The 133,160-nt window shown below is 47.5% G+C and overlaps 3 protein-coding genes and 1 long non-coding RNA gene across 19 annotated transcripts; 1 reads left to right on the top strand and 3 right to left on the bottom strand.

The window, feature by feature from the left end:
- Positions 1-190: 190 nt before the first annotated feature.
- On the bottom strand, positions 191-20,406 carry KLHDC8A (kelch domain containing 8A). Its single transcript, XM_074034266.1, has 7 exons — positions 20,033-20,406; positions 15,714-15,805; positions 7,095-7,659; positions 3,734-3,898; positions 3,290-3,505; positions 2,590-2,691; positions 191-1,678 (listed from the first exon to the last, which is right to left on the bottom strand). Exons 3-7 carry the CDS (start codon positions 7,468-7,470, stop codon positions 1,485-1,487), a joined length of 1,053 nt encoding a protein of 350 aa, XP_073890367.1. The 5' UTR covers positions 7,471-7,659; positions 15,714-15,805; positions 20,033-20,406; the 3' UTR covers positions 191-1,484.
- Positions 20,407-38,743: 18,337 nt separating this feature from the next.
- Positions 38,744-121,617, bottom strand: LEMD1 (LEM domain containing 1). Of its 14 annotated transcripts, none has more exons than XM_065540624.2 (9): positions 121,358-121,617; positions 79,471-79,590; positions 78,238-78,360; positions 74,938-75,002; positions 62,693-62,776; positions 55,919-55,957; positions 54,139-54,204; positions 49,188-49,264; positions 38,744-46,081 (listed from the first exon to the last, which is right to left on the bottom strand). In XM_065540624.2, the coding sequence occupies exons 2-9, from the start codon at positions 79,550-79,552 to the stop codon at positions 45,883-45,885; spliced, it is 735 nt and encodes a 244-aa protein (XP_065396696.1). In that variant the 5' UTR covers positions 79,553-79,590; positions 121,358-121,617; the 3' UTR covers positions 38,744-45,882. The 14 variants fall into 14 exon arrangements, 13 of the variants coding, with proteins under 13 accessions (XP_065396696.1, XP_005540639.3, XP_045251687.2 ...); XM_005540582.4 differs by lacking the exon at positions 121,358-121,617 and adding an exon at positions 114,905-115,027; XR_012432188.1 differs by lacking the exons at positions 38,744-46,081; positions 121,358-121,617 and adding exons at positions 60,154-60,271; positions 114,905-115,027 and having other exon boundaries at positions 49,221-49,264.
- Positions 93,962-115,027, bottom strand: BLACAT1 (BLACAT1 overlapping LEMD1 locus). 3 transcript variants are annotated; one of them, XM_065540660.1, is made up of 2 exons: positions 114,905-115,027; positions 93,962-100,133 (listed from the first exon to the last, which is right to left on the bottom strand). In XM_065540660.1, the coding sequence occupies exon 2, from the start codon at positions 100,095-100,097 to the stop codon at positions 99,996-99,998; it is 102 nt and encodes a 33-aa protein (XP_065396732.1). In that variant the 5' UTR covers positions 100,098-100,133; positions 114,905-115,027; the 3' UTR covers positions 93,962-99,995. The 3 variants fall into 3 exon arrangements, with proteins under 3 accessions (XP_065396732.1, XP_065396738.1, XP_065396727.1); XM_065540666.1 differs by lacking the exon at positions 114,905-115,027 and adding an exon at positions 108,894-108,992; XM_065540655.1 differs by lacking the exon at positions 114,905-115,027 and adding an exon at positions 104,089-104,198.
- On the top strand, positions 100,323-104,092 carry LOC135969732 (uncharacterized). Its single transcript, XR_010585141.2, has 2 exons — positions 100,323-101,279; positions 103,220-104,092. It is a non-coding gene; the product is annotated as an uncharacterized lncRNA (long non-coding RNA).
- Positions 121,618-133,160: the final 11,543 nt, after the last annotated feature.

The following is a 133,160-nucleotide window of genomic DNA, read 5'->3' on the forward strand; positions in this document are numbered from 1 at the left end:
GTAAAGACCCAGGTTCCACTTGTCCTTGAAGATTGAACTGAAGGTGTCACACTCCCTCCCTCCAGGAGGCTCCCTAGACCCCTCAGATCCAGAGAGGTGATCCTCCTCTGTTCCTGCCTCCTGGAGGAATGAATTACACTATCACCTGATGAGTGATACCTGACTCCTCCAGAACCCTTCAGGGCAGGCATTTTATTCATCATTTATTTTAAAAATAACTGAGAGTCAGAAACAGATGCTAAGAGGAGGCACATTCTTCGAGTTTTTTAAAAGAACCCTTTCTACTTTGGATAGGACAAAAATGAGCTTTGGCTGAATGAACTGAGACTAGACATAAGAAGGACTGAGCTGCTGATGAGTTCTGAATGGAAGATTAACATGCAGTCTCAAGGCAGGAGAAGAAGAATATGTGCTATTTTCCTGGGAGTGGGGTAACTGGTGGTGGCTGTGAGAAGGCAGAGCTCTTCAGAGGGGACAGCCAAGAACAGGTGGTCACTGGGGGCCCTCCTTAGCCTGAGAATGCCGGAGGGATTGTTTTATGGGGTCCTTCCTGCCCCTCAAGACACCCTTCTGCCCCACCCCCACACCAGGGTGCTAGAGAAGTTAGGAATATAGATTTTAATCATTGTGCTGCTGCTATTAACCAGAGTGCAATTAATCCATCTTTTGTGGATTTTGATGCCACAGTGTAAATGAGAAGGTTTCACACAGAAACCCTCTGGGGGCCTTCGGTGACAAAAGGGCTAGGCCTCTGGTGGGGAGGGGGTGGAAGAAGGTGAAGTGGAATTAGGAGAGATGTGGGGAGCAGACCCATGGCTGGGAGACTGCTCCTTCTCCACCATCACATGCCCAGCAAGGACCCCAAGAGGAAGGGATTCTTCCTGCCATGGCCTGGGCTGTCCAAGTGAGCCTGACTTCCCTTCCAAGGCAGCTGCCTCTAGCTTCATGTCCAATTCTCGCTGAGTAGATGAGGTCCAGGGTAGGCCCACAGTTGACCACCAAATGGTGAAGAGATATAAACCAAGGGAGGAGAAAGGGGTTTGGAACCCCCAATCATTCTCCATTTTTCATCCTAAGCAACCTTAAAACTAGTTTAGAGCTGGGGAAAGACAGCAACAGCAGTTTATCCTCTCTGTCAGAACTGCTCTACCTGCCTCCTGGAGATGGGGGTGGGGGGAGGTGGGACTCACAGGAGGGAGAGGTAGGAAATATTCCTGTGCCCTTCTGTGCCTGTGCAGTAAGTGGAGACTCTCTTCAGAGTCAGCTCTGCAGCTGGTTGAGTCATCTGTGCCTCTTACAGTTTTCTGAGATTGGTAGGATTTGGAGCTATAGAGAGGTCACTTAGAGCCCCAAGGCCAGACTCCACTGGCTGCTAACAGGAGCTGACATTCTGGGAAGCAGCCCTGACTGCTTGGACAAGATCATTCCTCATGTCAAGAGTGAAGTGATATGGTCCAGCACAAAGGTACTGGACCCAGAGACAGCTAGGAGTCAGAGACACACAGGGCCTCCACTGCGTCACTCAGACCCTGGTTGACACCTCCCACGGCGAGGAGGCAGTTCTTGACGACTATGCTGGAGCAGGCACAGCGGGGTGTGGGCATGGCAGGGAGGATCTCCCATTTGTTCTTCCCTGGGTGGAATGCTTCCGCCGTCTCCAAGACAGTGGGTTGATTCCCTGAAAGTGTCAAGGGAATCAGACCTTACAAAGGAGTCCAACCGCCAATCCACGCCCCACAGACACCCCATCTTCCTCCCTTGGGCACCCACAAGCAGAAGCCAAGCAAGGTCAACTTCCTTGGCTACAGGATTACTCCCTTTACTAAGCCAGTGGCTTTTGTCAAGCAGCCACTTTGTCCCTCCTACCTTCTTCCTTTCTGTCTCTTTAAGAGTAAGCTTTCTTTCCCTACCCATTGCTTTTCACCAGAGCTTTCTAGCACACTACTGACTCACTGCTGCCCTTTCTTAAAAAAGCTACCGACATGGCCTAGCTCATACAGTTCCTTCATGCATGAGTAAAGTGGGAGTTTGTCCACACTAAGTAGATTTCGGGTACCTGGAAGCCCTGCTGCCTGGACCTCTCTTCCTTGATGATGAGGGACTTCTCACTTTAGAGTCCCTCCTTCAAAATACCAGTAATCTCTGGCAGAGTTAATATATCAAATCCAAGATTCATCTGTTGAACTTATTTAATCAGATTGCTTTCCTGTTCCATGATTGGGCTGGGTATCCAAGGAGAAGAGATTGGTCAGAGGAAGACCAAGGCTAATCCCCTCCACATTTTGTCTCCAGTCATGCCCATTTAGGGATCTGTGCTCAGCAAGCCTGTGCTGCACGGCTATGGGTGTCCCTCATTCTCTCTGCGTCACAGTTTCCCCCGTGTAGGAGGACAGAAAGGCCACACCTGGGGCCCATAGTGGATAGGTAATATCCAGGCTGGAAGAAAGGGAGTGCTTTGAATTTTTTGGAGTAAAGTGGTAGGCAGGTGATCTGCAAGGAGCCAGTACCCTTTCCTGCATATGCAAAGTGCCAAGGATCCACCGAGCACCAGAACCACAATAAATTCCAGCCTGAAAGTGCCATCCTTACCAAGTCCCCCAGCCACTATGACCCGTCCACTCAGAGAGCCAGCCACAAAGTCTGCCCGCCGCTTCTTGAGGAAGAACGATCGTTCCATCTTCAGCCATCCCCCTATAGGCCATGGATAATGGTGGGTTATATAGAGAGAATGAGATACAGACCACTCCCACCAAATACAGATTGTGGCCCAAATAGCTTTCACCCTGGGCAGTGTCTTCACTCTATTTATCCTTTATGCTTGGGGAGTACACAGTTCCTCCTGCTGTTTGAAATTCTCTGCGGCTTCCCCCTCTCCCATGCTTGCTGCTCTGTAAGGCATCATCATCCCCTACAATGAATCACCTTGACTTTTGCTTAGGAGGCTAATAGAGGCAGTGAGGGTAGGAGTCAGGATCCTTCTGTTTCTCCATCAGTAAAAAGTAAGAAAAATCCCTCTCTGACCTGGTCCTGTGTGAATATTGTAAGAAAAGACAATATAGGTAGAAAAGGGGCTTTGAAAAAAATCAACCAAGCAAAAAGGGGAACTATAGCAATGAAGGAATTTGATTCCAAGAGTAGCCCTGAGTGGAGAGGGGTGCTGAGACTTCCGAGAAGCTTGCTCAGCTGGGTAAACGGCCCTGGAAGATGGCTGGAATGGGTGTAAGGGATGGGGAGCCAGCCAGAAGGGCAGTGGGCAGCCAGAGCTTCCTGGGGAAGGTGACCAGCTCACCCTGTTCCATGTCAAACACGTCCATCGTCCGCAGGAACTTGGGCTGCCGGTAGAGGCGACCTTGCCGCAGGCCTCCCAGGCTGTACAAGTGGCTGTCCAGGGTCACAAAGCTGGAGAAGGCCCGCTTACAGGGAATGTTGGGAAACTTGGTCCAGGAGCGAGTCTCGATGTCAAAGACCTCGAAAGCGTTGACTGCGTACTTGGACTGTCGTCCCCCTGGGGGCCAGAGCAGGATAGAGGTTGGGCAGAAGGTTGTCCCTGAGGACAGGGACAGCGAAAAGGTTTCCCCTTTTGACAGTTATTCATACAGGAAGCTCCCGGTGGGCTGGGCAGTGTGATTATCCCCAGTACCAATGAGATGCTCAGCACACAGGCACTGCTTCCCATGGGAACTGAGCCAAGGGAAGGAAGGAGGGCAGGTATAGAACAGTAACCCATCCTTACCCAGCACGTAGATCTTGGAGCCTCGGAGGAAGGAGGTGGCAGCATATCTCGGGGTGGGCATGGGTGCTAGCGACACCCACATGTCCTTGAGCATGTCATAGTGTTGGAGGTGGCTGTGTGGACGTAGGTCCAGGCCCATCCCGCCTGCTGCATATACTCGGTAATCTAAGAAGAAAGGCCATACATGCCCCTGGCTTAGCTCACAGGTACATCAAGACGGGCCCACCAGCATCCATTGCCTCCCATGGCCAGGCCAAGCTTTCAACCACTGCTCAGCCAGAGTGAGTCATATTTGTATCAGTGTGGTTGATAGCACCATTCAAAGAAGTCCCTGCTACAGCTGAGCCTGAGAGCCTGTTTTTGTTTGTTTGTTTTTTAATTTAGATATGATCTCATTCTGTCATCCAAGCTGGAGTGTGGCATAATCCATAATTACGGTTCACTGCAACCTTGACCTCCTGGGCTCAAGAGATCTTCCCACCTCAGCCTCCCAAGTAGCTATGGTGGCATGTACTACAGGTCCATGCCACCATACCCGGCTAATTTTTGTATTTTTTGTAGAGACAGGGTTTTGCCATGTTGCCTAGGCTGGCCTCGAACTCTGGGGCTCAAGCAATCCTCTTGCCTCAACCTTGCAAAGTGCTGGGATTGCAGGTGTGAACCACTGCGCCCAGCTGCCTGGGTGTTTTGAAGCGATGGAATGACTACATGCCTTAGTCTTCCTTAGTGTCCAGCCCTTTGGCTAAGCCTGAAACACTGTATGAAGTCTAGGCCTGGAAAACCCTTTGCAGGTCTTGTCCCCTTCACTGTCCTCCTCCCTGGGCAGCCAGAGGGGAAGCCAAAGAGGACAGGTATTCTTTTTTTTTGAGAGAGAGTCTTGTCTTGTCACCCAGGCTGGAGTGCAATGGCATGATCTCAGCTCACTGCAACCTCTGCCTCTCAAGTTCAAGCGATTCTCCTGCCTCAGCCTCCAGAGTAGCTGGGATTACAGATGCCTGCCACCACACCTGGTTACTTTTTTTTGTATTTTTAGTAGAGATGGGGTTTCACCGTGTTGGCCAGGCTGGTCTCGAACTCCTTACCTCAGGTGATCCGCCCACCTTGGCCTCCCAAAGTGTGGAGATTACAGGCATGAGCCACCACGCCTGGCCTCAACGAGTAGAGATATTCTTCTGATGCCCTTTCCCCAGGCATTCACAAACTGGAATTTTTTAGATATGGCAGGGGCCTTTAGAAATAAGATGAGTCATGCTGTCACTGGCCTATGGGACACTGGACTGCTGCTGGTCTCTCTGTGTCTGCCAGCCCCATGAGGGAATACCATCTTCCTTCACACATTGGGAGACTTGTGGGATCCAGGAGTCACTTCGACTAAATGAGATAGGGCTAGGGGCGAATGAGGGTGAAGCTTTGGAGAGAGTGCTGGCCCCTTTAAGAAACCGTGCCTAGGAAGTGAGCTGGGGTACTTTGAGAAGTGAGTCTCCTCTCATTCTCTACTACTCATGACTGTGGGTGGTCTTTCAAAGGACTTCACTACACCAGAGAGGATGGGCAAGGCATCTGTGTTTCCCTGGTTCTCACCCCAGGACCTCCTGAGCCTCTCTTTCTCAGGGAGCCACCCCTGCCTGGGATTCTGTCTGCCAGCAGCCAGTCCTCACTGCTTCTGGCTCCAGGAGGCCTTTATTCTTAAGGTGATTGTAGGGATGAGTACTATTTCCTCCTACTTTCCAATCTTACTGGAAAAAAAAATGCCAACCCTAGCCTGAGGCTGGAAGATGGTGCCTGCTAATGAGGAATTCACCTTGCACAAGCTCCACCCATCCCATCCTGTGTTACTTGAAACACCTCCTCCTGGAAATCCTCCCATCCACTCCTCACTACTATTTTTGTGCCCAATTCTTACTCTTCGTTTCAGAACCATCTGGGTGTCCCTGAACTACAAGGCTGGGTCGACAGCACCGGCTCAGTGCCTCCTGAATGATGGCACTTCTGTCACCCTATTCCATCACCCTAATTGCCACGTTACTGAATAATCTTTGTTTCTTTCAATAGATTGTAGGCCCTTGAGAATCTGTTAAATCTATAGCCCCAGCATCTGGCACAATGCCTGGCACACAGGCATGTAAATGCTTATTAAACTAACTCTCGAACTCATTCAGTGCCATAGTAAGAGCACAGATTCAATCATCACTATCTGTGTCACCTCAGACCAGTGGTTTAACTAACTCTTTGGGCCTTACACTGCTTCTCTCTAAAATCAGAGTAATACCAGCACTTACCTCATTGGATAGGTTGTGAGAATCAAAGGGGTTAATGTATGCAAAGCACCAATGGTAAGGATTCAATGAACGTTAGTTCTTAATCTTTCAAGACCACTTATCGAGGCCTGGGATGTAGATGTACTTTTTCCCTCCCTTGCTCTCTGTAGGCCTCCAGGCCTTCCATCCTTCTTACTGGGAGGTCACAGAAGCCCCACTGGCTGTGCTGCCATGCGGGATTCTGCACAGGAGTTTCTCTCTGGTCACCTTCATTGGTCAGATCCAGGCTCCTGAAGGCAGGGAACAGATCTTCTGCCTCTTTCCTTCCTTCCTTGAGCCTGGCACTGTGCCAGGGACAGAGCAGGTGCTCAAGAAATACTGGTTCCCAATCTACAGTAGATTCCCAATCTACATGCAGCTAGTATGGTTTAGCAGAAGAGGGAGGGAGGAAAAGGAGAGGGAGGGAGGAAAAGGAGAGGGAGGGAAGGTTGCACCCCACTGCAAGCCTCTGCTGCTCAGGTGTGTCTGACCTTGGTGTCTCCTCATTCCCATTGAACCATCTCCCACAAAACCCTTTGTGTTTTAGCAAAAGAGCTTTCAGAGTTCTAGGTTCTGGGCTGTACTAGGCGTGAAAAGAATGAAATGAGGTGCTTTGAGAAAGGAAAATGGGAATCACAAAACCATGTAGTGAGGACATGCATGCGCTGAGGACTTAGTGAAATGGGCAAGACGTTTCAGGAGCACAACCCCCAAGAACATTCTGGTCTCCATTAAGCATCTCTGAGACTGGGAGGCAGAGGGGGAGGTTGAAGGTGGAAGAGGCCCCTGGAATCAGATCCCAAAGCCCTCTCAGTGGGGCCTGGTGACGCTACAAGGATGGAGTGAGCATTGTCAGGACCCCAAATAGGTGTCTGGGGGTGGTGGCACCTGCAAGGCAGGTTTCAGGGGCTGGGGTGTGGCGGCGGGAGGTGCAGGCATTCTGCTGAACGCATGCGGTCTGCAGAAACATGGCACTAAACTCCACAGCCCACAGCAAAGGCGTGTTTCCCTCGTGGCCCCCCACTTCCTTCTCTCTGGCCGCCCTCAGCCCTGGCCCCACTTGCCTTTGGCTGTGACAGAAATGCCCATGGCGGCCTCACGCAGCATGCTCCTCTTCTTCCACTTGCCCTCATCGATGTTGTACATCTCCACGACCTTCAGGGGCAACTGATTGGTGCCCACGCCCCCAATCACCATGATCCGCTTCCCCAGGGCGGTGACGGCCACCCCCGCCCGGGCTGTGGGCAGCGGGGGCAAGGCGGTCCACTGGTCGGCCTCGGGGGAGTAGACCTCGAAGCAGTCCATGGGGACGCCGTTGTCGTCACATCCCCCGATGGCATAGACCTGGCCCCCGGTCTCCAGCAGGGAGCAGTAGACCCGGCGGCTGGGCAGTGGCGCCAGGCGCTTCCACTGGAAGTCCTTGACGTTAGGCACCTCCATGGCAGCCTCGGGGAGCGCCCGGGCGCCGGGAGAGGTGCGAGCGCGGGGGTCCACCGGCTACTCGGCGCCGGCTCCCACGGCCCCTCTGGCCACCTCCATCGGGCTCTCGAGCGCCAGCCCCAGCCAGACGCCGGCCAGTACTTCACTGTGCTCCGAGTCTCAGCGGTCCGGCGGCGTCCACGCCTGGCCCTGCGGGAGGAACGCGGCGAATCAAGGGCAGCCGGGGCCACGCGCCCTCCAGCAGGCACCAGGCGGGCTCGGCAGCCCCTGGTCAACTTCACCGGGAAGACGCGGCGGCGGAGGGCGCCCCCCGGCGGCGGCACCACGCCCTGCACCGATTGGTCCCCGCCCCCTCCCCACCCGCTGCTCGGACACTGCCGGAGCGCGCCACGGGCCGGGGCTTTCAGGGGTTCCGGGCGCCGGGCAGTCCCCGGGCGGAGGAAGGAGTTAGCGTCTCTCGGCGTCTACGCCTCTCTTCCCCCGCGCCCCCTCCCGGCAGTCTCGGCGCCCCCGCCCCCGCATCACTTACGCTGCCAGGCCCCGGGAGCGCGGCGGCGAGGCGCAGACGACGCATCACCGGGGAGCCCGGAGCCCCCGCCCGGCTGCACGGGAGCCGGGGAGAGGGCGCTCTGTCCTTCCCCAGTCCGCGCGCCGCTGTCACACATGCAGATGAGGAGATGAAGTGAACAGCAGGAAGGAGAAGCGGAGCCGCCGCCGGGGAGGAAGCCGGCGAGCCCGCTCCGCTCGGTCCCCATCCACAGCCACCACACCTGTGCAGGAATCCGCGTGCGTCCCGGGACACAGCGTGCTGTGACCTCTTTACAGAAGCCCCGCCGCCCGGGCCCCCGGGGAAGCGCTCACCTTGTCTACAGGGTCAAGGAAAGCAGGGCACTAGAACCAAGCACCCAGATGACGGGCACAGACTCCCTCCGGTGTGGGGGCGGGCTTTTGTGTTTGTTTTGGATGAAGAGGCAGAGAGTCCAATTACCCAGTTTATCTACAGTACACAGACGCAGTTCGTGACAGGCTGACTCAATAGCCAGCTTTGCTTGGGGGGAGGTATTATCATATAGTTTAACCTCATGGAAACAACTTATGTGGGTGCGATGCACGCAGACCTGGCACAGGTACTTTCAAATATAACATATACACCCACTTGCACATAGATGCGTAACTTACACATCACCCTCCCCCCCGAAATAGACACATCAACAGAGACACTGACCAACGATGCACAGACAGACATGTGGACACAGCCAGAGACACCAACATAGACAAACACACACAGGCAGTTTTTCCATCTGCCACACACATGCACAACCCACCACCGCCACCATCACCGTTCACAAGCTTTAGGAAGGGGAAACCTGATGATCAAATCTCCGTCCCCGGCACCAACCCACAGAGCTTGACAAACAATCCTTGCAAGCCACCCTGTAATACCCTTTACAGGACAGTAGCCCCCAGTAACAAAGGTGCCCATGAGGCCAGAGAACCACCTGGTCTGGTGGACTGCAAGGCCGATGGGATCTTCCTCCTACCTGGTTCTCTCAAATGTAGCCAAGTCTTGAAAGACCCAGGCTTGGGAGGCTGGAGACCTGGGTTTGAATCTTGCCTCTGAAACTTGTTTAACTACTCTAAGTCTCAGTTTCTTATACAGATAGATAGATAGATAGATCTATATCTATATATTTTTTGATAGATCCATATCTATATATTTTTTAAACTGCAGTTTTAATTTTGAGAAAATTTTAGATTCACATGCAGCTGTAAGAAAAAATACCCTTTACCCAGTTTCTCCCAATGGCAACATCTTACAAAACTATAGTACAGTATATATCAACTATATAGTACAGTATATATCAACCAGGGTTTTGAAATTGATCAGTCAAGATACAATAGTTCCGGCCGGGTGAGGTAGCTCATACCTGTAATCCAGGCACTTTGGGAGGCCCAGGCAAGCAGATCACTTGAGGTCAGGAGTTACAGACCAGCCTGGCCAACATGGTGAAACCCCATCTCTACTAAGAATACAAAAAAATTAGCCAGGCATGGTGGCATGCGCCTGTAGTCCCAACTACTTGGGAGACTGAGGTAGGAGGTTCACCTGAACCTGGGAAGCAGAGATTGCAGTGAGCCAATACTGCGCCACTGCACTCCAGCCTGGGTGACAGAGCAAGACTCTGTCTAAAAAAAAAAAAAAAAAAACAACAACAACAAACCTTCCACCCTCAAAATTATACAATCGAGGTGGGGTTTGGTGGCTCACGCCTGTAATCCTAGCACTTTGGGTTGCTGAGGCAGGTGGATCACCTGAGGTCAGGAATTCGAGACCAGCCTGGCCAACATGGTGAAATCTCGTCTCTACTAAAAATACAAAATTAACTGGGTGCAGTGACGCATACCTGTGATCCCAACTACTCAGGAGGCAGAGGCAGGAGAATCACTTGAACCTGGGAGGCAGAGGTTTCAGCAAGCTGAGACTGTACCATTGCACTCCATCCAATGGGCCCATTTTACTACTTTGAGTTCTTGGCTTAAAAATTCCACGTTTTTTAGTTTGAATTCTCTGTGCTTACAAAGTAAACACCTCTAGAACCTTCACAGAGGACGGCTGTGTCTGTTTTCCCTATTCAATCAGAACTCATAAATTCCAAAAGCATGGGGTGTGAATTAATGAAATTTCACGGAAACACTGAACATTTCCCTTTCGTCCTAGGAGTCTCTAACTGCCTGGAGAAATAGGGAACGGACATTTACCTCAGCTTGAACTGTCTTCACAAAATCAGAACGGGTGATCGGAAAGATTTAAAGCCATAGACCTTCCTCAAAAGGGCTTGTTGGAGTCCATCCTCAGCCTCTTTTGCCCACTGAGCCTTCTACCAAAGCAGTGAGGCCAGGCTTCTTAAATGAGCCCTCACCACCCCAGCTGGGGCAGCTTAATAAGCAGACAGAGTTCCACACTGTATGTTATATTTGTGTCACCTGTTGAGATCATCTAAGCCCTTGCATGTCCATTTTCTCGTAATCTTAAAACAGCCCTGGGAGGGGTTGCCAGGTAGGTATCGGTATCCACTTTTGACAGATGAGGAATTTGAGCCTTAATGAGATGAAGTGACTTACTTAGGACCATGCAGGCCATTCAGGGTGGGTCCAAGGTATGAATTCCAAATCCAGTACTCCTTCACTTTATCACAATTAAATCGCAAATGAAAGAATTGTGCCTTATGAATGAAACCAAGCAGGTCTACTCTCCACTTGGCTTCTGGTCTTTATTCCACTGCGGTGAAGAAAGGAGCCTAGGCTCCCAAGGATATTTCAGCGGCTGCCCATACTGTTTGTGCCAGGCAGTGCAGGTAAGGAAGTGCTGGAATCCAGCCTTAGAATAGGCCCCCATTCTAAACTAAGGCTCATATCCTACAGGCACCATCTTCTGTGCAGACTGTGGGATCTAGGGACTCAGACCCTTGGAAAAGTACTAAGAACAGGATGTCTTCCAGACCATGACCTAATTGCTTGTTCTGGAAGTCCTGGCTTCTCTCCATCTCCCCCATCTCTCTTCCTCTCCGCCAGGTAACATCCTTTAGTCCTTACACTGAGTGCACATCGAGGAAGCTTGTAACCTAGCAACTGCCACTTAAGATTCCCTGAGTCACCTGTGGTTTCCACTGCCTGGGCTGAGTGCACCAAGATGGGGCCTTAAGGAGTGCCAAGCAGAGGGAGAGTGTCCAGTGACTCCTTTGATCCCTCCCCACCCTATTCTAGTGTGTAACCATTTTGCTGGTCAGGAAGTTCTTCCTCATGTCAAATCTAAATCCTTCTTGCTCTAAAATCTTGCATAACATTGAGCCAGGGTTTCTCTTTTGCCTTAAAAGGGGTTTGAGTTTTTAGGCTGGATGAGGTGGCTCATGCCTGTAATCCCAGCACTTGGGGAGGCTGAGGCATGTGACTATATGACCCCAGGAGTTCGAGACCAGCCTCAAAAACATAGCGAGACCCTGTCTCTATAAAAAATAAAAGTTATCCAAGCTTTGTGGCACGTAATCCTAGCTACTAGGGAGGCTGAGGTGGGAGGATCACTTGAGCCCAGGAACTAGAGGCTTCAGTGAACCAAGATTGTCCCACTGCACTCCAGCTTGGGTGACACAGCAAGACTCTGTCTCTCTTAAAAAAAAAAAAAAAAAGTGTTAGATTTTTTGCCTTGGTCACAAGGTAGGGTGGGAGGTTGGGGAATTAGCGGGGGGGGGGGGGGGGGAAGTCATAAAAGCCTCTAAAGATTAGGCCTTTGGTGCTGTGGAGTCTTTATTATAGATATTGATGCATCAATCAAACTTGGGGATGCTCGGCCCCAGAAAAAGTCACTCAGTACATTTTGGGTTTTGGTTTTTTGTTTTTTTTTTTTTTAAAAAGATGGGGTCTTGCGATATTGCCCAAGCTGGATTTGAACTCCTGAGGTCAAGTCATCTTCTTGCCTCAGCCTCCTGAGTAGCAGGGATTACAGGCATGCACCACCTTGGCAGGCTCAGTAAGTCTTGGATTTGTTAAGGTCTAATTTACATACAATGAAATGCACAGTTTTACTCAGTCTCTGTTGTCTGGTAGGCATTCAGCAGGATCCTGTCTTCACCAAACTGCGGTACCTTAAGGGGAAATTGGGGGTGTTGTGGGGGACAGTTCCTTCCCAATAAACCAGGCAGATTCATGGATGCAGTAACTGTGGGAAGGGTTTCAAGGTCTGGTGGAATTCCAAGTGTAGGGAACATTTTGGGGGGATAGGAGGAAAGAGGAGTTGTTTAGTGATTAGCTGCTCCTTAGCCCTCCCTAGAAATACTCTGTACCGGAGTGCCCTCTGCAGGGAACCACGCTGGCTGGAGGCGCACACCAGGAACTCCCCGAGGCCAGGATCACCTTCTTTATGCAGTTTTCTTTCTGCAGCACCCCACAGACCATGTGGTCAGCATCAGGCAGGCTGGATCTGAATCCTGGTGCAGCCACCTCCTAGCTGTGTGACTATGCACAAGTCACTTACGTCCTTGAATCTGAGTGTCCTCATCTGTGAAAAAGGGAATAAGAAAATCTACTTTCTAGAAGGAGGTGCCAGGCATAGTTCCTGGGCATGTGGTAGGTACCTCGTAAAGACTAGTGTCTTTCTTCCCTTTGCGATGGCAAGTTTCTGTACCTCTGACTTTCAGGGTAGTGTGTCCCCCAAAGCAGGTGCCAGTTTCACAAGATAGGCAGCCTTACCAGGGCCCACACCCTCCTGTAGCCAATCACTTCTGGGCCTGTGTCTTAGACCGGATATCTTTTCTCCTAGCTAGCTGAAATCTCATCTGCTGCAACCTAAATTGCATTCTAATCTGGAGAACAGCTGTGCCCTTCCTTTAGCTAATCACCTTCTCATTCCTTACCAGAAGCGTGGTCCTTATTCAGGGAGTGGGGAGTGAGGCTGACTCATCCAATTAGGACTGAGGCTGCCAGCAGACCAAGGAAAGGGTAGTTCCTCCCCCAGCATAGAGAAGCCTCATTAGGGCCTCCTCCCCACCAGTCCCAACATCAGCCCAGAGGAAGGATTTAGAGCTCACGTGGACTTGATGGGAGATGGCATGACACAGTTGCCAGCAGTCAGAACCAGGATCTGTATGTGATCACGTGGCACTGCTGCCCTGCAGGTGGAGGGCTGGAGTCCTGCAGAATGGCCTTAGCTATTCAAGTTCCCTTCCTGACCACGCAGCCTTGATTGGAGAGTTGAATCAGCCACATTCCTTCAGCTATCCGCCCTGCTCCCTCCCGCTCCAGTGCTTAGCTGGTGCCTGGAACCTAGAGAGGCTTAGTGGGTATCCGTTAAAGAATGCATCTGTTCATCTGTAAGCACCTTCCTGCCTACTTAGGTAAAATTGGGACATTGGAAAGTGGACCCCAGATATGGGATGATGGGTGAAGGGAGGGGGTCATCTTCGTTTTCAGACTCAGGAGTTGCACAAGGTAGAGAAGAAAGGGTTGGGAAACCGCACACTCCTCTGCTGTTTACTGCGTGCGGGAAGGGATGCTTCTCAAAGACCTCAGCTACTTCCCTGTGCTTATTGAGGAAGTCGTGAGAGGAAATGGGGCTTACAATAAAGCCTGAGGATTTGAGTTATAAACAAGGAAGAATTTCCTGACCAGCGTGTCAGAAACTTGAAACACCAGCATGAGGTGAGGTGAGAGGCCACGGAGCCACCTCCTCCTCTATTGCCACCCGGTGCATACTAGAAAGACATAGGACAGTCAGAAGACCTCTGCTACATCGTGTTACAATGTAGGCTATGACCTCCAGCCTACGTTTTGTTGTAACCAGCCTGTGCAACTATGGGCAAGTCATATCCATTCTGGTACCTGTCAAATTAGAAGGAAGGAAGGTGAGGAAGAAAGCAGCTGGGGTCCCTCCCAGCTGTAGTGTTCTGTACTCCTGGGGTGCTATACAGGCTGGGAAGCCCTAGAGAAAGAAGCATTTAGCCATAGTGACAAAGCAGCAGATTCTAGAACGAACATCCTCACATTCTGCCAGGTGATACAATCGCGGAGGTCTGGCCCCACCAGCTCTCACAAGCGCTGCCAGCTACCCCAGGTCCGGTCACCAGTGAGGACTTTATCAGGGCTTCCCCTGGACACTCTCTCTTGCTACCACCACCCTCCTTTCTCTCCAATCAGCCCAGGACAAGGGAGTGCCTTGTGACAGCTGCAGCTGTGGCAAATGAGCTGGCTCCCTGTAGACGCTGGGCACCCACCTGGATGCCTTATCATGCTTCCTGTTGGGTTCTGACCTTTCTGGGGTGCCTGCTTCCAGGAGAGTATGCAAGGGTTGCAGAGGACGCAAGGGCTCAGGTCATCCTGACCTGGCTCTTTCTCTAAAAGTGAAAATGCGCCCATTTGTCCCAGGTCATCAGGCTGGGGCCCTTAGGGGGCCTAATCTTCACCCCTTCTCATGAGGAGGACAGCAGAGCCTTTATGGAGGCAGCTCTGCAGAGGAGAAGAGGCTATAGGCTGGGGAAGGCTGCAGCAGACCACTCAGACGCGGCTCTTTAAATGCCCATTAGTAAGTTAATATTACCATTTCCAAAGTCAGCAGCATCCTCCATTCTTCTTAATTAAAAAGAGCTCCATGTCCTGGCAGAGCTGAGAGAGGGCTCTGAATGATTTACACACCAGCGCTACTGCTTCCAGTTGGGAAATCAGCAAGGAAGATTGATTGGCAGCTGGGCCAGCCTGCCTGTCACGATGGTGTGCATGCCTACGTGTGCATGTGTGTGTATGCATGCATGTGTATGTGTGTGGGCGTGCATGTGTGTGTGTGTGCTGAGGCACTGGGAGCTGGCTCTCTTGCTGGCAGGCTCTGAATGAGCAGGGCCGCAGACCCACAGTCCAGCCCATGGAGCTCTGTAAGCCTAGAGGTAGGGCCTGCTAGAAACAAAAGGCTACACAAAAGGCTGGCCTGCTCGCTCATCCTCTTCCTAGCAAAACTGCCTTATCTGGAGGACAAAAGCTCATTTGTTGTCTTGTCCCCACCCAGGACAGAAGGGGTCACTCCCGGAAGATTCCTCTTGTTTCCACGTAGAGCTTCCTCACTTGGTACATAGGATATATTGGACTTTTATTTGATCATCACTGCTCACTTTAAGACGAGACTTTCTCGGCTGGGCGCGGTGGCTCATGCCTGTAATCCCAACACTTTGGGAGGCCGAGGTGGGCGGATCACCTGAGGTCGGGGGTTTGAGACCAGCCTGATCAACATGGAGAAACCCTGTCTCTACTAAAAATACAAAAATTAGCCAGGTATGGTGGCGCATGCCTGTAATCCCAGCTACTCAGAAGGCTGAGGCAGGAGAATTGCTTGAACCCGGGAGTTGGAGGTTGCAGTGAGCCGAGATGGTGCCATTGCACTCCAGCCTGGGCAATAAGAGCGAAACTCCGTCTCAAAAAGGCTTTCTCATGGCCCACCTCCCGCCTCTCTTTCCTTGCCTCCCTCCTAACTCCAAATTTTGTCTGACCCTGACATCCAGCGGGATCCAAGACTCTGGGCCCTTTATGGGGCTGAGAAGGGGATGACGAGGTTCACAGTTTAGGCTGTTTAGGCTGGCATGACACTCTGCCTGGGCCCTCCAAAGAGCTGGGAAGTGAGATCAGTCACCCTGAAAGGTCCCAGGCCTCTTTGCCTCTCTCACCAGGCCTTGGGGCAGCCTTGTTGTCCGTCCCATGCCTCTACTCACCTCTAAGAGCCCACCAGCCTCCCTGGGCGCCAGAGAGGGAGGTCCTGCTCACTCTCCAGATGGAAGGAAGTGCCTGGTCACTGGGGCAGGACCTGTACAGAGGTAGGGAGTGGCTTTTGCTCTCTCCTCACCTCTCCCCTTCTCCTCTGGCACTTCACACACACACACACACATACACACACACACACACACACACCCCTTGTCCCCAGAGAAAGGACCAGGCAGAGGCACACTGGAGAAGAGGGGGTGGGGACTGGAGCACAGGAATCATCCAGTGCTTTGCTTTCACCCCCGCTCCCTAGGGAGACGGCAATCTGCCGCAGCAGCAAGGTTGCCATCTGGCATGCTGACCTGTGCTCTCTGTGCTGGAGACAGGAGAGGCGGGGGACCCGTGATGGGCTGGCTGCGAGTGCCTTGTGTGTATGTGTGTCTAAGAAGCCATGAGAGTCCGGAAAGGTGAGAACCAGGCCAAGGGGGTGAATCAAAGGATCTGCCTGTCCTTATCACTCGGCACTCCCGGGGCTGGTGGGTGTGTACCTGAGGATCTCTAAGGAGCCCCAGGGAGGCTGCATTTCTCTCCCAGTGAAGGAGGGAGTGGCAGGGCCTTGGCCCTTGAGCATCCTCCTATAGTCTGTCACCAGGAGAATGTGGCTGCCTGCTTAGCACCCAGGAACCGCCAGTCCATCCCCGCACATCGCTAGGCAAGAAACAGAGTGACACTTCTATTCACACCCAGACCTAACAACTGCCTCCACGAGGAACCACTAGGGATACCGTGTGTCCTTTGTTCCTCCCTAGTCCTGGCCCAGAAAGGACTATTTTCTTCCTTGGATGACATCTCCCTGCTTTGGTCTCAGTCTTGGAAGTTATGTTCTGAGAGATTCCTTGATACAAGTCCCCGCTAAATCACAGGTTCTACCTCAGTGCAGGAGACAGCAAACTATGACGAGGGCCAACCCTGGCCTGCTGCCTGTTTCTGTGTGGCCTGAAATCTAAGAACGATTTTTACATTTTTAAATGATTGGGGAAAAAATCAAAAGAAAAATATTTTGGGATACATGAAAGTGATATGAAATTCACATTTCAGCATCTATAAATAAAGTTATATTGGAACACAGCCACACTCATTCATTTACGTGTTGTCTATGGCGGCTTTCCCACTACGACAGCAGAGTGGAGTAGTTGCAACAGAGAGCGCATGGCCCGCAAAGTGTAAAATATTTACTATCTGACCCTTTACAGAAAATGTTTGTGCCCTCCCCCGGACCTCAGGCTGTTTTAAGGGAACAAGGGGAATGCCACCTTATTCTTTTCATTTTTTGTTTTCTTGTTTGCATGATACAGGGTCTCTGTCGCCCAGGCTGGAGTGCAGTGGCACCATCATGGCTCACTGCAGGCTCCTGGGCCCAGTCGATCCTCCTGCCTCAGCCTCCTGAGTAGCTGGGACTATAGACACGCACCACTCCCAGCTTGCCACCTTATTCTTGAACATACTTCGCACCACCGTGGCATGTTAAGTTGACAAGGCAATATCTAGTGGCAATAAAGGAAATGAACATTTTGAGGGCCCTTCCTGTATACCAAGGACATTTTCTCTGTTTATCACATAATCTCTACAACGACCTTGAGAGAAACAAGCACTAAGAGGTCTGTTTACATAATGAAGGAATGGGGAAGATTAGGAAACTCGCCAAAGCTATTAGAGTTAGGCAGAACAGGATCCTGGATTCAAACTCAGATCTGCGTAACCCCACAGCCCATATCCTCTCCAGGCCACCAGATTCTAAGATGACCACCAGCAGTCCAGCGAGGACCCACCCAAATGGCTGCTGGTTTGGGCTGCCCCCATGAACAGGCAGGGCAGTTGGAACTTAGGCTTTAGGGACCCAGGCCCCACCTCAGCTCCCTCCACCTCAGAGCCTGGTCCTGAGCTTGGGCCACAGGCAAGTCAACAACAGTGACGGCTCCACGTCAGCACCATCTCCCTTTTCTTGCCTTCTTCCTCAACCTTTGCTATCTATTTTCATCACCTTTTAGCTTTCCTTTGGGAAGATTAAATTTGCATTTAAATAGAAAACCTCTTGAATGACTCTGGTGTAACGTTAAAGTACTAATTACAAATTCATTCCTCTTTAAAAATTAAAGCACTTCAGTTCATCTCAGGGGTGATGGACAGCAGCAGAAACGCTTGGTATTGATGTGTCATGAATATTGAGCTGTTTATTGCAAAGTGCTTACAATCCCCCACCAGCAGAGGGCAGACAGGAGATGTTCTCAAGACCTATGCGGGAGATGTCTTGGGAGCCTAAAATCTGCTAAAAATAAATATCCGAAAGCAGTAATCTTTGAGAGAAAATAGAAGATGGCCAGTGGGATGGAAGCTGCTGGGGGTAGGGTGGGAGCACCCAGAAGTCCTCAGGTTGCCAGTTTGCTCAGTTGCTTATAAGTGTCTCAAGGCAGGTGCATATCTGTTGTATTCACCACTCTTTCCCATCAGCAAAACTAATGCCTGGCATTCAGTGGGGACCCAAGAAATATTTGCTGAATGAATGAGTGAATGAATGAATGAATGGATGAATAAGGCAATTAATCATGATGGGCGAGATCATTCATTCAACTACTATAGTGAGTCAGGCATTGCACTTGATAATTTACATAAGTCTCTTTGTTAAATGATTGATTCCTTTGGATTTTTCCCAGGACCATGCAGATGACACACAAATTCTCCTTTCTCCTGAAGAATTGCACTTGGTATTTTACCTCCCGATTTCACAGGTGACAAACAAACTCAGAGAGGTGAAGCGATTAGCCTCAGAGCACCCAGTTCAATCTGAAGCTCAGCCAGGACCTGAATGCTGGTCTCAGGCTCTGAGCCTGGCTCTCTATGAAGTGTATCACTCCCCCTCATCCTGGTGCTGGGCTGGTTATTCCAGTGTTCACAGTGTCACACCCTAATCTTGGCCCTTGTCCTCAAGATGCTGGGAGCCCAAAGTCCAGTCCAGCCTCTCAGCCAGGCTTAATGTCTGGGCTCCAGCCAAACCACTCTATTGCCTGATGCCCAATAGGCCTTTCATTTCCTGCCTCCATGCCTGGCTTTGTGCTTTCTGCTTCATATGCTCCGTCCTGCTTGTTGACATCCTATTCATCCTCAGGGCTTGGCCCGAATGCCGCCTCCTCCATGCCTTGCATGATCCCTGCAGGCAAGAGTCATTTTTCCCTTTTCTATAGAACTTCCTCTGTAACTGTGTTAGCATGATAATAACCACCACCCATTATTCTCAACACCACACTACATTCTTTACATATTTTGTATAATTTGAACCACATAAAAAGCCAATAATAATAACAATAATAATCATTAACAAGTATATGGTGCTCAGTATGTGTCATGAACTGATCAGAGTTTTATGTGCGTGTGAGTTGTGTGTATGTATAATTTAGCCTATAAAGTAGGTACTATTATTATTGTCATTTTACAAAGGTGAAAACTGAAATTTAGAGAAGTTAAATGACTTGTCCAAGGTCACACAACCAGAACAGGGATGTGAATTCCAGCTTGTCTGGCCCCAGAATCCCCATACCTATCTATGTAGATATTCTTTCTTACCAGGTGGTAAGCAATGGAAGGCAGGAACCATGTTATGTGCCATGGTCGTCAAAGCACAATCCCTTCAGAGCCAAGTGTATCAATATGTGTGTACATAGTAGATATTCCATAAGTTTTAAAAATCTTAATTTTAGACGCAGGGGACATGTGTGCAGGTTTGTCACAAGGGTGTATTTTGTGATGCTGCGGTTTGGGTTTCTATTGATCCCATCACCTGGATAGTGAACATAGTAACCTAATAGGAAGTTTTTCAGCCCTTGTCCCCCTCCCTCCCTCCTTTTTGAGTCCCCAGCGTCTATTGTTCCCATCTTGATGTCCATCTGCGTACAGGGTTTACCTCCCACATTTGTAAGTGAGAATATGCAATATTTGGTTTTCTGTTTGATATTCCATAAAGTTGAGCCGAATTCGGATCAGAAGCCAGAAGTTCTGGAGGTTGGCTGTATGTTGGTCAGTCTGTGCCCTGGACAGCAATCTTTGGTGTTAATTAGCTGGGTTAAGACCAGGTGGGAAGAAACCTTTAACTTCAAAGCCAGAGAGGCCCAGCTGAGGAGAAAAAGCCCTTGAAGACCCTTGCCCCTCCTGACCCCCATGCCAGCCTGTCTGACCTGGGCAGCCCTCCTCTCACGGACACCACTGCCTATCTCCCCACCACCAGGCACTCAGAATGCCAAGACATCACTCTGCATAGATGGATTGAAATAAAACTTACCTGACTAGGGGGAAAAGGAGGACACCCGGCGATCATCTGCAAAAGACAAAGAAGGGGAGGGGCCTGGAGAGGGTCGAGCAGGTGTTGGCTTTGAGGCTTGTCCTAGGAGCAGACTGGGAATAGAGTCGGCAAGGTCCCCAGGGTCCCCAGGGCTTCCTCCACAATTGATGAGTCCACTGCTGCTGCCTCTGGCTGATCGACTGGGATGCAGCCAGGCCTCTATGCACAGGGCATGAGGCCAGCCCTGCCCTGAATGCACAGAAACTTGGGGTCCCTGAGTTCCAGGAGGCGTGACCCCCCTACTGAGAGGGCCTTAGCCAGCTCATCAGAGCCCCAGTGTCTCCGTGCCTCTCCCTCCACCCAGTCTCAGCTACAAAGAGAGCGGGTGAGGGGGCGGACACGCTCACACACACAGACAATAACTACCATGGAAACTAACCAACAAAAAGAAGATTTAGGGAGCCGGACTCCTCTGCCAGATGGGAGAGAATGGAGGGAAGAGAGAAAGGGGCTGTCCTTTGCAACGCTGCCAGTTATGCAAAGGGCAAATATGCACCTCAGCCCTAATCCAACAATTGCAGATTTTTCCCTCCTCTGGGGTGGGGCTGTGGGTAAAAAGCAGAGAAGTGGGTTGACCTTTTTATATGAAGGTCCCAAAAAGCCACGCCATACCTTTGCCTTTCCATGCACAGAGGAGGCATCAGTGGTCCAGCGTGGGTGCGAAATTCCCGAGGAAATGCTCAGCACCGCTGGCAAAGCGAAACTCGAAACTCGTTCCACAAAGCAACATGTTTTACCAGGTCAAGCTGAACCTCAGCGCAATTTGATCACTTTGCTTGGGCAGATGGCTTGAAGGACTTTCTTAGATGAAAATCCCTGTGTTTAGTGGGTAGCAAAACAAGGCTTTTCTTCAAGCCTAACCTTTTCTATCTATGATGTTAAAGCTGACTGCCCATAGTTTAAAGAAAGCCAGGGATGGAGGGGATGCTAGCATAGATATGGGACATGTGGCTTTCCTTCCGATGGCCTTTAGTTCTGTTTGGGGGGATTTTTCTCTCTGGGATAAAAGAAAATCTAATGAGGGAACTTAAAAAAAATTCTCTGGAAGTACTGTAAGGGAAATAAAGTAATCTGAACATCGGAAATCCTGCTCTAACTCTTTAGCTGTGTGACCTTGGGGTTTCTTCATTTGTAAAATGGGACCAATGGGGTTGTAGAGAGGAATAAATGAGGTAATATGTGTAACGTGCTTAGAACGGTGCCTGGCTCATAGTATTTGCTGTTATTATTGCTATTGTTGTTAATCTTTCTGATCCTCCCTTTCCTCAGCTATAAAATTGAGCCAGTGACACCAATCTCTCATAGAGATTGAATGTGAGGATGAATCATGCCGTTATAACTGATAGAGTGGTGGTTATATGGGTGTATACATTTGTCAAAACCCATCAAACTGTGGGTTTTATTGTGTGTAATTTATACCTCAATTTTTAAAAATATAGGTTTATATCACCAGGTAAAGCAGCCATGAGAATCTAGAACATAGGAAATATTTATTCCCTTCTTCTTCCCTAGCCATCTTTTCAGGAAGAGAGGAAAGAGAAAGTGAATGTTAGAAGTAAGAAGTAAAATAGAGAATTGCTGGGCGCAGTAGCTCATGCCCATAATCCCAGCACTTTGGGAGGCCAAGGTGGGAGGATCACTTGAGACTAGTCTGGGCAACATGGCAAAACCCCACCTCTACAGGAAATACAAAAATTAGCCAGGTATGGTGGTGTGTACCTTGGTCCCAGCTACTTGGGAGGCTGAAGTGGGAGGATCATTTGAGCCTGAGGAAGTTGAGGCTGCAGTGAACTGAGAACATGCCACTGCATGCCAGCTGGGTGACAGAGTAAGACCCTGTCTCAAAAAAAAAGTAAAAAGGAGGATTGCATAGGCAAGAGGCCATATTGATTTTGTAGGTAACAGGCCACCTATTGAGACTCAGATATTCTGGCTATTTCCTGAGGCTTGAATATCAGTCTCTCAGCTGCAGAGGCAACACCTGGGTAACTGAGTTGCCTTTATTAACACTCTCCTAATTTCATAACCTGGTATAAGAAAGTGAACTGCACTGCAGGGTGCTTCCTACATCTGTTCCGGAAGCCTTTTCATCACTATTACTTCTCCACCACAATTATCCCTTTGTCTCCCAGACTCCCTGCTGGGCTGCACTTTGGTTCCTGAACAAGGTGACCTGGGGACCACTGGCTGCAGGGTATCACTCCTAATGAAGTGTTGGCCAGGGCAGACAGCTATCCATCAGAACAGCCCACAATGAACTGAGTTAGATATACATGGAAAAGACTGCTACAACCTAATTAAAGAGGAATTGTGTGTGTGTGTGCGTGTGTGTGTGTGTGTGTGTGTGTGTGTGTGTGTGAAGGGACTGGGAGGATGGAGAATAGTATGTAATTAAGAATCAAGTAAAGGTAATCCTTAGAGATAGACTATAGACCTCAAGCTAACAGCTTGCCTGAACCATAGCTGCTTGGGTGATAGTGGAGATTGGAGTCATGCTGCCAAGTGGTCCTAAACCAAAGGGAAACTTGCCGTTTGTCTCTGTTTGTTCTATGGGGTGAAGTCTATAAATAAATAAATAAGATAATTCACGTCTGAGAACAATTTAAACTCAATTTGTAAATATCCGTTCTAAGCAAATATGGATGGACGATGGCTCTTCTGTTCTGTTTGAGGTTACAAGATTGAAAAACAGGCAAATGCAAAGATGATGATAAAGAGCCTTCAAAGACGAAATCCTTTCAGGATCATGACTTTCATCTCTCCAGAAATGTTTATATCTAGGGACAGGGGAGAAAGGAGGATGAGTTCAGATTGTGATAACTAAGATAATCACTAAGATGATTGTAGCCCTACATTACAATTCTTGAATGTCAGACCCTGGAGATGAAGAGATCTAACATTTAGCCCAGAACCTTTCCAATGATGAAAACAAGCAACAACTCTTTTGGCATTGATCTGATATTCAGTGACACAATAAAGTTTGTTCCAGCCGAAATTAGCAGGCTGGGGTCCAGGTTAAAAAGCAAACAAAGAAAGCAGCCAGAGGCAGCTGGGATTCTGGGACAGAGATAAGTCACAAAGCTGGGTTTATCTGCAGGGGTCAGGATTGATCAGCTCAGTGTGTATTTCCAAGGCTCTTCTCTACTCAGCCACCCCTCCCCACTCAAAAAACAAGAGGCCCACACCGAAATACAAAAAGGTGCTGGATCTAAAATCCTGCCTAATTTAAGCTCTGCTCACAAAGGAGGCCAGAGAGCAGAGGGAGGGGTGGAAATCAAATAAGTAAATGTCAGCCCTGCAGTTGGGTAGAAGCCATTAGCCAGGCAGAGCATCCAATTAGAAGCCATTGAATTAGAGCAGTGAAAGAAGGGCCTCACGTCAGAGGACACTGCGGGGAGGGCCGGCACAAGTGGGCAGGAAGGAACGCGGGGTGGCGATCAATGGAGGATTACCGGAAGATGTGCAAATGGCAGGAACAGATGTCTTCCAAATGACAGGGCACCCGGTCCAGATACTCTACATAAAATGCCCACATGGTTCCTTTGTCCTCCCCCAAATTCTGTCTGAGGGAGTCCAGCCATCTCATGGGCTATTTTGGAAAACACTTCTCCCTTTTGCCTCAACCCAGAGATAAAATGGGCAGCTCTCAGCCACTCTCAGATTAATCCGAACAGACAAAGGAGGGGAGCAAATCCCTTGGCAAATGGTGCCTGGGAGATTTCATTTTTCCGCTTTGCAGTACAAACCTACTCAAACAGATGCTAAAATACAAAGCAAAGTTTGTTCACATGGAGATGTTTTCATTTAAAACTATAATATTACTTTATTTTGTAATCAGTAATTGTCAATGCTCAATCTTTTTTTTTTTTTTAAACAAATTCTCATTTCCTTGTTCAGAGAAGAAAAAGATTCACATTTCCTTCCTTTCTCCTAAATTGGAAGATTTCAGATTCAGTCTCTTAGAAGCCATATAATTTGCCTGGGATGCCCATGTGCCACTGATCCTAGAATTTAGGGAGAAAAGTCCACTCTGAAAATAAAAATAGAAAGTAGTTCTGATTCAGGACAATCGAGTCTTACGTATTCATTGAACAACCAGCTAATGGCACCTTCTGAGTACGCAGCATGAGCTGGCAGAGCACCTTGGTCTGGTGCTCAGGAAGCTTCCAGGCTCAGGCGGGGTTAAGACACAGGGCTCGCCTCTGCAGAGTGGAAGGAAGCATGTGCTATGGGACACATGATGGGTCTGTTCGTTGTGCTTTGGGAGTGGCGAGGAAGAAGTAATCATAACTATCAGAGGATGCCAGAGAAGACCTTGTGAGAGAAGTGGTCTTTGAGTGGGACCTTTGAAGAGGTGTCAGATTTGGGCCAAATTGAGAGGGAGGCGGACATTCCAAGCAGATACAGTGGATCCATGTTGCAGACTGGAGTGTGGCTGAGACTAACTGTAGGGCTGCCAGATACAACATGAGATTGCCCAGTTAAATTTGAATATTTAGGATATACCAAAAAATGATTTGTTGTTTGAAAATCAGATTTAAGTGAGTATCTTATTTTTTACCCACTGTCTACTATTCCTAGAAATTTCTTTTTGTTTTTGGTAGGATTGGGATCTCACTTTGTTGCCCAGGCTGGTCTGGAACTCCTGGACTCGACTGAACCTCCCACCTCAGCCTTCCAAAGTGCTGGAATTCCAGGCATGAGCCACCACACCTGGCCCAACATTTTTATTTCCTGAATCTGGCAACCTCACGACAACAGCAAATGACCACTCTCATACCTGGAGTCTCCTGCAGCCTCCCCAACTCCAAAGTTGCCTTGTGAGTTCTGAAAGGAACTGGGAATGGCAGCCCTTGCATGGATGTCATGTTAGACGACCAGGCACGGTGACTGACACCTGTAATCCCAGCTACTTGGGAGACTGAGGCAGGAAAATGGTTGAAGCCAGGAGTTCGAGACAAGCCTGGGCAACATAGAGAGACGCCTGCAACACCCCCTGCCCCCAATCTCTACCAAAAAAAAATTAGCCAGGCACAGTTACATGTGCTCGTAGTCCTAGCTGCTCAGGAGCCTGAGGCAGGAGGATCACTTGAGCCCAGGAGTTCAAGGCTGCAGTGAGCTATGATCACACATCATTGCATTCTAACCTGGGTGATAGAATAAGACCATGTCTCTTAAAAAAAAAAAAAAAAAAAAAAAGGCAAGGCTTCTCAGAAGGCAGTAGAGAGTCCTTGAAAGTTTTTGAGCCAAGAAGTGAAATGATCAGAGCAGTGTTTGGAATATTAATCTGACAGCAGCGTAAACAGTGTTTAGTCCAGAAGTTTTGTGATAAGGAGACCACACAGTCTTCCTTTGTGATTATTTGTGGGGCACCTACTATGTGCCAGACACAAGGGCACGATGGTGAAAAAGAAATGAATAGTTCCTGTCCTAGTGAAGCTTATGACTGAATAAATTAACAAGCAATTGATTTCAATAAAGGGCGGTGCATTTCATCAGAGAAGAACTTGGCCTACTTAGAAGATTATCAAAATAGCCTACTGGTGAGAAGATGAGGACCTAAATTAGGGTCATGGAAATGGGAATGTATGATGTTTTTGCAAAGCAAGATTTTAGAATATATTCAGGACATGATCAAGTGATTCGACTCTTAATTACAAGCATAGTCGGAGCAGGAGAAAAACAGATCATTAAAATCCAGAGATAACCCCAAATTCCAATTACTCAGGCGTTTCGTGCTTCTCTCTCATCCATGGGTTATCGCTGTATGTGTGTTTTTATGAACACACAAAACAGTAAAGCATAGGGGTTTCGAGAAAGAGCTTCAAAGACCTGAATATAAGAGCTAAAACTATACAACTCTCAGGCAAAAACATAAGCATAAATCTTAATGACCTTGGATTAGGCAGTGGTTTCTCAGATATGATACCAAAGCACAAGCAACTAAAGGAAAAAATAGATACGTTGTAGCATGTATCAGTACTTTCTTTCTTTTTCACCTAACAATATTTCATTGTATGACTATTCCGTATTTTATTTATCTGTTCATCAGTTGATAGGATTTCTTTCAGGGCTGATAAAATGTTCTAAAATTGATTGTGGTGAGGGTTGCACAAATCCATGTGGCAAAAGCCATTGAATTGTACACTTGAAATGGTTGAGTTATATGGCGTGTGAATTACATCTCAATAAAGCTGTTTTTCTTTTTAAATAGCAAAGTCTTGAGCATTAGATAGATATGGGTTCATATCCTGGTTCTCTGCTTAACCCTGAATAAATCAACTTTCTGAGTCTCAGTTTCTTCATCTGTAAAATCGGATTTTTTTTTTGTTTGTTTTTTGTTTTTTTTTTTTGAGACGGAGTCTCACGCTGTTGCCCAGGCTGGAGTGCAGTGGGGCGATCTCGGCTCACTGCAAGCTCCGCCTCCCGGATTTACGCCATTCTCCTGCCTCAGCCTCCTGAGTAGCTGGGACTACAGGCGCCCACCACCGCGCCCGGCTAATTTTTTGTATTTTTAGTAGAGACGGGGTTTCACTGTGGTCTCGATCTCCTGACCTTGTGATCCGCCCGCCTCGGCCTCCCAAAGTGCTGGGATTACAGGCTTGAGCCACCGCGCCCGGCCAAAATCGGATTTTTATAGTACCTATTTCACAGGATTGTTGAGAGGATTAAATGAAATAATGTGTGTAAAATACTTAGCACAGTTCCAGGCATATAAGCTTTATTTTTTTTTTGTATATTACCTAGGCTGGTCTCAATCTCCTGGGCTCCAGTGATCCTCCCACCTTAGCCTCCTAAAGTGCTGAGATGACAGGCGTGGGCCAGAGCACCTAGCCTATAATAAGCTTTTAATTAATGTGACTCATACTAGGAAGGTTGGATGACTAGCAACTTTAGTGTGTGACCACAGACCATCCTTAATTCTAGCACCTTAAGTTACACGAGGGTATTCCCTGAAAACTTCATGGGGCTACAGATACATTTAGGGAAGTGACAGCTGTGCAATCCCACATATCATTTCAAAGCCAAAAAATAGACCTCTCAGTTGTCAAAACACAATCCTCAGAATTAAAAACCAAAACTAGAAGACACCCAGAGTTAAACCAATTCTGGCTTTGATAGCCAAACTCAGTAGGGAGTATTTATATTAACTTCACATCCTTTGAATGGAATTCTAAGAAGATATCTTAGGTAGATATGTGATTGACTAAAAGATAGTATAATCAGGACCAGAGCAGTAGGAAAAAGTTCTGTCACAATTTTCATAGCTTCCACATATGTTTATTTTCCATCATCTAAATGTGAACCGTAAAAATTAAATATTTGTATTTACACATACAAGTTATGCTGTGAAAGCACAGCTGCCTGTAAACATATGAAAAGATCTGTTAACTAGTTCGATTGGAAAATAATGTAAAAAAAGCTTAAGTAGCAACTTTCACGGTTTAAATTTCTTTTATTAATCCTCTTGTCCAACTTAAATGAGGAAAGGCTTACAAGTAAAGAGAAGACAAACAACCAAAGGAGCCTGAATCTAGATAAGAAAGTATCACCTGCATTAGTAATAACTACTGAGGTAATAACTGCATATTATTATTATTTTTTGAGACAGAGTTTTGTTCTCGTTGCCCAGGCTGAAGTACAATGGCGCGATCTCAGCTTATTTCAACTTCTGCCTCCTGGGTTCAAGCGATTCTCCTGCCTCAGCCTCCCAAGTAGCTGGGATTACAGGTGTAGGCCACCACACCAGGCTCATTTTTTTTTTTTTTTTTTTTGAGACGGAGTCTCACTATGTTGCCCAGGCTGGAGTGCAGTGGCATGATCTCGGCTCACTGCAAACTCCACCTCCCGGGTTCACACCATTCTCCTGCCTCAGCCTCCCGAGTAGCTGGGACTACAGGCACCCCCCACCAAGCCTGGTGAATTTTTTGTATTTTTAGTAGAGACGGGGTTTCACCATGTTAGCCAGAATGGTCTCAATCTCCTGACCTCATGATCCGCCCGCCTCGGCCTCCCAAAGTGCTGGGATTACAAACGTGAGCCACCATACCCTGCTTAATTTTGTATTTTTAATAGAGATGCAGTTTCACCATGTTGGCCAGGCTGGTCTTCAACTCCTGACCTCAAGTGATCCACCCACCTCGGCCTCCCAAAGTACTGGGATTACAGACATGAGCCACTGCGCTTGGCCCATATTATTATTATTATTTGACTTTTTTTTTTTTGAGGCGGAGTCTCACTCTGTTGCCAAGGCCAGGCTGGAGTGCAGTGGTGTGATCTCGGCTCACTGCAACCTCTGCTTCCCAGATTCAAGGGATTCTCCTGCCTCAGCCTCCTGAGTAGCTGGGATTACAGGCATGTGCCACCATACCTGGCTAATTTTTGTATTTTTAGTAGAGATGGGGTTTCACCATGTTGGTCAGGCTGGTCTTGAACTCCTGACCTCAAATGATCCACCCGCCTCGGCCTCCCAAAGTGCTGGGATTAAAGGTGTGAGCCACATATGTATAATATATATATATATATATATATATATATATTTTTTTTTTTTTTTTTTTTTTGAGATGGAGTCTCTGTCGCCCAGGCTGAATTGCAGTGGCACGATCTCGGCTCACTGTAACCTCTGCCTCAGCCTCCCGAGTAGCTGGGATTACAGGCGTGAGCCACCACGCCCGGCTGCAAGGGATATATTTTAATCCACATTTTATTTATTTAGTTTTTGAGAAGGGATCTCACTCTGTTGTCCAGGCTGAAGTGTAGTAGCATGATCTCAGTTCATTCAGGCTTGACCACCTGGGCGCCAGTGATCCTCCTGCCTCAGCCTCCCCAGTAGCTGGGACTGCAGGCATGCACCACCATGCCCAGCTATTTAAAAATAAAACAACTTTTTTTGGGATAGAGTCTTACTATGTTGCCCAGGCTGACCTCGAACTCCTGGCTCAAGTGATCCTCCTGCCTTGGCCTCCCAAAATGTTGGGATTACAGGTGTGAGCCATGCCTGGTCCCCTCATTTTATATAGATAAGAAAGTGGAAGCCTAGAGGTAGTTTTCCAAAATCATAGAGGTATTAAGTGGCAGCACCAGACCCTCAGGCCCCTGAGTCTGATTCCATATAGAAGCTTCTCCTTTTACTACACTACCAGGCCCCAGTAATTCTTGGCCTGATTTACCAATGAGGAAGAATCTTAAAGTCACACTCTCACCTCTTGTCTGAGCAAAACTCATTTGAAAATGTTTAACCTTCTCTAAAGTCATCTTCGTCGAGGCACACTGATGTCTGTGTCCCTCTCCCAGAGATGCTGATCTAATTGGTCAGAGCTGCAGCCTAGGTATCAGAGAGCATTAAAAGGTCCCCAGAAGATTCTGATGGGCAGCCAGGTTGAGAACCATTGACTTAGGAGAACCTGTGCAGTAATGATTCCAAGCCTTTAGTCCAAACCTGCACCGTGAAGGACTCCGAGGAGGTGCCCCGATTCCACTTAGCTTTGGCCAGATCATATTCACCCGTGAGATGCTGGGCCTTTAAGATAAAGAAGGAAAATGTTCCCTTACCAGGCCTAAGGCATCCTAGCCTACTCTCCTGTGTAAGCTCCTGTTAGATAAGAAACCCAAACCCTGGGCTCCAAGCCAGCAATCCCGGGGTCAGGCGATTGTTTAACCAGTTTAATTGTTGTGTGAACAAAATGTACCACTGCAGCAGTTTCTGGAATTTGATCTCAGAGGGACCAGCTCTACTCTCACCTCTGCCTGGTGGCCTGAACAGTAAAAACAGCTGATTAAGCATCCTAGTGCTCTTTCCTCTGGCTCCTGTCTGGTCCTCCAGGAGCAAAGGATGGCTAAGCTCCAAAACAGGCTGGGAGAATCAGTGTCATTTCAGGAAATAGACAAGAAAGACATCAAAGGAGAATGACGGGAGTATGATTAGGAGCTACAGGAGACAAACACCCACGTGGCTTTTCCTCTGGGGTCCTCTATTGTTTGCAAAAACCACAATATTAAGACACTCTGCCCATTGTGGGGATCATGGAAAAGAAAAGAATTTTAATATTCTGAGTTTTAGTCTTCATGTTAACACAAATCAAAATATAAAATCCATCCTCCCTTTTTCCTTTCAGTATCCACCTATTTGTTTTGTTTTGTTTTGTTTTGTTTGAGACGGAGTCTCATTCTGTCACCCAGGCTAGAGTACAGTGGTAGATCTCAGCTCACTGCAACCTCTGCCTCCCGGATTCAAGCTCTTCTCACATCTCAGCCTCCCAAGTATCTGGGACTATAGGCACAAGCCACCATGCCCAGCTAATTTTTTGTATTTTTGGTAGAGACGGGGTTTTACCATGTTGGCCAGGCTGGTCTTGAACTCCTGACCTCAGGTGATCCACCCGCCTCAGCCTCCCAAAGTGCTGGGATTACAGGCATGAGCCACCAGACCTGACCCCACATACGTATTCATATCTATTTTTAATCTCAGAATAAGTTACCCAGAAGCCTCAACCATCCAGAACTAAAATTTATGAACTTGGACTCATGCAGCAAACATTTAGGCCCTCATTTTGAGTCTCTCACATTTCTTTCTGGTTTTTTTTTTTGAAGGGGTGGGGCAGGGTCTCTGTCACCTTAGCTGGAGTTCAGTGGCACGTGAATAGCTAGGTCTACCGGATAAGCCACCATGCCTGGATAATTCTTTTATTTGATTTGTTGGTAGAGATAGGGTCTCATCATGTTGCCCAGGCTGGTCTCAAACTCCTGGGCTCATGCGATCCTCTGGCATCTGCCTCCCAAAGTGCTGGGATTACAGGTGTGAGCCACTGCACCTGGCCCATTTCATTTTTAATTCTTATTAAAATTATATTTTTAAACGTATCCCAAATATCCTGTATTGATCTGTGTTATCTGCTGGCCCTGGGCTGGGCATTAAAGAGATTGATAGATAATTAAGACATCGTCCTCATGCCCTAAGAGCTCACAATCCAGTTGAAAGCTACACGTCTGCAATTTACCACGTGACAAGTCAGACTAGGCCAAGAGACAATAATGACAATAAAAACCCAATTGATTCTCCTAAGTCTGGTTAGAGGATTTCTCCAACCAATAACAGATTAGAGTCAGAAAATTCACATGCAGGGAAAAACTGAGATGGCTGACAGCCTGGAGGGGGGGGAAGAAACACAAAACCAACAACTCAGAAACACAACAGCCTGGGACCGGCTAGTGTAGAGGCAAGTGTTTTACAGGCCTCTGTAGTCCCCTGAAGACATCCCTATTTTAATATGGTTGTAAAATAATATTTGTAATAATTACAGTAAGAGTTATTGCTAGGTGCTGTACTGAGTGCTTCAGGATGGACTATGTCCTTTAGTCCTCACAACCACCCTATGAGATTGATGTCACTCCTCCACTCCAGTTGAAAGACCTGTAGCTCAGCAAGGGCCCTCAGCTGCTAGGTGTGGGGTCAGAATTCGAACCCAGGTCTGTCTCCCTTTCCATTCTATCCCTGAAATGATGCTCATGGTTATAACTTCAAAAACACCTGAGAGGTGGCAAGGACTGGGCAAGGTGATTCATGCCTGTAATTCCAATACTTGGAGTCCAAAGAGGGAGGATCACTTGAAGCCAGGGGTTTACGACCAGGCTGGGCACATAAGGAGAACCCAGCTTTACACAAAATTTAAAAATTACCTGGGTGTGTTGGTACATGTCTGTAGTCCTAGCTACTCCAGGAAGCTGAGGTGGGTGGATTGCTTGGGTCTGGGAGGTTGAGGCTGCAGTGAGCCATGATCGTGCATGGCACTCCAGCCTGGGTGACAGAGCCAGAACTTGTCTCAAAAAAAAAAAAAAAAAAAAGAGTTAGTAGGAATATCATCTAATTCAATATCCTCAAAGAAAGGTATAAATTTCAGGAAGATTTCCACCAAATATTGTCCCCATAAGACTGTCACGTGTAGGGTTTTGTAGAAGCAGAGCCTCAGACAGGGATCCAGGCATATGATTTATTGCAGTAGTCTCTCCAGAAAGATCTATAAGGGTCTGAAAGTGCATAAGGGGAAGGAGCCAAACAGATCTATGGTCCCAGGTAAAGTCTAGCCCTGTCCGGATTCACAGTGGATGGGTGGGGTCTTCTGGAGCATAAATAATATTGCAGAATTATCCTCTCCCCACCTTAATGCTCCCTTATTTATTTATTTAGTTATTATTTATTTATTTATTGGAGACAGAGTCTCGCTCTGTTGTCCAGTCTGGAGTGCAATGGCGCCATCGTGGCTCACTGCAACGTCCGCCTCCCGGACTCAAGCGATTTTCTTGCCTCAGCCGCCAAAGTAGCTGGGATTACAGGCATCTGCCACCATGCCCAGCTAATTTTTGTATTTGTGGTAGAGACAGGGTTTCACCATGTTGGCCAAGCTGGTCTTAAACTCCTGACCTTAGATAATCCACCCGCCTCGGCCTCCCAAAGTGATGGGATTACAGACATAAGCCACCGCGCTTGACCAGTGCTCCTCCTTGTAAAAATCAGGGGCTCACTCTGTCACCCAGGCTGGAGTACAGTGGCACAATCTTGACTTACTGCAGCCTCAACTTCCTGGGCTCAAGCAATCCTCCCACCTCAGCCTCTTGAGGAGCTGGGACTACAGGTGTGCACCACCACGCCTGGCTGATTTTGTTTATTTTTTGTAGAGATGAGGTCTCCCTAGGTTGCCCAGGCTAGTCTCGAACTCCTGGCCTCAAGTGATCCTCCTGCCTTGGCCTCTGAAAGTGCTGAGATTATAGGCATGAGCCACTGTGCCCAGGGCTGACCTTTTGTTTTTCCACATCAGTCCATCCTTTGGCTGTGGGCTGCCAAAGGATATAAGGGAGTGGGTGAGTATAAGGGAGTAGGAGAGGCAGCACCCATCATCTGAGGGCAACTCTCAGGAGGAGAGGGGCACCCATGAGCTGTCAGCAGCCAACCCCCATGCCACAGAAGTGGGTGTGCTGAGCCAGGGAAGGGGATCTGGGCAGAGCACCAAAACTGCATCCATCCAAACAGTCAGGCCAGGTTATAATCATCTGTTTATGGCTCTGCTTCCCCCACTATTTGGTGAGCTTCTTGAGGGAGGGGAGAGTGTCTTATTGTTATATCCCAGCTCCTAGCACAGTGCCCAGCACATAGTAGGCTCTCCATACTTGTCAGCAGAATGATAAACAGGAGAAAAATTGTCATGGCTCTCAAACAGGTAAACTGTAGTAGTCTAGGGAAAAGTGCTGATCGAAAGAGGCGTCGCTGGGCATAGGGCCACACTGAACCACATGGGTGGTTGGGCAGAAAGACTCACTGAAAACAGCCTACAGCCTTCCCGTAGCCAGCAGAGCAGAATTTCCTGAGAATGCAGATCTGTTTATCTAAGCAGTACTTCTGCTTCCCCACTTAGGGAGAGCATAGCACATCCAAAAGAACCTTTTGATGGCTTCTTACAAGCAAGAGACATCTGCGCTGTCACCCAGAATTACTTGTAGAAAGCCTAGCCTAAGGAAATGCTCAAGTTTCTCCTTTTTGCTACCAGATTTGGTATAAGCAGGCATCGAACTGGCAGATGATTGGTGATATGTTCCCCACACCTCTCCAAATGGCCTACTTTCGCAAGCAACGTCCCACCTTTAAATGAAGCTGCTAGCAAATGTGGAATGCTGCCTATGTTCTTTTGCCAAGTTGCAGTATCAGGCTTATAAGTGAAATACAGTACAGGCGACCTCTAGAATCTGCATGGCTGCTACTACTCCCATGAAGTATAAAACCTTTGTACTCTAGAAGCTTACACATTGGGATGTATCTTCCACACTTGTCAAAAATCAAGAAAGATGCATGATATCATCTGACTTCTTCTTTCTTTTTCTTTCTTTTTTTTTTTTTTTTTTTTTTTGAGATAAGGCCTTGCTCTGTCGCCCAGGCTGGAGTGCAGTGGCACAATCTCGGCTCACTGCAACCTCTACCTCCTGGGTTCAAGTAATTCTTCTGTCTCAGCCTCCCAAGTAGCTGGGATTACAAGCATGTGCCGCCACACCTGGCTAACTTTTGTGGGTTTTTTTTGGTAGAAATGGGGTTTCACCACGTTGCCTAGGCTGGTCTCAAACTCCTGATCTCAAGTGATCCGCCCACCTCGGCCTTCCAAAGTGCTGAGATTACAGGCCTGCACCCAGCCTCATCTGACTTCTGAATATGGTAGTGAGTGTGGACATCAGATGTAGTAAGGAAGCTGGTTTTACACCAGAAATTAAGAGATCAATGACATGGAGGGTGATGTAATGGGAGAGGAGGTGAGAACTATTTCACTAGGTCTCCATTGAGAAAACTAAGAAAATAATGATAAGAATTAGTGGAATTCTTGAGGCAAAAGTGAGTTTGGGGCTAGAAAATGCACATGTGTACCCCAGATCTCTGATAGGCTCTGCTAGAACGATGGCAGTGTTGATGCCATTGCACCTGCCTGGTTGCAGGTGGGTGTGTCCTGCCTATGCTGCCATATTCTGGCTGGGCTCCCGTAGGAACACAATGTAGAACATCAATGGACTTATCCAGATAGTTTGTCTTGGCCAGGACCTGTTATTAAGGGAGATGTGTGGGGTGGGAATGCTGGCAAAAGAAGAAGAAACGAAAAGTAGATTATACAGACTGGTTACCTACAGAGAGAGAGAAAACAGAATCTCACCTGCGGATTTATTTTGTTTGCCCACAGTTTGTTGCTTTTTAAAATTTTGAATTAGTTGCCAATTTAAATAATTAAGACATTTCACATAACTATACAGACTTTTCCCTTCCTCTTGAAAAGTCTAATCACATTCCTGCATGGCATGGCTTGGCTGGGCTGGGAGCTACTATCTCCTCTATACACTAAGCAAGACCATGGGCTCACTCATACAAATGGCCTGACCCCCATGGGTGCTTGAATTTGAGACTCCTGATACTTTGAGTGAATGTTGTGGATAGTTGCTTAGTTTATTTTATAATATATATTGTGAAAGGCCCAGGCACGGTGGCTCATGCCTGTACTCCCAGCACTTTGGGAGGCTGAGGCAGGAGGATCATCTGAGGTCGGGAGTTTGAGACCAGCCTGACCAACATGGAGAAACCCTATCTCTACTAAAAATACAAAATTAGCTGGGCGTGGTGGTGCATGTCTGTAATCCCAGCCACTCGGGAGGCTGAGGCAGGAGAATGGCTTGAACCCAGGAGGCGGAGGTTGCGGTGAGCTGAGATCACGCCATTGCACTCCAGCCTGGGCAACATGAACGAAACTCCGTCTCAAAAAAATAGTGGTAAAATATACATAACGAAATTTATCCTTGTAACCATTTTAAGGGTACAGTTCAGTGGCACTAAGCACATCCATGCTGCTGTGCGACCATCACCACCGTCCATCTCAGAACCTTTTTCATTCTCCAAAATGGATATTCTGTACCCATTAAATAGTAACTCCCCATTCCCCACAGTCTCCAGCCCCTGGTAACACCATTCTGCTTTCTATCTTTGTGAATCCGACTACTCTAGGTAACTCATGTAAATGGAATCATATAATATCTGTCCTTTTCTGACTGGCTTATGTCACTTAGCATAATGGCTTTAAGTTTCCCCGTTGCATAGTTTCTGGCTCAGATCATTCTGGTGCTCATTTTACAGATGAAGAAGCTGAGGCCCCAAGGGAGCCTGCCAGGGCAGAGGTAGGATTGGATCCTGGATCTCCTGCTCAGGACACTCTCCCCAACGTTGCCCTGTTGAGGTAAACTGAGGAACGGAGAGATTGATATGGCAGAACAGGAGGATATTTATTTTAAGGTATGCACCGGCTCAGTGGATTCACATCCAAAAAGCTGAGCATTGAACAAAGACAGAGCAGGGTTTTTATAAGCGGGCTTACAAAAGCAAAATAAAGGCAGTTAATCATATAGGGCATAACTTGTGGCCTTGCATAGCTGGTGGCCTTGTAGCTGAGTCCAAATTAAAACAAGAACTGGCTAAGTACAGACATTTGTAAAACAGTTATGCTTAAGAAGCCAGGGAAAGGAGTAACAGGAAAGGAATTTGTCTTTCTCTCTCTCTCTTTTTTTTCCTTTCAACCTTGCTCTGGAGGGAGGAGTGGGTGTCTGGAGCCCATTCCTTTGGCCTTGGCTTTTCGGACAGCACAGCGTTATCTTATAACTGTCCTTGAAGTGAGCTGCTAAGCAGAGGAAAATTTGCTTCTTTTCTTTTTAACCCTTGCCTTGCCTGTTACTTTTCTTGGAGTGAATGAATATTTATTTTTAAAATTCTGCCTCAGCCCTTCTTAGGCCAGATCTCACCTTTCTTTTCTAGTAATGCAAGTGAGGGCAATGTGTTCTTCACAGCAGCAAAGCCATCCTTGTTCATACACGTTGTAGAGTTGCCCTTCTCTGTTTGCCAATTTGAAGGGTTACCCGACATTAATCTGGGAAGGAAAAAAGAGCTTCCTCCTAATCAGAACAGTAATGAACACTAATAACCCATTCTCCTTCTAAGAGCCAAATTTTAAAAAGTCCAGTAACAATAAATTAACAAAAAAGATAAACTCATCATTTCCCCTCCACATATCTTTAGCTAACCCTTGAACCCAAAGAGGATTTTGCCAATGGCTCTCTAGGAATTGGAGTTGTCACACCACTCTCCTGTTGCCAGGAAATGAGGAGAGCCGTCCTCATCCACATCTGCAGTACCTAGAATAGCCCCCTCTGGCTCTCCAGAGATTGATTCATTAGGCAGGGTTGTGTTTAGGTGACGCCCACACACGAGAGCATTCATAGGAGCCATCATTTCTCAGTGAATGCAGTCCTGTAAATGCTGGCGATCCTGTAGCAGTGCTGATTAGCAAGTTGCTGCAACACCTCCGCATATTTTTTTTTTCTTGCTTCTCACTCCCCTGCTTTGTCAAAATGAACAAGAAGGAAGCATGATTGGGCTGTGCACCGAGGCGGCAAGGAAGCCCTGGATGACCCTCTTAACAGGTTCATTTCTTCTTGAGCAAGCTTGTTAAAAGTTAGCATTGCTTAACACAGGCTAATTGGCTTCCCTTTCATTTTCTTCCATCCAAGTTTCTATCGGGAATTTTCCTCAGAATAAAATGCCAAGTTAGTTAGGCACTTTCTTATTTTAGTCTTGAGATTACGTTCTTGCTTCAGGAAAGAGTCAAGTTTAATTTTACTTCCAAATCAGTCCCTTCTCGTTACTCTAATCAACAAGACTTTTCTTGGCTGGGAGGTAGGGGTAGGGGAGGAAAGGAAGGGAGGAAAAAAAGCAAGAAAAGCAACCTCCTAAACATCAACAATCATTTTTCTTGCATGTAAGATTATCAACTACTATAGATATAAACATTGTGGTCTAGCACTTCTTTATTTATGACTGTGGGAATGAAAATAACTTGGTACTTAACCAATTATTTTTAAGAGGTGGTAGCACAGTATTTCTTTGAATGTCGAAGAACAGAAGTAGAGCCTTTAAGAATTTCTTCCATCTGCCAGCCTGAATACTGACTGGGTAGAGATTTAAACAGCATGCATGCGATAGAATTGGCCTCATTGCCCCATCTGTAGAACACAAGCTGGTGAAATCCAGTGTGTCTGTGTGACATGCAATTAGCTCAATCCTGTTTCTCCAGCCAGGGCACCACTTCACTGTTTGGCCATGGGATGGAGAACACTTTTGCTGGGTGGCAGGACTGACCTTGCTGTAAATAGCAACATTTATAGGAATGGGCACTTCGATGCCCTGAGAATGATAGTGTGTTAGAAGGCTAAACACTACATAATGAGGTTGATTGGGAATGCCTTTCAACAGCAGTTTGCTCATTTTAGGGACTTCTTGTCACAGGGATAAACAGGAGGCAAAATCTGGGGTATTGGTTTTGTGGTTTCAAATGTCTCTTTGAGTTGGAAACTGCTCAAAATGGAAATGGGCTCTTTTTGGAGGTAGCACAGACATCACTTTGAGAGGAGATCCAGAGATGATTAAGATACAGTCCTCGACCCAGGGAGCTCCAAGACTTGTAGGGGAGGCAGATGAGTCATTGAAACTGAAAAAATAAAACACCTCGCTGGCTAGGAGTTTGCTCTTGACAAGAAGAAATCAATCTCTAGACTGATTCTCTTCCTATTGCTGAGACTAGTGGGGGAGAGAGCCCTGCCTTAGAATTTGATTTGGCCCAGGGTCAAGAAAATCTCAAGGTCATGGGTCCTTGTATAGCTGAAGGTGGGATGGGGGTGAGTCAATGACTCTGCTGTTGGAGAAGGCACTGAGGTAAGGCCAGTTTTTTATGTATCAGGTCCCCAGGTGTGCTCTAGAAATTGCAGAAACAGAACGAAGCATAAGATTTGAAAACAAACAAATACACTCCACACGTTGGAAGCAGGAGAAATCTTGGCATATTATGCTGTTTTGGAGTGAGGGAGATTTTTCTCTTTCTTTATATAGATTCAGGCAGGATTGAGTCTGAGACCAGAACTACATCTGAATCATTGTAAGCCGCTGGGAGGGAGATATGACTGTGCCTTGTACAGGGGTCTCAGGGTGGATAATCACTCTGAAGGGTTAAAGGTGAGGCCCTTGGAAAAGGATGAATCCTGAAGCAGGAAGCAAAGCTAGCCGCTTCAATGCACTTTTGACGGGGTTAGCACTTTTTATTTTCCTAGGATTCTGGGAATGATTCATTTAGCATTCGGTGTTAAGGTTCTTCCCTCCCCACATTTCAATTTCATATACATTTTCACTTCCATCTAAAATGTCAGAAAAGCCTGTTACATGTAACACAGCCTATGTCACTGTATTGTGGAGAATGTAGGGACAGGGCAGCAATGGGAGAATTGGCCTGGCCTGCATCAGCTCTCTGCGGAGGTCAGCTTGATGGCAGTGATCCTGGGACGTCAGTCAGCCCCATTCCCTGGACCTGTTTTCCCCAGATTACCAGGGAAAGGTGAGCCTTAAAAAGAAGATCATGGGCTGAGTGCAGTGGCTCACACCTGTAATCCCAGCACTTTGGGAGGCCGTGGCAGGTGGATCACCTGAGGTCAGGAGTTCAAGACCAGCTAGAGCAACATGGTGAAACCACATATCTACTAAAAATACAAAAATCAGCTGGGTGTGGTGGTACGTGCCTGTAATCCCAGCTACTTGGGAGGCTGAGGCAGGAGAATCACTTGAACCCGGGAAGCGGAGGTTGCAGTGAGCTGAGATCATGCCACCGCACTCCAACCTGAGTGACAGTGAGACTCTGTCTCAAAAAAAAAAAAAAAAAGAGGATGGGGAAACACTTGGGTCACATCACAAATACTCACAAAACAGGGCAAGTGCATTCTTAGAGTTTTCTAAGCAGAGAGGTTTCAACTGTTCCTCTTCACCCCCAATTCCCCTGCCCTATTTGCACTGGGCAATTGCAGCCACAATTCTGTTATCCCTGGGAGTCCCACAAAGCTATCTCAGCCACTGGCCAGCAGCTCCTCATTCCTTCTCTGCTGCTTTTGCTCCAGTAGCATTGCCCCATTCACTGGCCGTGTCAAAGGCACCCACGTTGGGCTGCCCACATCTATTGCTGCAAATACACTGCAAACTGACCTGCCTCTCCTCTGTCCCAAGTCCCTCAAGGAATTCAGCACACAGCTCCTTGGTTTGGCCCCTCCTTAGAAGCCTGCCTCTCCAGCTCTCAGGCAGGAGGCTGTGGCAACTGACATGGAAGACAATCAGGGAGGCAGACACTGTTAGTCCTTAGAAGAGATCCTTTTCTTGTGCATTGACTTCCATTAAAGTTCAAACTTTAACAAAGACCATATTTTCCTTCCTATGGTCCCAAGAACCTCCATGATCTGAATCCCATCTTCTTTTCCAGCCGCATCTCTCCCCACCCTCTTCACTCTCTTGTGTCTCCCTAAACCTGCCACGCTGTCTCTCACATGCTAGTCTTTGTAAATACTGCTCCCTCGCCTGGCAGACTTTTCCTTTAGCCTTGCCCACTTTTCCCTTATTTGGACTGAGTCCTACCCATCCTTCTGGCTTCAGCTGTGATACCATTTTTTCTAGGAAGCTACCCCTGTCTACTCCCAATATCAGAGAAGGTTGCTCTTTTGTGCTTCCAGGGTACCCTATGCCACCATCAAAAGGATATCACTTAACACCATAATGTCTGTTGACTTTTCAGCTCTCCTGTCAGACTGTGTGTTCCTTGAGAGCAGGAACTATATCTTATACTGATTTAAAAAAAAAGTTTTTTAGAGACAGGGTCTTGCTCTGTCACCCAGGGGGAGTGCAGTGGCACAATAATAGCTCACTCCTGGGCCCAAGTGATCCTCTGGGCTCAGCCTCCTGAGTAGCTAATCTATCTTTCTTTCTTTCTTTCTTTCCTTCTTTTTCTTTCTTTCTTTCTTTCTTTCTTTTCTTTCTTTCTTTTTCTTTCTTTCTTTCTCTTTCTTTCTTTCTTTCCTTCCTTCCTTCCTTCTTTCTTTCTTTTCTTTTCTTTCTTTCTTTCTCTCTCTCTCTTTCTTTCTTTTTCTCCTTCCTTCCTCTCTCTCTCTCTTTCCTTCCTTCCCTCCCTCCTTCCTTCCTTCCTTCCTTCCTTCCTTCCTTCCTTCCTTCCTTCCTTCCTTCCTTCCTTCCTTCCTTCCTTCCTTCTTTCTTTTCATAGAGACAGAGTCTTGCTATGTTGCTTAGGTTGGTCTTCAACTCCCAGCCTCAAGTGATCCTCCCACCTCTGCCTACCAAAGCGCTGGGATTACAGATGTGAGTCACCACGCCTGACTGGTTTTGTCATTTTATTGCAAGGGAACAAGAGGTGCTAATCGATTGTTGAACGGATGGTGACACATTGCCTGGGACCAAACTTGTATGCGTTGAGTCTCTTCTTCTAAGACAAGTTTTTCTCCAAGAGGGAACGTGTCCCCCATTGCACTTAGGTTCCTGATAGACTTAACTCACTGGTCCTCTGACCTGAGTTTTAGAGACTCCTCCTATATATGGATCTATTAGAGATAGGAAAAAAACAAAGGTTTTTTTTTTTTTGTTGTTGTTGTTTATTTGTTTGTTTTGGGTTTTTGTTGTTGTTGTTGTTGTTTTTTGAGACAGGGTCTCACTTTGTCACCCAGGCTGGAGTGTAGTATTGAAACCATGGCTCACTATATCCTCAACCTCCAGGGTTCAACGATCCTCCCACCTCAGTCAGCCAAGTAGCTGAGGCTACAGGCATGCACCACCACACATGGCTAATTTTTGTATTTTTTATAGAGACAGGGTTTTGCCATGTTGCTTAGGCTGGTCTCAAACGCCTGAGCTCAAGCAATCTGCCCACCTCAGCCTCCCAAAGTGTTGGGATTATAGGTGTGAGCTACCATGCCCGGCCAACCAAAGTGTTTTTTCCTACTCCCAGCCACCACAACACTTCTGACACCAGATGTATGGGTTTTTTCCCCACATACCAAGCAATTCTGACACCAAATTATCCATCAGACACCAACTGGATGCCTTATAATTTAATTCAATTCAATTCCAACACTGTCTGCCTGGGCACAGCATCAGATCCCACAGGTTCAGGGCTCAGTCTCAGAAGACTGCCCTCTACTTCCAATGCCAGTTATGAACCCTACATTGTGACCTGTGCTTCTGACCAACCGGCTATAAATCAAGGTTCCTAGGACTCTCTCCTTGGGTTAGATTAATTTGCTAGGGTGGTTCACAAAAGTAAGGGAAACACTTTCCTTACATGTATTGGTTTAATAATAAAGGGTACAGATGAGCAGTCAGATGGAAGAGACACACAGGGTGAAGCATATGGGAAGGGGCGCGGAGCTCTGTGCTCTCTCCAGCACTCCACCCCCCAGGCATCTCCATAGGTTCAGCTACCCAGAACCCGCTTCTGAACCCAGTCCTTTTAGGTTTTTATGGAGGCTTCATTACGGAGGCATGAGTGATCAAATCATTGGCCATTCATGACCAACTTAACCTTCAGTTCATCTCCCTTTCCTGGAGGCTGGGGGGATGGGACTGAAAGTTCTAACTCTAGAATCCTGCCTTGGTCTTTCTGGTGACCTGTCCCCATTCTGAAGCTATCTAGTGGCCCCCAGTCACCAGTCATCTCAAATAGCATACAAAAGACACTCTTACCACGCAGGAGATTCCAAGGTTTTAGGAACTGTGTGCCAGGAACCAGGGCAGAGACAAAATATAAATTTTTTATTATATCACTGTATCACAGCATCTGATAGGGATGCGCCACCACAATGCTTCCCAAACTTTAATTTGGGTAGGAATCACCTGGGATCCTGTTGAAATGCAGATTCTGGCTCAGTAGTTGGGACGGAGCCTGAGATGCTGATACTGCTGGTTGGGGACTCACACCTTGAATGGTCAGACACAAAAGTAATTGTCTTGTGCAGTGTCTTTAAACTGATTCCAGAATCCTAACATAAAAGAACTAGGAAAAGTTGAAAATAATGGAGGAAACTTTCTTTTTTTTTTTTTTTTTTTGTGGCAGAGTCTCGCTCTGTCGCCCAGGCTGGAGTGCAGTGGCCGGATCTCAGCTCACTGCAAGCTCCGCCTCCCGGGTTTACGCCATTCTCCTGCCTCAGCCTCCCGAGTAGCTGGGACTACAGGCGCCCGCCACCTCGCCCGGCTAGTGTTTTTGTATTTTTTAGTAGAGATGGGGTTTCACCGGGTTAGCCAGGATGGTCTCAATCTCCTGACCTTGTGATCCCCCCCGACTCGGCCTCCCAAAGTGCTGGGATTACAGGCTTGAGCCACCGCGCCCCGCCAACTTTCTAGGAGTTTTATTTTTTATAACGTTTGGTTTTATTAAGAACAGAAGTTTCGGTGGAGCGTGGTGGCTCACACCTGTAAACCCAGCACTTTGGGAGGATCACATGAGCCCAGCAGTTCTGAACCAGCCTGGGCAACATGGTGAAACCCCATCTCTATAAAAAATACAAAAAAAAATTAGCCAGGTGTGGTGGCACCGGCCTGTAGTCCCGGCTACTCTGGAGGCTGAGGTGGGAGGTTCATAAGCCGGGGAGGTGGAGGTTGCGGTGATCCACCACACTCCAGTCTGGGTAATAGAGTGAGACCCTGTTTCAAAACAAACAAACAAAACAACACAACATAAGTTTTCCTTTTTAAGTGCATGTGACCACCACTGTAGGTTGGCTCTGCTTACTCCTATGACCAATCCTCTTCTCCCTTGTCTGTCTGACACAGAGGCTGCTAAGGCTCCAATGCCCACTTTCTCAGCCTGCCTTGCTGCTCAGGATGAAATATGTAGAGCTGGGGAAGAGACATGGTTAGTCCTTGTGTCCTGCCTTAAATGATAATGTGATGGCCATTATCTGGATTCTTCATGGAATTTCAGCAGTTCCAAGGTGCCAGGCCAGTGTCTGGGATTCTCTTAGCCTTTCGCTTTTTCCCCTGGGAGTCAGACAGCTGCTGCAGCTCGGTCAAAACAAACCTCTCTGAATACCACCAAAAATCGGGTCAGTTTCACATCTCCTTGATCATAATTTTTTCTGCACTTGGTTTGTTTGAATCAGCATTATATTACATTTTTGGTCATTTTAAACAATACTGAACATCTTAAACTCTAGACTTTTTTGTTTTTTCTGAGACCAAGTTTCACTCTTGTTGCCCAGGTTGGAGCGCGATGGCCTGATCTCGGCTCACTGCAAACTCCACCTCTCAGGTTCAAGCGATTCTCCTGCCTCAGCCTCCTGAGTAGCTGGGATTACAGGCATGCGCCACTATACCTGGCTAATTTTGTATTTTTAGTAGAGATGCAGTTTCTCCATGTTGGTCAGGCTGGTCTCGAACTTCTGACCTCAGGTGATCCGCCCACCTAGGCCTCCCCAAGTGCTGGAATTACAGGTGTGAGCCACAGCACCCGGCCCTAGACTTCTTTTTATGAGATAAAAATAGATCCCTGTTTAAGCCAGCCTTACTAGAGTTTTATGATCTTTGCATTCAAACTGTAATACAGTATGCAGTTTTTCAAAAATTTCTTCTTCTTTTTTTGTTTTACAGGCAGGGTCTTGCTATGTTGTCCAGGCTGGTCTCAAACCCCTGGCCTCAAGCGATCCTCCCACCTCAGCCTCCCAAAGTGCTGGGATTACAAGCATGTGCCACCACATCCAGATAGAATGCAATTTTAAAAAATTAATGTTTATATTCTCTCATTAGCAAACTGATATACACTGCTTACAGAAATCTTTAAAAATATTTAAAAAGTAGAAATGGGGGAAAAATTAGAGCCCCAGTCACCAACGTACTCTTAACATTTTGACATATTTTCTTCCACTGTTGTGCAGTTGTGATAATATGGTACAACAAATTTGTGTCCTTTTTTGTTTACCATTAAAATAAGCACCTTAAGGATTTCTTTTTGGAATTATGAAAATATTCTAAAATTTATTGTGGGAATGATTGCATAACTCTATGAATATACTAAAAATAATTGAATTGTAACTCTCAGTAGGTGAATTGTATGGCATATAAATTATTTATCTCTCTATATATACATATGTTTTAAGAGACAGGGCCCAGGCTGGAGTTAAGTAGTGTGATCACAGCTCACTGCATCCTTGAACTCCTGGACTCAAGCAATTCCACAATAAAGCTATTAAAAAAATTTTTTTTTAAATAAGCATTTTCAGGCTAGGCATGGTGGCTCATGCTGTAATCCCAGAACTTTGGGAGGCTGAGGCGGGTGGATCACGAGCCTAGGCTGTTGCCCAGGCTGGAGTGCAGTGGCACGATCTCTGCTCACTGCAACCTCTGCCTCCTGGGTTCAAGTGATTCTCCTGCCTCAGCCTCCGAGTAGCTGGGACTACAGGCGTGTGCCACTATGCCCAGCTAATTTTTTGTATTTTTAGTAGAGGCAGGGTTTTACCATGTTGGCCAGGCTGGTCTCGAACTCTCAACCTCAAGTGATCCACCCACCTCGGCCTCCCAAAGTGCTGGGATTACAGGCTTGAGCCACCATGCCCAGCCTCTGGTGCTTTTTTGTACCTAGAATTAGCTCCTCCAATATTGTGCCAAAGTATAACATTGCTTAAGCATTTATTGAGTACTTGCTACAAGTCAGGTGTGGACCACACTAAGTACATTACGCACATTATTTCCTCAAATTCTTAATCACCCTAAGAGGCCTATTCTACCCTTGAAAGTTGAAACTGAAAATCAGGGAGGACAACTAACTCACCCAAGGTCACAGGGCCGATAAAGAGAGGAGCCGGGTGCCTACACAGCTCTGCCTGGTCCCTGAGGCCATAGTTATTACATTTCTTTGTCAGATGGTAATTTTTTAGAACCTTGCTAAGTTTCAAAGGCAAAAATGCTATCCTCTTCTAAATTGTTTCCATGGTGTTGGACATTTCTTTGTGTTTGCTAAACTAGACACATTTCTCTGCTGTAAATTAGCCGTTTCCCAGAGTTGGCTATACAATTGGAAGACTGAATAAAATGCGACCTATGGCTTGTCACCAGAGTTAGAAAAAAAATGTCAGACAGTTTCCTTGTTTGACACCTGCTCAAATATGAAAGCACCTTTAATGAGAGCTGACATGACTTGGGGGATTTCCTAACCATCATGCTCTTAATACAGGTGCCTCGTTCTCCCATTGGTTCTTTCCACCTGGCTGAGCCCAGATACCAATCTGTGAGAGCAGCACAGTGCAAGGGAAGGCTCCCTGCCAGGGAGGGCTGTGGGCTAGGCTTGCCCTTCAGGGTACTTTTTTGGTTCTTTCCTGAAGCAGGAGGCCTCGCTTGGAGTATTGCTTTGCTCCTAAATTACTTAACCAAACAGCGACTTATTTTCCACAGTTATGTAGACAAACACCACGATGATGAAAATACCAAGCACAGCAAGCTTCAAGCCCGTTGGGAAACCTTCTTCTTTCCAGCTCTCAATAGTCTGGTCTTCTGCGCAGTAGCCTCTCTTTTTGGTGATAGTCCCATATGTGATTCTGGTGCTTGGTGCTTTTGCAGCCCACCTGTGAAAACATCAGCGGCTCTTAGGATTGGACAGCTCCGGTGTACCTGAGCACCCCCTTAAAGTATGTCTTGAGGCCGGGCGCGGTGGCTCAAGCCTGTAATCCCAGCACTTTGGGAGGCCGAGACGGGTGGATCACAAGGTCAGGAGATCGAGACCATCCTGGCTAACACGGTGAAACCCCGTCTCTACTAAAAAATACAAAAATCTAGCCGGGCGAGGTGGCGGGCGCCTGTAGTCCCAGCTACTCGGGAGGCTGAGGCAGGAGAATGGCGTGAACCCGGGAGGCGGAGCTTGCAGTGAGCTGAGATCCGGCCACTGCACTCCAGCCTGGGCGACAGAGCGAGACTCCGCCTCAAAAAAAAAAAAAAAAAAAAAAAAAAAAAAAAAAAAAAAAAAAAGTATGTCTTGAAGCCCAAGGGTGCAGTCATGGTGGGGATTTAGAGATAGCCTCTCCTCACTAAAAACCTATGCTAGTTTCTTCTTCTTCTTTTTTTTTTTTTTCTTTTTTTATTGAGACAGGGTCTTATTCTGTTGTCAGACTAGAGTGCAGTGGTACAATCACAGCTCACTGCAGCCTCAACCTCCTGGGCTCAAGACATCCTCCCACCTCAGCCTCTTGAGTAGCTTGGACCACAGGTACATGCCACCACACCCAGCTAATTAAAAAAAAAAAATTGTAGGCCAGGTGCAGTGGTTCACGCCTGTAATTCCAGCACTTTGGGAGGCCAAGGCAGGCAGATTGCTTGAGCCCCGGAGTTTGAAATCCTGTCTCTACAAAAAATATAAAAGTTAGCTGAGAACGAGCTGGGCGCGGTGCCTCACGCCTGTAATCCCAGAATTTTGGGAGGCCAAGGCGGGTGAATCACGAGGTCAGGAGTTCGAGACCAGCTTGGCCAACATGGTGAAACCCCGACTCTACTAAAAACACAAAAATTAGCCAGGTGTGGTGGCGCACGGCTATAATCCCAGCTACTCAGGAGGCTGAGGCAGGAGAATCACTGGAACCCAGGAGGCGGATGTTGCGGTGAGCTGAGACTGTGCCACTGCACTCCAGCCTGGACAACAAGAGTGAAACTCCATCTGAAAAAAAAAAAAAAAAAATTAGCTGGGCATGGAGGCTGAGATGGGAGAATCAGTCGAGCCCAGGAGTTCGAGGCTGCAATGAGCTATGACTGTGCCACTGCACTCCAGCCTGGGTAACAGAATGAGACCTTGCTTCCAAAAAAATTAAAAAATAATTTTTTTTTGTACAGATGCGGTCTCACCATGTTGCCCAGGCTGGTCTCGAACTCCTGGGCTCAAGGGATCCTCCCACCTCAGCCTCCCAAAGTGCTGGGATTATGGCTTGAGCCACTGTGCCCAGTCTCTAATTTCAACAAGTGATATTAACAGCGTATTGGGGGATGTGAGGTCTCTCTAATCCCACAAAGCATTTCTTCATTGTTTCTGCCCACTTGTGTAGCACTTCTCAATGCCAGCATAAAGCCTGACTTGGCACAGGCCTTTCAGATCCCCAGGTCCCCACTGGGAAATTGTATAAGTGGATGGGAAGCCTCAGTACTCAGGCCCTCTCGTTCCTCCCTTCTTAGGTACAAACACCACCTTTCAGGGTGGAGATGAAAAGCGCCTTTGCAATCTGCTTATTTTGCACTTAAAAGGGCAAGAGCACTTTCTGAAATTTTTTAGCATGAGCCTTATGTTTCCACTAGTCTAATTCTGCAAAACCTTCTGAAGTTTATTCAGAAGTTAGGAAACTCTCCAGAAAGCTTTACTTTCTGACTAATACAATTGCCTGTCTTGAGCTTTTAGTTGAACTACCTACTCTTTTTATTCCTTTTTAAAAATTGATACATAATAGATTTATATATTTTGGGGTATATGTAACTTTATATTACATATATATTTTTTGAGACAGGGTCTAACTCTGTCGCCCAGGCTGGAATGCTCACTGCATTGCAGCCTTGAACTCCTGGGCTCAACTAATCCTTCTGCATCAGCCTCCCAGGTAACTGGGACTGTAGCCACATACCACCATGCCTGGCTAATTTTTAAATTTTTCTGTAGAGACAGGGTCTCACTATTTTGCTTAGGCTGATCTCAAACTCCTGGCCTCAAGTGATCCTTCTACCTCAGCCTCCCAAAGTGCTGGAATTACAGGCATGAGCCACCGTGCCTAGCCAACATGTGCTATTCTGATACCTTCATATAATGTGTAAAGATCAAATCAGGGCAACTGGGATATCCACCACCTTAAATATTTATCTTCTTTTTATGCTAGGAATGTTTAAATTATTCTCTTCTAGCTATTTTGAAGTGTTCAATGGATTATTGTTAACTAAAGCCACTCTACTGACCTATTGAACCCTAGGTCTTATTTCTCCTATTTAACCGTATATTTATATCCTTTCTATTTTTTTATTTATTTTTTTGAGGTGGAGTCTCGCTCTGTTACCCAGGCTGGAGTGCAGTGGCACCATCTCGGCTCACAGCAACCTCCGCCCCCCTGGTTCAAGCAATTCCCTTGCCTCAGCCTCCCAAGTAGCTGGGATTACAGGTGCATGCCACCACGTCTGGCTAATTTTTTTGTATTTTTGGTACAGATGGGGTTTCACCATGTTGGCCAGACTGGTCTCGATCTCCTGACCTCAGGCAGTCCACCTGCCTCAGCCCCCTAACGTACTGGGATTACAGGCAAGAGCCACCGCGCCCGCCCTTATATCCTTTTAAATATATATATATATATATATATATATATATATATATATATATATATTTTTTTTTTTTTTTGCCTCTTGTCCATCTTCCAGGACGCAAATAGAAAGAAATGTTTCCAAATGGCTACATGTCAGGAGACTTGGGTTGTGATCTTAGTCCACTGTGACTTTTGCCCTGTCCTCCCAGTTCTCCTGGGCCTACTTTCTTATCTCTAAATATGAGCAATGAACTAGAAACTTTGGCTTTGAAATTGTTGGATATTACAAATCTTTCTCCTTTCTCAACAGATTATTTTCAGGCTAAACCCTTCACATAAATCTGAACAATGAGTTTTTCCAGAGTTACAGGATGCAATATCAATTTCCACATATGCTAAAAAACATCATTACCTTCTTCCCTTGGAAGGCTTATAATCCAAGCAATAGGTATCTACAGCTTTGGGTTTAGTGGTGGAAGCCTCAGGCCACTGATAAACAGAAAGAAAATGTCAAGAGGAATTTGTTTCCAATGTCTTGTACAAATAACCTCAGTTTTTATTCTAGAAAAAGTCAGTTCAGTTTTCTTACTTAGAAAAAGTCTAGATAAAGTAGTTTGATACTTTATAATACAAACTTGTTTGTCTTTATTCAAGAATTAGCAAAAACATCCAGGTTCCATGGAGTAATATTTTGCTTCAGTGACTCGCATGAGAACAATACACATACAAGGGACTAGGGCCACGTGATGAGAACAGCACTCTGTTCTTAAATATCAACTCTATTTTGCTTCTTTATTTGTACTTTATTGCTTGGAGCTCTTTTTTATGAGCATGCGTCATTTTCTACAAAGAATAAAGTAATTTTAACAAAACAAGTTGACTATGAACAAGGACTAGAAAATAATTTAGGAAAATGAAATGTTACTTTGTAAAAGAATTAGGAGCAATTGTAGAGGACTCCCAGGAATGTGAAGATGGGATATCAGATGATGTTGCTAATTCTATTGATCAAGCACTAAGCTCCATTTACCCATTAACTCACTGAGGCCTTCCAGTGAGCGCCACCTGCGAGGGAACACTCCACCCCTATCTAGTAAGCACTATTCTGTTTTGGAAATGAGTCTGAGACAGAAAGGTTAAGTAACTTGCTAGAGGCTACACAGTATTATTATCAGTGCTTGGACCACTGCACTAGACTTCTCTCTACCCTTCAGTTTCTAAAAATAATTTCCCCCGTAGGAAATCTTTATTACTCTCATCCACTTAGATCACTCTTCTATGCTATATTTCTTCAGCCCTAATATATACATTTTATACTGTAGTGTTTTGTTTGTTTGTTTGTTTTGGAGTCACCCAGGCTGGAGTGCAGTGGCACGATCTTGGCTCACTGTAACCTCTGCCTCCTGGGTTCAAGCAATTCTCCTGCCTCAGCCTTCTGAGTAGCAGAGATTACAGGCATGCTCCACCACACCTGGCTAATTTTTGTGTAATATTTTTAGTAGAGACAGGGTTTTGTCCTGTTGGGTAGGCTGGTCTCGAACTCTTGGACTCAAGCAATCTACCCGCCTCAGCCTCCCAAAGTGCTGGGATTACAGGTGTGAGCCATTGTGCCCAGCCCTTATGTTTTATTTATTCATCTAACAAACATTTGTTGCATGCTGCTCAGTGCCAGGCCTGACGCCGGCTGTGAAGATTTCAGAAGGGCTTGCCAAACCGTCCCTGTCCAAAACAGCTCACTACCAAGCATGGCTATTTTGTAAGTGTTCTGCACTGGCTTCCTTCTTCCCTAATCAGACCATCTGTTGGATCTCGTGGAGCTGTCTCCTATTTCTCTTTAATCAAGCCACAGCATCTAACATTTGGGGCTACTGGTAACTTGCCATCTACTCCCCTGCTGGAAGCCCAGGACCCTTGAACATAAGAGGCGCCTTCTGACACCTGCCGTGCTGTCAGAGCCTGTAGGCTGCAGTGAGTCAGGAACTGGAGAATTCCCAGGAGTGGGAGAAGGAGCTGGGACTAGCGTCAGACAGGGAAAGGACTGACCGAGACCAGGACAGAACCACAAGCACAAGGAAAGTCAAGAGGAGAGTAATGACCTCAATCCCAAGGTAGCCTGGACTGGAGTGTTTGGAGGGTCCGACAGAAGAGGGGCATTTGTGTTCATCACGGAGCTACCAGGAGAAAGGAGAGCCTGGGTCTTAGCAAGGATGTGGTCAGGACACAACCATAAAGTGGACCCCTCCAGTGAATGTGGACTATGACCTACGGCAGGCCCAAGGGTCCCAGCCCAGGGTGGGTTGGGGAGGGCATGGCTTACTGTAGCATCACACACTGCTAGTCACCCTCTACCCAGTACAGGTCACCAATGATGGAACAGCTACAGCCTCCTCCGCTTCCCCTCCCTGTGCCCCCTTCTTAAACACGTTCTCAACAGTGGTTTAGTGATACCCAAGCAAAACTCTTGCATATGTGGGAAGTTGTGCACCGTGCAAGAGAGCCACATGCAAGGAGCTTTTCCCATGTAGACGCTGTAGATTGACATACCCTTACCACATACCCTTCCAGGTACAGGGAAGCAAAAGCTCTTGAGGAAGAGATACTTTGAAATTTCCCACAAAGGTGCCATGTGGGCTAGTGTTGGCATGTTCATCAAGAGATATTTCTAGCTATTTCCAAGGGTATTGGAAAAATCATTTATAAGCAGATTCTTTTTTAAGCTTTTTACTTATGGAAAATTTTAAACATATACAAAAATAGACAATAGTATAATGAACCTCCACATACCCATCACATGCAACTTCTTTTTAATTCTCTTAAATTTAAAAATACATACATGAAATAAAGCATTTGGGGTAGAAATGCATTGCAAAATCAAATGATAGAATTTTACAGCTCCTAAGCAATCAAATACTCCCCTTGTGCCATAAGGAGATTTAGGCCTTTGATTTCCTTTTCTTTTACAATTTGTTTTCTTTGCTATCAATCATATGTAAAGTTCTCCTGCAGTATGTAGAAGGTGGACATTGTCATTTTCAAAAATGGAGTAATTATGGCCTATCTACCTGATTGTGCAGCTATCAATAATTACTATTATAAAGACCATATAACAGGGAAAACTGTTATCGATTAGTATTAATAAACAGGGTATAATTGTACATAAACAGTGATGTCTACTGTGTAAACATATACTAGATATGCATGTAAACAAAAACTAGAGGTAAATTGAAAAAATAAAATCAGTTTTTGCATCAAGTGGTGCGTTTATAGTTGATTTATATTTCATCTTCTAAAAAATTCCATTAACGCTGTTATAATATGATTTTCACTATAAACAACATTTACAGTGGAGCTAAAAAATATTGGTGTTTATTAAAGCAGTGGCTCAGTGAGGGTAAATGGCACCCAGGAGACACATAATATCTTTGCTCTCTTCTCCTTAGGCCCAGAGCTAGAATCTGCAAAGATGGCTGTTTTAGCAAAGCATTCGGAGCCCAGAGCTGGGGAATACGTGGCCCCCTCTGCTTTTCCACCCTCTTCGCTATACCCTTGGCATTCAAGTCCGAAAATTCCACCACACTCCCAAGGCCTGAAGCATATTGCTGGCCACAGCTGTAGTTAGTTATAGAAGTAGTAAGTCAGAGATATGCCAATACAACAAACTGTGACTGTCTCAGTACAACACTAGCTACCACGTACATGGCATTCCCTGCGCACCAGGCACCATTCTAAGCATTTTATATCAATAAACTAAATTCATTCTCAAAACCACCCTATGAGAAAGGTGCTTTTATTATGCCCATTTTACAGATGAGAGCCCTGAGGCATAGAGCGTTTAAGTAGCTTTCCCACACTCACACAGCTTGTGAGGCAGTGGAGCCCCACAGTCCCTGCCCATAATCACCACATGGTACTGCAGCATGATAGTGGAGGGAATTAGAAATACCATGTTCTGACATCTATTATCTTGGGCATTTCACATACTTCAATTTACTTAATCTTAATCTTTCTTTCTTTTTTTTTTTTTTTTTGTGACAGAGTCTTGCTCTGTTGCCAGGATGGAGTGCAGTAGCGTGATCTCGGCTCACTGAAATCTCCGCCTGCCCAGTTCAAGTGATTCTCCTGCCTCAGCCTCCTGAGTAGCTGGGATTACAGGCGTGAGCCACAACACTCAGATAATTTTTTTTGTATTTTTAGTAGAGATGGGGTTTCACCAGGATGGCCTTGATCTCCTGACCTTGTGATCTACCTGCCTCGGCCTCCCAAAGTGTTGGGATTACAAGTGTAAGCCACTGCGCTCGGCCAATTCACTTAATCTTTCTAACAACTCTAGGACGTAATTATTACAGTCACCATTTTACAGAAGAGGAAGTAGAGGCTTAGGGAGCTAAATTGTTTGCCCTAGATAACACAATTCATAAAAGGCATAGCTATAATTTAAACCCAGATATTCTGGCTCCAATGCTTTAAAAAATATATTTATATTATTATAGAAGAACTCATCATTGAAAATATGTCAAAACATGTTTTTAAAAACTGTTCATTAATTAATACATTATCAAAATCATTAATTTCCTATGGAAGTAACATTTTTAGCCAGTAGTTCCATTCTTAATTATTTCAGATGAACTGGCGTTTTCATAAAGGTTTTTTTTCCAGGTGGACTATTTTGTGCTAATTCTGGCCTACTTAGGTATATCATAGTCAATCTGAAATAATATTGCATATGATATTTTATGTCATATTGTATCACATTATAGTTAACAACAAAACACTGGGCTAACATCCAGAGCCAGAAAGAACAATAATCATTTTGTATTCTCATTAAAATCATCAAAAAGTATTTTTTTTTTTTTTTTGAGATGGAGTCTTGCTCTATCACCTAGGCTGGAGTGCAGTGGCACAATCTCGGCTCACTGCAACCTCCACCCAGGTTCAAGCAATTCTCCTGCCTCAGCCTCCTAAGTAGCTGAGATTACAGGCGCACGCCACCATGCCTGGCTAATTTTTGTATTTTTAGTAGAGATGGGGATTCACTATGTTGGCCAGGCTGGTCTTGAACTCCTGACCTTAAGTGATCCACCCGCCTCAGCCTCCCAAAGTGCTGGGATTAAGGGCATGAGCCACCGTGCCCAGCCTACATTTGTTTTTTTTTAAAATAATCTATCTTGACTAAAGCCATCACTAACCGTCCACAAAGAAATACAAGTTTGTTTGCATTTCCACAAGACATATATTTACCATGTAGGCTTGAAGCTGGCCAAAATTTCATGGGCTGACACCTACAATTAAGGGAAGTCAAGAAAAGGGTGCTGAGAGCCCAGTTTCCTACCCTTTATTTCTCTTATTCTCCCAATACTCCTTACCGCTGGACTTGGAGAAATCAGAAGGCAGGGATGTCCCTGAAGCTTGGGGATGGCATTCTGTCCAAACTGAAACATAATACATTCTCCAATTGCTCTAATTCAATAATGCAATTATTTCTTAAAGGCCTATATGTAGAATTGGACACTTTTACAAATGACATAGCAAAGCGGAAATTATGACCTGCTTACAGGCAGAAAAAAAGAAAAACCTCCTTTTGACTTACAGATCTTTAAAATTGAGTTAACTCCAAATCCTCTTACTGACTAAAAATTATTAAGTTAGTAAAAGATCTATAATCATAGCAGACTTTTACTTCATTGTTTTTACCTGAATCCTGATTTGATAAAGCCTTTATTTAAAGCGTTGTGTTCTCTTAACCCAAGTAATGATTTTGAATTAGTTAAAAGGCTTTAAAAATTATCTGTACCACATTACCAAAAGAAAGGTTAAAAACCTTATGATCATCTCCATTCCCAAATTTTAAAAAATCTTCTGGCAACCAGGGGAGGTGGCTCACGCCTGTAATCCCAAAACTTTGGGAGGCTGAGGTGGGTGGATCACTTGAGATTGGGAGTTCGAGACCAGCCTGGCCAACATGGTGAAACTCCACCTCTACTAAAAATACAAAAATTAGCCGGGTATGGTGGTGTACACCTGTAATCCCAGCTACTTGGGAGGCTGGGGTGGGAGAATCGCTTGAACCCGGGAGGTGGAGGTTGCAGTGAGCCGAGACCACACCACTGTACTCCAGCCTGGGTGACAGAGCTATAATCTGTCTCAAAAAAAAAAAAACTTTTAGTAAACCAGGAATAGGAACTTCCTTAACTTGACAAAAGACATCTTCAAAAACCTACACCATAAGTCATACTCAAAGGTAAAATATTAGATGTATTTCCTTTAAAATCGGGACAAAGGAAAGAATGTCCACTGTCGTCATTCTCCTACACTAGTATAATGAAAAGTCTTAGCCAGCACAGTAAAACAAAAAGAAATTAAAGATATTCAAACCAGGCTACAAAATAATCTGCAGAAAAAGTATTATAATTGCAAAAAGTTTATTGTTGTAAAATCAATATGCAGAAATCAACTTCATTTCTATACACCAGCAACAATTTAAAATATGCTTTAAAAGAGGTCCTATTCCCAATGAAGCAAAAATTGAAAGCCTATCTACTAATAAAGCTAACAAAAGATTAGCATGTCCTTTACTAAGAAAATTATACAATCTTACTGAAGGACATTAAAGGAAATTTCAATAAATGTAAAGACATTAAAATATCCATTTAAATACACAGAAACACAAAGATGGAAACAAGCAGGGGATTCCGAAAGGGGGAGCAAGGAAGGCAAGGGTTGAAAACATAGTATTGGGTACTATGTTTACTACCTGGGCGATGGGATCATCAGAAGCCCAACTCTCAGCGCAATATACCTGTGTAACAAACCTGCGCATGTACCCCCTGAATCTAAAATTTTAAAGTAAATAAATAAATAATCCACTAAAAAATACCGATGTCTATATGGAAACTTGATATATGACAAGAGCTGACATTGCAGCTCAGAAGAAAAAAAATGGACCATTGGAAAACGGTATTGGGAACAAATTGGGGTAGATGTACTTCTTCCAATTTATTCCGCTAAGTCCAGCCAATCCCCCTGGACATTATACCTAAAACAAGCCTATGAAGACTCTGGAAGATATAGAGAGAAGGTCGATGGGCCAGGGAGCTTGAGACTCAGGGAAGACAAGGTGGTGAGTTCCCGTGGTTTTCTTTTTACCTTATATATCCTGGACTGGAAGCTGGAGGGGCTGACAACCTGGAAACACCAAGGGATGCAGGTGAAAAAAAAGCTCCCGGAAAAGCCAAAAGACAAGGAAAAAGGCAGCCTAGTAAGACAAAAAACTTTTTGACATGAACTTCCTTGTGGCAGCCAAACAGCCCACCTCCACCCCCGCCAGCCAAGGTGCATAAGAAGCCTGGACTTTCACCCCCATGTGGCAAACCCTCCTGCTCCCCACCTGGGTGGTGTCAATGGAGGCCACATGGGAGGCCCTCCCAGCAACCCAGTAGTAAGGAGGCATCCCCCGCCTCCACACACACCCAAAGGTGTCCCCAGTGGGGGCCTGGACTTTTACCTCCACCTGGCAGTAAAGAGGCAGTGCCCCTCTTTTCCCACCAACGTACAGTCAGAGAAGGTCTGCTAAAACAAGATTTAAAAGCCACCCAGAAGGCCAGGCGTGGTGGCTCATGCCTGTAATTCCAGCACTTTGGGAGGCCAAGGCAGGTGGAGTTTGAGACCAGCCTGGTCAACATTGTGAAACCTCGTCTCTACTGAAAAAAAAAAAAAAAAAAAAAAAATTAGCCAGACATGGTGGTGGGCACCTGTAATCCCAGCTACTCAGGAGGCTGAGGCAGGAGGATTGCTTGAACCTGGGAGGTGGAGGTTGAAGTGAGCCAAGATCACACCACTGCACTCCAGCCTGGGTGACAGCGAGACTCCGTCTCAAAAAACACAAAAAACAAAAACAAAAACCACCCAGAGTCTTGTGAGGGGAGACAATGATAGACACTGACACCAAGGTGACATAAACGTTGGAATTATCTCACCAAGATTTTTTTTTTTTTTTTTTTTTTTGAGATGGAGTCTGGCTCTGTCGCCCAGGCTGGGGTGCAGTGGCTGGATCTCAGCTCACTGCAAGCTCCGCCTCCCGGGTTTACGGCCATTCTCCTGCCTTAGCCTCTGGAGTAGCTGGGACTACAGGCACCACCACCTCGCCCGGCTAGTTTTTTGTATTTTTTAGTAGAGACGGGGTTTCACCGTGTTAGCCAGGATGGTCTTGATCTCCTAACCTAGTGATCCGCCCGTCTCGGCCTCCCAAAGTGCTGGGATTACAGGCTTAAGCCACCGCGCCCGGCCATCTCACCAAGATTTTAAAGCAGCCATCATAAAATGTTTCAATGAACAATATGAACATGTTTGAAATAAATGAAAAAATATAAACTCTTTGCAGAGAAGTAGAATATATAAAGAAGAACCAAGTGCAAATTTTAGAACTGACAGCCTGCACAGCAAAGCAAGATCCCATCTCTAAAAATAAAAGATAAAAAAAAATTGCCAGGCATGATGGTATGTGTCTGTAGTCCCAGCTACTTGGGAGGCTGAAGCAGGAGGATCGTTTGAGCCCAGGAGTTTGAGGTTACAGTGAACTATGATCGTGCCACTGTACTCCAGCCTGGGTGCCAGAGTGAAATTCTGCCTTAAAAATATATATATAACTGAAAAAAATACAACCAAAATATGGGCTCAACAGCAGAATAGAGAAGACAGAGAAAAGAATCAATGAATTTGAAGATAGAACAATATAAATCACCCAAACTGAATGACAGACAGAAAACAGAAAACAATAAACAGTGTCTCAGGGTCTTATGAGACTGTAATGAAAGACCTAACATTTGTGTCATCAGAGTCCCTAAAAGAGAGAAGAATGAGGTGGGGCTAAAATTTTTTTTGAAGAAATAATGACTGAAAATGTCCCAAATTTGGCAAAAGACATAAATCCACAGATCAAGAAGCTGCATGAACCCAAATCAGATAAACCTAAAGAAATCCATGCCAGGACACGTCATAATCAAACTTCAGAAAACTTTTGTGTAATAAAGGACATTATCAAGAAAGTAGCCAGGCGTGGTGGTGCATGCCAACAGTCCCAGCTATTCAGGAGGCTCAGGCAGGTGGACCCCTTGAGCCCAGGAGTTTGAAACTAGCCTGGGCAACATAGTTTTTTTGTTTGTTTGTTTGTTTTTTGAGACTGAGTCTGGCTGTGTCCCCAGGCTGGAGTGCAGTGGCACGATCTCCGCTCACTGCAAGCTCCGCCTCCCGGGTTCACTCCATTCTCCTGCTTCAGCCTCGGGAGTAACTGAGACTACAGGCACCCGCCACCGCGAGCATAGTTAAAAAGACAATGTATAGACTTCAATGTATAGAAAAAAACTTGCACATCATATATCTGGAGTCTATTATTTAGAATATATAAAGAATTCTTACAACTCAAAAAGAAAAAGAAAACCCAGTCTAAAGATGGGCAAACGACTTAAACAGACATTTCTCCAAAGAAGATATAGAAGTGGCCAATAAGCACATAAACTTCCTTATAATAAGATAATGACATATCTTGATATAATGATATAATAAGATAATGACATCATTAGTCATTAGGGAAATGCAAATCAAAACTACAATGAGATACCACTTGATACCCAGTAGAATGGCTATTAAAAAAAAAAAGGCCGGGAACAGTGGCTCTTTGGAGCCAGCATTTTGGGAGGCCGAGGTGGGTGGATCACTTCAGGTTAGGAGTTCGAGACCAGCCTGGCCAACGTGGTGAAACACCATCTGTACTAAAAATACAGAAATTAGCCGGGCATGGTGACAGGCACCTGTAATCCCAGCTGAGGCAGGAGAATCGCTTGAACCCAAGAGGCAGAGGTTGCAGCAAGCCGAGATCGTGCCACTGCACTCCAGCCTGGGTGACAGAGCAAGACTCTGTCTTAAAAAAAAAAAAAGGAAAATAGCAAGTGTTGGCAAGGATGTAGAAATTGCAACCCTCATACATTGCTAGTGGTAATGTAAAATGGCCCAGTCGCTGCAGAACACAGTTTGGCACTTTCTCCGAAAGTCAGACATAGAATTATTATATGACCCAGCAATTCCACTCCTAGGTACCTAGCCAAAAAAAATGGAAATCAGGTACTCAAATACTTGAACATGAATGTTCATAGTGGCACTGTTCGCAATAGCCAAAGGGTAGAAACAACCCAAATATCCATCAGTGGATAAATGAATAAACAAATTGTGGTTTTTACATATAATGGAATATAATTCAGCCATAAAAAGGAATGAAGTGCTGATGCAAATACATGGACACATGGATGAACCTCAAAAACCTTATACTAAGCAAAAGAAGCGAAACACAAAACATCACACATTGAACAATTCCATTTATGTGAAATCTCCAGAAGAAGTAAATCCATTAAAGCAGCAGATTGATAGCTGCTGCAGGGGTGGGGTGGGGTGGGGGGTGGAGTGACTGGGGAGTAACTGCTTAATGGGTATTGGTTTTATTTTAGGGTGACAAAAATGATTTGGAACTAAAATAGAGGTGGTGGTTTCACAGCAGTTTGAATGTACTAAATGCCACTGGATTGTGAACTATATTATTTGTTTATTTATTTATTTAATTTTTTTTTTTTTTGAGACAGAGGTTCCCTCTTGTTGCCAAAGCTGGAGTGAATTGGCGGGATCTTGGCTCACCGCAACCTCCACCTCCTGGGTTCAAGTGATTCTCATGCCTCAGCCTCCCAAGTAGCTGGGATTACAGGCATGCACCACCATGCCCAGATAATTTTTATATTTTTAGTAGAGACAGGGTCTCACCATGTTGGCCAAGCTGGTCTCGAACTCCTGGCCTCAGATGATCTGCCTGCCTTGGCCTCCCAAAGTGCTGGGATTACAGGTATGAGCCATTATGCCCAGCCTTAAATTGTGCACTTTAAAATAGCTAATTTTATGTTGTGTAAATTTCATCTCAATTTTTAAAAATTTTGATTCTTGTCATTGTACCGTGATTATAGAAGTGATATAATGTCTTTATTCTAGGAAATACATACTGAAATTTTGGCAGAGGTCAAAAAAACATGATGTCTGCAGTTTGATCTCAAGTCGGTCAAGGAAAAAAGATAGATAACATTGTAAAACACAGATGGAAAAATCTTAATAATTGGTGAATTTGGGTATGGTTAGATTCAATATGGCCATGTAACAATTCTTCTTACATGGTTTGAAATTATTTCAAAATAGGCTGGGCACGGTGGCTCACGCCTATAATCCCAGCACTTTGGGAGGCCGAGGCGGGCAGATAAACTGAGGTCGGGAGTTCAAGACTAGCCTAACCAACATGGAGAAACCCCATCTCCACTAAAAATACAAAATTAGCTAGGTTTGGGGGTGCACACCTGTAATCCCAGCTCTCAGGAGGCTGAGGCAGGAGAATTGCTTGAACCCGGGAGACGGAGGTTGCAGTGAGCCGAGTTCATGCCATTGCAATCCAACCTGGGCAACAAGAGGGAAATTCTGTCTCAAAAAAGAAAAAAAAAGGAAAAAAAAAGAAATTACTTCAAAATAAAAACTACAAATATAAGCACATTTAATTTTTAAAAGGCACCAAGAACAGAGTAAAAAGACAAGTCAAAACTACTAGAAGATACATTCTACACATATAGCTAACAAAAGATTGGTAACCACAATATATAAGGAGCTCCTATAAATTAACAAGAAAAAGATAAACAACCTAATAAAAAATGGGCAAAAGACATGACTAGGCATTTCACAGATGAGAAAACACAAATGACCAATAATTGTGAAAAGATGCCCAAACTTATTAATAATAAAATACATACAAATTACAATAATAAAATACCATCTTACACCCACCACATTGAGAAAAATAAATCTGGCAACGCTCAATTCTGAAGAAGATTTAGAACGATGGAGCATTTTTTTTCTTTTTTAAGACAGGATCTTGCTCTGTCACCCAGGCTGGAATGTAGTGGCAGGATCAAAGCTCATTGTAGCCTTGAACTCCCAGGCTCAAGCCATCCTTCTGCTTCGGTCTCCTGAGAAGCGAGGACTGCTCAGCTAATTTTTTTCTTAAATTTTATTTTTAGAGACAGGGTCTTGTTATGTTGCCCAGGCTGGTCTTGAACTCCTTACTTGAACTTCTCACCTTGGACTCTCAAAGTGCTGGGATAATAGGCATTAGCCACCATGCCCAGCTCCTGGAGTTCTTAATATATTGCTGGGGGAAGCAAAAAATGGTGCAATCATGTTGTAGAGCAATTTAATATAATCTCTTAAGTTGAACATGTGTAGACCCCTTCCATTCAGCAGTCCTACTTGTAGGTACATTTACGCAATCAGAAAAAAAATTCTTACACATATACACACTGGGTCCTGTACCACAAAGTTTGTAACAGCATTGTTTGTGTTACGAAAATCTGAAAACAATCCAAATGTCCAACAAATAGGGAATGAATAAAAATGCTTCTCCAATAATTCTATATAGCAGTGAAAATAAATGAACTGAAGCTACCAGTAATGACCATGTAAGCTCACAGCATGATGCTAAATGGTAAGGGAAGCTGCAGAAGAAAACTTGCAGTATAATATCGTTTAAATAAAATACAAAATCATGAAAAACTAAACTAAAGTTTGTGAATACTATGAAGAAAAGAGAAAGAAGAATAAGTAGAAAATTCAGGTTAGTGGTTGCCATGAGGGAACAGGAAGATGTCCCAAGAGGGATACACTGGGGGCTTCAACTGATTCAGCAATGATTTATTTTTTTAATCTTTGGGATGGGAATCCAACTTCTCATTACGTAATTCTTTATTCTTTTTCATATGCATAATGTATTTTATTTTAAAAGATTTTCAGACACAGTTTTTTCCTTCCCACTTGGGCTAATTCCAGCTACCAATCTGCATATGTCAGCCCATTTCTAACTGTGCTGATTTCTGTGCCACGGTTTTAGTTTGCGATTGGAAGGGTCACCAAGAAGTGCCTCCCATAGACTCTCGCTACGCAGCAATCATCAGAAAGACCAGCCTTTGCTTCCATGGGAAAACAGATGTCCCGAGTCCTTCTGTAATACCACGGAAAGGACACTGAGGGGAGCTATTTCATCACTCAGGTGCCTGGTCGTTTTTCCTGCCCTGTGGCCTTTTGATATAACGGAGAGGGCAACAGAATGGAAATTAGGACACTAGTTTCTATTTCCAATTTTCCTCTAATCCTCTATGTGGTCTTGGGCAAGTCATATTCCCTTTCTGCCTGTTTCCTCATCTGTAAGATAAATCACATAGCCTCCTCCAAGATGCCTTTCAAATACGAAATTCCATGATCCATAATTATCTACAGGCTGGGCACAATGGCTCACACCTGTAATCTCAGTGCTTTGGGAGGCCAAGGCAGGAGGGTCCCTTGAGCCCAGGAGTTCAAGACTAGCCTGGGCAACACAGCAAGATCTCCAAAAAAATTTTAAAAATTAGCAGGGTGTGATGGCACACACCTGTAGTCTTAGCTGCTCAGAAGTCTGAGCCCAGGAGGTCAATGCTACAGTGAGCTGTGATCACACCAATGCACTTCAATCTGGGTGACAAAGTGAGACCCTATCTCAAGAAAAAAAACTATAATAAATCATTCCTGGACTCAAGAATTGTAATGAATAACGCCTAGTGCTTACGAAGCCTTGACAAGTCTCAAGAGATTAAAAATAACTCAGGGGTGCTCATATGGGAGGTACAACAGCAAACTCCTCTTCCTAAAATGAACACATAGATCCATACTCACAAAGCAAAGTATAATTTAGCTAAATATGGGTATATTCTTAGATGAAAAAGAAAAGAAAGCTGAGTTTTCTAAACAAATCCATATTTTTTTCTACAGGAGAACAACACTGCTCATAATTCAGGTTTATGAAATAAGTAAGTTTACCTTTATTATCATCTTGGAATCATTATATTCAGGGTTTATTTCCACTATTTCCTCTTGCCGCTCTTGAATTTCAAAAACTGGGTTCTATTACACAGAAAAGAAATCAACGGTTAATCAATAAGATCAAGATATATTGATCATATCTACCAGGAGGTCAATATTTTTACAGAAAGAATGTTAAATTAAATTCCTTGTAAAGATGGCATTTAGCAGCCCCCTTAGCACACATCAGAGGCAAGAAGAAAGGGCTTATTAAGCAGTTAAGAAACTATGTAATTTTCTTTTCACTTTGACCCAATTTGAATATACAACTACTATTGGGAATAAGGATGTTTTTCAATTAATTAAGAAACTATTAGAGAGATGTTTAACATCAGGTCTTCTAAAACCTGTATATACTACTTGAATCACACACTACTTAATTGTAGTTCTTTAATACATATTCCCATGATACACTAAGCCTGCTTGTGGCAGCCTTTGGGGTGGGCCCTGCACAGGCTAATGTAGGCTTACAAGGTATCTCATAAGCAACAATAGAAATTGAGGCACAGAGAGTTAAAATCCCATTAAAGTTTTGGCAGAAACACATTGAAATAAACTTAAAATTTGGAAGTAAAAATGAGACATGCAGTTTTCCTTCCCTTCTTTATCATCCCCTGGGGTGTCAGTATGCTCTGCACATGGAGAAAGGAGGCAGAAGGGACATGGATGCAGAGGTGTTGGCATGCCTGGAGGCCAAGAAATGGAGTAGCGAGGTTGTGGAGGGTTTCTGCCTGCCTGGTAGTAGAAGAATTAGAGCACTGGGAGGGGTAGGGGGACCAGCATGGACACGTTAGTGTGCCCTGGCGCAAGGAAGAGGGACAGTGAGGGGAAGGAAGAGGGCCCTCTTGTAGTGGGGGCTGCAAGGAGGTGTTGGTATGTTCCATGGTCAAGGAGGCAGTTACGGGTGATAAAGAGAAGGAAGTGGTTATTGTGATTGTGTGATTAGTTACACTGAGAAAATTAGAAAATTGAGGCTGAGTGTGGTGACTCACACCTGTAATCCCAGCACTTTGGGAGGCTGAGGCAGGTGGATCACCTGAGGTCAGGAGTTCAAGACCAGTCTGGCCAACATGGTGAAACCCCATCTCTACTAAAAATACAAAAATCAGCCGAGTGTGGTGGTGCGCGCCTGTAGTTCCAGCTACTCAGGAGACTGAGGCAGGAGAATTGCTTGAATCCAGGAGGCGGAGATTGCAGTGAGCTGAGATTGCACCACTGCACTCCAGCCTGGGCAACAGAGCGAGACTCCATCTAAAAAAAAAAAAATTAGAAAACTGAGTGAAAATGTAAATACAGTGAGGCTAATGGAATCTATAATCAGAGGATAATGGAATCACTGTCAGAGAAGTGATTTTATAAAAGTGAATGATTAGAAAGAACATTGGATTGTTAGATTGCAATTGGAGATAAATAGAAACTCATAGTTTTTGATTTTATGTATACTTACATAAAAATAGAGATGTATGTATGTGTATGTACACAGAGACATACATTTATTTTCTAGCTCTGTCCACTGAAAAGGGCCTAGAAGCAATGATACCCAGTAGAAAGGTGCTCACTGAAGGCCTAGATCTCGGCTTCCAAACACCATCTTGTGAAAGGAATCAAGGCTCCTGGGGCAGGAAAAGTACAAGATGAGTCTGAAGCATCTTTTCGTGCCAGAAACCAAGGAAGTGCTCAAATAATGATGAGGACATGTCAAAAGGACCCAGTATCTATCTTGAAGGGGCTCCTACTAGCCAAAGCTGGGAAATTTTGAGTATGAAAATAGTGATGTCAATGGATACAACCCATTGGACGAAAAGAAATCAATGAATTCATACTTACATGAATGAATGAGTGAGTGAGTGAGTGAATGAGTTATTGAATGAATAGGGAGAAAGGAAAACGCTTCTTACAGTATAATGCCAACTAACAAATGTAGAAGGACTGATAGAAATAGAAAATCTCAATAGGCCATCACCATGGTGGAAGCTGATTCAGGCAGAGGGTTCCACAGATACTAAGGCTAACGAGTGAGGGTCCATGAGGAACAATATGTTGGTGTCATTTCAAAATATCTCCCCACAGAATGCTGTTCAATTACAAAGGCAAAAATAATGTTTGAGGGTTTTTATTTTGTTTCATTTTGACACAGGGTCACTTTGTCAACCCAGACTGGAGTGCAGGGGCACAATCTCGGTTCACTGCAGGCTCAATCTCCCAGGCTCAAGCCATCCTCCCACCTCAGTCTCCCAGGTAGCTGGGACTACAGGCACGTGCCACCATGCCCAGCTAATTTTTGTGTTTTTTTTTTGTAGAGAAGAGGTTTCACTATGTTGTCCACTATTGAATTCCTGAGCTCAAGCAATCCACCTGCCTTGGCCTCCCAAAGTGTTGAGATTACAGGCATGAGCCACTGTGCGTGGCCAAGAAACCTGACAAACATCAACTTTTCCAGGTAATCAAGGTTAACATTATTAGCAGTGGGACACAGTGACATTGTTTGTCCCGTGGCGATGTAATGAGAAGAGCACAGAGCCATTTCTAAAGAATTCTGGCCAAGAACGCATGGCTTCTAATACTAGTCAAAAGAAAAATCAGACAAATCCAACACCCTTGTGATGTTGTGATACAGTAAGAAACATACACCTGGTCTTCTGTCCCCTCTCCTGGCACAGAGCTCCTGAAATCCTTGTAATTTCCTCAGTGATAGGTGTGATAGAAGCATCTTTTAGTATACTATTTTTGTCTCAGTCCCAGGTTCCTGACACAAGAACTTCTAAGGACCCTTGGAATCTCTGGAGCTACAGGAGTTATCTATTTTATATGCTAATGAGTTGACTGGTGCCCAAAGACCCTTAGATAGCTTCAGAATGGGGTCTGGTCATCAGAAAGGCCAACCATGTGATTAGAAGATTTGAACTTGGGGCTGGGCACGGTGGCTTAGACCTGTAATCCCAGCACTTTGGGAGGCTGAGGCAGGTGGATCACGAGGTCAGCAGTTCAAGACCAGCCTGGCCAACATGATGAAACCCTGTTTCTACTAAAAATACAAAAATTAGCTGGGTGTGGTGGCATGTGCCTATAATCCCAGCTACTTGGGAGGCTGAGGCAGGAGAACTGGTTGAACCTGGGATGGGGAGGTTGCAGTGAGCTGAGATCGCACCATTGTACTCCTGCCTGGACGACAGAGCAAGACTCCTTCTCAAAAAAAAAAAAAAAAAAGATTTGAACTTGGAGCCCCACCCCTTGACCTCCAGGTAGAGGAGGGGAGCTGAAGGTTGAGTTAATCACCGATAGCCAATGATTTAGTCAATCATACCTAAGTAACAGGACCTCTATAAAACTCCTAAAAGACAGAGTTTAGAGAGTTTCTGAGTTGGTGAGTGCATTAAGGTACTTAGAGGGCAGCGCGCCCAGAGAAAGCATGGAAGCTCTGCGTCTCTTGACCTAGACCTTGCCCCCTGCATCTCTCCCATTGGCTGTTTCTGAGCTATATCCTTTAAAATACACTAGTAAGGAAAGAGCACTCCTGAGTTCTGTAAGCTGTTCTAGCAAATTAGCAAATCCAAGGTGTTGTGGGAAGCTTTGATTTTTTGCGAGTCAATTAGAAGTATGGGAGACCCAGGACTTGAGATTGGCATTTTAAGTGGGGGCCGTCTTGTGAGACTGAGGCCCTTAACCTGTGGGATCTGACGCTAACTCCAGGTCTATAGTGTCAGAATTCTACTGAATTGTTGGACACCTGACTACTGTCTGGAGAGTTGGAGAACTGGTTGTCATGAGAAAAAAACCCCACACATTTGCATCAGAAGTGTTCTGTGGGTAGAGAGATTTCCTAGTAACCCTACAGAATGAAAGGCCTGTACTCTTGAAAACTGTCAAGGGCAGAAATGACAGGGAAAGACTGAGGCACCATGGCTCCAGATCGAAGGAGAAGGAATAGACGACAACTAAAGGGAGCATGTGTTCCTGGAGTGGTTGTGGATGAAAAAGCAAAAAGACATCATTGGGACAGTTGGTGAAACTTGCATGGGGTCTCAGTACTGGCTGGAAGCATTGAATCAGTGTGGATTTCCTTATCTGGAGGGTCATATGGTGGTTATGTAGTAGAGTGTCCTTTGGTGGGCAGAATACTTACTGGGGAGCCCAGGGGCTTCATATCTGCAATTTGCTCTCAAATCATTCAGAAAGAGAAAATGGTAGGGTACAGACACACACACACACACACACACACTCCTCAAACGTGATACAAGGTACCAACTGAGGAACCTGAGCGGAAGGAATGTGGGTGCTCTTTGTACTATTCCTGCAACTTTCTGTAAGTTTGAAAATATTTCGAGAGGTGTGGAGAAAGATTTAATAACTTTTTCTTTTTCTTTCTTTCTTTCTTTCTTTTTCTTTCTTTCTTTCTTTTTTTTTTTTGGAGACAGGATCTCACTCTGTCACCCAAGCTGGAGTGCATTGGTGCCATCACTGCTCACTGCAGCCTCGAGCTGGGCTCAAGCCATCCTTTCACCTCAGCCTCCCGAGTAGCTAGGACCACAGGTGCACACCACTATGCCCAGCTAATTTTTTTGTAATTATTGTAGAGATGGGGTTTTGCCATGTTGCCCAGGCTAGTCTCGAACTCCTGGGCTCAAGTGATCCTCCCTCCTTGGCCTCCCAAAGTGCTGAGATTAAAGGAGTGAGCCATCAAGCTCAGCTAAATTTAAGTATAAGATTAAGAAAGAGGAGTCTCAAATACTGGGAGGGCACAATGACTTAAACAAACAGACAACAACAACAAAAACCAAGGCCTCTGTCACCCAGGCAGGAGTGCAAGTGGTGTGATCTGAGATCCTGGGTTCAGGTGATTCTCCTACCTCAGCCTCCCAAGTAGCTGGGACCACAGGTGTGTGCCACCATGCCGGGCCAATTTTTTGTATTTTTAGTAGAGACAGAGTTTCACCATGTTGCCCGGGATGGTCTCCAACTTCTGGGCTCAAGCAGTTCACCCATCTCAGCCTCTCAAAGTGCTGGGATTACAGGCGTAAGCCACCAAGCCTGGCCAGCATATGATTGTTTTTTTAAAGTTCAGTCTGCTTCTTTCAACACTCAGGGCTTACAGAAAGTAATCTTTAATTATATCTGTATATTTACTTCTATAAATATATCTGTAGGCACTCGATAAATCACATTCTGTGGCACTTAGAAGTTCAATACTGAAGATTCGTTTTCCAGTGTTATTTTTCACTAAGTATATTTTTTTGTACTACAGGTAATTAAATAACATGCTTTTTATGTAACAATAATGTTAATGATAATAATAGCTCTTATTTGTACTTGCCTCTTATTACATATACATATACTATTCCGCTTTGCATATTTCATATCACATATACATATACTACTCTGTTTTGCATATTTCAATCTTCACAACACTGTGAGGTTGAGACTGTTCTTAAGCTTATTTATAGATGAGGAAACTAAGACATAGAGAGGTTGAGTGTCTTGTCCAAGTTAGTAGTAGAGCTGAAATTTGAACCCAGGCAGTCTGGCTCTATAGTCTTTTTAATTTTTTTTTTTTTTTAAGAGAAGGCCGCACTCTGCTGTCCAGACTGGAGTACAGTGGCATGAACTTGGATCACTGCAGCCTCAACCTCCTAAGCTCAAGTAATCCTCCTGCCTCAGCCTCCTGAGTAGCTTGGCTTGCATGCCACTATGACCAGTTAATTAATTAATTAAATTTATTTATTTATTTATTTTTGAGACAGAGTTTCACTTTTGTTGCCCAGGCTGGAGTGCAATGGCACAATCTCGGCTGACTGCAACCTCTGCCTCCCAGGTTCAAGTGATTCTCCTGCCTCAGCCTCCGGAGTAGCTAGGATTACAGGCATGCACCACCACGCCCAGCTAATTTTTTGTGTTTTTAGTAGAGATGGGGTTTCTCCATGTTGGCCATGGTTGGTCTCGAACTCCTGACTTCAGGTGATCTGCCTGCCTCGGCCTCCCAAGGTGTTGGGATTACAGGCGTGAGCCACTGCGCCCAGCCCCCAGTTCATTTATTTTTATTTTTCTTGTAGAGATGGGTTCTTGTCATGTTGCCCAAACTGGTCTTGCACTCCTGGGCTCAAGTGATCCTCCTGCCTCAGCCTCCCAAAGTGCTGAGATTACAAGCATGAGCCACTGTACCCAGCAGAGTCCATATTTGTGTTACACATATTCTTTGTTATTTTTGATACACATATTCTTTGTGTCCAGAGCTCATTTTCAAGTTTCTTCATGATCGGATCTATGCCTTTTCCCTACTTATTTTCTTCCTCAAGAAAATCTAGCACAATATCCTGTACTCAATAGTTGTTGACTCATAGGCTGAGACCCAGGGGTGGAAACTGTTGCAACCATTCCCTGAATGGTCATCCATTCACAATGATCTAAGCATCATCTCTCAAGAGACTACATCAAGGTACATCTAAGTGACAAAGTATATGGTACATAATAGGAAGTCAGAAAGAGAGAGATCATCAACATCAGTAGAGGAAAGCTCCTTTCAGTTCAGCCAACAGGGACTGAGTAACTCCCCTGCCCCACCCTGCCCCCAGATGCCTGGCATAGAATTCAATGCAGAGGAGTCAAAGCGTGGGTTTTCATCTTCAACATTTTACAGCCTGCAGCAAAAGCTCCTGGGCAGAGGGTGGGGTGGAGGCTGAATGAAAAAGTAGTGGGGCATGGTGCCCCGTGCCTGTAGTCCCAGCTACTTGGGAGGCTGAGGCCAGAGGTTAACTTGAGCTCAGGAAGTCAAGGCTGCACTGAGTTATGATGCCACTGTACTCCAGCCTGGGCAACTGAATGAGACTCTGTGAGAAAGGAAAGAAAGAAAGAAAGAAAAGAAAGGAAGGAAGGAAGGAAGGAGGGAGGGAAGGAAGGAAAGAAGGAAGGAAGGAAGGAAGGAAGGAAAAGAAAGGAAGAAAGAGAGAGAAAGAAAGAAGAAAAGAAGGAGGGAGGGAGAGAGGAAGGAAAGGAAAGATGGAAGGAAAGAAGGAAGGCAGGAAGGCAGGGAGGGAAAGAAAAGAAAGAAGGAAAATGAAGAAAGAAAAAAAAGAAAGGAAGGAGGGGGGCAGGGAGGGAAAGAAAGGAAAGAAGGAAAAAGAAAGAAGAAAGAGAAAGAAAGAAAAGAAAGACAAAGAAGGGAGGGAAGGAAAGAAAGGACGGAAGGAAAAAGAAAGAAGAAAGAAAGAAAGAAAGAAAGAAAGAAAGAAAGAAAGAAAGAAAGAAAGAAAGAAAGAAAGAAAGAAAGAAAGAAAGAAAAGAAAGAAAGAAAAGGGAGGGAGGGAAGGAAGGAAGGAAGGAAGGAAGGAAGGAAGGAAGGAAGGAAGGAAAAGAAAGATTGATTCTTGGGCCCAGACCTGCAGAATGTGCAGGATGGGTGGGAAGATGAGAAGAGAGCATGCAGGCTGGCAGAACAGAGTAAACTGAGATTCCGGCAGGGATGAGCATGGGAGAGGGTAAAGAAACACCCAGGTGGCCCAGGAGGGCTCAGGAGTACCCACCTCCCAGGGCCAGCTGCCCTCTGGTTGTTGGATGCAGCAGCCCTCTGAAGATGGGGCACAGATATAAACACTTCCACCCTTGGAACTGCTCCCAAACCCAGGACCGTATGTCCCCATTTGCCTCCATTTGCCCCATATAGTCCCAGTTTACTCCTGATGTTCCAGCATCCCTTCAGGTTAGTGTCCCTTTTCAAAAGCATACTGGTAGAGATGATCAATTATACGGCCACCTTACTCAAAGCCTACCCTATGTAGCCTGACATTGTAGATTACTCTGCCTCCCTACCAACCAACTCCAAATCCCATTTTCCTCTCTTTGGTAGAAGGGCACTTAGAGACTGAGTTACACATACTGACTTAATGTCCCACTCCATTATTGGTAGCATAAGCTGCATCTAGTGTCTTTCTGATGAAAAAATCCCCAATTAAAAAAAATTTTGACCTGGCTTAATGAGTGGCTTTAACGACCAAATCCAATGGGCTGCATATGTGACATGATAAAGCAGACACATACAGTGTTAAACAGAGTCCAGAAATTGCATATTCCAAATCTCTAAGTGGCTTGTATTCCACTAGAAACCAACTAAAAATGAGAGGAAAATGTGGTATTTCAAAGAAATGCAAATACTACCTAGCTAGGCACTCAGAAGGCTGTTAGGTACAAACAAATGCTCTTAAGTAATTAAAGTCTACAGTGTTAGACAAGTGCCTCAATAAACACACCTTCTACCACCTTTTACATGGAAATGTGAATGCTTATTTACATTTACTTTCAGATTTAAGGATGAACAGATGTCTTGAGGCCCTTCTGAGAATGAAAATGGCTTATATAAATCCTTCAAATCAAAACATTTTAGGCCATCACAAACTTCCTATTTAATTCTATTGCCAATTCAAAATATCGATGTGGTTTTACTTCAGGTTTATGTAAAGCGGAGACTGAAGGCCACTGGTCCTACCTGATGCATTTTCAATACTCAGGTTGCTTTTACTGCTGTAGCAACTTTGTAGGAACTATATTAAAGGGTTTTCTGCAGAACCGAGGTTTACTGAATGGAAAGGATTCCTTTAATGAGGTATTTGGAAGTTAAAAAATACTTTCAGAAAATTTGGTATGATATCAGAATTACTTCATCACATTTGAATTATGTTTAAATGGGAAGCTGAAGCTATAGCATATGTGGCAATGTTTACTTGAAGGTTTCTTTTCATTTATTTAAACTTAGCAACTAGTTTAAATACTAGACCATATTTGCAAACTAACCTTTTTGTCGTTGGAGCTGTTTGGTAGATTTGGTGAGGTGAGCTTTGAGTTCCTACTATGTGCAAGACCCTGTGATAGCTACTAAATGAGGATAAAATACCATTTTTAAAAAATTTTTTATTTGTATTACTTTTTTGAGACAGGGTCTCGCTCTGTCACTCAGGCTAGAGTGCAGTGGCGTCATCACGGCTTACTGCAGCCTTGACATCCCAAGCCTCAAGAGATTCTCCTACCTCAGCCTCCCGAGTAGCTGGGACCACAGGTGTGCATCACCATGTCCAGTTAATTTTTACAATGTTTGTAGAGACGAGGTCTCACCATCTTTCCCAGGCTGGTCTCAGACTCTGGGGCTCAAGCCAGCCTCCTATCTCAGCTTCTTTTTTTTTTTGTTTGTTTGTTTTTTTTGTTTGTTTGTTTTTTGAGACGGAGTCTCGCTCTGTCGCCCAGGCTGGAGTGCAGTGGCGCGATCTCGGCTCACTGCAAGCTCCTCCTCCTGGGTTTACGCCATTCTCCTGCCTCAGCCTCCTGAGTAGCTGGGACTACAGGCGCCCGCCACCGCGCCCGGCTAATTTTTTGTATTTTTAGTAGACGGGGTTTCACCGTGGTCTCGATCTCCTGACCTTGTGATCCGCCCGCCTCGGCCTCCCAAAGTGCTGGGATTACAGGCGTGAGCCACCGCGCCCGGCCTCAGCTTCTTGAATAGCTGGGATCACATGTGTGTGTCACCATGCCCAGCTAATTTTTTTTTTTTTTTTTTTTTTTTGTAGATATGAGGTGTTACTACGTTGCCCGGGATAAGATGCCTTTTTTTTTTTTTTTGAGAGTCTCCTCTCACTCTGTCACCCAGGCTGAAGTGCAGTGGCACAATCTTGGCTCGCTGCAACTTCTGCTTCCCGAGTTCAAGTGATTCTTGTGCCTTAGCCTCCTGAGTAGCTGGGACTACAGGCACATGCCACCATGCCCAGATACTTTTTTTGTATTTTTAGTAGAGACAGAGTTTCGCCATGTTGGCCAGACAGGTCTCGAACTCCTGGCCTCAACTGATCCGCCCACCTTAATACCATTTTAAAAGGACTCACAGAAGTGGCCATTGAGATAGTCCTTAAAAGATCACAGGGTTTTAACAGGAAGAAAAATGCGGTAGGGGGTGAGAAGAGTGAAAAGAATTTCAGGCATAAAGAACAGTTGAAGTAACGGTTCATGGGAAGACAGTGTGAGAGGTGCAGAAACAAGGTGAGCATTTGTTGGGTTGGATGATGAGCGAGATTAGGTTACAGGAGATACTAGAGTTGATTCATGGTGTATAGCAAGTTTGCATCTTGTTTTGAAAGTCTCTGGGCAAGCCAGTGGCATGATTAAATCTCTGCTTGTAGATCTGAACTGGAATTGGGAAAAGTTAGAGGCAAACACAGGAGTATTTTGCAATTGTTCAAATAAAGTAATAATACGGAGGCTGGGCGAGGTGGTTCATGCCTGTAATTCCAGTGCTTTGAGAGGCCAGGGCAAGAGGATCACTAGAGGCCAGGAGTTCGAGACCAGCCTGGGCGACAGTGTGAGATCCTACACAGTGTGAGTTTCTACACACACACACACAAAAAGAGAAGTATTTTTGAGATGGGGTCTCATGCTGTTGCCCAGGCTGGAGTGCAGTGGTGTGATCATGCATGGCTCACTGCAGCCTCAACCTCCCAGGCTCAAGCAGTCCTCCCACCTCAGCCCCCCAAGTAGCTGGCACCACAGGCACGCACCACCACACCCAGCCAGTTTTTTTTTTTTTTTTTAATTTTGTAGAGACATGGTCTCCCTAGGTTGCCCAGGCTGAGTCTTGAACTCTTGAGCTCAGGCAATCCTCCCACCTTGGCCTCCTAAAGTGCTGGGATTACAGGGGTAAGCCACCATGCCCGGCCAGAATTGTTTTTTAGTTACCCAGGTGTGGTGGAGTGTACCTGTAGTTCTAGCTACTTGGGAGGCTGAGGGAGGAGTATTGCTTGAGCCCAGGAGTTCGAGATTACAGTGAGCTATCATGGTACCACTGCACTCCAGCCTGGGTGACAGAATGAGACCCTGTCTCTAAAGTAAATAAATAAATAACGTGGTTGCAAGCTAGGATAGCAGTAGGAAGAAGACAGAGAAGGGATGAATTTTTTAAAATCATTCAAATCCCTAAGACTTGGCAGCTCTTTGTATGTGAAGAGCTGCAGGGAGGGGGCGGTCCAATAACTCCAAGGCTTTGAGCCTGGACAGTGGGGAGATGCTGGAACCATCAGGATAAACCCAGGCCATAGATGCAGGTTCAGGGTGGCCTGAAATGTGCTTGGTCAGTCCTGGACATCCTGAGCCTGAGGTACAGGGGGATAACCATGGGGAGAAGTGCGAACACGTCTGTGTAACCCACAAAATGTTCATGATGTTAGGTAACCATTTGTCAAATGAACACAGGAAGAAGTGAGGAAGGAAGGGAAAAAGAAGGAAAAGGGAGGCGCTTCCCAGTAGGCAGTTGGATATGCAGACCTGTGCCTCAGGAGAGAAGCGTGTGTGGGGGCCACAAAGAGGGGGTGAGTGGGTGAGTGAATGACACAGAGCAGAGGCTGAAGTAGGAGGTGTCAGGCACAGGCACATCAGGGGCCAAGAGGAAGACAAAAAGTCAGAACAGAAACAGGGATTCAGAACCAAGAACCAAGGAGTGGCAGAATTCTGAAATCTAAGAAGGCAGCCATCTCCAAATAAAAAGGGTCAGAGGTCAAAACACAGAAAAAGTCACTAGAGTTGGCACCTTGGAGTTCATTACTGAGCACTAATGATGGGCTGTGTTTGATGCTCAGAGCTTTACCTGCCTTTCACTTCACATCCACCCTGTGAGGTAGGCACTGCTGTTAAACTGTGCTAGGAGGCTTAGATCTGTTCACTGACTTCCCCAAAGTCACGCTTCCAGGAAGCGGAGGGCAGAAATCCTAAGCCAGTTAGGTGTCACCCCAAAACCTGTAACCCTCACACACTTGGCTGTGTGCTTCAATACGGTGCTGGGGGTAGAAGCCAGATCTCAGGGGCTAGAAAAGCGAACGGGATGGAAACTCACATTTAATCTATGTTTGCTGTGGGCCCAGAACCGAGCTCAGTGCTATATGTGAACGTAAACAACGGATAGTGAAAATGGGGAGTGGGGGGGTGACAGCTGGGAGAAGCAAAATGGTGGCTTTTTCAAGAAGGGGCAGGAGGGACCCTGTCATTCTGGGTCCTCTGCTAGATCATGGAAATCATTTCATCATACAGAAACCTGCATTAAAATGATCTTCTTTAAACTAGGATTTTACCACTATAACAGAATGTAGTAACTTGCTATCCCCTTTCTTAATACAGATGAACAGAGCTACTTCCTGTTTTTGATATATGGGTATTAAGTATTCAGGCATTAGAATGGTACATACTTTTTTGAGTTTCTTGCTTTTTTCTGTTGAGAGTATGATATTTCCTTGCAAAATGATATTAAGCTCTGCATCATGGGAAACAAAAGGAAAATAGGCCATGAGAACATTTGAGCTAGCAAACAGAATAAACGTCAATCATCAGGGTGAATTCTCTCAATCAGAGGACATTTTTGCAAGGGGACGAAAATTCACATGGCCCTTTTGATGGAAAAGAACATTTCTTCTGAGCTGCAGCAGCCTTCGTGAAACAGACTTAGGCCTTCCTCTGGGAATAAGGCCTGTCATATTTGCATGCCTCCAAGAGAAATACACAAGCTGGCTGCTCATCTGGGTGGCTGTTTGCAGTCTAGTCATTGTCCCTTTGAACCAGCTGTAAGCCCTATGCATTCCTGAATGCCAAGATAGGAAGGGAGGATTTTCTCCTTCTGGATCCAAAAAGGCACCCAGGGAAGGCAAGGCCAGACCTGTGCTAAAAGCCTTTAAAATCGGGGGAACTGCTAGGGACAGAAAACGATGTTATTAATTAGCCTGCAAAGAAGCATTTTGATAAACCTGAAGGAATGGTGGAGTTACACATCCATTTTAAACGAGCTCTCTGAGTCAAAAATATTTGGAAAGTTTGGGCTGGGCGCAGTGGCTCAAGCCTGTAATCCCAGCACTTTGGGAGGCTGAGGTGGGCGGATCACGAGATCAGGAGATCGAGACCATCCTGGCTAACACGGTGAAACCTGGTCTATACTAAAAACACAAAAAATTAGCCGGGCGTGGTGGGCGCCTGTAGTCCCAGGTACTCAGGAGGCTGAGGCAGGAGAATGGTATGAACCCTGGAGGCGGAGCTTGCAGTGAGCCAAGATCATGCCACTGCACTCCAGCCTGGAAGACAGACTCTGTCTCAAAAAAAAAAAAAAAAAAAATTGGAAAGTTTGAAAGCAGTTAGATAATTAAAGTTATGTCTGCCCACCGACAAGACAGTCAATGAGTGAAAATGAGAAAAATCAAACCCACTGATTGTTTGGATGACCTCGTGCTCAGCCTCAGGTCTAAGGCTCCCTGCATCTCCACCCCCACTACAAGCCCATTCCAGGACTAGGTGTTTCCATGAAAGGAGAAGGCTGAGTCCATAGGATGCCCCACTCCAGTTCATTACAACTCCTCCACTCTAATGGTACCAGTGGCTATGAGACTTTTCCAATGAACAAATTCAAATATCTAGTTCAAACCTAACTTGGCGAACTAGGTTTGCTGCGTGTGGCAACCACAGAATTGCATTACAAAGGTAGGACTGAATCAGCACTTCCACCTCGACCTGATGGCCCGTAGTTGGCTTAGATCAGGGAGGTACAATCTAAAGCAGTGGCAAACCTTACAAACGGAAGGACCAATTCTCTCCTAGCCCTAGCATCAACGCAATTCTGTGGAGGGCTACATGCTGGGACCCAGGATAGCGGGGACTGAGACCACAACAGCTTGGTTTTATAGGTTTAACCTGAAGTCCTGGGCAGTCGTGAGCAGTTTTGAGATCTTAAACCTGGCACTGCTTTTCACCAGAGTGCTGGTTTGGTCTCTTGAGCCCCTCCCCAGGGCAGGAAACAGAAGCAGGCTTGGATCTGGGACAGGACTCTGAACACAATCTACAACCAGGAGAGGCCTCGGGTAGCCACTTTCCCTGAGGTACCCCCATGCTAACTGCCTGCTCAAGGGCCAGTGAAGTTTATCCCTAAACCTTGCCATCCTTTTCAAGTGAGGCCAGCAGTGTTAACCCCTGGGGAAAGCTTTCAGTATCTGTGCCACCTCCAATGTCGGGATAAGGGGACTTTTCAGAGGGCCCCAGGCACTTGCATGGTTTATCCAGTTTTTCATTTGAACTATATGATACTGTCCTTTTTTTTGTAGATCAGACACGATAAAAAAAATGTAATGTGTTCATCCTCACAATAGAAATTATGAGAAAAATGTAGGGTATGGAGTGGAAAGAGCAACATTTGGAGAGCCAGACTGGGTACAAATCTCAGTTCTCTCACTTTCTTTCATCCAACAAACATACACTGAGTTCTGGTATGTGCCTGGAACTGTTCCAGGAGCTGGACACAGAGTGGTGATGAAGACAGATTGGTCCTGCTCTGCATGGCCCATGCTAATGCATGCTTATCTTCTGGGGCTGCTTCTGAGCTCAGTGATGCTGGGCCAGTCACTTGGCCTCTCTGAGCTTCTGCCAAGTGCTGTGAGAGTTAAATGGGACGATGGGCATTTGGCCCAGGTTGCACTGGTGGCCTTCAATAAATGGTAGTTCCTGTTATTTTACTGTGGCTCATAGAGAACTCCTGATAAATATTTGTTGAATGGAAACACCTTGGAATGTACTGTGGGAATCTCCAAGCCATTCCCCTAAGATCCCTGAAGCTAGAAACCACTGCAGGAGAATGGTATACCCGGAGCAGAGGCCACTGTCAGCAAAGCCCAGAGATCCTGGAGACCCCTGTTCCCTACACATTCTGTGACCTGAAAGAGACCAGTTGCTGTCAGTTGTCATATAAATCAGGAGGGCAGTCAGCATAGGAGGGGTTTCAGGGAGGTATAATGTGGTTCATCTTTTTTTTTTTTTTTTTTTGATGGAGTCTTGCTGTGTCCACTGGGCTGGAGTACAGTGGTATGATCTTGGCTCACTGCAACTTCCGCCTCCCTGGTTCAAGTGATTCTCCTGCCTCAGCCTCCCAGGTAGCTGGGATTAAAGGTGTGTGCCACCATGACCAGCTAATTTTTGTATTTTTAGTAGAGATGAGGTTTCACCATGTTGGCCAGGCTGGTCTCGAACTCCTGACCTCAGGTGCTCCACCCACCTTGGCTTCCCAAAGTGCTAGGATTACATGTAGGTGGGAGCCATCACTGTGGTTCATCCTTCTTAATAGGCATAAAATCATTTAATCCCCCCAAAATAATGGTCAGATTTATCAACTGAAGGAAAGCAGAGGTTGAGACCTCAAAGGAGGCCCAAAATTTACCTGTAGGAATTTCTGATTTTAAGGCATCACCACACATTTGGCTCTAGTTAGTAAAAGGGCATGCACGTTGAGCAGTCATTCCCCCAACTTGCCACCCAGTCAAGTCACTGGCATGAATACAGATGTGAAGTTACAGATTCCTTTTACACCCAGGGGCCTATTTTCCAGGCTCTCTGTGCAAAGAGGCCACATGGCTATTTCACGGGTCAGGCTGCACACCGTTTAAACCTGCATAAATCATGCCGGACAAGGTATTAACAAGTGCAAAGTTGCTATCTAGCAGTACAGCTTATGACAGTACCTTCGCTGTCATCACTGTCCTGAGCTCCGTCCAGCTCTCTGGGTCCATTCATCACAGGTGGTGCACAGGGAGGTGAGACCAACAATTGTACTAACTTTTTTTCATACAACTTTCTGGTGGAAGCTGAGGAAGAATTTGGAGAACAAATTAAATTGTTCTTTTTTATATGAGCCTACTGGGTTCAAGGTATTTCATAATTCAGATTTTTATTCTTATCCCTGACATTATTGGTTAATTATGGCTTTTTTTTTTTTTTTTTTTTTTGAGACAAGGTCTCACTCTGCCTCCCAAGCTGGAGTGCAGTAGCATGATCTCAGCTCACTGAAGCCTCTGCCTCCCAGATTCAAGCGATTCTCCTGCCTCAGCCCCTCCAGCAGCTGGGACCACAGGTGTGCGCCACTACACTCGGCTAATTTTTGTATTTTTAGTAGAGATGGGTTTTGCTATGTTGGCCAGGCTGGTCTTGAACTCCTGACTTCAAGTGATCCACCCGCCTCGGCCTCCCAGTGCTGAGATTGTAGGTATGAGCCACTGCGCCCTGCCCAATTATGGCTTTTTAAACGAGGTAGACTCGCAGCTGTTCAACTCCTTCCTTCGTTTCCACAAACACTTAGGTGATACCTGTATGGATTAACCACAGAGTCAGGCATTGGACACATCTGAGAAGACAGACAAGGCTGTGCATCCTATCTATGGGGAATATAGATAATAAATAAATAGTTAACAAGGTCTACATACTAAAAACAAAACAAAAAAATTGAACCACATAATAAAGAGTAACTGGTTTTTCACTGATGAAAAACACCCAATCCATGGGCTGGGTGTGGTGGCTCACACCTGTAATTCTAGCACTTTGGGAGGCCAAGGCAGGTGGATTACTTGAGGTCAGAAGTTCGAGACAAGCCTGACCAACATGGTGAAATCCTGTCTCTGCAAAATACAAAATCATTAGCTCGATGTGGTGGTGTATGCCTGTAATCCCAGCTGCTTGGGAGGCTAAGGCAGGAGAATCCCTTGAATCTGGGAGGCAGAGGTTGCAGTAAGACAAACACCCAATCCTAATCTGTAAATAGGATTTGGGTATATTTATTGCCTCTTCCCTCTTGTGGTTTTCTGTTTTCTCTATGTTCCTATTTCTATTTTAATGGTTTTATTGCATATGTTTCTTCTATTGTAAGTTGTTTATAAACCATAAATGACAAGTCTCTAATATTTGCTGCATACTGTACGTACGTAGTATTGGGCCAGGTGAAAATCCAAGCTTCTCAAGTTGGTTCTGCAATTTACAGTCACTCAGACACTTCACATCCACCATGGTGAAAGAAGTTTGGCCTCTTTTCTGATGGTAGAATCCTTGAAATAGCAAAACATTAAATGCATTAAGACAACCTTACAAATAAGTACTAAAATGTTACCAATCCACGTAAGTGTTTATAACCCTATCTCCCCAACCTCCTAGGTGCACAGGCAATAAAGCAAAAATCAGCACTTTCTACTTCTGCCATAAATCCCTGCCAGGATTAGTTGCCTCCATTGTAAAACTTTGGATGGGTGTCATTTTCCCCAGTGTCTTTAGGGCTCAATTATTTATAACTGTTCTGTTCAATGAATATGAGAAAAATCTTCTGGACAAAATAAACAGATATTTCCATTACTGCTCAGGAACTCTGAGTAAAACTCAAGCTCTGAGAAGATAAGAACTTAATTAAATATGAAAGAGCTGAGAGGTTTTTTTTTTTTTTTTTTTGAGTTAAATAAAAGTTATTTATCCCTGCCCTCCTTTTGATGACAGGACAGAGAGTACAGAGCATTCAGTTATTGCAAACAGTAGCAGCTTTCACACTTGTAATTTAACTCTGAACATAACAAGATGGTAGTTTTTAATTAACCGCCAGCAGACTTAGTAATTGCTGAATTGGCATTTGAAAAAAAGTCAGCTATTCACTCTCTGGCACACAAATTGATTCATATAGATTTATGCAAATCTTGATATGGCTTTCCAAATCTGCACAACCTCAAGTTCAATCAGTTTTATCCAGTTGATCCTTTGATCTCCCAGAGTTGACCCTGCTACCTACGTAACAAAATCCGCAAAAAGACAGACCCATTTGTCAAACCTTTTAACAGAGATTTTTAAATTTTGGAGTTTATTGTATCACATTTCTATCATGTTTCAAGGCTTAATACTGCAGTGAAAACAACAGCAAGATAATTATTCAGCGTAGGAGGATCTAGACCAATTTTAAATAATGACTTTGCTTTTGTTGGTGATCAGTCAATGTCCAATTAGGAAGAACACTGTATACAAGCTAGAAAAAGTCATGAACTGTTATATTTAATAGGGTTGTTCTGGAATACCTAGTTTGACAGTTCTCTACTTTAAAGCAATGCTTTAAAGAGAGTCACATTCTAGCACACATAGTAGGTACCTAGTAAATGTTAGTTTCCTCCTTTTCTGTGTGTTTGGGAAACTGACTTAACACTTTTAGGCCAGTGGGAAACAAACTAATGCTAGGAAGAAAAAGGACAATGCACCTCAGCACCTCAGATTTTTTTTCTTTCCTTTTTACTGGAAGCTAGCTTCGGCAGATTCTGTGACATTTGTTCCTGAGAACAGCTGTCTGTTGTTTCACCAGCTTCCCAAAAATAACCTCCAATAGAGCCCTCATCAATTTCAAGTGACACTAGACAATTGCCTAGAGGGAACACACATATGGAAGAAAAATATTCAAATGGAATCCAACTGGATGATTAATTCACTTACCCCTTCACATGGTTATCTAAAGTCTATGCAATCGAGTTGGTTACTAAAGCTGGGTGAGTTTCACCCTGAGGTTTCCACTAGCAACCAGTCCCTTTTTGCCTGTTAGATATTACGGTAATCATAATACTGACAGTGTGACATCAGTAACCCCCATAGCAACAGATTGATGTGCAAATCAGATGATTAATTGAACCTAAGTTCAAACAGAAGGAGGTACTGGTCGACTTCATAGGCACACTGCCATGATAAAATGTCAAGAGATGCGGAGAAGTTATCATTATGCACAGTAAGTAAGGAGCTGCTACCAAACCAAATGGTGTCAAGAAACCAGGAAGAGAAAGGAGAAATCAAACAAACTCAAGTGTCTAGACCACCCATTAAAAGGCCCATATTACTAGTTGGGCAATTTGACCATATACTCCAGGGAAAATAGGAAAGTGGAAGAAACCTATATTAATTTGTTAAGGATTATTCATTTAAGAAAACAAGAAATCAGGATGGAGGGCAGATAAATAATAATACATTGCAGAAGTTTGATGGATTTGCCCTTTTCAAAGCATTTTCATATCATCTCATTTCATCCTCTGGACACTTTTATAAGACAGCTGAGACAGATATTATCATCTACATTGCAAAAACCTACTTGGTGTTGCCTTATTTTGTTTAAGGAAAGATCTGTGAGACTATTAACCTGCATCTTTCAAGAAAGACTGCTTAGATTTTAAAGACGTATGCAAGACAAAATGTAACTGTGAGAAAAAGCAATGCCTTCATTAAATTGCAGGGATAGAGGGAATGATCTGAAAGGGGTGAAGAGGACAGGGGAGCCAGGCTGCTTAGAGTCAAATCCCAGTTCTGTCATTTCCCAACTGGGTGACCTCACATCAGGTAAGTTACTAATTTCACTGTGTCTCCTCTTCTTTGTCCATAACGGGGGATAATAAAAATGGTACCTGTTTCAAAGGGCTATGTTATTCAATGAGTTATAATACATATAAAGTACTTGGCACATAGAAAGCATTATATAAATGTTTTCCATTATTCTACTCATGAGCCCTAGCCCCAGAAAGTTCCCACATCCAGTATCTTCCTCAGGAGGCTTCATCTCATTTACACTTGCCCATGGGAGTCTATAGTTGCAGTCCTTTCCAGATTCTGGGAAAGAGCTGAACGTCTTTGGGTGGATGGTTATGAAAGCTATTGAGTCTCCCAGGCTGTGGCTCCGAGGGCTATGGCTCCACAGTTTCTGAATAGAGCATCAGTTTTCAAACAAACATGTAATGCAAACATTTACCAACATCCAAACATTGCATTCACCAAACAAAGACTTTGAAAATTGACACATTTGTTTCCATCAAAGCAAATAAATGATAGGCTTGGGTTATTAGGATGCACAAGCATTTTGTTTACATTTCCCAGAATTGCTTTCAACAAAAAAGCAGCCAGCAGGTGGAACTGCTTCCATTTAAACAGTTTGACTATTGGGATGAAACAGACATTTCTAGAATATTTTCTTGGTTAAATCTCTGGGGCTTAAAACAAGCTAGGTTGAAAAGGATTAAATCAGATGATTTCAATCAACATCTATGGGTTGAACCCTATATCATGTGCAAACTATTCTGCTTGAAATTATTCTCTTGAAAATCCACCAGCATAGTTATGATTCTATTGTCAGCATTATTCCATTTATGAATTCCTGTACTCTGTGCTATCCTGAAATATTTGGTTTAATTGTTTGCAGCACACCATCTCCCTCAGTTTTATCTGTGCAGTCCTGAGCATTAGCTTGTTTTTTGTTTTTCACTCTCCCCATGGCTGCAAAGATATTTTATTCCATTTCTTGAGGGAAGCAAGTTTTAATTGCCAATTGACTACGTATTCAACATGATAAGGTATCTAAACCCTGAGAGCTTCCTCCTTTCATTAAAATGTAGATCCAATTTCTCTTCCCTTAATGCCACATGCTGTTATTAAACTGAAATAACGGAAATAGTAAAAGCCAGATGTCACTTCAGTCTCAGGTTTGACGTGGGGCACAATTTCCTCTCCTCAAATTTAATCTTCGAGTTATTTACTAACCCCATTCTTTGGAAGAATGCACAATTTAAATGTAAATGCAATTTACATAGGGGAGAAGATAGTAGATTTGCAGTTTCAATTGCCAATACCATTTGCAAAAGGAGAAATCAACTAAAGCAAAGATCAGCAGCTGTCAGTCTAAAGCCCGCATCACTCACCATTCTCAGATAACTTTCCTCCTGAAGCCACCTGCCTCTGAGCCTCCACTATGCAGGCAAAAGGAAGTGGAAAGCGGAGGCATTTCCCCAGACATTTCAGGCCGAATTTACTACTGACTGCAGGGAAAAGGGAGAAGTTTGGGTTTCACTGAGCTGATCTGGTTGGCATCATTGTTGAAATCATTAGCTGATCAATTTCTTTCAAAAATTATTTATTGATCATCTCCTGTGGGATAGGGGTTATGCTTGGCCTAAATCAAGGAGAGGTAGAGGAGAATACAAAGATGCAAAAGCTATAGCCCCTCTTTCAAGGAGCTCACAGTTTCCTTAAAGAGAAAAGGAAACAAATAGCTACAAAAAATAAGATAAAGTGTTAAAGGAATGCTGCAGGAGCCCAGAATCTGAACCGTAAGGGTCCAAAGGTACGTTGAAGCTGAGACTTCCAGGACGAGCAACAGTTTTCCCTATAAACAAGGGGCTGGGGACAGACATTCTAGGACGTGGTAAGCGAGATGAGAAATGAGCCAGGTTGAATAGGTGGATCCTTCCAATTTGTTAAGGATCTGGTGTGCCATGCTAAGGGCTCTGCCTTCACCTCTGGGCACACGTAGAGGTTTATAAGTAGCTCGTATAATTACACCTAGTTTGATATTGAGTGGAGGATGAATTGGTAAGGAACAGTCTGGAGGCTACGGGACTCCTTGGAGGTTACTACAACAGTCTAGAAAAGAGATGATGCCATTTGGGGGAGGACTAGAGAGGAAGATACACGATTCATGAATGATTTAGAAGGCAGAATAGCCACAACAGGATGGCTGATTATGTGTTTCCTCTTCACTTCACTTGCATAGGCACCATCTCAGTACAAATCTTTTGTCTCAGGCATGAGCTTGCTTACATAAGGAACCATATGGAGTTTGGTCTACACAGCACTGACACTTTAAAAATTATTCTGCACTTGTCTAGTCAACCCTTGATTATCCACACTACTTGAAGGCAGCAGCAATGCAGATAATCCGTAACTCTCTTCTGTTTGGCTTCGGAATTAATTACACCTTTTAGAGCAAATTTGCTTTCCTAATTAATCTTTCCTAGGCTAATATTAAAATTAACTAATATTCTCTGAGCCCACGCCAGCTGGGCAGGGGAAGAGGGGAGGTGGGGAGGGGGAGGACGGGGAAGTGGCTCAGGCTTAAGCTGAGCAGCAGGAGGATGCCAACGCCACATTAAAATTCACCATGGATCATCCGCAGAGCTCGTGAGCCGGGTCTAGCTCGTTGAGAGGTGGCTGTATAATTAAAGACTCAAACCCCTTGGGAGTTCAGTTACTGAGCACCTACTACATGCCAGGCACCCTGCAAGGCTACAGATGAGGAAACGAGTAAGGCCCAGTAGACTCGATTCTCAAGGAGCTGCTGGTGTAATGGGGTAAATTAAAGAGTAAATAGAACCTTTACTCAAATGCACTGAAGGTTCTGGCAGAAGCATCTTCCCTTCAAAAGCATGAGGCATGAACAATGTTGATGGAGGGAAAAAAACCAACAAGTGTGTATAACAAAGGGGAAAACGCTGCCTAATTGCCATTCTATAAACATAATAGCAAAAATGCTTTTAATAAAATGAGTGCATATAATTTCTCCTTTCCATAATCCAAATTAATAAATTCTTTTAATCTGGAGCAAGACGTGATTTTTCCTAGCAATTTTTGGAACTATGATACTCCAGTCCCAAGGTCTCCTCCGTAGTGCCTGGAGCTGCCATGGAGGGGTGGGGGACACTGAGCAGCTCCACTCCAGGGGAGCCAGAACGACTCCACCCTAACCTGCTTTACACACTGGACTCCCATGAAGAGTACACTTAAAGGAACACTTCCCCTGCTATACAAAGTTAGGAAGGTATCCATCTGCCCTATTTTCTGAGCTGCTGCTTAAAACCTAAATGGTCCTAGCCTCCTGTCCTGTCATGAAGGCAAATCAGACCTTTGATGCCGGTAAATCAAGAGCTTGGGGGCCCCTTTCCTGGTATCCTGTAAGTCCTGCATACAGAGATTTATGATACATAAACCACATGCAAGAAATTTTGGACAACCCACAGGGATAGATAAACATATAAGATGCAGTTCTTCAAATGGATTACATTCTAGATGGAGAAACCAACCAGAAACACACATGGGCAAAGGTAAGAAGTGAAAGTTCATAATCAAATACCAATACAGTGGTGGCCATAAATGCCGAAGAAGGTCAGAAACAGGGAAAAATCTCCCCTGGTTGGGGGTGGTGGTGTTCAGGGAAAGCTTCCTGGAGGAGGTAGAACTCCGAGTGGGACCTAAAGAACAGGTAAGGTCTGGATTGGCAGGAAGCAGAAGGATGGGCATTGTAGGCAAAGGCATATCATGAACAAGGCTTGGGGGTAGAAGTGGGGATGAGACCAGGCTGGCTTCAGCAAAGGATGCGTTTTAGCTAAGTGGATGGATATGGTGGAACTAGCTTGCAGACAGCTCCAGGATTTCCCTGAGGGTGTTTAGGCCCACAGATCCCTTCAGGTTCCAGGATCCTTCAGGTCTGGGGCCCTCTGCAGCTGACGATGGGTTGCCACCCTGGAGGCCTCTGAAGGAGGGTGTTCAGGGCTGTCAAGAAGAATAATCTAGCAAGGCAGGGCAGGATGGGAGAAAGAAGGCAGGGAGGGAGACCAAGTGGGTCCCTCACCCCAGTCTCTGTGAATAATGAACAGTAGTGGAGGAGATGCTGGGAGGCTTTCGATTACCAGAGTCACTAACCAGGAGCTCAGGAAGCCCCAGGGGACCTTGAGAGGCAATTTCAGAGTGGTTAGGAGAACAGGCTCCAGGGTCATACTGCCTCTGGTTGTATTCTGGATTTTTGTATCACTGCCTCTATTTGTGTCACTTACTAGCTGGACCCTGGCTTTCACATCTGTGAAATGGAAATATAGTCATAACACTACATTCCTTCCAGAATTTTTAAGGACTGAGTTAACACATCTCAGGAGCTAAAAACACTGTTTTCTATAAGTGCTCACAGTAAGTGCTCACAAGTGTGAACTGTGAGTAAGGTTCCAGTATGACAAAATGGCTCTGGGGTCCTGCACTGGGATTCTTGCTAACAAGGGGACATCACTCATGATTGGGGCATCTTCCCATCTCATTTGATACCATAGCTCACCCCTTTACCTGGAAACTCAGGGAAACTGAAAGCAGCTTCTCATAATAAAGGCCAGTCGGGATCTGCTTTTTCTCAAAAGAACATTTGAGAGAGAGAGACAGAGACAGAGAGAGAGAGAGAGACAGAGTGCACACTCAAGGGAATGGGTTTCCACTGCAGTACACATGGTAAGAAGCAATGTCATGAAAGAGGAGACCACACAAACCAACATGGCAAGGACATTGTGGGACATCCATTCCTGTCCTTAAAATCCAGGAGCGTATAATTCCCATGGCTTAAAGGAGACTCTGTACCAGCAGGGATCTGAAGACAGTCACAGAAAGATAATAAAAGTGGAAGCAAAAGAAGACAGAAAAAGTAGCAGCATAAAATGGAGAAGGAATGAGGCTGAGATGGAAACCCTCATGGCCGATACATAGACTGTACCTACAGGAGGCTCTCCAAATTGACAAGGCCTTCTAGCAGCCATACAGTTGTCTAGTCAATTCCATACTCATGAAATGGAAACAAACAACTGTCCCAGAGCATTGTAACAGTTCCTGGTACTAACGAGAAGTGTGGATGCTTCCTGAGGATCCCGAGTGTGGAAGGCAATTGGGTGACTGGCAATGGGTGAGGCTGGAAGACTGGCAGAGGGCCAGACAGCCAAGGGCCTAGGAAGCAGGATAAGGAGCTCTTAGGCTTTATCTTAAGGACAGTGGGAGCCATTGAAGGTTTTATGGTGGTTTTTTGTTTCCATAATTTTAAAACATTTAAAACAAACATAAGTCAATTACAAGCAAGTAAAGTCAAAGCATAATGAAACCCACATATATTCCTCACCCTGCTTCAACTGTTGTCAACATTTTGCCAATCCTGTTACCAAAAGCTTGGAGCTGGGGAGTGATGCCATGACAGTTATCTTTGAGAAAGAGCCCTCGAGGTGCTATGGAGGGGATGAGAGGAAGGGTGCAGGACTGGGTACAGGAGTATCGTTAGGTTGCAGCAAACCATTCCTTCATTCATTCAACAAATATTTCCTGAACCCTACCACATGCCTTGCACTATTCTTAGTGCTGTGAATACAAGGTTAAATAAAGCAAATGAGGTTCCTGCCCTCCTGGAGCTTATGTCCTAGGAGGGAAAAGCAGACAAACAAGCAAATGGAGTGAACAAGAACCTTTCAGAATGTGATAACGAGACAGACTGATGTGACAGGGAAGGGCTTGGGAGGAAAGCACTTTGATTTAGACTAGCTAGTCAGGGAGGACCATGTGTGTGTTCCTGGAATGGCAAGAAAGTCAGGGAGGCTGGCATAGCATGAGAGAGAGGGTGGTAGACTGGAGAGCAAGGTGAGAAAAGATGCTGGCTTGGACTAAGTAACTAGGTGGGGATGAAGAGAAATAGATTTGAGGGAGATTTAGGAGGGAGAGCCAACAGGATTTGAGAATTTGGTGACCGATTGAGAATGGGGTGGAGAGTGGAGAGTGTCAGGAATGAGTCAGATTTCTGGCTTGAATATCTCAGTAGACAGAGGTGCCCTTCCCTGAGACAGGGAAGAGAGGTCATGGGAAAAGTCCAGATCTCCACATGGCTCCCTCAGAGCCTTTCAAAGTGAGGGCCTGGCAACGGGAAGCCACTTCCACCACCAGCCCCAGTCAAGTAACCAGCTATCCATGCAGCTTCTGGATCAGACAGTTGCCTCAGGCAATTCCAAGTGATCATCACCACCATCCCCTACCCTCCACAGGTGGCCCCAACCCACCTCCACCTCCAATGACCTAGAGAGTATGGAAGGACACTTCTGGTCCAGTTTAATTTGCTTGGGCAGCGGAGGAGATGAAGGAGATGCTGCAACTATTTTAACACAGCCTTGTGGGGAGGGTGGGTACGTTGAACTGAACCAGAGGAATATGATATCCATGCTGGTGGTGTTTCAAAGACTGACCTTATCCTGATGGTAGGGGTCCTCTGAAGCCCTGTCAATGTCTCAGGACCTTTTGTGGCTTGGCTCATTTCGATGCTGCATTGTGTCAGGCAGATATGAGGGCTGAGATTTAAAAGGATCAGGATTTTGCTGGGAGGCAATATGCAGGTCTGGGCTAGAGGGAAATCTGGAATTAGAACAACCATTATGCCCTCACACTGTGACTTTTGCATGGTGGACAGATTTATTAGAAGAGGCATAAAAGGTGGCCTGTGGAGATAGCTGGGGTGGGGGGAGGAAGAGACCCCCAAATGCAATCTAAACCAGAGATCACAATGGCTAGCGCAGGTCTCTGTTTCTGGAAATGACTCCTCTACTCTCCTTAGCATGCTTTTTAGCTATTATCTGTCCTTGCCGCACCTTGCCCGAGAAGGGCATTTTTCTTGGCTGCCTATTTTGATGTTGGGGGGTGGGGGAAGCAGGGACAGGCATTTGGGGTCATTGTCTGGGAATGAATCCTGGACAGCAGGAGGCTGCTGCTCTCACTCCTCATCCCCATCATCTGTCACCCAGCGAGGGCAGCCGGCAGCCAGGCCGAGGACTGCCTAATGAAGACAGAGAGGTGGCTCCGGCTGTGCACAGGTGCCGCTTCCCCATTAACAGAGGTGACATTCCGAAACACTACTCATTACAGAGCAGACATTGGACAGGGCTGGGACACATATTAATGGCAACAGGGCCAGCCAGCGTCTGTCTCAAATCCCACTGCCCCTGAGAGAGCAATCGAGAGAGCGAGAAAGAACCATCCTGAGTGTCAAACCAGCAGGCTCCTCACTTTGCAGAGAAAAATGAATTCTTGCCACATAGAAGGCCAAGTCATTCTCTCTGCTGCTTGCACACCCAAGGGTCCTCAGCTTCAGGCCCGCCCAAATGTGGACCAGCTCCCGTAGAAGCCCCCAGCTCCTTCCCTCTTAGGAAGGGCTGTGCTGCAGACGGCTGGGCGGGAGGAGCATCCTCAAATCAGACCCGGATCTGAATGGAGCCCATGAAGTCTTGTTTTAGAGATGGGCATGGGCCCCAGTTGTAACTAGGAAGTATAGAGGGAGGCTATGGAGAACTTCCAGACGGAGGGTTGTCAGGGACGGGGTGGGAGAGTGGGGTAGGAGTAGACAACCAAAGTCAGAGGAGGTAAAAACAGGGCAGATCTCCCTCCTGGAATGGGATGCGTGCTTCCTATGATTCAGGAGAAAGCCGCTCATCACCGTGGAGAACCAGGAATGGCAGACCATGCGGACGCCAACAGTTTACGCAGCTCCTCAGCTAGGTGCAAAGTGGCCAAAGGAAGAGCCGGTCTTCCACATGCACACCTCCGCGCCCACATTGCCCCAGGAGCTTCCCACTCGGCCGAGGGACCCCCGAGGCAGCCGGCGAGGCGCACTGCGCACGCGCACTCAGGCCGCCGTGCCCGCCGCCCTCCCTCCGCAGCAGGGCGTCCCCGCCTCCGCACCGCTCAGTTTTAAACCCGCAGCAGACGGAACTCGACTTAAAAATAACTATTTTGACAGTTCAGATGTAAATATGTGAGTGACGCGTGGGGCTGTTTTTCCTTCACACTTCCCCTCACCCCTCGCTCCCTACCCCAGCCCAGTTCGGCTGAGGCTGAGATGATGGGAGAGCGCCGTCTGCAGGATGCTCCCCAAAATGCAGCAGGAGGAAGAGACTCGTCCTAGAGCGCCCAGCGAGCTTGGGGGTGGGGAAGAGGACCCCAGCTCACTTTCACCGCACACGTCACACGCCTTTTGGGGATAAGCAGATTTACACACTATTTATTGTTTATTACTTGAAAAAGGAGACGTTAGCCAACACACAAGTGAGCTAATTTAATCATTCCTGACCTCTCCACACCCTGTTTTCAGTTCAGTTTGATCTGTGGATATTGACCGAATGGCTACTTCGTACCCAACACCGTGCTAGATGCAGTGGAACATGTGACACGTGCAACACGCACACTTGCGATTCCTAATTTTTTCAACGAACCTTTCAGTTAACTCATATTGAACACCTGCTTTGTGCCAGGCTGGGAGCTAGGTGAGCACCTGAGCACAGGCTGTCTGACTTGACCCCTGCAAAAACTTGTGGCTATTATTATCTACATTTTCCATATGAAAAACAGAAGTCTAGGGAGACTGAGTGACTTCTGTAGGCTGCCACAGATAGTAAAGACAACAAGTCTTGTGCTCTTCCCTCCATAGCCAATTGAGTGGAAGGGTGGTGGAGGCAGAGTTCCACCCACTCTACAAGTAGGGGAAACTGAGGTCCAGACAGAAAAAGCTGCATGTCTGTCTGGTCACCAAAACACATATTAGCTGGGGCAAAGCCGGGACAACAACACAGAAGCTTTTTTTTTTTTTTTTTTTTGAGACTGAGTCTCGCTCTATTGCCAGGCTGGAGTGCAGTGGTGTGATCTTGGCTCACTGTAACCTCCGCCTCCCGGGTTCAAGCGATTCTCCTGCCTCAGCCTCCAGAGTAGCTGGGACTACAACTGCGCGTCAAGCCCAGCTAATTTTTGTATTTTTGGTAGAGATGGGGTTTCACCATGTTGGTCAGGATGGTCTTCATCTCTTGACCTCATGGTCCACCCACCTCAGCCTCCCAAAGTGCTGGAATTACAGGTGTAAGCCACCATGCCTGGCCAACACAGAAGCTTTAGGATTGCCAGCCTTCCCAATCTTCTGGCCCCAGGCAATGTGGTGGGGCGTGACAGACCCCATGTGATGTCTTTGAGGTTCTCACTGCCTCTTTGGAAGAAGGGTAGGGAAAAGGTAGCAGGAGAAGAGTTAGAGAAAGGAAGAGGAAGAGAAAAGGAGGGAGGAAGGCTGAAGAGTGGACAAGCATAAGTGTGTGTAGACATGCATGGCCTGGCCAGGTAGGGCAATGAGATGGGGAAGTTCAGAGAGCCCCCAGCCACTCATCCTTTCTGTGCTCCCGGTCTCCCACCGGGTGGGGCCTCGCCCTCCTTGGCCAGGTGTGCACTGCTCTCACGCTCTTTCCCCTCATCCTAACAAAACCTGCTCCAAGAGGAAATCTGAGGTAATCACTGATGCTTTGGGACAAGTGCCTGAAAACTGACCAGTGTTTGCTTCCCTTCTGGATTACAAACCCCAAGGGATCAAAACCTGAAGTCAAAGAGAGGAAGCACTCATGAAATTTCAGATGTCAGACTTTGGAGAGGAGAGGAATTTGGGAACAATATGTCTCACCTGTGACAGAAGAGGCTTCCTATCATACCTGCTGGCAGAGTCATTACTAACTGTGTCCGTGCATACATACAGCCATGGGCAGAAGTCTGTAGATGCCAGCAAAGAAGAGAGAAGGGTCCCTGGGAAATTCCACCTCGGCCAGGCACAGTGGCTCTTGCCTGTTATTCGAGCACTTTGGAAAGCCAAGGAAGGAGGAGAGCTTCAACTTAGAAGTTCGAGACCAGCCTGGGCAACATAGTGAGACCCTGCCTCTACCAAAAACTACAAATAACTAGCTGGGCATAGTGGTGCGTGCTTGTAGTCCCAGCTGCTCAGGAAGCTGAGGTGAGAAGATCGCTTGAGCCTGGGAGGTTGAGGCTGCAGTGAGCCATGATTGTGCCACTGCACTCCAGCCTGGGCCACAGAGCAAGACCCTGCCTCAAAAAATAAAAAAATTCCACCTCTTCTGTGATGCCTTCTCTGATTCTTCCCTACTCTACAGTTGTGTTCTCTCAGGCCTCTGAAGCCCAGGAGCACTTTGCTTGTACTTTAACTGAGACATTTTTGAGACTTGCCACATTGTTTTCTAAATTATTATTAAATTGGCTGGGCGTGGTGACTCACACCTGTAATCTCAGCACTTTGGGAGGCACTTTGAGATCACAAGGTCAGGTGTTCAAGACCAGCCTGACCAACATGGTAAAACCCCGTCTCTACTAAAAATACAAAAATTAGCCAGGCATGGTGGCACACACCTGTAATCCCAGCCACTCAGGGGGCTGAGGCAGGAGAATGACTTGAACCCAATAGGCAGAGGTTGCAGTGAGCCGAGGTTGCACCACTGCACTCCAGCCTGGGCAACAGAGCGAGACTCTGTCTCGGAGGGGAAAAAAAAAGAAATTGTGAGTTTCTCCAGGGTTGGAGCAATGTCTGACTTTCCTACATTTCTCCTTCAGCCCCTCCCGCAGAGCTTTGCATAGAGCCAGGACTCAATATTGATAGAATAGATTCAGTCAACAGCAGTGCACAGCATACATTTCCCCACACAAGAGGGTGAAGGCTGGGGTGCAGACAGCAGAGGGGCTGTGGCAGGTATCTCGGCGAATTCCTGAAGATGGAAAGGCTTAGGGTCATATCTGCCCCAGACCGCTTAACAAACACTTAGTGAGCGCTTTGTGCTATGCGTAATGGTGGCTGAGCCTGCAGAAGAGGCAGCCAGCCCTCTCAGGAGCAGTCATTCCACAGCTCTAAACAACAGCTGCGTATGTGATACTTGAATCTTGTCCTGCCCCAAATCACTTCTTGCCTTACAGGAGACTGGCTTTGGGGTTAGACTTGATGGCCTGATCTCTCTGCCCTCTCTCAGGGCTTCCTGCTTCAGAGATCGTTGGAATATCTGTTCCCCCAATCCAAGTGGAGTTATGACACAATAATTCTTTTTCAAACAGCTTTATGGATATATAATCACATACATGATATAATTCTTGTTCTTAATGTTATGCCATCTTACAGCATCTTTCTCTCTTTTATAAGTCTGAAAATTCTGTTAACACAGTCTTCAGTTCTGAGAAGCCCAACTAAGGATTCTTTCCTTCCTTCCTCCCTCCCTCCCTCCCTCCCTCCCTCCCTCCCTCTTTTCCTCCTTCCTTCCTTTCCTTTCTCTTTCTCTCTTTCTTTTTTTCTTTCTTTCTCTGTCTTTTTTTTTTTTCTTTTCTTTTGAGACAGGGTCTTGCTCTGTTGCCCAGGCTGGAATGCTGGCATGATCTCTTCCCAGGCTCAAGGGATCCTCCCACCTCAGCCTCCCAAGTAGCTGGGACTACAGGTGAATGCTACCATGCCTGGCTAATTATATATATATATATAATATATATATATAATTATATATATATATATATAGTAGAGACAAAGTCTGGCTATGTTGCCCAGGCTGGTCTTAACTCCTGAGCTCAAGTGATCCTCCTACCTCGGCTTCACAGGCATAAGCCACTGCGCCTGGCCCTTTCTCTTTCTTAAAAGAACCTTAAGACTATGTGATCACATTGTAGTCCTAAACCACCTTCCCTGTTCCTCACACCCACCCACTCTAGCTGGCTTTATCCCACTATTATTTCTGAGATGGTAAGAGGCACGAGGCCTGGCTTCCTTCAGTTAGAGATAGCACAAGTGAGGCTCACGGAGTTCCAGGGGACCTGGGGTGTCTCCCAAAGCCTCCTTCTTGGCCCCAACACCTCACTTTATGTCCATACTCCTGACTCTTCCCCCAAGTCTCCATTATCCCTCCTCTCAGCAGATTTGATGGAAACAAATGTTTAGCTTCTGCTGCTGCAGTGTATTACAGTGTGAAATAAACATGGATGCCCCTTCTACCCTGACAACATAATACATTTACTGCAAAGGGATATAATAAAGTCTGTTTATTACAGCAATTAACAGAGCAGCGTTTGCCGGCATGCTTTTCAGTGGCAACCAGAAAAGTGCTTACTCCAGGTGCATAGATTCGGGAAACCATGCAACTTGAGCCAAAATGAAACCAATTAGAGGCTTAGTAAATGGGTCCCAGCCACCCCAGGAAACTTAACCATCCACGAGTCAGTTCAGCCAAGATAGAACCTCAGTGCGGGAGTTCAGCATGATATAGATTCCCAGTTTACAGAATTAATCCAGACCTGTCGCCAGGGTTGTGGTCTTGAGGATGTGAAATGTATCCGCCCAACACAGCCACCCAGGTGCTGGGTTCAAATCTTGATAAACTACATAGGGGTATATAGATGGGGAACGTTAGCACCATTGCCTCTCAGGGGTCTCCTGCCACTGCCATGGAGGTGGGGACATAAGGAGAGGACTAGAAGCTGGGCCAGAGGGAACAAACAGAGAAGGAAGAGAAATCCTTTCATTAGACCCTGTCTTCAAGAGCCTGGATTGAAATGTGGCCGTCTTGAGTAGGTGTGGAGAGGAACCTACTTTTCAGCCTGGAGAATGTATGCTATTTTGCTTTAGGCAGAAAGACTGGACAAAGACATGAAGCCGTTTGTTCCAGTTTTTTGGTGGAGGGACAGAAGAAAGGGAAGTACTAGTTGCAATTCCCCAGTGAATCTGATTGCTAATTAACCAAATTTAATTCTCTATCCCCTTTTAGGAGGGCAGGGGTTGGCTTATACGACCAACAGGACATTCTTCAGAATGAAGTTTGATTTTCCCAAGAAGGGAAGTGTCCGCAGTGTCATACGTGTGTAGGAAAAATCCATCCTGATTGGCAGCTCTTTTTTCTCTGGAGCAGTCTCTCAGGGAGACCATGGGGAGTTTTGATCTAGAAAACATAAACCTGGGTGCCTAAGCCAGGTAGAAAACCAAAGGCTCAAAAGGGCAGAGACAAACCCCTGTTAAACAGTTCCCTCTGGCTGAGGGGTGACCTAAGGGGCTCCCCTTTTCTCCATCACTCTTTCCCATCCTCAGGCCTCTGGGAGAAGATGCTGTATTGAAGGATGAGGGCAGAAGCCAGCCTGGCCTCTCTGGAACAGAGAAAGTTAGAGCTTTGAGCATCATGAACAACGGGATAAAAATAGCAGTGTTGCCATGGCAACAGAGGCAGGGAGAGTCCTGAGGATCTGTCTGGGTCCTGCCATCTCCCCCTCCTGCCTTCCTCCCGCCCCTCGGATGGAACACGGGAATAAGCTGAAGGAGGAGAGACGGCTGCCCCAGAAGGGAAAGAGACAGACCGGCAGCCCACGAGGAAAACCCTTGAACTCCAGACTTCAGGGGTTTCTGCCAGCTCCTGAGCTGCCCAGGTCTAGGAGCTCTTGGCTTTTGCAGTTTCTTCCTCAGTATGATGACTTCCTCCAGGGATGCCCTGGGCAGCTACCACTCACCCTCCTGGTGGATGGTTCTGACCTCCTGGGCTCCTCTGTGAAGAGTCAAGGTTCCTATTTCTTCTTCATGATCCTATAGTTCCTATCCCGTGGAAATTCAGAGAAGGGAACCCAGGCGGACTGGCCACAACAACCCCGACACAGTGTGCACTGACCACTCCAGGGATGGCCTGGGGGTCCAGAGGATTCACCCTGATGAGCCAGACACCCTTGTCAGCAATATGGACTTGAGGGGCTGTGTTTGTGTTGGGAGCAGGGTGATGATGGTGACGGCTCTCTCTTGCTCTTGCTTTTGGGTCAGAGAGATAGAACGTTCATTCCTTGGGAACAGATTCTGTTTCTTGGTTCTTGTGGTATTGTCAGCTTGATCGCCTGCTGGGCACAGCAGCCACCTTCAGGAGGAACACCAGACCTCCTGGACCAGTCTGCAAGGAGCCCACTGAACTCAGCAGCCCAGAGAGTTTCTTCTCTGGCAAAAGTCCACCTTTGCAATTGTGAACCAAGTATCTGTCTCCAAAAGTTCCAGCCACATCTGGGCACATCTGATAAGTGTGCCCTTTATCACGCGTGCCTTCCTGTGAGGTAGGGAGGAAATGGGACTCATTGCCACCTGTTATGGAGGAGGCTGGGAGAGAGGAGGCAATTTGCCAAGGTCAGGAGTCAGTCATGGCAGAACACTGTGGGGCTGTGGCTCTCCATCCAGAAACGATCACCAGCACATTCCACCAGCACATCCCCAGCCACTGGGCAAAATGCACATTCAGTCTGTAGACAGGACAAACTCTAGCCTGAGGCTCTTCCCTTTGCAGAAGGCAAGGAATGAGGTGGGGTAGTTTGATCAGCATGGAGATGGGCACATGAGGAGCTGTGCAAAGGGAAGCCTATGGGTTACAAAACTGGAGCAGGGCGCCAGTCCTTGAGATCTTTTCTAGAATCACTTGAGCATCTATCTGCAGGTGGTTGTGGTGGTGGTGATGGTGTGTGTATGTGACAGAGAGAAAGTGAGAGTGTACATAAGAGTGGGGCCTGTGATGGCCTAGACAGGACCTGGAGTCAGAGTCCAGGCCAACTGACTTACTCCCTTTGGGCCTGGCTGTAGGAGGGAAGAGAGGCAGAACTGCAGGGAGCCCTGGGCCCTGGCTAGAGGAAAATACTAGCAGAAGCTCTGGGTGACTTGCCTTTCCCTCTCGCTCCCCCTCTCACTTCTCAGAGCCACCGTACCACTTCCACCCACTCTCCCCACATGTCTGTTGTCTGCACAGAGTGCATCTGTGAGGGCAGAGGAAACCTGCGACCCTCTGGTTCCACAACCCTATGCCCCACTGAGGCTCAACCTCCCAGACTCACAGAGCCCTGGACTCCAAAGGAGACTTAAGAGGAAATTCATGTAATCCCCTATTTACAGTTGAGGAACCTGAGTCTCAGAAATAAGACATGACTAGTCTAAGGTCACATGGTCATTAGTTTCCAAGCAGGGCTAGAAGCCAGGAGACCTGGCTCCCAGCTCAGTGCTCCTTGCGTCCCACTCTAACACTTCATGTGTATTTCAGTTAGTTAATTATTGCTCTTTTTTTCTAAAAGTAACAATCTCCCTATATATTTCTATGAACCCATATGCTACATTCAAAAAGCCCTTCCCTGGGAGCAGAGAAGGAAATGACATTCTAATAAAAAGGTTTCAACCTGAGACAAGAAGCCCCTTGGGTCCTGGGGGCCAGGGTCCTAGGCAACACTCAAGTCACAGGGACCCCAAGCACCCTTCACACTTCTTGATCTTCCATTCAACAGCCTGAAGCCCAAGAGGGAAAATGGCCATGGGAAGTCCTCGCTTTACAGATGGGGAAAACTGATGCCCCCACCTGTCTGCAAGGAGGAATAAGTGCCACACAGCAAGAACAAGAGGCCCGATCTCCTCCACAGAATCATCAACCCATGTGCCCCTCCCTCACCCCAAGGGCTCAGGGCCCCCACCTCAAGGTGGAGTCTCTGGGACAGAACCATGGAGAGAGGATGGGAAGGCAGGGCAGCCAGGCCCACCCCAGAAGGAGCAGAAGCCTGGCCCGAAGTCAGAGGCCCAGGGTGCAGGGTCTGTGAATGCTGGAGCTGCTTTGGTCTTTCCCTATTCCCTGGGCTCATTCAAGGGCCTAGAGGAGGGCACAGGTCTCCAGACTACTTCCGGAGATGCTAAAAGGAGCAAAGTCCCCATTTCCCTGAGAAGGAAACCGAGGGACAACAGAATGTGGGGTTGGGGTGTGCCTGGCTAGAAGCTGCTACCTCCTACTCAGACCATTCCAGCTGCAGTGCTGGCCCCCACCTCAGATCTGGGTGAAGAAGGGACTGCCAGCTTGGTGGCAGAGGACAACTGGACCTCCACCCAGAACATTTTGACCTTGGGACCCCACCCGTGTTCCCAAAGCCAGGGCTCAAGATATCTAGTATCCCTCTGGAGCCAAGGGAGTTCTCCCGGGGGAAGAGGTTCTCTGGATGGGCTCACCGCCAACCCCCTGCAGCCGCAATCCCTGCCAAGGTCTGAGAGGCACACCTGGGGAAAGCTCTCCTCAGCCACCCACTCCCCAGGACGCACTTTCTCCGCTTTCCTGACCTTTCCTCCTGATGAGCCCGTGTGGTCAGGACATAACACCCAATACCTCTGAGTCTCCGGGGATACAGTTTCATCCTCTGCCACAGAAGTGACTTCTCTAGGACTGCAGCCTCGCAGGTGACCGCTAGGGACACACATGCCCTCCAGGCGGCTCTCCGGCCTCTGTATCAAGCTAACTTTTCTGCCCATCTCTCTTCCTCACCCAAGGCCTCTACTATCCAAGAGGACAAATAACCAGGGAGCTTGTCTCCTCTCCTTTGTGACCCCACTGGCCTTTATTGCTGAATCTTGTTGTTTCCTTGAGGGAAGGACTTCTGTTTACAATTCTTTGGATATAAAAGGAAATAACAGATTGTAGAAGGCGGGGGCTGGGAGGTAGGGGCAAAGGAAGGGGATGGAGGATGGGAGGAGGAGCTCAAGCTGTGCTCAAGCCTCATAAAGAGAACCTGGATCCCACCAAATCTGCCCAAAGGCCAGGAAAGGGCCCTGAGTGTGGGTATGAGCTGGGCAGGCAGAGGCTGCCAGCATAGAATGTGCCCTTGCTTCTCCCAGGTTCTGGGCGAACCAGCCGAGGAAGCCTTTTGCCCTCCCTGGTTGCCCAGAGAGGCCCACATTCTAAGGAAAGGGGAGCCCAGACTCTCCTATCTTGAGGCCTTGACTTGTCTACCCAGGTCACCTGTTTACCTGTCAGAAGGGTTATTCTGTCCCTGGGGAGCTAGAGGGGATCTGACTTTGCTCCTTGGCTGAGCTGTTCCCCCATGCGGGAGAACAGGCTTATAGAATCTGCCTGAAGCGTCTCTGCCGCTGGCATTCCTGTCTGCATGTCTTCTAGCCCTGGAGAACTCCAGGATCAAAGACCAAAGGCTAAGTTATACCAAAATGGGGGGAGAGAGGAAGGAAGGAAGAAGGAAAGAGGGAAGGAAATGTTTTTTTCTTTTGCTTCCTACCTCCTGGAAATGGGCTGGGGGTAAGGGCAGAGACTGAAGCTGGAAGGTTGATGGGCGTGGGAGATAAGGGAAAAAGTCAAGGAAAGTCCTAGAGGTCCCCCACCCCAAGAGTTTCCCCTGAAGGCACCACATACAAACGCGGTCCCCTCTATGGCTTCTGAGGAGAGAAGAAAAAGGCAGGGGAGACAGGAGAATCGAGCGAGGGCACGGCTCAGTGCAGGAAAGGGGCCCCTCGGTCTGGCCACCGCAAGACATTCCCTGAGGAGGGGAGTCAGGGCCTGGGGAACAGGCCTCCCCCGATCTGTGCCGCTGGCAAGGAGGCGCCGGCATCACCAACATGGGTGGGTCATGGCCAGGGCTGGAGGAAACACTGCTTTCCAGAGAGCAAGAACAGAGGGAACCGCGGGGCCGCCGGCCACCTCTGCCCTCCTCCTCACTGGGATGACCACCTCAGGCTTGGCCCCACCTGGCCCAGAAGGATGCTGGGAGGGGGCTGGAAAAGGACTCATGCCCCGGTTCCTGGAATCCCAGGAGAGTCTCACACTTCCGCCCCAGAGGCCTTCTCCAGGGTCAGGGCTGCTGGAGGTTCTCTGCTAGAACAGCCAGTTTCCTATTTAGCAACAGCTCTCCTAGCCCAAGGAGGCACATCCCTCATGCGGTTACCCTGAGAAGAGTCCCCCGAAGCTCTCAGGGCAGGAAAGAAGTTTCGCCCCTCGGCCTCCCTGGGGCTTCTCAGTCTCTGGAAGGCATGCGGCAGGTCCTGGGGTTCCCCCTTGTGTGGCTGGGGCCTCTCTCCAAGGAGGTCTGAGAATTGGAAGCTAATGGGTGTGGTGGGCATGAGAAGGATGAGAGGCACACAGGAGGCTGATGCCCTCTGGTGAGAGTCAGGCTGAGAAGAGCACTGGCTAAATCAAGACTTAAGATACACACACGGCTTCCTGCTCCAAGCCCCAGACAGAAGTGGGCACCATCAGGCCGGGGACCTGCTGGGGGCTTGATGGAGGGGCCCTGGTTCTGCTCACACCGCCGTCTCCCGCTCTCTGTGAACTTCCTCCTTCTTCCTCTTCATTTTGCAGAAGCCATGGAGACCACAGAAGCAGGCGAAAGTGAACTGGGGCATGCCCTACACCAGGCTGGGAGAACACTCACCAGAGATCTGCAGGGAAAGGCAGGGGAGGGAGATGGGGCAGGAGAAAGGCAGGAAGAGAGAAGCAAGCTGGGGTTAATGCTCCCAGAACCCTCTGGGTCTGGCCCAGTCATTGCCACTCCCTGAGGCGGCCTGCTAGGTCTCTCACACCGGCTGGGGGAGGAGTCAGGCCTCCAAACAACAGCTCTTTGAAACCTCAGTGTTTCCTGATCTGTGTGGAGCTGATGTCATTCCTCACATTGAAGACTGGGTGAGTCCAAGGGAGGAAAGAGAAGCCCAACTGCTGCCTCCTTTTTTCCCCTCCCACCCGCTCTGCCTCACCTCATCACCATACACCTGGTTGGGGAACAGGAAGCAAGCTGGCTTAAAATAGACTCTGGCTTGTGCCACCTTACACAGGTTCCAGCTGGGGGCTTTCACTCGCTTCTGCAGGTCGCACACGACAGGCCCTCCTCCATCCAAATGCAGACCCCTTCATCCAGTGTAGCTTTACTTTGACACCTGGGACCGAGTCAGATTCCTCCCTTGCTTAACAACCCCAAGTTGTCTGACACCCTAGGAAAGCCTATAGGGAGCGATTATGCCCTTCCTTTGACTGCTCAGAGCAATGCAAATCCCATCCTCACCATGCAGAGAACAGACAGCAAAGAGGGTTCTTTTAGCCAACAGGCTCTTTTATTTAGCACCTATGCTGGGCAAAGGGGTTGAGAGGTAGATGTAAAAGGGTAAAGACATGGTTCTTCCCTGGCACATAAGTCTGAGGCAGAGGCTGAGGCTGGATCTGCCCCAGCTGGACATGTCGTCCCCCACCTCTGGCTAACCCGGCCCTCAGCAGGAGCCAGGGGCCGCTCTGGTATCTGTGGCAGTCTGGCTGGGGAAGAGAGGGAGCTTCGGGAGCTCAGCTTCAGTCTGCAAGAGTATCCCTTTCTACAAAAGCTCCTTTAGGTTTCCCTAGCCTTAGCCACCTGCAGATTTTTCCAGTTCACCTCTCTGCCCTTCCTCTGCCCCTGGGCCTATGGAAAGGGAGCAGAAGTGCATTCAAGCCACTCAAGCCGAGAAGCTGAGAACAAAGGAAGGAAAGCGCCCTGCATGGAGGTCAGGCCCGGGCCTGGTATGAATCACTCCTCTCTCCAGGAAGAACATGAGGACAAGCAGGTGAGTGAAGCCCAAGTGCTGCGGGGAAGGAGGGAGGCACAGGGCTATGCCGGAGGGGTTAGGAATAGAGAAGCATGAGGCGCCTCCCTTCTCCAGCCCCTCAAGCAATAGAGATTGCATAGGATGTCCTGGGCTACCCTAGCAAGGCACATGTGCAAAGTGGTTTCACTGCCTTTGAGGAATGCGGCATGGCCCAGGTGGTGGCTCTCTGGACAGTTCCACCGGTCTGGCCAACCTTGCCCTTTTGGAAAAACTTCCTTCGTGTTTCTCCAGACAAAGCGGAGGCCCACACCAAGCACAGTGCCCGGTGGAGCCAAGTCCTGTCAAGATTCTCCCCTGCCTCAGTCTCTCAGCATCCCAGTAATACAGCTATTAGCTGTAATTAATAGGTGCAATGCATTTCCACTGGCCAGCTGGATGGGCAGGAGGCCCAGCTTGAGTCAGCATGGGTAGGTAGGCTGGTTATTTAATAACCCGATTTCCAGCATCATTTACACACCCACTCTGGCAGAGTATATATAGTTAGCAGAGAGCAACCTCCAGGATATATATAGAGCCGAGACACAACTACTATATTTCTAGATCTATCCACTGCAGCTATCTCTGGATCCCTCCTGTGACAAACCTAGAGAGAGACAGGGATCCAATCTGGGACTTAGGTGGCCTGGGTTCTATTCCTGGCTCTGATGCTAACATGCTATGTCATCCTAAGCAAGTGACTACATCTCTCTGGGCCTTCATTACCTCATTTCAGTGTGTACCAGGAGGTTAGGCAAGGTTTAACACTAAGACCCCAAACCTAAGGGGGTGGAATCCTAATTTGATCAGGAAGAAGGGAGGGTGGGCAGGTGGATTCCCTTGTAATCAGTTATTGTCATGTGTGCACTTCTCTTGCTGGGGGTGTAAGTCAAGGGTACGATCAACAAAGCATTCCCATGATTATTGAAAAATACATGGGGAGAAACTGACAGGCACGACAAGGCTGATCTGGGAAGGAACTCACAACTAAAACAAGCCAGGTATGTAGTAGCCCCACAAACAGGTCAAGGTGCAGCTTAGGGTCTCTGGCCTCAGGGTGCATCGATCCCCTTCCCTTTTCACCTCACTTCCTTTTCAATGACTGTTCTTTCGTAAAAACAGCAAAATATACCCCCTTAAGTGACCCGTTCCTCCCCTGGGTCCTTTGGGGAATTTAAGAAAATCCTGGCTTTTTGGCTGTGCTTGTCACTGTAGGGAAGGATAGGGTGTGAAGTCACAGGAACCAGAACCTACACATCAGAGGAAAGGAGAGCTAACGAAGCTGGCCAGGAGCTGGACTAGGGCCTGCAGCCTGGCTCCTGAGAAGTGTTCGAGGGCTGGCTGCCTGCCTCAGTGGGGTTCCTGGGTCCTTGCATCTAAGAGCAGAAAGTATAATAAACGGGGCCTGGTTATTCTGCTTAGGTCTTTGCTCTAAAGTGCTCTGGTTATCCTTCCTTTTCTCTAACAGGGTCTCTAAAAGGGTCCTCACTGTAAGGTGCACAACTCCAAGCCCGGGAGGCTGTCTGGGCTCTGTCTGTAGCAGGCAGATTGCTGGGCTGGCCCCTGAAGTGGGGGAACATGGGGCAGAGAATTCCAACCCACTTCAGTGGACCCCTGCCCGCTGTGAACCCCACTCCTCCCTCAGAGTCCCCAGCAGCAGGTACCTGGGGAGTCCCTCTGCCAGGCTGTGGTCTCTGCTCCTCTCTGCTCTGCCCGGGCAGGGGTCCTGTCAACTCTCTTCCCTGTCTTTACCCCTTCACCCTTGGCAGAGGGCTCCAGTACCAGCTAGAGGCTCCCTGAAGTCAGGTCCCTTTGCTGCATCTATTTGAGGGGGAGGAGTCTGGACTAGTGCCTGGGTCCATTCCCCACTCATCAGAGCTCATCATGGGAACTCCCCTCCCACCCTCCCGCTCCTTTTCCAGGCCCATAGTCCAGGAGGGACTAAGGAATGGAAAAACAGCCCCCAGAAGCCCAGAAGAGGACAGAGAGGCGGGGCGGACACTGGACAAACCTCCTGCTGTCACACAGTTGGCTGCATCTGACTGCAAGCTGTTGGCCCTGGCTTCTTCCCCATCCTCCTCTCTGGCTTTTTCCCAGCTCAGGTCCAAGATGGTTTACAGTCTGGGGGCATAGACGATGCCCTGCCCAGCGAGCTTTGTGGGAGCCAAGCAGAAGAGATGCCAATCCATCCTCCCCCACCACTAGGAGGTTCCTCGGCCTCCCTGCTGATCCCTTCCCTTGGCCTGACCCCCACATCTCTCTGTGCCAGATACTCTCCCAGGGTCCTCCAACCCTTGCACCTCTGGCAAAAATGGGGCAGTGAGTCAGAGACAGTATGAACATGTGGAAGAACCAAGAGAAAGAGGAGACTCAGAGCAGGCCAGAAAGTAAGATAAAAAGAAATCCAGGGCCCCAGGCTTGCAGACCACAAACTCCTAGGTGTCTCCAATTTTGGCAATGTCCTTCATCAAAGTGGGCGGCAGCGGGGGTGGAAGGCTAGGAAGCTATTTAAAAGTGTTGGGACATGCCAGGAATTCTCTGATAAACAAGAAGAGGGATATTGCGCCCCCCACGACCCATCCCTTCATCTCCCAAGGCAGAGAGCAGAGGCACTCTCAGCAAGGCAACCGCCACCCTCACTCCCCGCCACCCCCCACCCCAGGTAAAGGGCAAAAGAGAAGTGACCCAGTAAGGAGGGTGTGCCCTCGGCGCCTCTAGAACAAAGCTGAGCCCTCCGCCCCCTCCCCGGCTCCCTTAGCACCGCGCCTCAGTAATTAAAATATGAATTCACCTTCCCTCCCTGAGCCATTCATCACTGCGAAGGGAAGCAGCTGCGGCTTAGGAGACCGGATTTGGGGGATTAGCTCGGGTGGTGGAGCAGACACACCAGGAGAAAGAATTAAAAAGGAAGGGGGTGAATTGGTTTTCTCTCCCCACCTCCTCCCTCTCCCTCTCCCTCTGGCCACCACGGAGCCTCCTATCCCACCCCTTCCCCCAAAGCCTAGCCTCTGCAGGTTTCTGGGAACTGTAGTCTACAAGACCGTGTTGATAAACAGGCAGGCCAGGGGTGGGTAGTGGCACAAACTACAGATCCCAGGACTTCTTCCTGGAGTTGGCAGCAGCAAAACTGGGCACAGGCCTCCAGTCTGGGAGAAACCCGCATTCTCCTTGGAGGTTAACTCCTTCTTGGCCTGCTTGAGCCTGAGCTCCAGCCTCTGGTTCACCAAGCTCTCTGGAATCACAGGCCAAGGCCTCTGCCTCCAATGGCCTTCAGAGGCCACAGACCCTAGCTTGCCAGGCCAGCCCCCCTTGTATCTTGCTTGCCCACCTATGGAGAAAGCTCCCTCCACTTTTCCAGACTGCAAGGGCAGCCAGGCATTCTCAGTGGTTCTGAGATTCTCGGGAGCTGGAGAGGTCAGAACAGCAATAGTCCTGAAATGTCTTTGTGGCCTGCACCCAGGGTTTTCCAGCCTGGCTGGGCAGAGGCTGGCCCACCCTAAGAGTGGGCAACATGACAGACAGCAGCAGCTGGGAACCGGTGGACCAGACTGTCAGCGCCAGAACGAACCCCAAAGGTCTGACTTTAGTGTCAAACTTTTGAAAGCTGGGGACAGAGACTTTTTTCCCCCCAATAGTCTTTATATTTAGGAAGGAGTAAGGCTTAGCAGTCAAACTCTATTTCCACTAAAAATGGGACAAATACAATAAGAGAGAGTCATCTGAATTCAGTGTTATTAAACACGGGCCCACTCTCGCAAGGGAGGCCTTATGCTGGGTATATCTGAGGACTGTAAAAAAGACTTAGATTGCTGGGAATAAAGTTTCAGCCATCTGCAGGTAGGGGACAGGACATATGCAGCCCTCTGATCTGTGAATCCTCCACGGAGAAGGGGCATGAGGGCAACTTGCTTATTCAATGCAGTTGAACAATTATGTGAAATATACAATTGCATATCTTCTCCGGGCCTGTCCCATGGGCAGTAGCCACAGAAGACAAAGAATAGAATGGAGATCCACCTTTGTAACCCCAGAAGCAATCCAGGCCCAGCCCCAGCAAAGCAAGGACTGTCTTGGGTGAGTTGCTGAGCTGTGAGCTTGCTCTATGTTTCTGCTGGTGGCAACTTACCTCTTTTCTCCCAGTTCACACTTCATTCAACAAACATTTACTCAGCCATCCCTACAAAGTGCCTTGCCTTGCTAGAGCTTCACAGAGGTTTAATCTCTGGAATGGCTCATCTGTACCCTTCCTCCCAAGCCCAGCCCAGTGCTGGGGACTACCCCAGCAAACTGAACAACAGGATTCCTGGGAGGGACCCAGTTGCAGGGGGCAGGAAGCGAGCATGGCTCTAACCTGGCTTTCCAGTTAGGAGATCAGGAGTTAAGGGAAAGCAAATCAGTTGCCTGGACAGCCTCAGAGCAGGGTAGGGAATAGGATAGGCTCACTGTGGGCCCAGAGCAGCTGGACAATGAGGGAGGTGGAGGAAGGTGCCAGCCATCTCTGAACTCTGGGTGAGAGAACCCAGAGGGCAAGTAAGAAACCCTGGCCAATTCTCATGCCTTGCTCCTTTCACCATCTAAGCTGGGGCAGGAGGGGAAGTAGCCTGGATCAGCCCCAGCAAAAACCCAGCTGGCTTGGGATTTCTCTTTGCTTCTCCTATTGTTCTGATCCCCGCCCCCCCCCCACCGCCCCGCAACCTCTTGTGGGAAAAGGAAAACCAGTGATGGACAAAGGGTGATTGGAGTTGGGCCATGGGGCCAATTTGTGGACGTGCATCCAATAGAGACCTCCAATAGAGACCTCGTGAGAACAACCTCCCGTGTGGGTACAGCACTCCCTGGTTTTCAGAGTACTTTCCCATGCACTGGTGTTGGCTCTCCCAATATACAGCATGATGTGCTAAGAGCATGGGTTTTGGCACCAGACCATGTGGGTTCAAGTCCCAGTTCTGCTCCTTCCTATCCATATGAACTTGGGCCAATTTCTTAGCTCCCTGTGCCTCAGACTTCCTATAAGTAAAATAAGCTAATAGTAGACAGGACTGTCTGGAGGATGAAATGGGTTAGTGCAGCTAAGGTGGTTAGAATCATGGGTTACATAGTAGGTACCCAGTAAATGTTGGTTGGTAAAATTAAGGGCTCTGAGATATTATAAGAAACTTGCCTTCTGATTGTCAATACCAAATCTAGCGCTTTTATAATTATTCAGTGGTCTGTCTTAGGCAGACTGGGGACTGGAACAGGGGGTAGAAGGCGGGACACAAGGATGCTTCCTCTTCTACCACAGCCACCTGTTGGAATCTTCCAGGATGGTAGGGATAAAGTCAGGCCGATTTAAAAGGGGGCAGGGGAAGGAATGTGGGAGTGGAGACAGGCATAGGGAGGAGCCAGGCAAGCAGAGTGACAAGCAGGACTGGGGCAGGGAGGGCTGGTGGCCTTCACACACTGCAGGAGGGGGCAGCTCCTGGAGACAGTAGCACACCAGGAACAAGGGGCCCTGGAATCCAGCCTGCCGCCCAGGGGGGAGCGCCTGCCTTCCTAGCTTCACTCTGCAGAAACCTCCTCTTCCCTCGTGGCCAGCATGGAGTGTTCCCATTTCAGCCTCAGAAAGGGCCCAGAGGTCTCCTTACACAGAAAAAAGGCTGCGGATTCCAAGCTGACCTCGGAGAAAGGCGTGAAGGAGTGAGGCACTAGCACAGGCCCAAGTCTTCATGGCCTGAGGCCCTTGATTCCAGCCCCCAAATCTCTGGCCATGAGCCAGGCCTCAGTAACTTGGCAAGGGGGAAGGAACTGACTCAGAAAGCTCAGCACACCCTGAAGGTCTCCTTCCTTCCTTAGAGGGAATCTCCCTCTGGAATCACTGGCCCAGTCTCTTCATTCCAGAGTGAGGAAACAGGGCCAGAAGGGAAGTGACTGGGCCAAGGTCACACCCGATCCCAGGTTACCAGATCCCGTGATGCCCCACCCCCAAGCAGAGCCTCCTTCTGGTGCCCCTTGGTGGCTGGCTCCGAACCTGGTCCCGTGGGAGGTGCAGTTGCTGCAGGAGAAGGAGCTCGCCCCTCACTGTAGCCCATGGCTTTTAGCCCTACATGAGTTTGGGACAGCAATCACATAGGAATGAAAAGCCATAGGCCACAGCAGAGTGGAGGGGTCCAGCGGCAGGAATCTCACAGGGAGGTGAGAGGCTGAGGCACCTGAGAAGCCCTCACTCCCCTTCTCAGCACCCCCCACACCAGACCCACCCACACTGCCTCCCTCCCAGACGAGGCCCCCCAGGTTAAATTCTCTCACCATCCTCTACCACCTGCACTAAAGCCATCCCAGTAATGAGTTTCCAGTTCTTGCCCTACAAAGGACTCACACAATGGTCCTCACTCCAGGGTATGAGGAGGGGTGGCTTCCTGGCCATAAAGGACCTCCTCAAATTCCCTTAATTAGCTTCCAGCCCCCTGCCCAGGGTCCTTAACTACCCCTCCCCTAGAGAATAAGGCCGGATCTTTTCAAGGCTTTGCTGCTGCCAGTACCCAGGACAGGGGGGGCCCAAGTTAGCCTCCCTCCTTGCAAAGCTTAACTCTTTCTAGTCCAACCACTGGAAGCACAGTGGGCAAAGGAGGGTCTGGGTAAAGGAGGGCAGTGATGAGGACCTGCCCTTTGTTTAGAGGGGTAAATAGGTTTCTTGAGTGCCCCCAGGGGTGGCGGCTGGGCCACCCTACCCAGACCAGTCTGGGTGGTTACCGACAACACCCATTCTTGCATAGTTCAGAGGACAGTGAGATCTCCATCTCCAGACCCGGTTGGAGGCAGAAAGAGGGCTGCAGCTGAAACCTCCCCAGGCTGAGGGCAGCTCACTCTGGAGCCATCCCTGACAAGGCTGTGGGAGAGCTGCGCAGTGCCCTGCCGCTCTCATTGGCAGGACATGGGGGTTAGCACAGACATCTCCAGGAATGGACTGAAGAGCTGAGTTGAGGGGAACCAAGGTCTCAGGGCCCTGGAAAAGATGTGTTCTAATCACAAGTACCATTTTCCCAGCCCCTCCCCTGTGACGGGTCAGCTGTAGGCATCAGCTTCAGAGAAGTGGGCCTCTAGGGCTCCTGCTAGCCCAGGCTCAGGAAAGCCCCAGGGGCCTCAGACCTCTCCCAGGGGTCCCCAAGAAGATGGTAAGAGGCCTCAGGCCCAGATCAGGCCCTACCTCTGCCAGGCAGTAGCTGCCACTCCCACCCCAACTGTACCCTCAGCCCCAGGGCCACACTTGCTGGCTCTCTGCACGACCCTGGTTGAAGCAACCTGCTTTCACTGGACAGGAATCCTGCATTCCCCAACAACAGCACAGCACAGCACGGCACAGCACGCCCCTCCACACACTCCAGCCATGCCCAACCTTAAGGGCCAAACAACTAGGCATCCTGCAGCCTCCCACCTGAACTTTGGGTCATCCACCCCAGCCCCAACCCCCTCTGGTTCTCCTTTCCATCCTTTCTCATGGGCCCCCAGAACCCCAGACCCAGGCCCTGCATAAAGCCATGGACTCTAGGCAGAATGCCCTCAGCTCCCTCCCAGGGGATGCTGGGCCAGGGGCTGGGGGTCCCAGGGGCTGCTCACCTGGCGGACTCAACAAGGCCCCCTTTCCCTCGCAGTCCGCCTCACAATTCCCCGCAGAGCCACTTCCTGCCTTCCAGGCAGCCACTCACTCCTCCACTCACCCCCGAGAAGCTCCACGCCCCAGCGAGGGCAGGCCTCCTCCCTCCCCCTGCCCGCCCACCACCGGCCTGGGCTGAGCTGTACCCAACTCAACTTGACTCACTTGTGACCCGCCCCTCCCCCAGCCCTGAGGACGGTGGGGGTGGGGGCGGGCTGGGCAGGCGGGGCGGTCAGGTATTCCTTCAACCCTGACTTGGGCCTGAGTAACAAAGGTCTCATTGAGCCTCTGGCTGTCTGGTCGGTGAAGCACAAACCTCTTGTATCTCTGGCTTTTGATCTCACTCCCTCTGAACCAGCCATGTATTACTCACGTCCCCCTGCCGGGCCATTGGTGCGGAGGGGCTGTTTGGTCCCTCCCTCCCTCCCCATCTCCTTTCTCTCCTTCCTTCCCCTGCCGCTCCCCTCCGGCCTTTTTATAGTTTAATTTTTGGCAGGAGACCTGAGATGGCTCCCTGCAGGCCCCCTCTCCTGCCTGGCCCCCTCCCCTTCTCCGCAGCCCTGGTTCCTCTTCTCACCCATACCCCTATTCTGCTCCTACCACTCCCCTGCCCTGGGGGGACAAGGTCAGCACTTGTCTGTCCTTCCATTTCCTTTCTCAGACCTGCCCGAGCCTGGCCCCCTCCACCCACCCTCACCCAGTCCTTCACTTGGATTCCTAGCGATAGCCTGCCAATCCCAGCTGCCTATCCCTGGGCACATGAAGGGCTCAGCCCCTGGCCTGCCTACCAATCCCAGACCACCTGACAAGCTCCAAGTAAGCTCTGGAAGCGGGGCATCTCTCTCTAAGGTGTCTGGGCCAGAGGGACTGGGCTGGGGATGGAGGTGGGGACAGCCATCATGTCTCAGGCCGGACTGAACCTCACTTAGAATATGGAGGAAGAAGAAGCAGGTCAAGCCTCACCTCCTTTCCCGAGGAAACCCTCCTTCCTCCAATCCAAGAACCTGGGCAGTGAAAAGCCGCTGCTGGGCAAGAACCCCAAGGACTTCCCCTCCTCAAGCTGGGGCCATGCCCACGATTCCTGTCTCCTCTGTGCCCACCACAACCTTTCTGCAGCTTGCTGGTGGTGAGAACTGGGGCCCAGCAGCCCAAGGGGCCCAAGGGACATCCCCTGTATATAAGGGCCACCTTACAGGGCCACTGGAACATTTTCTCTTTTGCTTCCCCTGGCTCTATCCCCCAGGATCCCTTTCTTCCTTGGCCACTCCAGGGAGAGAGGCAGTCACCTTTGAGGTCTGAGTTCTCCCCAGAAATGCCAACAGATGCTAAGAATTCCCATGGTGGCCAACTCTAGAGCCCTGCCCATCCCCCACACCTACCACCTGTGGCCTCCTCTCCACTTCAGGAGTTTCCACCCCTCCCTGGCCCTCAGGTACTCCCATTCAGCTGGATTTGGGAAACTTCTGCCCCAACAGAGGCCCCATTCTTCCTGCCGCAGGCTCCCATTGTCCCTCATGACTCCACACATTCTTGGGCCTCTAATGAGAAGTGGAGACAGCCACCCGCCCTGCCGGCCTGCCCTTGCTGTCAGCACAGCCTGGGCCCTGCTGCCTGTGGCAGGAGTTGGGGGGAGTGGGCAGGGGGGTAACCAGGAGGGAATAAAAAGAGGTGGGAGACAAAACAGGAGCGAGGGGGAGATGGAACTGAGAGACACAGAGATAGACACTGAGATAAATTGTGAAGAAGAGGACAGAGGTGATAGTAGATGGAAATGTAGAAGAAACTCAACAGGAGAAAAAAGGAGAGAAGGGGAAAAGAAACTTTTTTTTTTTTTAGTGAAAACTGTGTCATGCATCTAGGTCCCCCTTAATGATCATCTTTCAGTAACACAAATATTTATTATTATTGCCATTTGGTAGATGAGAAAACTGAGGTTGATGGAGGCTACAACTTGCCTGGATGGATATTTTTTGCTCTTAGAGGAGAGGGGAGGAGAAGCCTGAGAGAAAGAGAAAGCAGAGAGCCAGAAAAGAAGAATGCTGACAAAGAGAAAGTGGAGGCAGAGGTGGAATGCAGGCAGAACCGGAGGCAGCAGGGAGAGATGAGGGGGCCTGGGGGAAGAGGTGGAGGGAGGGCTGGGAAGAAGACCTCAGGTGTCCCTGGCCTGATTGGCTGGTGGGTGTGCCCTCCCCTCCTCTCTAGGAGTCCCTTAATCTTAGCACAAGCTGCAGAAGCCAGGTCCAGCATGAAAACTAAAGCCTGTTTCACTAGGGAGCAGGGTGCAGCAACTCCTTTTAGGGAGCCCCCAGTCCCACCATTTCCTTCAAGGGCACACAGTCACCCTGGACCTCAGCCCACATCAGGGCACTGGTTGGAGATGGCTCTGGTTGAGGCTAAGCCAGGAGGAGAACTCCTTTGCAAGAAGAGTGAACCATTACCCCTCCACAGCAGAGAAAGACACAGAGGGAAGGGCCAGGGGAGCAAACTGGGATCAGTCCAAGAAAGGAAAGAAGTAGGACTGTTCCAACAGGAGCCAGTGGGCTTCCTGTCACTGGAGATCATCAAACACAGGGAACACAGCCACTTCTCGGACCCACTGCCTGGCACACAGTAGCTGCTTAATAAATGGTAAGCTAATGTAGAAGGGATCCTTGCACCTGGAAGTAAGTTAGACAGATAAAACCTAAGGTCCCAACAACTCCAAAATTTCATGAGTCTACATTGGAGCTGACTCGTCCTCTCAGAGCCTTTCATAGACTTACGTACCCTTTGCAGGGACTTAGAGCTCAGCAGACCTGCCTTTGCCCATGGTGGAAGGGAACCAGGGTATTAAGCCACTTGCCTTTACCACCCCACATATACTCCAACCCAAAAAGACTAAATCAGAAGCATTTCAGATTATTCGATAGATGTTGGCTGAATGGTATAGATACACATTCAATGAATGAATGAATGAATGGCTGATGAAGCTTGGAAACAAGAGCAAGAGATCTAAGCTCTCCTGTATTTCAAGCCTGGTGTGTGCCTGGAGCTCCTTCATGCCTGTCCCCTCAGGGAAGAGAGTCCCTGGGCTGGAACAGGTTGTGGGGTGTGAGTGGGGAGAAAGCCTGGAAATCTAATTCCACTCACATGGGGGTGGGAAGGCACTGCTGAAACTTCAGAGAGACTCAGGGGATGTGATTCTGCTATCTGCCCCAAACAAGCCTGCAGATTTGGAGTTGTGGTTCAGACAGATCTGTGCGTTCAGTCCCTGGCCCAGAACCAACACAAGAGAAGGCTAGTTTCATGAAGATGGACCCAGCAGGCTGCCACATACATTGTCCTCCAGACCTGCACTAGACCAGCAGTGTGCTTGCTATGGAGAACAAGATGACCTCCTTATTTTTAGGCCACTAGGTAGCCTTTCCCCATGACTCCGGTCCCCTCTGCTCCCAGGTTCCATCTCTACTCCAAACCATGGACAGACAGCTCAGGTTCCCTCTCATTTAACAGCTTGGGAGCCCCCAACTCCCTGAGGTAAAGTGGGGTGGGCACTGCTCTACTGAGCAGGAAAGCACAATTTTTTCCCCCAAGGGCTTTCTCTAGTTGTTCCAGGAGCCTCAGTTCTGAGCCTTCCCAGGCAAACAGAGGGAGGTCCTAGCCTGGCAGCCCTGGGCTCTTAGGGAAGGGAGAGACGGGAGACCTGGCAGTAGTCCCAGGCAATGAAGATAGCAAGAGACCCAGGGGCAGGAGAGCAAACACAGGCAGAAGCTGGGGGAGTCTCTGCAGCCTGGGTACCCCCAGCCTCTGCATCTGATCTCCACTAAGCTCCAAGGTTGGGCTGTGGGAGGGAGGACACAGGGAGGTTCTTGTGTTATAAGAATCTAGCCTCCCCAAGTCCAGGACCCAGGCCACGGTTTTGCCTCTCAGCCAGTAAAGCTGTTAAAAGAAAAATATAAGAATGGGTCACTGGCAAACTCACATGCATTTCAACCTAAGCAATTTATGAATATCGAAATGTCTCAGTCTCTGCCCAAGCACTATTCCTGCCCCCACCCGTTTTCTTCCATGCCCCTCCTCAACCCCCATGGGGTGATGGTGCCCCAGCCTAAAGAACTATGGAGCTGGGCTCTCCCAAGCCCCTGTGGAGTACCTCTTGGAGGAGGAGGCAGACGGAAGAAGGGTGGGGAGAATGGCTTCAGGGACAGCCACTCATGTATCAAACATGCACTGAGCACACACAGTGGGATGGGCAGTGTGCTAGGCACCAGGAGACAGTACTCACTGAGGCCTGGCAGGCAGTCCAGTGGGAAGACAGGCCCACCTGCATATGACTGCAATTCAGAGCAGTCATGTCAGCAGGACTGTGGTTTTCCCCGCCACCCAGTCTTCTTGTCACCTCTTCCAGGGTTACACTGAACTGGATCCTCCCTAGTTGAGGGTCTCTCCTTCCTCTTCATGCCTTTAGGACAGTAGTCCCCAGCTCTGAGACTCCTGGATGTTCTCTTTGTGTGTGGGGGTGTGCGTGGGGTGGGGGTGGGGTGGGGGTGGTATATGGGCAATGGGAGGGGCCCTGAGTCTCACAGAGTGCCCAATGCCACTTGGAGGAAGTGTTACTTGGTGTGAGTGTGTGTGTGTGTGTGTGTGTGTGAGATCCTCCTTTCCTGCCTCGGTGGCAGCCCCAGTGGGCCAATGGAAAGCTGGAATTGAGTGACTGAGAGAAGTTGTTTGCAGCCCCAGGCCTCCTGGAGGGCATAAGCCACCAAAATTACCTCTGAAGGGGGTTTCTTACAGGACAATCCGTTTCCCCTCAATTCAGAGCTCTTTGAACAGGGGTTCCCATCCCAGCCTCAAAAGAGCTGACTTTCCTCCAAAGTTAGCCCTTTTTAAGGCTCAAGTTGAGAAAAGTTGTTCACTGGCAGATGAAGGTATGTAAAAAAAAAAAAAAAAAAAAATTCATCAAGAAAGATTAAATCAGACCAAAAGAAGAATTTGTTAATGAGGGTTACGGAAAGGAAGGCAGTATACAAGTACTTCCAAACAGAGGCTGTGGAATGCTGGTCGGAAGGGAGGGCTCTCCCTTGGGCCCCCAGACGCCCTCTCCTGACCAGCTCAGTACTGGCAGGGCTGGCCAGCTCTTGTTCCCCGGGGGCACCCTGTTATGGACCCTTTCTCAGAAAAGGGGGCAGCTATCCTCATTTAGCTGCCTTCCTGGGCCCCCACCCGGCCAGAGCTCCTCCTCCAGGTAGGCTCCCAGCTCCAGCCCTTCTGAGGTATGCAAGGGCCCCAGGGATGGGGAGGTGGTGGGAGGCAGGCTTATGGCCAACAGGTCCCGCCAGACCTAGACCCCACAGACACAAAGGCTAGGAAGGGCTCTGATGTCTATGGGGAGTAGCTGGTGTCCCCTCTAAGCCTGGGACCGTGTTTGCCTCCACATACACTGGAGTTGGTGGTTTTGCCCACAGACATGGCTTCTCCCAGGCCCCAAACTGGGGTCTCCTGGGGCCCTCTGTTCCAAGGGTACCAGACAAACATATGCACAGGTGTCACAAAGCCCTGATCCCTATCCCCTTTACAGCCCCTTCCTCATACCACTCCATACCATGGGGTATAAAGGAAACAGTGGAGGCACTGCAAGTGGGTTTCACTCAGAGGGGACAGGAGGATCGGCTACCTCCGGAGCCAAGGCTCCCTCTCACACTCCCCCCAATCCCACCAGCGGCAAAATCCTTTAAAAGGAACAAAGGCAATGGGGGCGGGGAGGGGGCTTCCTCTTTGGTCGACCTAGGGCGGCGGTTGACGCAGCCTGCCGCCGGTCAGCTTTCAGGTGAGTGCCAGAACCCGCATCCAGCCCATGCCTCAAGGTCCCCTCTTCTCCCAGCCAAGCCCGGGGCAGGGAGGCAAGTCCCCCTCAGCCGCTCTCGGGTCCCCAACCCGGCCAAGGGGTCGCCTACTCGCAGCACTTTCTGCCTATTTGTTTTCGCTCAGTACTCACAGTTTAGATGCTAAGCCGGCTCCTCTCGCACTCACTTCCTTTGTCTCTCTCTCTCTCTTTCTCTCTCCCCCTCACCAATCTCTCTCTTCCCTCCTTGTCCGATTCTCTGCTGTAGCTTCCAGTGGAGAAAAATAATTATTCTTCTCAATGGGTTCACACAGGGCGCACGCACACACGCGCGCGCACACACACCCCGCCGAGGTACCCAATCAATGCACTAATCTTCGGGGTCCCTTTAACCTCTGCGGATGACTCCGGGAGTTAATTATGAAGCCTATTTCGGCGCGGCATAAATATGCATTAAGATAGGAAATGACAACCGATGCGCTGAACTTCAGGGAATTGGCATTTAGACGGACTCCGTCTCGCCGCCCCCCACTCCCTCCGTGGCCCCATGAGCCATCTCCACAGCCTCGCGCCTTCCCGGGCTCGCAACGCCTATCACAAGCTTCCACCCGGGCTTCAGGGGGCCCCCGTGGCGGCTTGGGCGCTGCACCGGTGCCGGGAGACCCCCTCGTGCGCCCTCTGCGGTCGGGGCAGACCCTCAGCCGGAGCTTCTTCCTCCCCCACCCCTGCAGGCGGGGCCCAGTCTGCGACACCCCCAGCACGGGCTCAGCCTGTGAACAAACTCCGAGCTCAGTACTCGGAGGAACTGGCGAGAGCGGGACGGCTACCTGCCCGCACGCCCGAATTCCGGGCACAGCTAGAAAGACCGGGACGCGATTCAACTCCCAATCGGGTGAAGCAGCCTCGCGCCTTCGGGTCCCGCCGCCCCCGGTCGGTCCCGACCCGCACACACATGCAGGCATTTGCACACACGCGCGCACACACATGCGCGCACATGCACACACACATATGCACACCCTCGCGCACACAGACACTCCCGCGCGCGCTCACGCCCGCACACACTCAGGGTTATAACAAAGGAAGAGGGGCCAGCGCTGCCTTACTTTTGTCTTTCTTCTCTCTTTTGCAGCCCCCCAGCCCCAGGGCCGGCGTGCCCGGCCCAACCCGCCCTCCGCGCCCCCCCGACGGCCGCGGGCGGCCGGCATTCCGGAGCAGCGCGTCGGAGCAGCAACTTCGCGCCTAGGCGCCCGCACCTCGCAGCCTGGCGGGCGGGAGACAAAAGCTGCGGCGCCGCCGCCGGAGGCCGCGCGGCCAAGGTGTGTTCGCTAATTGTCAGGAAATGTGTGTGTGTGCGGCCGGGAGCCCGCAGGGGCGGGGGAGGGGGACGGAGGAAGAGGAGACCCACCCCTCCTACCCCCGCCACTCGCCAGCGCCGGGTACCCGAACCGGGATTAGAGAATAAATTATCTGCTCTCTTCTCATTGGGCTGTGGCTGAGGACGCCGTCGGCGGCGCCGGGCTGGGAGCTCTCCCGGCTCTTTGCATTCACCGCACAGCTCCAGCTTGCCTCGCTTCGTGGAGGCCGAGAGCCCGGGGCCTCGGCTCCAGACACCAGGGGACACCAGCCAGCTGGCCGCGCCGCCCCTCCCCCGCCACCCGGCTCGGCCTCAGCCCCTTTCCCTCCCAATTCTGGCTTGGGTCTTGGGGACGAAGATACTAGGGAAAAAGAGGCCCAGAAACCGAAGATCCCAGTATCCTTCCTCTTCTCCCGCCACGCCCCCTTCCCAAGGAGGCGGAAGTGGGAGGGAGGGCAGCAGGGGTCAGTCACCTGAGCCCAACCCGCTTCAGTCAGAGAGGGCTTTTAGAGCCCTCGAGAGGATCCCTTCAGTGACCACGGTACATGTCCTGCCCCACACACAATGACAAAGAAGAGATGGCACTAAGGATCTTTGCTTTTCTCCTCTCTTCAGCCCCCTCAACTCCAGTCCAATCTTGTTACTAATTTCCTGGACCTTCCTTTGGCCCACCTTGGCAGACAGCTCATTAACTGTCTGGAAGGAAATGCCTTCTGGTTCAAAGCAGCTTTCTGCCAAGAATTCATTCATTTAGCAAGAAATATGCAGGATCCCCCTCCACCCCCCACGACCACCACCCCTGCCATGATACGGGCTGGGTGCCAGGAATGCAAAAGAAGAAGATCCAGATGAGACAATCATGTTTTAAAAAAGCAACAAATACTGGAGTCAGAGGTGCTATCCCAGTGTGAGAGGTGCTAAACTAAGGTACAGGCCAGGTTTGAACCCAAGAGGCAGGATTGAGTAACTTCAGCCGTTCATTCAATAATAATGTAGCATTTCTTCCATGCCAGGCTCTGTGCTAGGCATTGGGTATATACACAGGGGAACCAGTGCGTGTGGTGCCCAGTCCTCTGGAGTGCACATACACAGGGGAACCAGTGCGTGTGGTGCCCAGTCCTCTGGAGTGCACAGTCTGGTGGACAAGATGGACACTGACTAGTGCAATATGAGCTAATCAGGAGACATTTGGGCAGTGTGAATAATGCGGACTCTTACTCTTCGCTGGGGAGCCCAGAAAGACTTCTCTGAGGAATGAGATCTAAAGGATGAAAGCTGGGTGAAGATGGGATGGTGAGGGGCAAGGAAAGAGTTCTGGTCCGAAGGAACCTGTAGAGAGGCCCTTGAGCTGCTAGTAACTGGCTCATGAGAAGGCAGCGAATCGTCCCACTTGCAGAGAAGGAACACAGGTGGGCCTGGGAAGGACCTGCGGGAACTAGAGAGCTGCCCAGAGTAGTATTTGCAGGTGTAATCCAGGCAGACTTCTCCAGGTTCCGAAGACTAATGTTTTGAAAGAGGCCCAGCTGTGTGTTGCTCTTTCTGAGCCCAACCCCACACTGCAGCCCCCTTTAACTTCTAGTGTCTGATGGTTGCAACTGGGCCAACTTTGTTCCTGCTGAAGACAACCCCAAAATAAAGAACATAGATGACGACATCCCTGTTTCAACCTGTCACTCCCCAGTGGCCTGCACCACTCTGTTTACCTCCTCATTTAGTGACCATTGGCCTTCAACTGGGGGAAGCTATCAATAGCACTGGCTAGACTCCTTTACATGTTCTGGGATTGTATGCTTTCCTGTACATTTACTATCCCTAGATTCTCACAAGAGCCCTGAGGGTTAAGTTTATCTCCATCGGACAGATAGGGAAACAGAGTCAGAAAGAGGCAGTGGCTTGCTTAGTACCATGAACAAATTCATTGGCCAGCAGAATTGTTTGGCTCCCTGCCTTTTCTCTACTAGACTTCAGTTATTTGCTAGCCTCCCAGCTTATCCATGAGCCAGTGATGGTAGGGGCTAAGTAATCCCCTGCCTCTACCAGAGCCTTCAGCACCTAGGACAGGGCCCTGCACACCCAGGCTCTGGGGCCAACCCTGCTGATGTGAGTGGCTATGGTAGAAGGGAAGGAAATGATTAAATAGTAGATTTGGGAAGATGTTATAGCAGAAACTGTTTGGGCTTTGGACTTAACATGCACTTTGATGGGAATTGCCACTGTTACCAACACACTCTGAGCCATGGTTCCCTCATCTGCCAAATGGGATTTAAGATATCCATCTGAGAAGGCTGTTGTGAAGATTAAGTGAAATTGTATATGTGTGGAATGTCTTTGGAAAAATACACAATACACTGCTAATGATAGGTACTTCTGGAAGGGGACCTGAGTGGATGGGGCATCTACTTTCATGGTTCTCCCTCTAGCAGTTGTGATGTTGTACCATGTGCATGTACTACCTGTTCAAAATAAATAATGAAATACTTTAATAAGATAATATGTAAAACAACGTAACAACAATACTAAAATAGGCACTCCATACACTTTTGTTGAACTGAATGAAGTTTTGTAATTTGAAGCACCGAGATGTATTATTGAGGAAAATCACAGAGTCTCCTTCAGAAAGTGATGCTGGCCTGAAGGTTTGCACAGTGCCGTGTCTTCAGGCAAGGGTGAAGATGGCTAACCAGGTGAGATGTTTTCCAGCCCAGAAATTCTACAGTTCAAACCCTCGCTCACAGAGGTAAATAGCATCCCAGCAGGCTCACTTTCTATTGAGAGATCCAAATCCCTGCAGGTAATAGGAGATGTGTGGGGACAAAGCAGGAGTCATGGGGAGGAAAGGCTGTGGGTCTGGGCAACCCCTCAGCAGGCCCCATTCTGTCCAGAGAGGATAAGGCAGAGAGAGACTCCTGATCTGCTGACCTGGTGCTGCTCTTTTCTGGCTTAGTGAGTTAGCTCCCTGCCCAGCCACCCTGTGGCCCCAAAGAAAGCTGAGAGCAGCAGGTGCAGAGCCTAAGGAGGGGAGTGGGCTTTCTCCTGTTACCCTCCAGGGATTGAGGTCCTGGGACAGTGCAGGGCAGCCATTCATCAGCCAGCACAAAGAGACACTCTCTCAGCCACACGGAGACCAGGTCCAGTCACCTCAGACACTGGGGTATAACATCAGTGGGAACTTTAGAGGCGTCTTAAAAAGAGACCTTTGGACTCTCACATCTAGTGGTATTGGTGGAAGGGTTGGGACAGGAAGGAATCATTCTGTGGGAGATCCTGGGGAGGAACAGGCAAAGACAGGCCCCAGCTTCAGTGAAATGGGGGAGGGCAGGTGGAATCAGAAAAGCTAGAAAAATAGGAGTTGGACTGGCGCAGTGGCTCATGCCTGTAATCCCAGCACTTTGGGAGGCCAAGGTGGGCAGATCATTTGAAGTCAGGAGTTCAAGACCAGCCTGGCCAATATGGCGAAACCCCGTCTCTACCTGCCTCCCTCCCCCCCAAAATAAAGAGTTAAAAGAAACAGAAATAGCCGGGCATGGTGGCTCACGGCTGTAATCCCAGCACTTTGGGAGGCTGAGGCGGGCAGATCACCTGAGGTCAGGAGTTCGAAACCAGCCTGGTGAAACCCCAGCTCTACTAAAAATACAAAACTTAGCCAGCTATGGTGATGTGCATCTGTAATTCCAGCTACTCGGGAGGCTGAGGCAGGGGAATCACTTGAACCCGGGAGACGGAGGTTGCAGTGAACCAAGATCTCGATACTGCACTCCAGCCTGGGTGACCAAGCGAGACTCCATCTCAAAAAAAAAAAAAAAAAAAAAATAGAAATAGAAATAATTTATTCTGGCGTAGAAGCAACTAAGAAGGAAGAGAAAGGGAAGGCAAAGGCTCAGGACTGGAGTGGTCATATTTTCATCTAAAGAAAAAATATGGCTGTTCCTTTTTCTGCTCTGAGCTTCCAGAGAAGGGAAGCTCTCTGTTTCCCTTCTGAGGCAGAGGGTGTGGTGTTTTAGTCTGGGGCAGGGATATCCTGCAGCTCCAACTTTGGACAGGTCACCTTACTGACCCCTGCCTTTGCCTCCTGTCGCCCTTCTCCTAATTAACACAAAACACACTGTAACCCAGTCCCTGGTCAGTCTTGAAAACAGGGATAACTTTCATCAGAAGGGACAAAATGCAAATGCTTTCCTTGCTAAGCAATCAGAAGTACTTATAAATTACCGTCACTCACAGCGTCCTGAGTCTGTTGTGTGTAGCACAGTGGACTAGAGCCTGTCCCTGTTACAGTCACCAGAGCATCAGCTCTAGGATCCAGATAGAAAGCCACAGTTTTCATCAGTGAATATGTCATGTGCCTAGCACAGCCCCAGACACTTCATGGATACAACGATTCATTTCGTTCATCCTTTTCTTCAGGAGAGTCCTCATTGCCACCTAAGAGTTTGGACTGTGTGTAGCTTTAACTGACCATCCACTTTCCTGGATGACCGTATCAAGCATGGTAATACCATCCCTCAACCCATACTTCACTGATACAATGAATACAAATGGATGCAAACAGATGAGAATTACTTCATGTTCCCATCACAATCCACCAACCTGTCTACACAATATCTGCTCATATTCTCTGCCTTCCCTGCAGCTGTAATAGATGAAAAGTCTCCATTCCTACTTAGGGCCAACTCCTGCATTATTGCACTGGATCCCATTCACTCTCACTTCTTCTGTGTCTTTGCTCCTTGAAATTATACCTTGTCTTTCCTGAATCATGTTTCCCCTTCAACCCTAGATCATCCTCACATACAGAAAAACATTCCTTAATGTTGCCTATCTTAAAAAAAACAGCCGGGCGCGGTGGCTCAAGCCTGTAATCAGAGCACTTTGGGAGGCCAAGGTGTGGACGGATCATGAGGGCAGGAGTTGGAGACCAGCCTGGCCAACATGCCAACATGGTGAAACCCTACCTCTACTAAAAATACAAAAAAATTAGCTGGGCGTGTTGGAACACACCTGTAACCCCAGCTACTTAGGAGGCTGAGGCAGGAGAATTGCTTGAACCTAGGAAGCGGAGGTTGCAGTGAGCCGAGATCATGCCACTGCACTCCAGCCTGGGCAACAGAGTGAGACTCCGTCTCATAAAAATTAAAATAAAATAAAAAAACCTTTTTTGGCTCCCACACCTTTTTCTAGGTAATAGCCCTTTTCTTTGTCATTTTACAGCAAAACTCAAGATAGTTCTCTGTAATTACTCTACACTTTCTTACCTTTATTGACTCCTCAGCTCACTCCAGTTTGACTTCTCTGTCTTCACCACCCTGCTGACACTTCTCTTGTCAAAATCACCGACAGTCTTCATCTTGCAAAATCCAAAGGCTGAAGCCAGTTCCATTTCACCGATCGTCATAATTGACTGCTCTCTCCTTCCAACTCTTCCGCTGAGACACTTCTTGGTACCCCTGCCTCACTGGCCATTCCTGTCTCTCCCTGGGCTCTTTTCTCCTTTCAGTTCTCTCAAACTCACTCTGTAGGCAATTTTATTCCTATGGCTTTAGAAACCAAGCTCTCTCCTAAGCTGCAGGCTTGTATATCCAAATGCTCATTTGACCTCTTCACTCAGCTGTTGTATTAGCTTCCTAGAGCTGCTTTAACAAAGTACTGCAAACTATGTGGCTTAAAATGTCAGAAATGTGTTGTCTTACAGTTCTGGAGGCTAGAAGTTCAAAATGAAGGTGTTGGCAGGGCCAGGCTGAACCCTCTAGGGGAGGATCCTTCCTTGCCTCTTCTAGCCCCAGGTGTTCCTAGGCTTGTAGCAGCATCACTCCAGTCTCTGCTGTCTTCATCACTGTGAGATCATCTCTATGTGTCTGTGTCTTCATATGCTGTTCTTCTCTGTGTGTTTTTGCTGAAATTGATCTCTCTCTCTCTCTTTTTTTTTTTTTTTTTTGAGACAAAGTTTCACTCCTGTTACCCTCCTGTTGGCTGGAATGCAATGGAGCGATCTCCGTTCACTGCAACCTCCACCTCCCAGGTTTAAGCAATTCTTCTGCCTCAGCCTCCCAAGTAGCTGGAATTACAGGCGTGAGCCACTGTGCCCGGTTAATTGATTTCTTCTTCCTTTTTTTTTCTTTTTTAGACAGAGTTTTGCTTTTGTTGCTCAGGCTAGAGTGCAATGGCGCCATCTTGGCTTACTGCAACCTTTGCCTCCTGGGTTCAAGTGATTCTCCTGTCTCAGCCTCCTGAGTAGGTGGGATTACAGGTACTTACCACTACCCCTGGCTAATTTTTTGGTATATTTAGTAGAGACAGGGTTTCACCATGTTGGCCAGGCTGGTCTCAAACTCCTGACCTCAGGTGATCCGCCCCCCTCGGCCTGCCAAAGTGCTGGGATTACAGGCATAAGCCACCACATCAGGCCGATCTCTTTTTATAAAAATGATAGTTATATTGGATTAGGGCCACCCTCATGACCTTATCTTATTACATGTGCAAAGACCCTGTTTCCAAATAAGATCACATTGACAGGTATTGGGAATTAGGACTTTTTTTGGAGAGACACAAGTTAACCCATAACAGATGTCTACTAGGAACTTCGAATTGAACATGTCCATGATGGAATTCTTTATTTCTATACCTTTTGCTCCCAATCTTTCCTCCTCCAATAATAGGACCTTCAGCTCTGTCCAAAAACATAGAGAACATCCTTGATTCCTCTCTTTTTCTCACCCTCCCACAGCTAATCTATCAGCCAGACCCATTGCTCAAATCCAACCACTTCTCTCTGTCTCCCTGGCTGCCCCTTGAGTCTAGTGTTCTCGCCCCTCTCCTGGACGACTGTGCCAGCTTCCTCCCTGGCCTCCTGCTTCCACTCATTCTTCCCACTACAGTCTACTTTCCATCTAAAAGCCAGGGTGAGTGTTTTAAAGCACAAATCAGATCACATCCCTCCTACTGCTTAAAACCTTCCAAAGACTTCTTACCGGAATTAGAATAAAATCCAAGCTTCTTAACTTGGCTTATGAGGTTTTACACAGTCTGACCCTTCTTCTCTCGTTTACTACAACTCTCCCCCACACTCACCTCCTCTCCAGCTGCACAAGCCTTCCTTCTGGCTCCCCTGAACATTCCAAGATTGTTCTCACTCAGGGCTTCACACTTGTTGTTCCTTCTGCCTGGAACACCCTTCCGTTATCTTGGCATGGATAACTTTGTCTCATCATTCCAGGTGTATCTCAAATGTTACCCCCTGAGAGAAGCGCCCTATTGCAACAGGCACTCTCTATCCCCTTACTCTATCTTTCTTTATTCATAGTTTTATTTCTAACTGAGAATGTTTTATTTATTGGCTTCTGTGTTACTCTCCAACTCTCCTATTAGAATGTAAGGGGCCCCAATACCTACAGCAGAGTCAGTACACAGCAGGGCCTCCATATTATTATTATTATTATTATTATTATTATTATTATTATTATTTTGAGATGGAGTCTCACTCTGTTGCCAGGCTGGAGTGCAGTGGTGCGATCTCAGCTTACTGCGACTTCCACCTTCTGGGTTCAAGTGATTCTCCTGCTTCTGCCTCCTGAGTAGCTGGGACTGTAGGCATGCGCCACCATGCCCAGCTAATTTTTTTTTTTTTTTTTTTTTTTTTTGAGACGGAGTCTCGCTCTGTCACCCAGGCTGGAGTGTGGTGACGTGATCTCCGCTCACTGCAAGCTCCGCCTCCTGGGTTCACACCATTCTTCTGCCTCAGCTTCCCGAGTAGCTGGGACTACAGGTGAGCACCACCACGCCCAACTAATTTTTTTGTATTTTTAGTAGACATGGGGTTTCACCGAGTTAGCCAGGATGGTCTTGATCTCCTGACCTTGTGATCCGCCCACCTCGGCCTCCCAAAGTGCTGGGATTACAGGCGTGAGCCACTGTGCCCAGCCAATTTTTGTATTTTTAATAGAGACAGGGTTTCACCACGTTGGCCAGGATGGTCTCGATCTCTTGACCTTGTGATCTGCCTGCCTCAGCCTCCCAAAGTGCTGGGATTAGAGGCAAGAGCCACCGTGCCCGGTCTGGGACTCCATATTATTTATTAAATACATAAACTTACTACTACATGCCAGGCACTGTACTAGGTACTGCTTTTGTAATAAGCAAACATTAAAATATGTTTCTTCTGTAGGAACGAGACAGCAACCCTTCCCCTGAGGAGCATGTCCCAGAGAAAACCAGGTGCCGAACAACTTGTTAGCAACATTATCTCTGAGGATAGGTAAGTTCTCTGTCTTGGGGCCACAGAAGCTTCTCCAAACCTACACCACTCCTGACACTTCCCTGCCTCCCCATCTCAGTAGATGATCTTGCTTTCTACTTCGCAGAGAAAATTGAGGTCTGGACCAGGAACTGTTGCCCCAACCTGTTTCCTTCCCTTTCCTCCTTTCTGCCTGACCTTCCGGAGAGAGTGTGGGCTTTGCACTCAAGCAAACACAGGTGCTAACTGTGGGTTTGTGAGTGACCTTGGGCAAATTACTTAACCTCTGAGTCTCAGTTTCCTCATCTGTAAAATGGTCATGATAACACCTACCTCATTGGGTTGTCTTGAGGATTAAACGAAACATCCTATATCAACATGCCTGTCTTTTCATAATTGCTCAGTGAATGGTCCATTCCTTTCTCTGCCCCTCTCTCCCCAGCCACCTGATGAGATCAGTGCTATCCTTCTTGTTTTACAGATGAGGAAACTGAAGGCAAGTCTACTGACGTTCAAGTCTGTCAGTTAACTTGCCCAAAGTCACATGTTGCTAAGTGATAGGCCCTGAGTTAATTTCATATCTCAGACTCCAGCCCCAGGGGATCGCGCTGCTGCTGTAAAAAGCAAATGCAAAGACAATCTGTTGGCATTTTAATAATGTGAATTAATTCAATTTAAAGATTGTTCCTTAGTCTGACATTTTGTCCATTCTCTCTCTCTCTCTCTCTCTCTCCCCCCTTTCCCCACTGCCCTTAGTGTTGTTAGAATGTCCTTTATCTCTCTCTCTCTCGCTCTCTTTTTTTTTTTTTTTTTGAGATAGGGTCTCACTCTGTCGCTCAGGCTGGAGTGCAGTGACACGATCTCGGCTCACTGCAGCCTTGGGCTCAGGTGATTCACCCACCTCAGCCTCCTGAATAGCTCAGTCTACAGGCATGTGCCACCATGCCCAGCTAATTATTTGCATTTTTAATAGAGATGGGGTTTTGCCATATTGCCCAGGCTGATCTTGAACCCCTGGCCTCAAGTGATCTGCCTGCCTTGGCCTCCCAAAGTGCTGGGATTACATGTGTGAGGCACTGTGCCCAGCCTAGAATGTCCTTTATCTCAAGAAATGATTGTTGCATTTTTTCCTTACTTGGAAAGAAAGCTAGCTATACAACATCCACCCTCTCCATTACAAAACTGCCTTAATCAGCCTAGGTAGGCTGCCCCTCCTTGTCTCTGGCAGAAGGCTGGCACCAGAATTTCTGTATTAGAGGGGCTAAAGTTGGTGCTTTGGTTAGGAAGAGGAAGTTGAGGAATTGTCTAAAAGCTAGTTACATAACTATTAACCTTTGTTTGAAGGAATTAATGGGGAATTCAGAGAAATCAGAGCCTCTCCCCCGCCACCCTCTGTCATTGCACTGCCCTGGCACATGGGCACAATGTCTTCTGAGAAGGGACACAAACTGCTCAGACATGCGGCATCCTCCCTGTAGTCCTCCTTTCCTGGCCGGTTGGAGAATGATCTCTGCCTTTCTCTTCTGCACATCTCCCGGCATGCCCCATGGGGAACATTTTGGATTTGAATGAAGAGCATAAAAATGTGGTCAGCATATTGGCCTTGGTATTTGATTTTCTTTTTTCTATGCAACCGGCCCCAGGAGGTGACTGACAAGTTGGGCCAAGTGCACTGAAAACCCTGTCTCGGCTGGCCCATAACTCCTGAGCTGCACAGACCCCTAAGGACCCCGTGAGCCGGCAGAGAGCCATAAATCCAGCAAGCTAGAGGCTGGGAGCTCACTGATTGCACTGGGGAAAAGCAGCCTGATCTGATTGCTATGTGAGCTGGAGAGAGAAAAGGTGGTAGCTGGAGTGCTGGAAATACAACGACTTTGGAACAAAAATGAAGCAACAGAGGAATGGCAGGAGGGACTGTAGTTTTCTCATCTGTACAACAAAGGGGCTGGATTGGACTGCATCTGAAGCCCTTTCATTGCAGAAATTCTGTGTTCCCCTTTGTAACTAAGGTCAAACAGATGTGGGAGGGTGTCAGGATGGGAAAGCAAGATTGGGGGACCCAGAGAAGCCAGAAGAGGCAACAAGGAGGTGGACACATTTACTGCCTAATTACTATCACATTTTTTGGTGTGTGTGTGTGTGAGACAGGATCTTACTCTGTCTCCCAGACTGGAGTGCAGTGATGTGATCTCAGCTCACTGCAACCTCTGCCTCCCAGGTTCAAGTGATGCTCATGCTTCAGCCTGCTGAGTAGCTGGGATTACAGGCACATGCCACCACACCCGGCTATTTATTTTATTTTATTTTATTTTATTTTATTTTATTTTACTTTTAGTAGAGATGGGGTTTCTCCATGTTGGCCAGGCTGGTCTCGAACTCCTGGCCTTAAGCCACCCACCTGCTCAGCCTCCCAAAGTGCTGGGATTATAGGTGTGAGCCACTGCACCCGGCCAACTATCACATTTAATTATCAGAATAACAAGTGAGATAGATATAGTTATCTCCATTTTACAGAGAAGAACACTGAAGTACAGAGGCTACATTAATATCTCAAGGCCACAAGGCTACATGCTCAGGTTGGGATTCCACTCACACGGTCTGACCCAAGGCCTGCACGCTTGGTCATGAAGCCTTCTTGCCTGAGTATGCAGTGTGACCAGGAAAACCCTGGGGGAAACATGTACACAACTCATGTTTCCTTCCTTTGAAGGATAAGAGTGGAAAACGGATAGTCCCCTTGGAGTAGATTGTCCAAAATATACATCTGTCTTCTGGGAAAGAGGAGTGTGTGTGTGTGTGTGTGTGTGTGTGTGTGTGTCCATAGGGGATGTAACAGGTAACAGACAGAGCCAAGAAGCATGTAGGTGAAAATACTTAATAGGGACGAATGTAAATTCCTGTACCTGGGCACAGAATCCCCATTATATAAAAATAGAATAGGGAGTTAGGATCAAAAAGCTCAGTTTAGGGGCTTCACCTGACAGCAAGCTCAGGTTGAACACTAGTGTTGTGAGGCTTCCAGAAAAGCCCACCACAGGGCTGCATCAACAGAAGGGAAGTGTCCCACACCAGGGCAGAACCTTTAGAGCATTCGCGCTAGGTTGAATTCCAGGCCCCTTGCTATAAGAGGGACAGGGACAGGCCAGAGAGGATAAAGAGGAGAGCAACAGGGATAGAGATGGACATCTGAGGAAGAGGTAAAACACTCACCAGTTGAAAGAACCAGGCTAGACATGGTGGCTCATGCCTGTAATCCCAACACTCTGGGAGGTCGAGGCAGGTGGATCACCTGAGGTCAGGAGTTCGAGACCAGCCTGGCCAACATGGTGAAATCCTGTCTCTACTAAAAATACAAAAATTAGCCAGGTGCAATAGTGGGCACCTGTAGTCCCAGCTACTTGGAAGGCTGAGGCAGGAGAATTGCTTGAACCTAGGAGACGGAGGTTACAGTGAGCCAAGATTGCACCACTGCACTCCAGCATGGGCCATGAGAGAATCTGTCACCAAAAAAAGAGAAAGAACCAGGTGACATTGTGCAAGTTACATCATACATCACGTCAGTTTTCCTATCTGCAAAAGGGGCTTATTAGTAGTGTTGGCATAGAGATTAAATGAGGTAATTCATGTAAAGTGCTTAGCTCAGGGCCGGACATAATAAACGTTAGCTGCACCAGCCGTTATTAAACCCTGAGCATGCTCACCTCAGGCAAGGGGCACATCAGGGACATGGCTGGAGGATCAAGGACAGGGATCTCCATGGCATTGGTCCAGAGCCACTAGCTCTGTGTGGTAGCTTAGTGCAGCCAAAGGCTCCACAAGTTGTTCCTCATCCTCTGACATGAGTCCTGTTAAACCTCAGCAGCCCATTTTCTGGGTGGCAGTAAGTTCTCTTGGTGATCAAAGCGGAGAGGTGTCTGGCTAGCAGCTTTCCCTCCTTCTGGGCAGGCTAGTTGGGTGGGCAGGGAGTACGGGGGCATGGGACCAGCAGGGCCCCCAGTGACTGCCAAGGTCCAAGGCACCTCCTGCTGGCTCATTCAGCCCCCTCCTGTCCTGGTCCTTTCCCTTCCCCAGCCCACATCCCCGTCTTGTCCTCCTCCACCCTCCTTGCTCTCTTGCTGGGAGCAGGGACAGCAATGCTAGTCTCCCCTTTGACTCTTCCTGAACATTGGCTGAGCATCAGTTTCCTACACGGGCAGAAGCGAGGCACACAGTAGGCTTTCAAGGACAGGGAGGAGGAGGACTGAATGCTTAGAAGACAGCAAAGTACATCACAGGCTATTGAGTTGGAAAGCACCTACAGGATCACCTAGTTTAATCGTTAGACTTGGTGGTTTTCTAACTTTACTGAGCATAGAATTATTTGGAGTAGATTGTTTAAATGCAGATTCCTTTTCTTTCTTTCTTTCTTTCTTTTTTTTTTTTTTTTTTTGTTCTTTGTTTTATGTTGAGACGGAGTCTCGCTGAGTCGCCCAGGCTGGAGTGCAGTGGCGCGATCTCAGCTCACTGCAAGCTCCGCCTCCCGGGTTCACGCCATTCTCCTGCCTCAGCCTCCCAAGTAGTTGGGACTACAGATGCCCGCCACCACGCCTGGCTAATTTTTTGCATTTTCCAGGGCCCTACCTACTGAAATACAGTCTCTTGGGTGGATTCCCAGGAATTTCATTTGTAACCAGCTCCAGCAGGTGATAGCCCATGCAGGTGGTCTGGGTGGACACTTTGAGGAACACTGCCCTGATTCCTGACTCCTCTCCATATTTCGACTACATTCCTGCCACATACCCACGAGAAAACTCACAGAAAAGAGTTCACAGAACGCCTCTGCTCTCAACTAATTCACAGTCTAGCTGGAGAAAGAGGACAGCCACAGGAGCAGTTAGTGCTCAGGTCCTGACCGAGGGGCTGCCATGGGAGTTCAGAGGCAGGCTGGCCCAGCTCAAGGCTCCAGGAGGAGACAAGGTTTGAGCAGGGCCAGGACAACCGGATATGGTTTTCTTCCCCAGTCAGCTAAGATCTGTTCTTAGTGGAGGTGCCCAATTAGCCAAGCTCATGAATTCTGCATGTCTGACTGACTTTCATCCACCTCCCTCTCCTCCCTTCAGATGAAACCCTCTGCTCTCTGGGATGTAATTATAATATCTGGCCTGTTTTAATGAAGGCAAAAATATTCAGTATTTGTATGCGACTTCTCCCATGTTGGAGACGGTTGGAGGGGGCAGGGCGGGGAGGCGGTGCTTTGGGAGAATGAGAGACTAATAACCGCACCTTGCACTACCATCTAGCGTCTCAGTTCACAAAGTCTGTTCACATGTATTTTCTTTTTTTTTTTTTTTTTTTTTTTTTTTGAGACGGAGTCTTGCTCTGTTGCCCAGGCTGGAGTGCAGTGGCCAGATCTCAGCTCACTGCAAGCTCTGCCTCCCGGGTTCAGGCCATTCTCCTGCCTCAGCCTCCCGAGTAGCTGGGACTACAGGCGCCCGCCACCTCACCCGGCTAGTTTTTTGTATTTTTTAGTAGAGACGGGGTTTCACCGTTTTAGCCAGGATGGTCTCGATCTCCTGACCTTGTGATCCGCCCATCTCGGCCTCCCAAAGTGCTGGGATTACAGGCTTGAGCCACCGCGCCCGGCCTACATGTATTTTCTCATGGAATCTGTGGCCCTACCACGGCAGCCAAGTGGTTTAGAACCACTTGTGCCAGCAAGGTGTGCCTGCATGGTGTTTTAAATGATGTTGACATTATGTCAGCTCAAGTAAATCAATATTTCCATGTCAACCAACTCATTTAGCTGGGAGTTCACATACCAGGATATCAGTTAACTTACATCAAAAATGTTTCATTAGGAAGTCAGTTTTTATTTCTCTTATTGTTCATGGTGATGTTCACTGACCTGTTCCTAGCATATTACACTAACCTTGAACCACTGATTGGAATAAGCACAATCATTTTACAAACCACTAGAAAAATAAAGAGCTTTATTAGTTACTATACAACCATTGCTTGTAAACTATGTGCCAATTTCAAAGATACTAAAATTTGAAAAATAATGCATGTTGACATCAGGAAAATGGGCCAGGCACAGTGGCTCACGCCTGTAATCTCAGTACTTTGGGAGGCCGAGGCAAGCAGATCACTTCAGGTCAGGAATTCAAGACCAGCATGGCCAACATGGAGAAGCCCGGTCTCTACTAAAAATAAATTAGCTGGGTGTGGTGGCAGGTGCCTGTAATCCCAGCTACTTGGGAGGCTGAGGCAGGAGAATTGCTTGAACCCGGAAGGTGGAGGTTGCAGTGAGCCAAGATCACACCACCATACTCCAGGCTGGGCAACAGAGCAAGACTTCATCTAAAAAAGAATAAATAAATAAAAATAAATAAATAAATCAGGAAAATGGTTTAGGTGACAATGAACACAACAATAAACATTAGTCCACCTGACTTTGGCACGTGAATTTTCTTTTTTGAGATGGAGTCTCACTGTGTTGCCCAGGCTGGAGTGCAGTGGCACAATCTCGGCTCACTGCACGCTCTGCCTCCTGGGTTCACACCATTCTCCTGCCTCAGCCTCCCAAGCAGCTGGGACTACAGGCGTCTGCCATCACGCCTGGCTAATTTTTTTTGTATTTTTAGTATAGACGGGGTGTCACTGTGTGAGCCAGGATGGTCTCTGTCTCCTGACCTTGTGATCCGCCTGCCTCGGCCTCCCAAAGCGCTGGGATTACAGGCGTGAGCCACTGCGTCTGGCTGGCACATGAATTCTTTTACTCAACATTGATCCCAAATTCAATAGCAAATGGGAGAGGTACAGAAGGAGAGAGATGAGAGGCAGTTTCCAACTTATCAAGCTAGAAGATCATAGGTCATTTTTCTTATGCTCTAAAAAAGCATAGAGACTTAAAATTTTACAGTTCCGTTTCACAGGTGAAATTACCAGTGCTCCAAGACAAACATGGCTGCTCAAGGCCACACAGGTAGGAGTGGCGTGGAACTCAACACTAGGGCTTCTGCTTCAAAATTCAGTGTCCTAAACAACTCAAATTCCATCAGCTGATGGGTGAATGGATAAACAAAATATGGCATAACCCTATGTTGGAATATTATTCAGCCAGAAAAAGGAGTGAAATACTGATACATGCTACATGGCAAACCTTGAAAACATTCTGCTAAGTGTAAGAAGTCAGACACAAAAAGCACACGTTTATTTATATGAAATGAATAGGCAAGTCCACCAACAAGAAAGCAGATGAGTGGTCGCCAGGGGCTGAGAGGAAGGGGGCAATAGGGAGTGACTGCTCAGGGGAATGGGGTTTCCTTTTGGGGGGATGAAATGTGCTGGAACTAGATGGTGGTGATGACACACATCCAATGTACTAAATGTCACTAGTGGCCGGGCACGGTGGCTCATGCCTGTAATCCCAGCACTTTGGGAGGCTAAGGTGGGCAGATCACAAGATCAGTTTAAGACCAGCCTGGCTGATATGGTGAAACCCCATCTCTACTAAAAATACAAAAATTAGCCAGAAGTGTTGACGCATGTCCGTAATTCCAGCTACTCGGGAGGCTGAGACAGGAGAACTGCTTGAAGCTGGGAGGTGGAGGTTGCAGTGAACCAAGATTCTACCACTGGACTCTAGCCTGGGTGACAGAGCAAGACTCCATCTCAAATAAATAAATAAAAAATAAATGTCACTAGTGGTAAATTGTATGTTCTGTGTATTTTACTACAATTGAAAGGAAGGAAGGAAAGAAAGAGGGAGGGAAAGAAGGAAAGAAGGAGAAAGCAAGAAGAGAGAGAAAGAGGAAGGAAGGAAGCAGGGAGGGAGGGAGGGAGGGAGAGAAGAAAGGAAGGAAGGAAGGAAGTCAGGGAAAATCGAATATTCCGTGTTCCCTCCTCCCTGATACTGTGCAGCCCTGGTCTGCAGGCTGGCACAGCATTACCTACCACACAGGGGGTGTTGAATACATTGTTGATAGAATTGGGGTGACCGCTGTTTTAGAGAATTGTAGGAAATCCCCAGAGAAAAGACAGTTCATTGCTCTGGAGGTCGGTCAGGAGGCTGGGGGCGGAAGGGGCAGAGAGAAAAAGAAGTGAGAAAAGGGAGCTGTGGAGAGACAGGCAAATGGGAGAAACAGGGAAAAACACAAGAAAGAAGAGAGAAAAGTGCGGAAGGGGCAAGGGCCTTCTCCCCAGAGAAAGCAGGGCAGGAAGGAGAGAAGAGGGCGGGCTGAGGTGAGAGGAGTCAGGAGGGGCAGCAGGGAGAAGCTGGGGCAGCTGGACCGCTAAGGTGCCAGAGGAGAGGGCACAGTGGGCACTTGGCAAACCCATTCCCCACCCCCTGTCCGGGTTGTGCCCCTCCTCCTCCTGCAGGAAGATGAGCAGAGCTGGCCTGGGATCATCTGTCTTCATTACACCGTCCCCACTAGCCCCGTCACTTCTTGCCAGAAAACTCATCAATATTCCCCTGTGGCTTGTCAGGCCCAGCCCCCTTCCTCCCCTGCCCCCACCCCAACCCCCTACACTGTCCTCCCAGGCCATGTGCCTGGACCATCTGATGAGCACACCCCAGTCCTCCACTCCAGGGTCCCTGCTGTCCTCTCTCTCCTCGGCAGATCCAGCCATGACCCTCCCTCCTGGCTGCAAGGTCCCTGCTAGGGAGGAAATGGACACATTCCCCGGAGCTGGGAAGGTTTCCCGGAAGTCAGCCGGGCTGAGAGGTGCTATCTCAGTGTGTCAGCCCCATGGGGAAGCCATCCTTGACCCCTGTGTTTGAAATTTCAAAGCACCCCCCAGCACTTGGTATCCCTTGCATCTACTTCATTTTTCTCTAGTCTAAA

Source organism: Macaca fascicularis, chromosome 1 (genome assembly GCF_037993035.2).
Source record: "Macaca fascicularis isolate 582-1 chromosome 1, T2T-MFA8v1.1".
Classification (NCBI taxonomy): Eukaryota; Metazoa; Chordata; class Mammalia; order Primates; family Cercopithecidae; genus Macaca; species Macaca fascicularis.

Bases quoted from the DNA above. Each gene is read 5' to 3' on its own strand.
- BLACAT1 (XM_065540660.1), bottom strand. From the start codon at position 100,097: ATGCCCCAGTTCACTTTCGCCTGCTTCTGTGGTCTCCATGGCTTCTGC.
- KLHDC8A (XM_074034266.1), bottom strand. From the start codon at position 7,470: ATGGAGGTGCCTAACGTCAAGGACTTCCAGTGGAAGCGCCTGGCGCCA. The intron at 3,506-3,733 runs GTAAGGATGGGT...TCTGGCCCCCAG, and splicing joins CTCCAAGATCTACGTGCTGG to GGGGACGACAGTCCAAGTAC. The intron at 1,679-2,589 runs GTAAGGATGGCA...TGACACTTTCAG, and splicing joins CATAGTGGCTGGGGGACTTG to GGAATCAACCCACTGTCTTG.
- LEMD1 (XM_065540624.2), bottom strand. From the start codon at position 79,552: ATGGTGGATGTGAAGTGTCTGAGTGACTGTAAATTGCAGAACCAACTT. The intron at 49,265-54,138 runs GTAAGGAGTATT...TCTGTTTATCAG, and splicing joins TGATTTCTCCAAGTCCAGCG to TGGCCTGAGGCTTCCACCAC. The intron at 46,082-49,187 runs GTAATGATGTTT...ATGTTTTCACAG, and splicing joins AAGCCTTCCAAGGGAAGAAG to GTGGGCTGCAAAAGCACCAA.